This window comes from Dipteris shenzhenensis, chromosome 8 (assembly GCF_047967505.1).
Source record: "Dipteris shenzhenensis isolate YYH24624 ecotype China chromosome 8, Dip_SZ_1.0, whole genome shotgun sequence".
Taxonomy (NCBI): Eukaryota; Viridiplantae; Streptophyta; class Polypodiopsida; order Gleicheniales; family Dipteridaceae; genus Dipteris; species Dipteris shenzhenensis.
In genome coordinates, this window is record NC_141603.1 from 9,991,789 (window position 1) to 10,135,967 (window position 144,179).

General features: G+C 42.6%; 1 pseudogene; it reads left to right on the plus strand.

The window, feature by feature from the left end:
- Nucleotides 1–6,663: 6,663 nt before the first annotated feature.
- On the plus strand, nucleotides 6,664–94,078 carry LOC147899083 (uncharacterized; annotated as a pseudogene).
- Nucleotides 94,079–144,179: the final 50,101 nt, after the last annotated feature.

Sequence of the window (144,179 nt, forward strand, 5' to 3'; positions counted from 1 at the left end):
AATAGATCACCTAGTAAGAGTTTGGATGGTGGTATTCCTGAAGAGGCATGGAGTGGCAAGAAGCCCTCTTACTCTCATTTGCGTATATTTGGGTGTGAGGCATATGCACATGTGCCAAAAGAGCTTCAAAAGAAGCTAGATCCTAAGTCTAGGAAATGCATCTTTCTAGGTTATGGTGAAAGTGGAGAGATGGGCTATCGTCTCTGGGATCCAGAAGCAAAGAAGATCATACACAGCCATGATGTGGTCTTCAATGAGAAGAAGATGCATAAGGCACCCATGAGGGATGTGGAAATGAGGAGAATCACTTTCCAGGATGTGAATCCACCTGCATATGTTGATAGACAGCAGCTGTCCATGCACCAAATGTGCAAGAAATGGTACCACCAAGTACTCCCACAGGTATACAATCAAGGGTAGATGATAAATCATCTATTGGTGGAAATAATGAGCCAAATGTGGCTGATATGCAAATGGGACAGCAAGCTGAAATGCCCTTGAGAAGATCATCTAGAGTGTCTAGACCACCTGATAAGTTTGTTCCAGGGGTAGACTATGTGATGCTTACTGATTGCGGGGAGCCTTCTTGCTATAGAGAGGCTATGATGCGTGAGGATCAACGCAAGTGGGAGTATGCTATGCAATCAGAGATGAGTTCACTTATGAAGAATAAGACTTGGGACTTGGTTTCTTTGCCACATGGAAAGAAAGCATTGCCATGTGAATGGGTCTACAAAATGAAGGTCACAGGTGATGATGTGCCTAGGTACAAGGCCCGTTTGGTTGCTAAAGGGTTCAAGCAAGAAAAGGGTGTGGACTTTGATGAGATATTCTCTCCGGTTGTGAAGATGACCACACTTAGATGCATGCTTGGACTAGTGGCAATAGAGGATATGGAGCTTATGCAGATGGATGTCAAGACAGCTTTCTTGCATGGGGATTTGCATGAGGAAATTTACATGGTTCAGCCGGAAGGCTTTGAAGAAAAGGGCAAAGAGCATTTAGTTTGCAAGCTGAAGAAGAGTCTCTATGGTCTTAAGCAAGCGCCTAGAGAATGGTATCAGAAGTTTGATGCTTTCATTCGGTCCCAGGGTTTTAGAAGGAGTGAAATTGATCACTGCCTCTACACTAAAAGGGCTAAGGATAGTAGCCTGATAATCCTGGCACTATATGTGGATGATATGCTATTAGCTAGCAAGAATACTTATGAGCTAGATGCATTAAAGGCCAAGTTGCATGAGGCCTTTGATATGAAGGATTTGGGATTTGCAGGTCATATTCTTGGTATGCGCATCACGCGTGATCGGAGTAGGAAACTCCTTTGGCTTTCACAAAAAGAGTATGTTACAAAAGTATTGCAGCGTTTCAATATGGAGGGGGGGAAGGCAGTGAGTACTCCATTGCCTCCATATGTGAAACTGAGTCATACAGATAGTACCAAATCAGATGAGGAGAGGGCCATGATGGCCAAGGTTCCTTATGCATCAGCGGTTGGGAGTCTTATGTATGCTATGATAGCTACTAGACCAGACATTGCATTTGCAGTGGGAGTTGTTAGCCGCTATACGGCTAATCCAGGAAAGAGGCATTGGGAGGCAGTTAAGTGCATCATGAGGTACATGAAGGGTACCAAGGAGATGTGCATCTGCTTTGGTAAAGGAGACATGCGTGTACTTGGGTACACAGATTCAGACTATGCAGGGCATGTGGATAGTAGGAGATCCACTTCTGGTTATGTGTTCACCTTTGCAGGTGGTGCAGTGTCATGGATGTCTCGTGCACAGAAGTGCGTGGCTTTGTCTACCACAGAGGCTGAGTATGTTGCAGCCACAGAGGGTTGCAAGGAGGCTATATGGCTTGATCGGCTAGTGGGAGATTTGGGGATTCATACAGATGTACCGACATTGCATAGTGATTCCATGAGTGCTATTCAGCTAGCACGAAATCCGGTCTTTCATGCAAAGACCAAACACATTGAGGTCAGGTACCATTTCATCAGGTACTTGAGGACAAGCGCATAGAGCTTGTCAAGGTTCATACAGATGATAACCCTACAGATATGCTGACGAAGAGTCTACCTAGTCAGCGGTTTAAGTATTGTCGTGTATTGATGGGCATTGGATAGTATGCCCACTGGTTGTTCTCCCTTAAAGGCACATTGTCCTTTAAGTGGGAGGTTGTGGGGGTTAAAGGTCACTGTGCCTTAACCCCGGTTATGTACAATACTCAAACACATATATAAATGAATGAAAAAGAAGATTAGGGTGGTTCTGCACCCACCAAACTTGTGTGGCTCTCTGTCTCTCTCTCTCTCTCTCCTTCTTCCGTTCTTGCTTCCGTTGAGAGCACTCTCAGATTGTAATAAGACCAACTAGGTACTTTCCATATAGTAACATTACATAATATCTATAAAGATTAGAAGTTCTATATATCCAGTGAAGAGTGACATATATCGATCAATCAAAGATCTATACTATCAAAATCTTCAAGCCGCAAATAAATCAAAGATGCAAAGTACTTGAAGGATTTTGGAGAATTCAAATAACCACTAGGGTCGAATTGGTGTGTCACCCTAAAGTGACTAATGATGGAATTGAGTGGATCATTGCCCTCTTGGTGTGGGACTCCCAAGCACCCAGGTGCAACACAATCCCAACAGGTTCTGTCTACTAATGTGTCCTTTCGAATAGCCAACTCCAATTCATGTTTAACATCTACAAACAATTAAAAGAACTTGATAAGGAGATCATATGTAGACCCTGCCACATCTAAACTTGTGAGACTTCCCATGTAATGTTTACCGAAGAATTTTGTAGTAGAAGCATGGTAAGCAGAGGCATCTGCTTGTTCATCTGCATTTTGAATCTTTGATGTACAAGTCTCTGAATCTTTCTTCATAGAATCTGGCATCAATAGATCTTCATTTTAACAAAAAAATATAAATATATTTACTAATGTGACTAATAACCGTAAAATAATATGACCATACCTGATCGCAATGTGAGCCTCCTCCTTTTGGTATTTCCAACCCGAGATGCCATGAGTACAAACCGACCACTGTCAATCAACATATATTGTTGATATATTACCACGAGTCACAATAGAAGATTTCAGTCTCTTCAACCATATTCATTTTACAATTATTGAAAAAAGATGTGATGAACTTTCCATCTTGACATAACTATTATTTAAGCCTCCACCAAACCAATAGGAATACAATTGTAGAGTAAATCAGAACATTTCACATGCACAAGAGGACTAGCATGCACAGCGTGCACCACGCACACCCCTGGGGTGCTAGTTGTTGAGGTTCTAGCATGGCAATGGGCTGCTCATGAAAATGGATGATTCTTGGTCGTCTAGACTCCGTTTGAGGTGAGACCTATGCCATTGCGAACAGCACGAGCAGCTCTTTGATCCTACCACATCAGCTTGGCTGAAAGGCTGCTAGTAAAAGCAAATTTGGGAAGAAAGACAAGGGGGTATCGGGAGTGCAGACTCGTGGTCGAGAAGCTGGCTACGAGTGCATTGGACAAAGCTGCAGACACGTACAAGCTAGTTGAGGAGGTTCTTATTGACGGGCACAGCATGTGAGAGGTTATGGGCCAAAGATGCAAATGAGTACAAGCTAGTTGAGGAGGTTCTCATGGACGGGCACGGCATGTGAGATCCGCATGTAAGAGGGTGGCTCATGTTGGTTTTTTGGCATGGCCATGATGAGGCGGATGCGAGCTCGCTTGGGATTCGGCTAAGGGGCCAAGGGGGGGTGGCATCATTAGAGTACTCCCAAGATGAATGCTGAGATGTTTTGCAAGCAACATAGGCCCAGAAGCATGGTTAAAGATACCGTGGCCATAGTTGAATTCACATAAGGCTGCAGAACTAGAACTCTGGCCTAGTTCAAGCACAACTTTGGGACCATTTAGAGAGCACTGTGTTTGCTCCAAAAGATAGCGACGACAAAATCTGGGATGTTTAGCATTTAGCAAGCGGCCCAAAAGTCTCAACACTACACATATCTTGAGCAAAGTTTAATCCGTGTGGAGCTACAAAGGTAGAACTCTAGCTTATATCAAGCATCGCGGCGGCGGATGTGTGTATGGATGTTTTTGGAGAGCCGTATAGACGCTTTAAAAAACTCAAGTTGAGGAAGCTATTAGAAAGCTGAGGAAGCTATATGGTGGGTTATTTGGCATGCAAGAGGGGCCCGCAAGCCTTGATTAAGGTACCTTGGCCAAAGTTGCATACAATTACAACCAAGATTAGAGAACTCTGGCATGATTGAAGTACTACCCTCATCCAACTTTTATTGGCCCCTCCTCAGCCAACATTGTAATTGGACATGATGGTCTCGTGAGCATTGCACATGCACACAAAGGAACGTGGGCGGGCTTGAGAGCACAGAACGAGAGGTGAAGGGGAGTGAGGCCAAGCAGACTAGCATGCACAGTACGCACCGCACACACTCCTAGGGTGCCAGTTGAGGTTCTAGCATGGCTATGGGCTACTCACGAAAGTGGACGATTCTTGGTCATTCGAACTGCGTTTGAGACGAGACCTATGTCGTTGCAAAGAGCACGAGTAGCTTTTCGATCCTACCACATCAGCTTGGGCTGAAATGCTGCTGGTAAAAGCAGTTTTGAGAAGAAAGCCAAGGGGGTCTCGAGAGGGCAGACTCATGGTGCAGAAGCTATCTACGAGTGCATTGGACATTGGAGGCTCAAGGAGAGCATGGATGAGAGGTTATGGGCAAAAGCTACAGATGAGTACAAGCTAGTTGAGGAGTTTCTCATGGACAAGCATGGCATGTAAGATCCACATGTAAGAGGGCAGCTCATGTTGGTTTTTCGGCATGGTCATGATGAGGTGGATGCGAGCTAGCTTGGGATTTGGCTAAGGGGCCAAGGGGGGTGGCATCATTAGAGTACTCCCAAGATGAATGCTGAGATATTTCACAAGCAACATAGGCCCAGAAGCATGGTTAAAGATACCGTGGCCATAGTTGAATTCACATAAGGCTGCAGAACTAGAACTCTGGCCTGGTTCAAGCACAACTTTGGGACCATTTAGAGAGCACCGTGTTCGCTCCTAAAGACAGCGAGGACAAAATCTGGGATGTTTAGCATTTAGCAAGCAACCCAAAAGCCTCAACACTACACGTAGCTTGAGCAAAGTTTAATCCATGTGGAGCTATAGAGGTAGACTGTAGCTTATATCAAGCATCGCGGCTGTGTGTATGGATGTTTGGAGAGCCGTATGGATGTTGGTTTTTCGGCATGGGCATCATGGGAGTACTCTCAAGATGAATGCTTAGTCTTCCACTGTGCGTACCCTCTGTTGGGTCATTTCTAACACAAACAATGTCCTCTTAGGCCATGGACAGCAACCCTCTTTTTGTAGCCATCACAAGGAATCTTCCTAGTTTCTAAATTTGCAAAAATATTATTTGTTAGAAGTCTTACAACATGCTGAATGAGGAATCACAATGCTCATCTAGCAAGTTCCTCGATGCAAACTCGAATCCTCTAAATGACCACTGAGCCAATTTAAGAAATCTGAATCCCCGAGGTATCCCTAAGAGCTAATTTCTTGAGGTGGCATTGAACTAAGTGACTTGCATAGTAGAACACACGAGTACCATACCAAAGGATCGTGATGACGAAAGTAGTTGCGTGAGAAAAGGAAAGAGATATGCGATGTGAAAAAGCCTTGGAGAAAAAATGTGTGCATGGAGACTTTGAAGTACGGGGTAATCACATATTAATATTCAAGCAAAAGAGACATACTTGAATGTTGTTGATTTCTAGCTGCAGTGGCATGTGGTTTTCAAGACGTTGCTTGGCCTACTCTATCAACAAAGACGATGGTTGTACTTGTCTCCTTGAAGCTACTAATCGTCTCCAATGCAACTACTTCAAATAACTTGGATGGTGCTACAATTCAAAGATTGTATCGCCCTTAGCATCAGATTGCAGCTTTTTAAAGAACTTTTTGTGACGATGGTTAGTAAAACAAAACTTGCGATGAAGTCTAGAAATCCAAATAAAAATGTATGTTGCTTCAGGTCGGGAGCGTACCTGAGAAGGGAGGAGGTGTGCAGGGCTAAAAAGAATACTCTATTTAAGCCCATCATTGGCGCTGGGAAAAGGCGTTTTATATATCTATATCAGAAGCCCATCGTAGGCTTCCCCAGAATGTTCACGTTGGGAGAGGGATTTTTCTCAGCAGCTGGAGGCGGTGTGGATGCGATAGGTGAGCCCTGAGCATCAAAATCAGAGAAGATATGGGCGCCAAATTTCAGGTGCCTTGTACGTACATACAGTCCCCCGCAAAATACCCGTAGCCCGTAGCTCCTAAGTCCGCCGGCCAGCAATCCATGACAAAGGAACTCTATCCAGATAGCCGCGGCAAAATTCCACCGTTCTATCGGCAACACCCAACCTCAACCGTCGATCACCATACGCAATAGACTCCAATCCAAAAGCTCTAGGTTTCTGAGCTCAACAAGTTCAACCTGGCTTACTTGCACATCACTGAGCCTCGATTCACCAACAAAGGAGAGAACGGAATGAAGGAGACCGCGGATGACTGCTCGCTCTTCAGCAATGCTTTTTAGGGGCCGATGATGAGCAGCGGTGGCCAAACCAAGGAGTTGATAAGGACATGGGCGACCGATTTGATATCGTACGGGAGGCTGTTCATGCCAAATCTGGACGTGCCGGTAGAGGCGAAGCTGAATCGCTACGACAACGTGACCTTCCACATGCACGCTCAGAGGTGAAAGGGCACCTGGACTACATCCGCGTGAAGATGAGGCTGAGCATGGCAGTCTAGAGGGCGTAGAGTTTGTTGCGAGCAGCCATGGGAGACAAGTATTGGCGATCTCGATAAAATGACGGACGACAAGAGGGATACGAGGCTACGGGCAGGCATTGTTCCTGATGCTGGTGGACGAGAGATATGGGAGTGGAGAGGCTTGAGAAGAAGGGTGAATTTGTAATGATGGGAGGGTGGCAAGGCCGGCGTTGGAGCAGGAAATACAAAGCAAGGCGAGCAATGCTTGGTAAACAATGTAACTATGACAAGCAACATCGATCTAACCTTGGGGCTGTCAAGGTGCGGCTCAGAAGGTGATGCACTCCGCTCACTAGCTTCAGGCCCTCTCCGTCTGTTGCCAATCGCCTTTTGGCTGCGATCCGCAAATCGGGTGGCAATTCCGTCCAGCTAGCTCTCAAGCAACATTATGATGGCAATTTTATCTTGCGACCTATGTGCCTCCTGATTTCTTTTTTCCCATGTTAATGTACACTAGAACACCAAAATGAAGAGTGAATATAATGCTTAGGATGTATCAAATCGGGCAACTCTCATATATATATTATTGTAAATCTTATAAATATGAGTTATCTCTTTCACCCCTGAAAAAACTCTCATATATAAATTCAAAAACTAAATCTATTATAAGACATGTCTAGATGCTGCACTCTTTTTGAGAAAGCCTTGAAGTTTTTCGCAACTATTTGCACACAAGCCTCTGAATGGTGTCATTTGAGTATTTTAGACATTTCACGATGTAATGGAACATACCTAGCTCCGCTTGAATTTAATTAAGAGCAATAAGCACACCATCTTGCCTTTTCATTTCGCCTTCGGGGCATCTCATATGTATGTGCCCCAATTGCCCTATTTAATAAACTAGGGAGTAAGGCCATCCATTTACTTTTGACATCGAATTAAGGATGAAAGTTGCTGAATAAAGTTGCCACAATAAATATAAGGACTAAAGTTTTTTGTTTAAATTTTTTCAAAGAGTATTTTGGATAATCGGTTCACAACTTTGGAGATTTCTTTGGAGATCCATAAGGATTGCATGAGCCATAGAGGCATGCTTGAACATGTCGTCCAATAGGTTTTCTTCAATTAAGGAGTTGAGAAACATCATCCTTCCATTAGATCACACACATACACTTTTTTCCATCCATTTGCCAAGCACTCATTGTTGAGTATATTGTTTGTAATGGTGCACAAGGAATCGAGTACATGTCATATCATTAGCTTAACAACATTGAAGTCTTGAAGCACATCATTGTCTGCTTGCATTAACTATGTGTTTGGGCCTGTTGAATATATATTCCCCAAGATTTATTATTATAGGTTACGCATCATACCATCAAACAAAATGTATTTGTGTACAAGCATTTTTGCTCCTGTTGGAAGTTGAAATTTGGACTAAGTTTTCCTTGGTTATGTATGAGCCATCATTCTTTTAGAAATGGAGTGATGATCTAAGGGTGAAGACAAGTATATGGGATTCCTATTTTTGGTTTGATTTTACAAGTGCATCACCTCATGGGTCAATATCATGTAGGATGATTGGACTTTATCACATTTAACAAATCCTTAGCTTATTTTATGTGCAATGCAAATCCTTACTTAGTCAAGTGAGCGGGTATAGTTATATTATTATTGCCATATGATATCCTAAATTACAAGTTGTACTCCTCAAGCTCATCTGCTAGCTTTCTTTAAAGGTAGTGTATTCCAAGTCACTTTGTTAACATCTCAAATGAGGGGCTAGGGGCATCTTTCATCATTAGGATGGTACATCATATCATAAACTTTGGCCCACTTGCGAAAGAATCACAAGTATGTTTTCCAATATATAATGTTGTCATTTTATTAAATTCAATATTCTCTCATCTTATACAATTCATATGGCTTTCCATATTTTCAATATCTCTAGGTTTCAGTTGTTTCAATTTTCTAAATATATTTATTTCTTTAAATTATGTTTTTTAATACCGGTAATATCTGTGGATCTTGGAGTGTTTTGTGTGCTTTTCTTTGTCATAGTTTTTGCTATCTCAGGTTTTTGTCAATCTGTCATACATATTGAACAAGCTCTTTACCTTTGCTGGAAACAATAAAAATCAAGATGATCACAAGTAGCTCTCAAGAGAGTGTAAATGTGTTCTTTAGAGTCATCTACAACTGGGTAATGGCAGTTATCTATCCACTTTTAAGGCCTTGAGAGTTAACCAGTTCGGCAATGAGAAGAAACTCTTCTTCTTTAACAATGACTTGGATGCAATCTTCACCAATATCATGTTTGTGTTCTTGGAGGAGTTGGGGTATGGGCTAACTGCTAGGAGGAAAGCATGGTTTTTTTGGCTAGAATAAGGACGTAGAGGCCATATAGGATAGGATGAAATCGTTTCATGAGGGTGACATAGGTATTGGTAGAAGTGGCGAGGAAGTGGAGGGTTGGTGGATGCAGGGGTGGATGCATTAATGGTACATAGTTGAGAGCCTTTGAGCATTCAACATGCTTTTCTTTGTTATCTTTTTTGCTATCTTAGGTTTTTGTCGATCCGTCATACAAGATGAGGAAGCTCTTTACTTTGCTAGACATAATAAAGTTCAAGATGATCGTAGGAAGTAGAGTTGCTTCCATGAGAGCATAAATGTGCTCTTCATAGTCATCTACAACTAGGTAGTGGTGGATATCTATCCACTTTTGAGGCCTTGGGGGCTAACCAATTTAGCAAGGAGAAGAAACTCTTCTCCAACAATGTGGGTGCGATCTTTGACAATATGATGTTTGCATTCTTGGAAGGCAAGTGGAGTTGGGGTACATGATGACCACAAGGAGGGAAGCGTGGTTTTTGTGGCTAGATTAGGGACATATGTGCAATACAAGATGCCTTTCATGAGGGTGGCATGGGTATTGGTGGAAGTGGAGGCCGATGAAGATGTTGGAGGATGCAAGGTTGGCCTAGGAGTTAGTAAGGCAAGGTAGCAGGAACATGGAGCACATGGCAAAGTCTAGGGGCTTCTTAAAAAGGGAATTAGCATGAAAGATGAGGATGTAGAAACTTTAATGGAGGCATGCATTCTTTATGTATACCTAAGGGGTGGATCTTAATGGTTTTGTTACAGAAGGAGTGCACTTCCAAATTATTACATGATACTAAATTTTAGCCAACAATTAGTAAGTGGCTATCGACCTCCTTGCCATATCTAGGCCAATATAGCTTTATGTTATCCTTCATTTCTAGTTACGAACGAGCTACTGTTTTTTTAAGTTTGCAGACAACAATATTGTCCACATGCTTTGACATGTCTATCCTTGCCTTCTTTATTTTATCTCTTTTGAAATCATGATTTTGAAGCAAAGATACTTCAAACTACATGGTTGGAGAATAGCTAGAAAATGTCCAAACTCCACTCAAAAGATGAACAAGAAAAGGCATGGTGTGCCCCCTTGGTATGCCCTTCTCAAATGGCTATCTTAGAGCAAGTAGCCTTAGAGTAGATAGCCACCCGTAGAAGGCCTACTACTGCCAGCTACCTTAGAGTAGGTAGGCTTCCCCAAAAGGCTGGCCTTCTACCCATAGATAGCCTCATAAGCCAAGTGAGGATTGGAGGCTATGTATGGCCATTCGCTAGCATTTGGTAGGTGCAACACTCAAGGTGAGGGGAGTTGAAAGAGCAACTATTGCAAGGAGGCTATGAAGGTCATGAAGGGGCAGACACTAGAGGTAAGGTTATGGGATCTCTAAATCTATAAGAGAGAGTAGAGAAGAGGGGTTCAAAAGGTTGCTAGAAACAGAGGAGAGAAAGTAGATGGGGGGATAGAGGACGTAACATTATGCCAAGGTCGTAACAAACATCTCTCTCTCTCTCTCTCTCTCTCTCTCTCTCTCTCTCTCTCTGTCTCTATCTCTCTCCCTCTCTCTCTAATTTTTTTGGACTTGCCCTTGGTGATTGTCTTTGGCCTCATTGTGGCTTTCCTAACAGTTGCTCATTTGATTCAATTGTCCTCTCAATGTGTTAAAATATTTTTTTGCAAGTTTTCCTTTAAGTTCAAGGAATAACATTTTAGGGTTTATTATGGATCTCAATATTTAAATTCTTTTTAGGGTTCTTTGATTTAGATCTTAGTTAAGCCTAAGTATTGCTTTTCATTGGAAAAAGTATTTTATGCATGTTTAAAATCAATACACATATAAACACCTCTTTAGGGAAGAGTTGCCATGTGGAAGCCAAAGGGGGAGGTGGGTCATGTTAGTCCATGCCAAGTATGTGTGCATGTATGTGTTTGCAGATGCATGAAAAGAGAAAGGGGGGAGGGGGAGGGGGGGGATCTCCTATGTTTGAGTGTACATGTGTGCATGCATGTGAAAAAGATACTAATGGGAGAGTCGCATGGACGTGATGGAGAGAGAGAGAGAGAGACAGATACACAGAGAGAGAGAGAGAGAGAGAGAGAGAGAGAGAGAGAGAGAGAGAGAGAGAGAGAGAGAGAAAGAGTAGGTGTGTGTTGGGGGATGATAAGAGAGGATTGTTTTTTGGAATGCTTTACACTATCACATGGCCACTCATCTAGGTGGTCACGGAGTAATTTAAGCATAGATCCAAGCCCAAGGTGCGTAGAGGTCTTAAACCATGAAATTATATTTCTTAAAATTGCTGACATTTTAAGATCTCACCTTGAGACCCAATGGAGCGGGTCTCTAACCCGTCTATGATGGGTCATGTTACTCGTATGCCCAATGGATGAGAAATGTTGAGTAAAAGTTCAAGAGTAACCAACTGAATCATAAAACTATTTTGGGTACACTACAACGAGCATTAGTGAGTTGGATTGAAAAGTCAACTATGGGTTGGCATGACATGTTATAGACCAGACACACATCAAATCTTTTTAGTAGCATGATATTTTACTATTGGCCGTCGCTGTGAAATTTCAATCAATCACCTCAAGATTTCACCACCCATCCCTAGAATTTTATGAGCCACCATCTTTCAAAAGGCTCATTAAGTGCATTTGGTGTTGGCCCTCGGGCTAGGCCCTCGGGCTAATCAACATGCGAACTTACCAGCAAGTGGCACTTGTCTTTGGCAACCAGGCGGCACTCCTCTCTTGGTTAACTTTTGAATAGTGAGCGACTACGAGTGTTGCAAGTTTGTTAACTTTTGAATGGCAAACAATGGCAATAGGAAGTGGTGACCCTACCTCTAAAGTAGGGGCAACCATAAACTAAGGGCAATAGACCAATAGCACATAACAATTTCCCGAACTAAGTGTATTAGTTTTTGAAGTCGATTATGCAACAATAGACTAGAAGAAGCAATTTGTAACAGGGGGAAGAGAGTAGAGCAAGTGGCATCGTGGAGTTCACGATCTCTCTTGGGTGGTAGCATATTGAGGTGGTACAAAAAGTGCAATCTGGGACATGTCTAAATAGGTGCTATTACAAGAAGGGTAAAGCACCTTTGAACGCTCAAATTTTTGAGAATGTAACAAAAATGTGAAAGCCTTGTGACTTCCTCCACAACATAGTCTCTCTATCTCTTTCTTCCCCCCATCCTCTATCTCTCTGTCTCTTTGTCTCTCCCCTTGCCCCTCCCTATGTTTGACTCTATCTGCTACTAGTACTCTCTCAAATGCTGCAAGGTGCTTTGAGGTATTTTTGCCCCCTCAACCGCTCTCTCTCTCTCTCTCTCTCTCTCTCTCTCTCTCTCTCTCTCTCTCAGCTGTCTGCTGATGAATTGAGTCCTGCCGAGGCACTGCTGGATGAATAGAGTCCTATCAAGGCTCTGTCAATTATATAGCCACCTATCTTATTGTTGCTGGAAAGTGATTGTTGTGTGTTTTCCGTCCAGATCTCCTCTGATGTTTTGTTTATGTTGGCAAAACGGAGCAGGGTGATTCTGAAGATTTTGATACCTTGAGAGGTAGCCCCTCGTGGATCCATATAACTCATCCATTGTGCAACTCCATTGATCAAGTGTTCAACATATTTCTCTTAGTCTCTGTGGTGCACTGACTACCATCTTTCTAGCAGTTTTTGAGTCTTATTAGCAATGTTAGATTACGAGAAGGCTGAGATGTCTCGATACACAGATGCCTTCATTGATTGTTGGGCTTTGAAAATTTTCCCTTCCATCTTTTTTTCGATATCCCCATAGGATCAATTGCTAGAAAAGACGCTGCTTCACAGCCTTCATTGTGTTCTTTACATTCAAATCAGGAATCTCTTTAGCTTTGATCAAATATTTTTGTATGCCCATGAATTTTCTTGGATTTTTCCCTTTGGGCAGGCCTTTTGAGTGATATGAATATCGTTCACCTTGTTTGTTGTGTTTCTTTGTTGCGTGTATCTCCCTTACTAGTAGCTTGCAAATACATTGTTATATGATTTCTTTCATGACCTTCTTGCTCACCTGCTTTTGTGTTGGACCATTCAAACATACTTTGTTAAACATGGAGTGTGAGGGGATAACGAGGCACCTAGAGTAAGGTTAGGGAATAGTCACATGAAGGGATGTGAAGGGGTGTGAATGGACCCTTGAGGTTCCAACTTCCTATAACTTCCCTTAGTCTTCTCTCTTGAGGGATTAGATCATGTATTGCATGTATGAAGAATGAGAATGATTCCTCTATTTGTATTTCTAAGTTTTTGAAGTCTAATTCTTATTCCTCTCTTCCTCAAATTTGAATTCTTAATGGTAGAAATGTGGATATAATATCCTGTTTAGGGTGGCATTCAACTAATGAAAACACAGAACACACGTCCACTCAAATGCAACAGATGCAAGGAGTTGGACAAGAGACTGACAAGAGTCGGATTGCATGTAGAATGAACTAAACAATGAAAGAACAGCAAAGAACTCGTGAATTTGCAAAATGGATATTTTGTATTATGCTTCAACCAGAGATAAATAACAATTCAACTTCAAATGAATCCTATTTGAAAATTGAACCATTAGACTGCTTTCTTCAAAATCCAACCATTGACAAAAATCGTTTGTATTGTAAACTCGAACTTCTTTTTTAAATGCAATTTTTTTGATAAATAATAACTATATACTAACCACCGCATCCAAGAAGGCGATGCTCCTCATGTCGAGATAGTCACGCAGAGCAATATGCACTTTTCCCTGGACCCATGCATCTTTTTCTATGATAATCTTATTTTTTTGTAACCAATGCAACCAACTTTCAAATGATGCATCATATTATTGTCTTTTTGCCAAACAACGAGGTGATAGAAAGTTCTTGGGATCCCAATTTTCTAGCACCTCTTTGATGGCATCTTGCACATGTGCATCTTCACAAGATACACATGAAGCAAGCAACAAAAATATATCATGCATGGATTCATTGTTCAATTCCTTTATCCCTTCACCAAAAGATTCATGCATGAACCCATTAAATCCACACAAAGAGGACAGTGAAGGATGTGCATCAAACAAAACTATAAGCATCGGCCTCTTAGGCTCGATACTTGCATGCACCTGGGCTATATGCTCTCATTGCCTCTGAAACATCATTTTTCGCTTTTTTTGAAAGACTCTTGCATTCTTTATGCACTTAAACTCCATTGTGCTTTTTCGAGCATGTGTTTGTTGCCTCCATCGTGCAAGTTGCACCTTCACGCATTGCTCCTCTTTTCTTCTACGACCTGTCCTAGCTTGTGGGATAATAGTTCCTATACGATGAAATCCATGCAAGTGGTACTATAGTTTTCTTCTTTCGTAATATTCTTTGATACAACCACGCAAGCTACATTTCCACTTGGCACGTCCGGTTGAATCTCGAACCTCAGCAGCAATGAGAATGTGACATTTTCCTGTTGTGATACAGTAGCCATTTATCATTTTAATTTGACCATTTATCCTACATTTAATTATAAGTGTCATTCAATTGTGGATTGTGTGGGGGTTAAAGGTCACTGTGCCTTAACCCCGGTTATGTACAATACTCAAACACATATATAAATGAATGAAAAAGAAGATTAGGGTGGTTCTGCACCCACCAAACTTGTGTGGCTCTCTGTCTCTCTCTCTCTCCTTCTTCCGTTCTTGCTTCCGTTGAGAGCACTCTCAACTGGTATCAGAGCCCGGGTGATCTAGCTGAGCGTGCGTGAATGCTTGAAGCTCAGCAACTCTGTGGAAGGAAGGAGACGCTTTGTGGGAAGCTTTGTGGGTGACTTTACTTGCATCCGAGTGTGCAGAGACCTTGGAGGAACCTTTGGAAAAGTCACTTTGGCTTTACGAAGTGGTTTTGAGAGCCTATTAAGTGGTTTGAAAGAAAAAGTCATTTTTTGAGCTTTTCCCTGTTCCGTTCGATGACAGAGACTCCGTATTGACTTGTAGAGGCAACTATTGCTTGCTTTTGGTATCCACATTACTTCAGGAGCTTGGAAACGCCTTCATTCTTGAATCTGGGATCATTTCATTGGATTTCTGATTCACTGTGTCAGTTTCTGCGTTTTTTGCCCGGGTGTTGGAACTCAAGTTTGGAGCAACCATTTGCAGATCTGTCAGTTCCAGTGGACTCAGGAGGTCCTAAAACTTCTATGTTGCTCATCATTCGCACTCCGGTGGACTGTCTCATGGCAACACATGGTGTGATGATTGCTCATATCAATCTTGAGCAAGGCGGTGGTGACTCTAGACATATTGCTATTGGTGTCTCTCCCTTTCTAGACCATGCGTGCTCTCTAGATCTGGTATCTCTTTTGTAGAGTCTCTAGATCAGAGTTTTTGTATGCATCAACAAGCCTTGTTGGATGAGCTGCTAGCCCGTCTGATCACTCATGTCTTCTTTGGTTGTAATACAAAGATTTCTAGACACATGGGAGTCAACCTTTTACTTGGCACGTATTCTTTTGAGTTGGATATTTAATATGCATCTATATCGACATCTTATGTGGGTAGTTTATTGTTTATCATTGTGTTATGTCTTAGATATTGTACAAATCTATGTGATGAAGTTTTGAAAACTAAATTGGTACCACAATGAAAAGTCTTTGAGTAGCTGTGAATTGTTGTAAGAATTGTGTAAAAATCTAGGATGATCCGACTTACATTGAAATATGACTGAGGTATATTAAGCAAGGGCTTTGGGATGTTGTTGCACCCAAAACATCCTGACATTCATTAGTGACACCATAGAGGGCAAACAAAGACCTTTCCAAAAAGCTATGGGATAGCACTTCATTTATGCCAGAGATCTACAATTGTGGTTGCACCTGAATTAATCTCTAGCCAAGGCACCTTTATCAAGGCTTTCGGTCCCTTCTTGCATGCCAAAAATTCAAGCCATCATCCTAGGGGTATTTCAGGGAAACCAGGTTGCTTTCCAAATATCCCTAGAGTCCTGTTTTATGTAGGCTGCAGTTCAGCATGCACAACCCTACATGAATTATAATCTGGCCAAACTCTAGGGATTTCTTGACTCGGGCTTTCTAAACCACAATCAATTGATGTTGATGCCAATGTTCATTGATACCCATACATGGGTCTGTAAGTAGTTATGGGACCAGGCTCTATTCATGTTAGAGATTTGACTTGGATTGAAATCTGCTAACTAAGGTATTTTGAGCAAGGCTTCTGGGATGTTGTTCCATGCAAAACATCCCAACATTCATATGTTAAGTCATCAAGGGCAAACACGTACCTTTCTAAAAAGATATGGGGTAGCGCTTCATTCATGCTAGAGTCTAAACAGCACCAGAGCCCTATTTTATGTAGGCCAAAGTTCAACGTCCACAACCCTACATGCCAGAGTTCAGCATGCATAACCCTACTCAGGTGACACCTTCACTCAGGCTCTCTAAATGGCCATGGAGCCACAATCAATTGATGTTGATGCCAATGTTCATTGACACCCATACATGGGTCTGTAAATAGTTTTGGGACCGTGCTCGATACATGCCAGAGTTCTGACTTGGATTGAAATCTAGATGAGGTTTCTTGAGCAGACTTATATTGAAATTTGGCTGAGGTTTCTTGAGCAAGGGTTTTGGGACATTGTTGCACCCAAAACATCCTAACATTCATCAGTGACATCATAGAAGGCAAAGACATACCTTTCTAGAAAGCTATGGGGTAGAATTTCATTCATGCCAGAGTTCTACAATTGTGGATTCACCTGAATTAATCTCTTGCCAAGGCACCTTTATCAAGGCTTTTGGTCCCTTCTTGCATGCCAAAAATCCCAGCTATCATCCTAGGGGTATTTTAGGGAAACTAGGAGGCTTTCCAAATAGCCCTAGAGTCCTGTTTTATGTAGGCCGTAGTTCAGCATGCACAACCCTACATGAATTATAATTTGGCCAAACTCAGGTGATTTCTTGACTCGGGCTTTCTAAACCACAATCAATTGATGTTGATGCCAAAACATCTTGACATTCATCAGTGACATCGTGGAGGGCAAACAAAGACCTTTCCAAAAAGCTATGGGGTAGCATTTCATTCATGCCAGAGTTCTACAATTGTGGTTTCACCTGAATTAATCTTTGGCCAAGGCTCCTTCATCAAGGCTTTCGGTCCCTTCTTGCATGCCAAAAATCCCATCTATCATACTAGGGGTATTTTAAGGAAACTAGGAGGCTTTCCAAATAGCCTCAGAAAACTGTTTTATGGAGGCTGGAGCTCAACATGCAGAGCCATACATGAATTATAATATGGCCAAACTCAGGTGACTCCTTGACTCGTCGGGCTTTCTAAACCACAATCAATTGATGTTGATGCCAATGTTCATTGATACCCATACGTGGGTCTGTAAGTAGTTATGGGATCGGGCTCTATTCATGTTAGAGATTTGACTTGGATTGAAATTTGACTAAGGTATTTTGAGCAAGGGTTTTGGGACATTGTTCCACGCAAAACATCCCAACATTCATCTATTAAGTCATCAACGGCAAACACATACCTTTCTAAAAAGCTATGAGGTAGCACTTCATTCATGCTAGAGTCTAAACAGCACTAGAGCCCTATTTTATGTAGGCCAAAGTTCAACGTCCACAACCCTACATGCCAGAGTTTAGCATGCACAACCCTACTCAGGTGATTCCTTCTTTCAGGCTCTCTAAAAGGCCATGGAGCCACAATCAATTGATGTTGATGCCAATGTTCATTGACACCCATACATGGGTCTATAAATAGTTTTGGGACCATGCTCGATTCATGCCAGAGATCTGACTTAGATTGAAATCTGGCTGAGGTTTCTTGAGTAGACTTAGATTGAAATCTGGCTGAGGTTTCTTGAGCAAGGGTTTTGGGACATTTTTGCACCCAAAACATCCTAACATTCATCGTGACATCATAGAGGGCAAACAAAGACCTTTCCAACAAGCTACGAGGTAGCATTTCATTCATGCCAGAGTTCTACAATTGTGGTTTCACCTGAATTAATCTTTGGCCAAGGCACCTTTATCAAGGCTTTCAGGCACTTCTTGCATGCCAAAAATCCTAGCCATCATACTAGGGTATTTCAGGGAAACTAGGAGGCTTTCCAAATAGCCTCAGAGCCTTGTTTTATGGAGGCTAGAGTGCAACACGCAGAGCCCTACATGAATTATAATCTGGCCAAACTCAAGTGATTCCTTGACTCGGGATTTCTAAACCACAATCAATTGATGTTGATGCCAATGTTTATTGGTACCCACACGTGGGTCTGTAAGTGGTTATGGGACTGGGCTCTATTCATGTTAGAGATTTCACTTGGATTGAAATCTGACTAAGGTATTTTGAGCAAGGGTTTTGGGACGTTGTTCCACGCAAAACATCCCAACATTCATCTATTAAGTCATCAACGGCAAACAAATACCTTTCTAAAAAGCTATGGGGTAGCGCTTCATTCATGTTAGAGTCTAAATAGCACCAGAGCCCTATTTTATGTAGGCCAAAGTTCAACGTCCACAACCCTACATGCCAGAGTTCAGCATGCACAACCCTACTCAAGTGACTCCTTTACTCAGGCTCTCTAAATGGCCATGCATCCACAATCAATTGATGTTGATGCCAATGTTCATTGACACCCATACATGGGTCTGTAAATAGTTTTGGGACCGCGCTTGATACATGCCAGAGATCTGTGACTTAGATTGAAATCTGGCTGAGGTTTCTTGAGCAGACTTAGATTGAAATCTGGTAGAGGTTTCTTGAGCAAGGGTTTTGGGACATTGTTTCACCCAAAACATCCTGACATTCATCAGTTACATCATGGAGGGCAAACAAGACCTTTCCAAAAAGCTACGGGGTAGCATTTCATTCATGCTAGAGTTCTACAATTGTGGTTTCACCTAAATTAATCTCTAGCCAAGGCATATTTATCAAGGCTTTTGGGCGCTTCTTGCATGCCAAAAATCCCAGCCATGATACTAGGGGTATCTCAAGGAAACCAGGAGGCTTTCCAAATAGCCTCAGAGCCCTGTTTTATGGAGGCCAGAGTGCAGCATGCAGAGCCCTACATGAATTATAATCGAGACAAACTCAGGTGACTCCTTGACTCCGGCTTTCTAAATCATAATCAATTGATGTTGATGCCAATGTTCATTGATACCCATACGTGGGTCTGTAAGTAGTTATGGGACCGAGCTCTATTCATGTTAGAGATTTGACTTGGATTGAAATCTGTTGACTAAGGTATTTTGAGCAAGGGTTTTGGGACGTTGTTCCACGCAAAACATCCCAACACTCATCTGTTAAGTCATCAAGGGCAAACACATACTTTTCTAAAAAGCTATGGGGTAGTGCTTCATTCATGCTAGAGTCTAAACAGCACCACAGCCCTATTTTATGTAGGCCAAAGCTCAACATCCATAACCCTACATGCTAGAGTTCAGCATGCACAACCCTACACAGGTGACTCCTTCACTCAGGCTCTCTAAATGGCCATGGAGCCACAATCAATTGATGTTGATGCCAATGTTCATTGACACCCATACATGGGTCTATAAATAGTTTTGGGACTGTGCTTGATTCATGCCAGAGATCTGATTGAGGTTTCTTGAGCAAACTTAGATTGAAATTTGGCTAAGGTTTCTTGAGCAAGGGTTTTGGGACATTGTTGCACCCAAAACATCCTGACATTGATCAGTGACATCATAAAAGGCAAAGACAGACCTTTCTAAAAAGCTACAGGGTAGCATTTCATTCATGCCAGAGTTCTACAATTGTGGTTTCACCTGAATTAATCTCTGGCCAAGGTACCTTTATCAAGGCTTTCAGGCGCTTCTTAAATGCCAAATATCCCAGCCATCATACTAGGGGTATTTCAAGGAAACCAGGAGGCTTTCCAAATAGCCTCAGAGCCCTGTTTTATGTAGGCCAGAGTGTAGCACATAGAGCCCTACATGAATTATAATCTGGCTAAACTCAGGTGACTCCTTGACTCAGGCTCTCAAAATGGCCATGGAACCACAATCAATTGATGCTGACGCCAATGTTCATTGAAACCCATACATGGGTCTATAAGTAGTTCTGGGACCGCGTGATTCATGCTAGAGATTTGACTTAGATTGAAATCTGGCTGAGGTTTCTTGAGCAAGGGTTTTGGGACATTATTGCACCCAAAACATCCTGACATTCATTAGTGACATCACAGAAGGCAAAGACAGACATTTCTAAAAATCGATTAAGCCCATGCTTGGACTTTTAAAACCAACGAGGTAGCATTTCATTCATGCCAGAGTTCTACAATTGTGGTTTCACCTGAAAACACCTATTTCATTAATTTTGGACTCGTGCACTATCCAAATTCATTTTGTGAGATAATTTTGGATAAAACATTTAAAAAAAAGAGGCTCTTATAAAACAAAACATTGAGTCAAAAAGGAAGATTTTAAAAAATCAAATTAGAAAAAATGACGTGAGATGTTATTAAAACTAGAGTACATTAAAAATAGAGGACATCACATTGTTAAAAGAGACAAAAAGTAAAATTTTAAAAGATCAAATTAGAAAAAATGGTGTGACATGTTATGAAAACTAGAGTACATTTCAAAAAGAGCACATCACATTTGTACAAGAAGTAGATCATATAACTCAAAGCCATATGGTGTCAAAAAACACCTTAATACAGTCTCTCTTATCTTCTTAATCACCCAAAGTCTAGAAGATCTCATCATTGGTCTCTCTTATCTTCTCAACAACCCAGTATTTCACTGCCTCCACAACTGTATCCTCAACATAATTACATGCGAAGAAGAAATTTAAGCACTCACAAATTGTTTCTTTATAATTTCTCTGAGAGGCTCTTATTGTTGTCTCAGCATCCGCATCAAATCGCCCATGACGAGAGCTGCGATAACGCAGGTTACTTAAGAAGTCTAAGAGATCTTGTCGTGCTTTTATCATACGTCTTAAAAGTCTTTCACTCTCTGCTATCTTGAGAGTCTCCTCCCTCTCTGCGTGCCTTTGTGCATCAAATTCCTCTCTCTCCATGTGTGTCAAAGGAGAACCTTGTCGAATTCTGGCCTCTCTCTGTGCTCCTTGGTCAGCAATCCATTCTTTGAGATTGTTAATTCTGAACTCCACGTCTTCGACAATGCCAAGGACATCCATGGGTGGGGAGATGATAAAGAAAGGGAGATGGACTACGATGCAAGAAAGAAGAGAGTGTCTGTGGAAGGACTAGGATGGAAGAATACAAGTTAATGAGAAGCACTAGGATGGATGAAAGAAGAGAGTGTTTGTGGAAGAACTAGGATAGAAGAATACAAGTTATCAGGATGGATGAAAGAAGAGAGTGTTTGTGGAAGGACTAGGATAGAAGAATACAAGTTACTCAGAAGGACTAGGATGTAAGAAATAAGAGAGTGTTTGTGGAAGGACTAGGATGGAAGAATACAAGTGCACTAAGGCACGATGTGTCACTATGATAAGGATAAGGGTTGGAATAAAGTGAGAGGCATGATGTGTACATATGGGATAATGTTGGCTTTGGATGGAAATTTCACTATTTTGTGAATTTCATAACAATGAAAAACCAAAATGTGCATATGAATCACAATGGCTAAGGCCATACATAGAGAGGGAGTTTGGTTGCATAGCAACATGTGATTTAAAACTAATTCAAGACATAAGACTTTGAGAAATGATTCAAAACGATGTGAATCATATTCCACTAAGACCATATAACTTACAAGAAGTAAAAAATAAATTAATATCTACATGGATAAACAGAGGGAACTTATTTCAGTATTGATAAGAATATCAATCACATTCTAGCAAAGGGATTTTGATCATGCAGTAGACATAGACAACAAACAAAGAACTATCAGAATGAAAATAAAAAATATAGATAATATGCCAACATGAGGATGTGTACAAAACGAATGGGGGAAGCAAGCCTTGAAAGTTGCCATAGACAATGATAGAATGAGAATAACAAGAGGGATCAATGGGAAAAGGAGAGAGTAGCATGGGAATAAAAAAAGACTAGCCCTAAAGACCAGATGCAAGATATGGGGATCGAGATATAACAAATAAGAGATAATAAAGGAGCACCGAAAGGGGCATACAAGGCAATGGAAGAACTGAAATCTAAGAATGAAAAACTCAAAAAAGATTTGGTATCTTTGCAGGCCACTGTGCAAGGTAAAAATGCTAAATTTACACAAAAAAATCACAAAAGGAGAAGCTGCTATACTAGAATGGAAAGATATGGTCAAAAAAGGCACAACAGACCCCAAAGATGTTTTTTTTTAATGCCTTAGAAGAGGATAAAATGAGGAGTAGCAAGGCCATAGATGTCTTAGTTTGAGGTCTTAGAATGGGAGATACCCCAATGGCAGATGCCAAGGCTTTGTTTACCAAGATGGATGTAAATATCACGAGCTTGGAGACTGAGCAAGGTTGAGACACTGGCAAGGCCACTAGTGAGGAAACTCTAGAAAGCAATGGATAAGTCCACCCACAAGAGCATGAGGGACTTTGAAAGGCACTAAGATATACTTAGATAATGAACTCACACTCCTATAGTGGGAGCACCAGAGTGGGGAAATGGTACACATGATGAAAACTTGACAAGCAAGGTAATGGGCTCCATACAAAGGTGGGGAAGTAATCATCTAAGAGAGGGCAAATGAGGAAGAAAAGGAAGAAGGGGAGGTAGACAACACATGATGTTATCTGATCATGAGATGAGAGCACAAATTATGTTAAAGATGGTAGTGTGGAATTGTAATGGCACACTTGTGTCTAGCCTAGGGGGTTTCTCAAAGACCTACATCGACATAGACATGATTTTAGATACACTAGACACATAAGATTCCCAAGAGAGGGCTGCCCAGCGTGATAGGATACACTTGGGGGCCAACCCATAGGAGAGAGATGAGAAGAGACAGTGGAATATGAGGCTTTGGAGAGTGATAGTTCTCTTTAGGTTATATTTAATATTGCTTATATCAGTGATGTAGAGAGAGGAGCATGCACGACATACTAGTTCATCTACTAGATGCATAGCCCACCTCATTACAGTGTGCTATTTTCCCTCAAATACATCATCTATGTGCATGATGTTACTACAGAGATACAAAGCCCATATGAGATGATATATCATGACATCATAGAGTTGTCTAGGCAAGGAGACATCCTCCTCCTTGGTGGCTTCAATGCATGCATAGGAGATAGATAGGTGGGCTTGCTACATTTTGCATATGACTCCCTCATAGTATCAAAGCTAGATCCAATAGAGCTTGGCCTAGTGAGGTGCTCAATAGATGCACCACATGTGATAGGATATGGGCAACATCTACTTGAGTTGGGGGTTGTCCATGATTTGATTATTTATAACAGCCTTCGGAGATGGTATCTAGCAGACTCACATATGGCAAGGCAAAAAGTACAGTGGACTATCTGATGGGCTCTCTAGCACTTGTATCATGGATACATGATTTTATTTTGCCACCTTTTCCATCGGCATTGACCACTCATACCTAGCCTTTAGCATGTCAGCTATATCACACTAACCACAGGGAGAGCCACTCCCACACCCACCCATGTCCAAATCCATTCTTACTATGCTCTTGATCCATTATATGTGAGCCTCTTTGCTCATGAGCTCCTAGATTACTTGGAAATGATGCAAAATATGCCTTGGACACCCTTGTTTCACTAGTCTAAGACACTGCTATACTAGATTTTTTCCTAGACTCGATCTGCATAGCAAGTGCCCCAATTGGGAAGATGCCTTAAAATTATTGTTCGATGACAAGGCTTGCACCAATATGAGATCTCACCTTACACATGAGAAAGACTTGGGCCATGTGATGGCACATGAAACATTGTGGATCTCATGGTGATTGACATGCTATTAAGAGGCAGGCCTTCCTCATACACAAGAGGGATGAGGTGATCCGATCATTTGTACATATGCAAGCTTACTCTATGACATCCTGATGTAGGCATCACCTATTATGTCCTCTATGCCCAAGACCATTACTATTCATTTGTTTACTGCACAAAAGATACAACTTGCACTCTATTGACTCCATAATTGGAGAGCTTAGGATGATGAGAGACCACCTACTAAGCATTTCTTGCATGGGTAGGAGGTCCTAGCTCCAATTTTAGCATAGACATTCAACCATGATGTATGCCACATCTTCCCACCTGCTTGGAATACTACCAACATTGTGTCGATACACAAAATAGGGGTCCCATGGACAGTGGGAGCTACCACACTCTTATGATTGGCCACAATTTGGCCAAGACTTACGGGTTGGTATTAGAGAGGGAGATCAATGGCTTCATAGAGGTACATGGGTAGTGGGCTCTAGGGAAGAAACGATTCCAAAGATAGCAATCTGCCTTATACCACATCTTCATGCTATGGGTTATCATTGAGAAGGCAAGGTTGAGGTCCCAAAAAGTCTGATATGCTTGCTTTTTAGACTTCCAAAAATCCTTTCACACTATCCCACGATCTCAAATGATTAGGATACTTCAAGAGATGTAGATTCCAAAGGTCATGATTTGGGGTTTGATGAGCCTATTAAAGTCCATCAGGAGGGAGATTTGGTGCCCTAAGATGCCTATGAAATTAGGTTGAGAGCACTATTGGAGTGAAGTAGGAAGGCCCCCTTTCACCGACTCTCTTCGACCTCTATACTTATGAGATCACATCCTTTCTTGACCACCTAGGAGGTGAGGTATCACTATCGGCTAACTTGATAACATAGACACTGCTATATATGGATGACAGTACTCATATCATCTTCAACAGAGGGATTGTAGAGACTATGGAAGCCCTAGAGGTGTTTTACAGAGAGACACTTGACAATCAACATTAAGACCAAGGTTATGATCTTCAACAACTCACACACTGTATTGCACCGACATAGCTTCACTTACTGAGGTGAGCCAATGAAGATAGTGCAATCCAACACATACTAGGGGCTAGTTTTCAAGATGGTCCATGTAGCAAGGGCATGACTCACACAAGGATATGGAGCTTTGGCCTAACAAGAGAGGCAGTGTTTTTAGGCATGGTTCCAAGATCGATCGATGAAGGGTTATCTTTTTGACACCCTAGTGAGGCCGACTATGTATGCAGCATCTTTTTGAGGGAGTGACCTCTCGGCAACATATTAGAGGATATTTGAGAGGCTACAAGTGATTATGTGGTCTAGGATGATTCGGAGTAAGCCCTCAGTCCCCCATTAGATAGTACAGGAAAAGTTTGCCATCCACTTGAGATTTATGCCATCCTCTAGAGAGTGACATTCCTCTACAAATTTTGAACCTTACCCAAGTGGAGACTACCAAGGCTAGCACTATAGTCATCGAGACAATTAGCAGAGTGGCGACATTGCAACATGGTATGCATGCACATCCACATGGTTTGCCAGTCATGGAATTTAGATGGATTGACTTCCCACCGTTGAGTACAGCATGGATGCAAGTTGGTCCCTTGGGGTGAGATTAACCATATCATATAGTTAGATCTCCTCAATCTCCATCACCTAGGATGGGGTGGAGGGGGAGGAGTTATTTGACACGAGGGCGGACTGGATTAGCAAGAAGAGACAATGTGATGCTACTAATCTAGAAACACAAAGACCATGCACACGAGGGCATACTGGACTAGCAAGAAGAGACAATGTGATGCTACTAGTCTAGAAACACAAAGAGTGACCAGAGCACACACAATTATCCAGGTACGGTCTACCTTAGCTCTCCTCAAAGGAGACTGTCAAAGGTGAGGCATCACTCTTGAGATAGCCCATTAGATACAAAGGTCAATGAGACCACATCCTCTGCTAGAACAAGAGATAGCTCAGTAAATACAAGTCCTAAATACAAGTCCAACAGTGATCCACCATTGCATCAGGTTTCCTATTTTGAATCTTAGTTTTTAGTTTGAGTTTTGAGTTTGAGAGCTTGATCTTTAGCTTAGCATAGCACTTAGCAAAGCCCTAGCGTGCCCTTGCTTAAACCCACAAAGGCTTGTATGCGTCACCTTCTCTTGATGTACTTTGTCCCATAGGCCCGTGGGGCCTTTTGAGTATGTTAACCTCTCTCTCTCTCTCTCTCTCTCTCTCTCTCTCTCTCTCTCTCTCTCTCTCTCTCTCTCTCTCTCTCTCTCTCTCTCATCCCCCCTCCTCTCCCTTATCTTCCTCTCTCTTCCCTCTCTCTCCTATCTCACCTTGCCCCCTCCCCTCCCTCTCTCCTCTCTCTCCTCTCTCTCCTCTCCCCTCCCCCTCCCTCTCTCTCCTATCTCTCCGTTCCCCCCTTGGAAACCATGGTTGCCAAGAATCCCCCTCCCCTATCTTTCTAAATAAATTTAAAATGCAACCCCCCACCTCCCCCCCCTGCTTGGTGGCCACAATTGTAGTCGCTACCCCCCCCCCCTGCCTACCCCCCTCTTCTTTGGTAAAGAAATTAGATACCCCCCTCTCTTCCTGGTGACCAGGGCTACCAAAGCCCCATCCATCCCCACTCTTTTTAAATACCACCACCACCCCACCCCCAGGCCACCACCCTCCCCCCTTCCTTTTTAGATAAATTAAAATGGCCCGGTCCCCTTCCCTCCCTATCCCCCCTCTCCTCTCTCCTCTCCCACTCCCTCCCCTTAACGTTCATGGCTGCCAACAAAACATGGGGAGGGGGGGGGGTATTTTATTTAAAATTAAGGGGGCATTTTAATTTAAATTTAAAAAGAGGGGGGTTTAAAAGGGGGGGCGGGGTCTTGGTAGTTGTAGCCAGTAGGAAGATGGAGGGGGGGGGGGGAGCAGAGAGAAGATGGGGGGGCACAGTGGGGCTTGGTGGCTATAGCCACCAAGAGAGGGAGGGGGGAGAGGGAGAGAAAGTGAGGGGGGAGAGAGGAAAGAGCGAAAAGGGGGGGGAGCGTTTGGGGGCATTTTTAAGTTATTCTAAAATGAATATGAAAATGCATAAGAGGGCAAGAGGAAGATACACATACCTCACATAACTCATGAAAATACTTCATGTATTATGGGGGAGAGAAGAGGGTTACACTTACATTCTCCTTTCAATAATCTTTACTTCCGAGATGATACATAAGACTCTTCACATCCATACTTTCAAGAAGCCACCTCATCAACTATATACACTCTCTACATCCATGCATACAACATCTATACATCAACAATTCTCCCGCTCAAGCTTAGCATGAACTTGTACATCACATAGACCCAAAGCATCTCTAAAAATATAGAACTTATCTTTACCCAAAGACTTGGTAAAAATATCATCAATCCGGACATCTGTCCTCACATATCGCAAGTCAATTTTGCCACTTATCACTTTCTCCCTGCTGTCAATGTAGTGATAGTGGGCCTCTATAGGTTTTGTCCTTGCATGGTAAATGGGATTCCTGGCCAGCATGATAGTACTTATGTTGTCAAAATAGATCACTACTAGACGATCGATGCATACACCCAACTGATGAAGAAGCAATCTCAACCAAGTTTCTTCACAAACTGCTATGGCAGCCCCTCTATACTTTGCTTAACTAATCACATGACTCCCAATAGAGAATGCATACCCACTAGTTGACCTTCTATCATCAATGCTGGCAGCCCAATCTGCATTGGTATAACCATGCAAGCATATTCCTCTTTCCCCGCATAAAAAAAGCCAACATTTATTGTGGCTTTCACATATTTAACTACTCTTCTCACTGCATCAAGGTGAACCTTGCAAGGCTTTTGGATAAATTGACTCACTACACCCAAAGCATAACTTAAGTTCAATCTAGTGATGGTGAGATATATAGGACTTCCCAACCATCTTTTGGAACATAGTGACATCCTGCAAGTAGCAACCATCTTAGCATTTTGCTCAAGTGGAGGTTCAATTTGTTTGCATGCTGCCATACCATAAGGCATCCATTTCTTGATCCATGGCATCCCTCCAATCTAAATTTTTTATAACTTGAAGGCTCAACATGTTGCATTTTGCTAACTGTATATGCATAGTGAATCCTCATATATCCATTGTAAGTTAATCTATCCATGGGATGTTTCACCCTTTCCAATCTTCTTAATGGTTGTGTACTTGCCATCATACTTTGATGCATGCTTTGTCTCTTGAGCCTTAACAAGCAGTAAATCACTGCCTCCATCACTACTTGCATCCTCAACACTCTGTTCTACTTCAAATTTTTACTTTTCTTTGTCCACATGCTTGCTCCCCCTTAATGTACCACTCGATGGGGCTCACACTATCAATACTTTCCTCATGTTGTGATGGCCTTGACATCACTTTACTTGAGGTTCCATCTTGCTATAATTTCATCTTTTCACCATTCGCATATGCTCATCCTCAACAACAATTGGTTTGGGCTGCTACCACACTTCATGCTCAAAAAACACTAATCCTAACTCTCATATACTTGTCTAGTAATGGGGTCATAGCATTTATATCCCTTTGTCTCATATGGGAATTCCAAATACACACATTTTACAGCCCTTGGCTCCAACTTCTTCCTTATCTCATGCACATAACAAATGCAACCAAATACCTTCAAATAAACCAAGGTTGGTTTGTACTCATAAAGCTTTTCACCATGTATGGCATCTGTGGGTGTTATATTCATGATATACACGGCCATATGCACCACTTCAGTCCAAAAAATCAATGGCATATCCATTTCATCCATCATGGCTCTAGGAATGTCGCCAATCACCCTATTCTTCCTTTTTGCAATGGAATTTTGTTGAAGCGTATATCTACAAGTGACCCATCTCTTAATGCCTTGGCCAGATAGAAACTCATCAAATGTATAGGACATGTATTCTCCACCATTGTCCATATCAAAGAACTGTAACAACCAAGCTCCTTCTCTATCATTCTCTTAAATGGCAAAAATACTTGAAAGGTGTCACTTTTAGGTTTCAAGAAATAGACCCATGTCATTTGATTGTATTCATCCTTAAAAGTGATATAGTATGTTGCTCCCTCAGGTGTTACATTGTCCATAGGTCCCCAAATGTCTGAATGAATGATTTCTAAAACTTGCTCATTCTCCCCCTCTTTAGAAATTAAAATCTTGTTTGTTTTACAAATTGAGATGTAGGCCATATATGGCTGAAATCTAAATGGCCAAATGTAGGCAGCCCTCTCACTTAAAATTCTTTGGTTTGCATCACCTTCGAGCATCTATAATTAATATGCCCAAGTCTTATGTGCCAAAGTTCAACCTCTTAATCTTGTTTAAGGGCACATGCATAGCTTCCTATAGATAGGGCTTTCCTGCATCGAATGTGAACAATCTTCCTCTCTTTTGACCTTTGGCAATAATCTGAGGAGGGAGGAGAAGGAGGAGGAGGGGAGGAGGAGGAGGAGGAGGGGGAGGGGAAGGAGGAGGAGAGAGGAGGAGGAGGTGGGAGGAGGAGGAGGTGGGAGGAGGAGATGGGAGGAGGAGTGCAATAGAAAAGGCATGCTATAACACAATAATGTATGGGAGCATGGTTGTAAGGGAGATCAATCACATGAACACAAGAGTGAACTTGAACACTAAACCCCAAAGAGTGGGAGCTTCTTTCCATTGAGAGAGATCTATACCAGACTTCTACTCAATCCATACCAAACTTCTCAATGGGACCTTTATTGTAGGACACCTCTTGGGTAAGAATCTCTATACTTTTGGTAAAGAACCTCAAGGGTGAGACCTCTTTTGTAAGATACCTCCTCAGTAATATTCTCTACACTTTTTTTAGGAAACCTCAAGGGTGGGACCTCTTCTATAGGATACCTCTTGGGTAAGAGTCTCTACACTTTTTTTAGGGAACATCTTGGGGTGTCTACACTTTTTGTAGGGGAACTTAAAAAGTGTAGGATTTTAGTCTTCCTCTCTAGGTCCTAATTTTGCAAGTATGGTCAAATTTTTTCTAGACAGTATTGTGGCTATCCTCATCCTTTTAGATTCATCATACCATCTTTCTAGCTCAAGGTATTACAAGTGAAACTTTGCCACTACTCTACACACACAATGATCTCATCTTCATTTCTCTAGGCTGTGCTTCTAAGCTTTGTTGCCACATGGTTAACATTTAGACATATTTCAATTGCAAATACTATCGATTATCAACATATTGTTTAATATCTCAATGGCAATTACATCCTTAGCAATAGGAACATTGTTAAGGAGGTAAATATTAGACAACCCATTAATATGTTGGGATCAACAACAAACATGCATGGGTGAATAGAAACATCCAGTTCAAGTTATTCAAAAAAGGTGATTTTGTCATGATGTACAATTAACAATTGGGTCTCCATCCAAGTAAAATAAAACTTGTGTATGATGGCCTTTCAAAATATCTATGCCTTTGGGAAAGGTACATTCAGAGTTTCAAATTTGCATGGCAATACATTTAATAAGTTTTTCATTTTAATCCATGTTTGTGATCCAAACTTGAAATTGATTAGTTCATAGTTCTAGTTGGTTGGATTGGGATCAACAATCCAATCAACTATATTCTTCAATCTATAAAAGGATATTGTCAAAGGTTTATTCTCTAGAACTTTCCACCATCCAATTACCTCTAGCAATTACTCATTACATGATATACTTTACATTTTTGTCTTGAAAAATCCTACCTAGTAGCCCTACCTAGCATTTGTGTAGCTTATTTATTCACTATGGGCAAAACTATGAAAGAGATGTAGAAGAATGCAATTGTCCAAGTTCACTAAAGTTTGTGAAATCATGCCAATTGACAAAGCATCTTTGTTTTTCCCTTCATCAAATGAATCCAACTTGGATAGATCTCATCAGATCAAGAGGTTAGCAAGAGACTTCATGTTCCCATTTTAGGGCTTTGGTTTTCCGTTGACCTTGATTTATTGGGGTAATCATTTATGGTTATGAAAAATTGGATTGTTTGAGCATGCTCAATTACAATGGGATCAATGGCACAATAATTTTTTTGCCCCCAATGCGATTCAAGTCTTTATAGAAAATAGAAGGTGATATAAACCTAGGGATTTCTATCATAGTAGAGTTGGTTGCTAGGATTTTTAACTGACCTCTAGCACAAGAGAAAAAGTGGAAGCAATGCTCTGATGAAATCATGACAACAAAAATTGGACAACCTAAAACATCATAGAATTATTACATGATGAAGAACGTTGAAAATCCACAATGATGTACTCAATTATCATGGTTTGTTGAGAGATTCTTTTCACTTGTCAATACCACTTATATGTCGGTCATGTTCTCAAATGGAAGGTTTGGGTCAGCAATAGCCATAACTGGTGTGGTAGTGAGTGCTTGCTTGAGTTGTTGGAAACTATACTCTGTTTCGGGAAGCCACTGAAAAATTGCTGTGCTTTTCAATAATTCAGACATAGGAGCTGCGATTTCGGAAAACTGATAGACCTTTGTATGGTAGAAGTTTGCCAATCTGAGAAAAGAGCGGACATCATGAACATTCTTAGGAGTAGGCCAGTTTCGGATTACCTCGACCTTCTTGGGATCCACAGAGATGCCTTGAGCTGAAATAACATGTCCCAAATATTCGAGTTGGGTCTTGAAGAACTCACTCTTCTCAATGTTGATGTAGAGAGAATTTGCGCGAAGAACTTCAAAAACTTGGTGAAGATGTTGTTTGTGCGCATGTAGGGATCTGCTGAAAACGAGGATGTCATCGAGGTAAACGATGACGAACTTATCGAGGAAAGGCCTGAAGATGTCGTTCATTAATGTCATGAATGTGGCCGGGGCATTGTTTAACCCAAAAGGCATGACCAAACATTCATAGTGTCCATACTTTGTTCAAAAAGCTGTCTTGTACTCATCGCCTTCTCGTATGTGAATTTGATGATAACCTGAACGAAGATCAATCTTTGAGAATTGTGTTGCATGTAGAAGTTGATCGAAGAGGTCATCGATGCGAGGCAATGGATACTTGTTTTTGATAGTGAGCTTGTTGAGGGCTCAATAGTCGATGTAGAGGCACATTGACTTATTCTTTTTTTCCACAAGTAGTACAGGAGATCCGAAAGGGCTGCGATTGGGCCGAATGTGACCTTTGTCGAGTAGTTCGGTGACCTGTCTTTGGATTTCTTCATTTTGAGTGTAAGAAACCCGATAAGGAGGTTTCGACGGTGGATTACTGCCGGGAATAAGTTCAATTGGGTGATCCACTCGTCGTCGAGGTGGTAACTTCTTTGGCAATTCCTGTGGAAAAATATCCAGGTAAGGCTGGAAAAAAAGGTTGGTTGAGGTATTCAGGAGGATCCTTTGTTGGTGTCTCCTCGACTGTCGTAACCAACAGAAGTGAAGTCTTTACTTGACGTTTACGAACCCACTTCTTTACTTGTAGGGCAGAAGCAACTGGGGTTGAAGGAGAGTCCCTAGAACCAATTAGCTCAATAAGTTTTCCCTGGTGGACAAACTGGATAGTATGGCTGCGAAAACTGATTGATGGATCATAATCGTATAGCCACTGTTGTCCGAGTATGACATCGTACCGAGAAAGAGGCATGATGTCGAAGTTTAACTTGTCCGTATAATGTTGGATGCGAAAAGACAAGTTTTTGATCCTGGTGTTGCACAAGAAAGTAGTTCCATTTGCGAGTTCAATCTGATAGTCCATGAGACTAGGACTGGTGGTCAACCGAAGTTTGTCGACCATAGAACTAGCTAGGAAGTTATGAGAACAGCCACTGTCGATAAGGATAGTGACCGTTGTTCCACGAATCGATCTTTGAACACAAAGTACTTGAGTGGCCAGGGAAGGTTCGGGGTTGCTGGCAACGCTCAGGTGGATGGTATTTGCCATTCGAACAGCTTTGCCTTTCTTGTCTTGTGCTAGGGTAGCATCTTCTCTTTGGGAAGTGCTAGGTTCCATATTGGAATTTTGCTTTGGTCGCTTGGGACAATCGAACCATCTATGGTCGCCTGTACAGATGGTACAAAGTCCTTTTGTGCTGGAGCTGTTCTTCTTGTCAGTGGCCGCACCTTTATGTTGGGGATGTCAGTAATGACTTTGTGAAGAAGAAGAAGCGCGATCCTTGGAGGAGTGCTTCTGTTGGAATCCAGCAAATGATTTCTGAGGCTTCTGGGGATCTTGAGACTGTCGCTGACCTTGATTACCGAAGTTGTTTCAAAACCTGGTGTTATCTTGAGGGCGAGCACCTTTGGCCAAAGGAGAGTTCTATGTGCGACTAGCACTCTGCTTCCCTGCGTTTTGGAAATTTGTAATGCGCTCTGCGTAAGCAATAGCGCCATTTGTGGTGGTGATGTTTGCTTTAAGGACATCAATGCGTAACGAGGGATTTAGGCCTGAGATGAAAGCATGAAGGTGATCATCCTCAGTTAAACCATCGATCTCCAGCACCAATGTGGTGAACTGAGAGATGTAGGAAGACAGGGAGCCCGTTTGCTCTAACTGTCGGAGTTTTGATCGTGCTTGGAAGTCCGCATTGGCAGGTATGAACTGCTTACGGAGCACGTGTTCAAAACGTTCCCATGTTAACACACTTTTGCCGTCCTTTAAGCGTCTTTGCCACCATAGAAAAGCTTTATCCTTGAGGAGGGAGGCTGCCAAGGCGATCTTTTTGCCTTCAGTGAGGTCAACAGTGTCAAAATACATGCGCATTTTTGCGAGCCATTGGTCAACTGTTCGGCGATTGCGTTGACTAGTGTAGGCTTCCGAAAGTTTGATGTCAAGTCTTTTAGTTTTGGAAGCTTCAAGTAAACAGTAGAGGGCACGTAGTTCAGTGTTTTCTACCTCTGGTGGGAATGAATCTGCATAGTCGTCTGGTTGCGTCTCGTCATCCTCTGTATGTGTGGTACTTCGAGAATCTTGAAGTTGTTGAACATTCTGGACCAAGTTGGAGATGCTGTCCTGAAGCTGGGATATTTGAAGTTGCAGTAGTGAATCGCCTTGTACGTTGACTTCAGGGTTCTTTTTTGGACTTGAGTCTTTGATCTTTGGAGAGGCTTCACGAGAGCGTTGCGACATATCAGAGATCCCTGTGAGAAAAGCGCAAACTTGCGCTCTAGTTTGTACCATTCCTGGAAGAAGATTCAGGCTGCTCCCTGAGGTTGCTCATGTTGGAGGGGGCAGGCGATGCAGGATGGAACCACCTGTGGAAATCTGGTAAAGGAGGTCCTGTCTGAGGTAACACTGGTGATGCCGAAAGTGGTGTTACTGCTCGTGAGAGGACAGGAGTAGGTTGCAGAGTCCACGGATCTGAGAAGGGATAGGGAGCTACTATCGGAAATGGAGGATATCCAGGAGAAGGAGTGCCTTCAGAGTGTAAATACTGACTTGGAGAAGGTACAACCTGTAGAGGAGGATATCTGGGAGCTGAAGGAGGTGGAGAGTACCCTAGAGACGCCGAAGGTGAGGGGTAAAATTCTCTCCAAAGATGGACAGCAAACTCTTGAGGAATATCGGGTTCAGGGTATCTTCGTGTCTCGTGGAACACAACCTGTACTGTGCTAAGGAAGTAATGTAACTGAGGTGCCTCACGCAGAAGGTAGAGGATGTGGTCCAAATCACTAGGAGGGCACGTGACACAGAAGACCCAAGATGCAAAAGCTCCGAAATGGGATGGTTGTGCAATCTGAACACGATATTGTGTGGTAGATGATGCCTGAGGTGTCCTCGAAATGCCGGGTGAATTGCCAGGGGTTTCCATGCTTTAAGGGAGATTCTTTCATTTGCTGTAATTTGTTAATGGCAAGAGAATCCTTAAAAGCAGATTGGAAAAACTCCACCTGGCAATAATTTAATCTACCAAATTGTTGTGTAGAAGAAGGCTGCAAATCGCTGTCCGGAGATCCATGTTGCAGTGGTTTGCGAGGAGCAGATCGAGGCTTGTCTGGTCCGGGCTATTAACAGGCTGTCTTCATCGCGAGAGGAGGCTGCAACTGGTGCTGATTTGGCAGGAAAAGATGGCGAAACAAGGGGGTGGGTTGCAGGCTGTCAATGGCGAAAAATTGGTTGCAGTTCCCAGGGCTGGACTTCGCAGGTAAGGCAGGGCTGGCACGAATTTCACGCTGCAGGCTGGCAGGGAAATAGCAGGTAACCAGGGCCGCAATGGCGATGCAGGGCTACGCAGTTAGGCTGGCGTGGCTGGCAAGGCAAATGACTGCGCAGGGGGGGCTGCACGCTGGCGAGGCCAATGGCTGCGTAGGGGGCTGGTGTGCTGGCGAGGCTAGGGCTGCACAGGGGCTGGCGTGCAGATCGGCTAGGGCTGCGCAGGGGCTGGCGTGCATATCGGCTAAGGTGGACTGCTGCTACGGGGAGTTCCGTACGGTGCAAGCCGCACGGAATATCAAAGAAGGTGCGCCTCTCAAGCAGTGTTTTGCGATGATCGAATTTTGGCATTGAGGAAGGGCTTCTTTCCTTCGTTCTCCATGTTGCTCTAAATTCCGAAGGCCCTCAAGGCTTACTTTTGAAATAGCATATGGACTCGCTCTATATGTACATGAGAGGTGTATGAGTTTGGAAGAAGAGCAAGGTGCATCATGCAATGGTAGAAGCACTTGTGGAGTATTGACGTCCGTGTTGCAACCATTTCGCCCTCTCTCTTGTGGTTGAGCACCTCTCCTATGACTCCTCTGCTTTTGTTGCATGTTGAGTAGGGAGATGGAGGCTTCGTGCATATATCGCAGTGCGTAGCTGCAAAAGAGGACGCATGTATCGTTTGATTCGCAAGCAGTGTTTTGCCACGATGGAATTTTGGCATTGAGGAAGTGCTTCTTTCCATGTTGCTCTAAATTCTGAAGGCCCTCAAGGCTTACTACGGGTGTATGATTCTTGATTCATCTTTTCCCATGAGCCCGGAGAACTACAGGACCATTATGATTGGACATGTCATGTCCAAGATTTATGCATCAGTACTTGACTCCGAGGTTAGTAGACTTGCAGAGTGTCGAGGACCTAGAGCAGCAAGACAGGCCGGATTCCGACGTGATCATGGAACCATGGACCACATTCTCACGCTCATATGTATCATCGAGGAGGCGAGGTCACAGAAGCAGAGGGTTTATTGTTGCTTTGTGGATTTGACACGGTTCTGAGAGCCTGCCTCATACGGCGTTTACAGGACTTGGGTTATGACTAGGAGATCATTTGGGCTGTCATGGCACTTTACGAGAGAGTTTCAGGCAGAGTTCAGGTAGGATTCGGGTGGACAGACAAGATCATGAGCACCATCAGGGTCAAACAAGGGTGTCCTTTGTCACCTACCTTGTTTGGCCTCTACATTGACGAGCTTGAGACAGTGGTGCAGACACAGCGGGGTGTAGGTTACTCTCTTGCAGGCACGCTGATCTAGATATTGCTCTACGTAGATGACGTGGCTCTCTTGTCTTCCTCAGCAGAGGGGCTCCAGAGACACCTAGACGCACTACAGTCCTTTTGTGAGTCTCATGATTTGAAGGTCAACTTGGGTAAAACCAAGGTCATGATCTTCAATACATCTCGAGCCATCATGCGTCAGGAGCAGTTCACATTTGAGGGGTCACCTGTTGAGATAGTTTCATCATACACTTATCTTGGGGTTATCTTCTTCGGACCCAGCTTCACTATGAGACCCGCGATGCAGGCACGCTTGAGCAGAGGGTATGCTTCATTGGCTAGACTAGAGAGGGAGTGCTTCCGCTCGCACTTTCAGGATCCACGCACCAAGGGGTTGCTTTTTGACTCCGGATGTACGGCAGCCCTTGTTGGGGGCCAAACTTGTCGGATACAGAGTGGGCCCGTGTGGAGCGGCTACAGGTTCTCATGTTATCATGGATGATTCGTTATAAGCCATCTGTTCCTCACCAGATCATTCAGGCTGACTTTGGGTCACCCCCTTTACAGCTAGATGCTGCATTTCAGGTCATCACGTATCTGTATCGAGTTAGGGAATATAGGGATTACACCTCGGGGCGTAGCAGGCTACCATGGATAGCTCTATCCTCTTCTATGGCACTTGCAGCAGGAGGAGACGAGAGGTGCTGGTATGCACATACAGAGAGATGATTTGAGCGATTGGGGCTCCACATGGATAGACTACCTTCCTTCCACTATAGCATGGATGCTCCGTTTTCTCCCCTCCTATCACATGAGGTCAACCAGGTTATCCCTTGAGGATCTACTACAGCTACACACATTTTGGACTTGGTTGGGACCGAGTGAACTCCCAGTGAAGCTTAGCTTCTACAGAGATCACTTCTTACATATCACAGCGGAGGGTTTCATTGACCCACCAGGATACACGCAGATTCACCTACCCCTTGCTGAGGATCTCTCTTGGGCAGTTCCGGGTCTCTTCACACAAACTTCGCATCGAGAGCGGCAGAGCAGAGCGACTACCCAGGGAGAGGCACATATGCACACTATGTGACATGTAGGAGGTTGAGATAGAGGGATGTCCTATGCACTATGAGATCCAAGGGCGTTTCCACTACCTCTTCAGGGATAGTTATGGGATTTTGGCCCGTTCCCTCTCCTACCCAGACCAGCGGTGTTTGGCAGGTTTCATTCATGAGGCACTTAGACACCGCGAGAGGATACTCCGAGCACTGATACAGGAGCAGAATTCTTCCTCGGCTGATCCCTCTCAAAGATTTATCACCGAGTTCTTTCAGCTAGATCACATGGATCCCCACGAGACGAGGCCTCAACATGACCGTGACCCGGAGCCTGTGACCCGACAACTCAGACAGAGGGTCAACACACAGATCACACTTGGAGACATCCCCTCCTTGTTTAGAGTCGGAGCCTGACCGACGGGGGTCACAGTAGCCCTGGTCAGACGCAGAGCTATGACCAGGAGACGTGCCAGGACTACATCTCTGAGTGGCCGACAACACTCTATTGCCGACTTCATGCCTCCACTGCCTCATCCATCCTGATATCTTGCTGCTGTCGATGATGATGATGATGCTGAGATTGATATATAGTCGACCATCAACATGACTATGTTGTACTTAGGACTTAATACTGCCATTTTGCATTTTTGCATTTTGCATTGGTATGGATACTCGTTTAGTAGCTCCACTACCATAGCTTGTTGTATCAAGATTTCACAGTCTCATAGACCCATCGGTCTTCCGAAGACTTTAATAAACTTTCTTTCTTTCTTTCTTTCACATCGTTTTTGGTGGAGATGCCGTGTAAGGGCTTTGGAGCTATCCCAAAAAGTAAATTGGCTTCTATGTATGTCTCTTTTTGGCAAAATGGCCCACGCTAGCTTGTAGACTGGGCCTATTCCAAGAAATTTAAGCACAAACACGACTATGTTCTACTGCCGAACGCAAAAGCTACAATTGGATCTCCCATTTGTGCTATACAGGAAGATAAATACCTCCCCAAAAGCAAGTTGGCTTCTGTATAAATTGCTTTTTGTCGAATCAGCCCGCGGTAGCTTGTAGACTAGTCTATTCCAAGATTCAAGTGCAAACATGACTATGTGCAGGCTGAACACAAGCTGAGGCATGAGAGTTTGCTTTCTGATGTATGGGCTGAATATCTACAAGCCTTTCTTTGAGGTTTGCACTTTATACAAGTTGGATGCAAGCCTAGAAATGTGTGTCAGCTTCCTGGGATACAAGCTGAGGCTGAAGGTTTGTCCTTTTTAATTCCTGCAATACAAAGCTGAAAGTTCCAAGAATTTTAAGCACAAACATGACTATGTTCTACTGCCAAACGCAAAAGCTACAACTGGATCTCCCATTTGTGCTATACAGGAAGATATATACCTCCCCAAAAGCAAGTTGGCTTCTGTATAAATTGCTTTTTGTCGAATCAACCCGCGCTAGCTCGTAGACTAGTCTATTCCCAAGATTTAAGTGCAAACATGACTATGTGCAGGCTGAACACAAGCTGAGGCATGCGAGTTTGCTTTCTGATGTATGCGCTGAATATCTACAAGCCTTTCTTTGAGGTATGCACTTTATATAAGTTGGATGCAAGCCTAGAAATGTGTGTCAGCTGCCTGGGATACAAGCTGAGGCTGAAGGTTTGTCCTTTTTAATTCCTGCAATACAAAGCTGAAAGTTTCTGGAAACAAGCTGAAGGTTGTGAAGCAATATCTCAAGGAAAGTATATGAGTTTTGGGGCAAGCCGCTCATAGGCTACTTCTCGAAGAGATTTCAATGGAGCGAGGTTATTCAAGATTACTTTTCTACAGAGAGCAAGGGGATAACCCTGTGGCACATCTACCGGAGTTCGATCGAGGGTGTCGCACAACAATTGGCAATTGGACCGACGGCACGAGGTCTTGCCATACTTCTTAGAAGGACTAGCTCTTACTTGGTATTAAGCCCTCGCAGATGACATAAAGAATGATTGCATTGGTAGAAGCTTTCAGTATGCAAGAGGCGGCAGAGGATATGTTGCAGCAATTGGAGGTGTTCAGGGTTCAGGGTGGTGAGTCAATGTCTAGCATGGATTGATGCTACAAGGACTTGGCCAATAAGTTCAGGCTACAAGGATGGATCGATGCTACAAGGACTTACCTGGCCTATAAGTTCAGGCTGCTCTCAGAGATGTGCAAGGAGCCAATAAGAGGGCTCTTGCTTGTTTTGAGCACTTGAAGGTGATGAGTAAGTTTGCGGCCGGATTGGAAGTAGTATCGAAGGTGAAGGTCTTAGCTAAAGCTCCCAAGACAAAGCAAGAGGCACTTGAGATTGCGATGAGGGAGAAGGCTTCCGCTAAGGTGCAACAAGAGAGCTATAGATGGATGCACATCAAAGGCAGAATCGGAGAATCAAGGTAAACTCGATCATTTAATTTTAGAATTTGCAGATCTTAGACTTCAGATGATAGAAGCTAAGGATCAGAGAAAGCCAGTACCAACAATCATTGAAAGACCACGAGGCTTGAAGAATATTGTTTGCTTTGAATGCCAGGAGCGGGGACATGTAAGTACAAATTGCCCATGTTGGAAAGAGCTATAGACGGATGCACATCGAAGGCAGAGAGCTATAGACGGATGCACATCAAAGGCAGAATCGGAGAATCAAGGTAAACTCGATCATTTAATTTTAGAATTTGCAGATCTTAGACTTCGGATGATAGAAGCTAAGGATCAGAGAAAGCCAGTACCAACAATCATTGAAAGACCACGAGGCTTGGAGAATATTGTTTGCTTTGAATGCCAGGAGCGGGGACGGGTAAGTACAAATTGCCCATGTTGGAAAGAGCAAGCAAATGCCAATACTGATCGGTTTTAGCCCCTAGTATGGCCTTGTAAGGTAGTTTTTGTGCTAGTGTGCACAGTGTGCACTATTAGGTCATTTGAATAGAGTCAACTCTATGGGTTGACCACGCTAGGGTTTTAGGTTTAGCCCTCACAGTGATATTCTGTCACTTTCTTTTCTCGCACTTGAGTGCTGCTGGAATAATATAGCTCGTTAACTAGGGCATGATACTCTTGAGTGGACCTTCCACTCAGCATATTGCAGCCTTAAGGATGATTTGCAGCAGTCATTTGCTATGACAGATTTGTGCCAGCTGCACTACTAACTTGGCATTCAGCTTGCTCATGCTGAGGGGGATATTATTATGAGTAGTTAGTCCAAGTATGTTGGACCGCTCCTACAGAGATTTTAACCAGTTTCTCCACCTGTTGAGCTTGGTGGTTTTTGTTTCTCCGTGGATGATGTTGTTGAGCCATTTGATGCCACTCTTTGGTAGTAGGCTGTTGGAGGCTTGATATATCTGTGTCACACATGGCCAGTTGGATCTTCAATATGCTTTTTCTCGGCATGGTTCTAGTACACAACATTGGCAGACTGTGAAGTGTGTCTTCCGATACTTGATAGTCACTCAAGGTTTGGTCCTTCTCTATGGCCACGATTCATCACTTATCCTGCAGGCTTGCAGAGATAGTGACTTTCTATGACACTAGAATGTCACACAGTGGCAATTGTTTTATGCTTGGAGCTTCATTCATTTCTTGGCTTAGCAAAAAGCAGCCTATAGTTGCTACTTTTAGCTGTGAAGTTGTGTATAGAGCAGCTTTTACAGCCACGATGGAATGTATCTAGTTATGAAGCTACTTGCATATCTTTATGTAGTTCAGACATCTCCCACCACTCTCTACTATGACAGTCATAGTGCTTTAGCTATTGCACGGAATCCAGTGTCTTATGCGTGTACTAAGCACATTGAGGTCCATGATCACTATGTCAAAGAGGGACTGTCAGCAGGGGATATTCACTTGTCTTTTGACAAACACAAGACAATGTGGCAGATATCTTCTCCAAGGCACTTCTACGACATAAGTTGAAGCTCTTTGGCAAACTTTACACTTGATTCCATTTGTTACTCACCAATACGTTTTGATAGGTTGTAGCCCTTGGGATTGCCTTGTAGGCTAGTTTGTTAGTGTGCGTATTGTGTACTATTAGTTTTTTTGGATAAAGTCAACCCTATAACTCAATTTTTTCCAGAAGGGTTGATCTGGCTAGGGTTTTAGGTTTATCTCAAAGTAATGTTTCATCACTTTGAATCGTACTTTCTCCTGCACTTGAGTGCTGCTGCAATAACACAGCTCGTTTTTGACCTCTAGGTGCTTTATTTCTGCACTGCTACTTCCATACGAGCTATCAATATAGGATAGGAAGTAGCAGCTTTACTAAGACAAGAGGTGGTTTATAATGAGGAAGAGGAAACCGAGGTCATAATGGCTCAAAGGACCAAGACAAAAAAGGGAAGGTGGCCAAAACTTCCTTAAGCTAGGGTGAGATAATGGAGGAAGCAGCCGAAGTCAAGCGTGTAATGACCAAAGAGGAAGATTATGCAAGAGAATTTCACCTTGGGATGATGTAGTAATAGACTCGAAATCAAGAATAGCTAACATCACTTTTGGACAACTGATCTCCCTCTTTGTCTCTCTGTGTCTCTTCGTCTCTCCCCCCCAGGCTATGCAAGGAATGGAATAAGGCGGTAAGTACTCATGCGCAGAGGAAGAAAAATAGTGCACATACAAAGGTGGCAGCCATTGATGAGGAGCTATATGATGAAGCCCCCCAGCGGTGGACATAATCATTAACAGTCGAAAGTCATTAGTGTGGTATGAGACGTTGGCCTAGTCAACTATGTGATGCCGTCATATACTTGGCTTATAACGCTAGTGTCAAGGCACTTGCGAGGATCAAAGACTTGGAGGAAAATATTTGTGATATCAATGTTGCTTCTACTTTTCAAGTTATTCCAGCAAAGGCAGACCAAAAGGGATATCCTATTATTTTGCTCGACCATGGTTTTGGAGGGTTGGTGCGGTTCAATATTGGAACACTAGAGATTCAAATTAGGAGATCAAGGAAGGAGGATCCAGGATAACGTTTGTAGTCAAAGGCGAGGAATCTTAAGAATGAAGAAGCTAGTAGTGATGAACATTCTTCCTTGATTGAATCTACCGATAGGGATATAACTACAGATGATAAAACCGAGGAGGAAGAGGCTGTGTGATGTAGCCGAGGAGGTTGTGATTCAAGACCAAGAGAGGCAAGACTCAAGGGCGATGGAGAAAGAACAGCTAGATGCTTGGACCGACGCTCACAGAAGGTGAGAGGGAAATTTTTTGGGATGTATTGGATAGATTTTCAAGATTGTTCATCAAGCAGTATGAAGACATGAGGGCGGTTACCATTGTGAAGCACAAGCTAGATCTAGAACCAAGGAGAAAGCCGGTGGCTCAAAAATTGAGGAGGTTGGGAAAGGTTAGAGCAGATGCCTTGGAAAAGGATGTTACAACTTGCTACATGCTAGGTTCATATTTTCGGTAGAGAACGTGGAATGGGTCTCCCTTGTCGTGGTCACTCTGAAAGGGAAACAAATGGAGAATTTGTGTCAACTTCAGGGCGTATGTGATGGCTATGTAGGATATTTCCAAATACATATACATGAGGAGGATCAGCTAAAGACATATTTAGTACACCTTGGGGGTGTTTGCATTATGGAGTAATGCCATTTGGAGTGCTGAACGGGCCACCAACACCCATCTTGGAAAGCTCATTAAAGTTTTTCTGGATGATTTTTGCACTTTCTCCTCTTGATAAGATCATTGTGATAAGCTAGCCTTAACGCTTGAGTGGGTGGATGCTACTAATGGGAGGCTGAATCCAGACATGCCACATTGGGGTAGAGAAGGTAATATTACTTGGGCAAGTGATTTCCAAGGAAGGCCTGTAGATGGACCTTGCAAAAATTGAAGCAATATTTGCAATACTGCCACCTACTTCAATACATCAAGTGAGGAAGATGATGGAAATACAAAGTACCATCAACGGTTCATGGAGCAGTTAGTGAGATAACCTATCCTATCAACTCTTTATTGAAGAGCTATATTACTTTTCATCGGGGTAAAGAATATGAGGAGTTCATTCTAGGCTTTGAAGGAGACGATGAGCAAGGGGCGAATACTTACGGCCCCTAATCTGAATGGAATTTTCTTTGTAAACATCAATGTTGCTTGTCATGCTCGTAGTGTCCTTGCATACAGTGAAGGCTTATGGAGCCTTTGAGCGTTGGCGACTTGATCTGTGGGGCCTTTACCTGGGGGTTCCACTAGAGAAACATACATCTTGGTAGCTATTGACTATGCCACTCGATGGGTGGAAGCGAAGGTAGCATGAAACTATAAGGGATCAACGGTTTGCATCTTTCCTAGTTAACAACATTTGTTCTAGATTTGGAGTGCCTTTGGAGGTACTCCCGGACCAAGGAACAAGCTTTGAAGATCGGATTGACACATTTCACTTCTTATTATCCCCAATGTGATGGATTGGTAGATAGTATTAATGGGATGGTATACAGAGCTCTTGGGAAAATGGTTTCATCTCATATGAGGAGTTGGGACCAATTGCTTTATGGGGCTACCAGACATCTTTCAAAGTTTCCATAGCTCACACTTCATTCTAGTTGGCGAAAATCTTCTACCTCTTGAATTGAAAGTTTAGAAGGACGGATTATCTCTGGGAGGAAGATAAAGAAGATGCAAGGCGATAAAAAATAGGCATTACAAAACTTGAAGGCTTGTTATCAAAGGAGGCAGGCTTGGTTACCACAATGGACCAGGAAGAAAGAGGAGATCAATGAAGGGGACTTAGTCTTGAAATTCGACGTCCCGACTTCTAAAAGGCTAGACAAAAAATTTGTTCCAAGGTGGAAAGGACCCTTTCAAGTGATGTAGAAATATCCAACCAACACGTGTAAGTTGAGGAACCTATGTTAGAAATGGACCAACAGAGGGTACGCAGAGCGGAAGACTGATAGAATAGCCCAAGAGCTCACACAAAGTGTGTGGGGTGTGGAATCACAAACTTCTTAACTTAATGTGCATCACATAGATGTGCATACTCATCAATAGACAATGAACCGGCCAGATATAGAAACCACCAAAATAATGTATTTCTGTGCAAAGCTATGGACACAATACAAAAGAGATAGATCCAAAGTCCCACCAATGGTGTGGTCCTCTGATCTTACTGCAAGGTACTTCTACTATCTGCCGGATATCTCTAGACTTGAGCCCGCGCGCTCCACTTGGAGCGTCTGTAGACTTTCCGTCTAGATCTCAGCTTCTTGCTGCCCTTCAAGACAGCCAAAGTCCCAGCCCTCTGTGAGCTCAGTCTGCAGCTCTTCTTGATCTCCTCTGCCTCCTGAATGTAGGCCTGAGGGAGTGCATGCTGCTGCTCCTGCTGCTCCCAAGTATGCTGGCTGCTGGATACTGAGATGAGGCCTGAGGCCTCTCCTTTTATAGGGGCTGAGCCCCCTGTCAAATTGACCGACCAGCCAGCTCTAAATGGGCTGACTGGCTGGTTGGTTGCAGCCCTAACCAACCGACTGGTTGGCTGCCTTCCAAGCCCTATATAAGGGCCTCTGCCAGGCCCTTTTGGGCTGCTGCCAGACCCCAAGGGCAGCCCCCATTGGGCCCCACCCTTAGGCACATCTATGGCCAGGTGGCTGGCCCACCATAGCCTCCACCTCTGCCCCTTTGCAGGCGTCTTTTGCTGTGCCACATGCAGCCTCTGTTGCAGGTAATGTACCTGCCCACAAGCAATGCCACGTGGCTTGCCTTTTAGTCCTCTTTCTCCTGGGTATTCTCCGCCATTTGGTGCTGCTCCAAACATGTCTCCGTCAGGCCAGATCCAGGCTGAACATCCATAGCCACCTTTCCGTCCATGAGCTTCATTTGTTGCAGCCACCATGGCTCCTCCAAGTTCTTCTTTCTTTCTCTTATCTCTGGCCCTATGGCATCCATAGTGCTGCCCGTGTGGCCTTCTCTCAGGACCCAGGTCCACCTCCCCCATGCTCTCCTCATATGGGGGCTTACAGATGGGGAGGTGACCTTTCCAACAACGAGGAATTCCATCCTTGCCAGGAGTTTCAGTGTGATACACCTCAACACCGGGTGGGGGGGGTGGGGGAGGATGTGTGAGAATTTTTTTGCAATTGGGCACATGGTCCTTGGTGTAGGATTTATTATTGTATGTATAGACCATTGGTGCAAAGAGTATATGAAAATATCATCAATAAATGAAGACCTTTGTATAAATGGATGCTCAAGTATGTGTGGATGTGTGGATTTGTATGTGTGAGAGCATATGTTTATACTATGGTCTACACCCATTTTTGGGTGGCGCTGACATCAGTGGGGATGTCATAGTAGCTAGTCCCTACTATGCGTGATGGAGTTTATAGTTTTCAACCTTCTGAGTGACTATCGTGAGATTGAAACTGCACTATGTGTTGTCTTTTTAGAGGATGAGTTTGGGCATGTTCCTGGATAGGGCATCCTCCTCATCCTCATCGTTATCCTGCATGGCTTGCTTGCTATTATCTTACTGGAGTTGTTTGATTCCTCCTTGTATATCTTGCAATATGATTGTAAAGTTTTAATATCCTTTTGTTTATTGTGCCTGCTTCCACTTGATTATGACGGCCTTTGCTAACATGCGACGACTCAACCCGTTTCCCAAATGCTTAAACCTTAGATCCATGGCCATGATTAGCTGATCTTTCTCCTGTCCTGCTGGAGCGGGCATTACATCACTGTATTCTTGTTATGGTGTCTATGGGGGATTTTGTGACTAGCACCCTCTGTTCTTATGAGCAGGCTGTGACATTTCCTCTGTGATTGGCTTGATATGATGTGTCTCATAGGTCTATGTTCTCACGGATGAGGTTTGCTGCAGAGAAGACTCCCAGTAAGCAGCAGGGCAGCTTCCACAAAAGAGCGATGCGGGATTTGTTCACAATCTGGAATGAAATGGCAGGCAGTAGCAAAAAAACTCTGTAACATTAGGAATAAATATTGGAACAATCCCCGCTAATGCCGCTCCCTAGAGGGGGTGCATGCTGTTGCCTCCAGCTGAAGACATCGGACGTCGGCCAATGCGGGCGATGTATGAAAAGAAGGCTGCCCCCTCAAGCGTGCTCAAAAGCCCCACCAAGCAGGCTAGAACTTCTCGACCTGGTCCTACTGAATGTCCTGAAGAGGTCAGCCCTCCATAACCAGAGCTGCCACCTTGCCTTCTCCTACCATGTCAAGATTGAGGTCTATAGCCCACGGTCTACCCAAACAGCCCACAACCCTGACCCTTTGCCACTCTAGCAAGACTAAAGCCTTGTCATCCTAGAGGTCTTCAGTTGACTCGGGTTGTAGGAGGCCCCCCCACCCCACTCTGTAGTATCTACGATGGTAGGAGCCAAGTGATTGCTGTAAGTTGAATCCTGAGAGGCATCCCTAGCCTCAAGAACTGTCCATACCAATGAGGAGCTACGGAGCTGTGCAGCCCCTCCCAACACAAAGAGACGTCTCCAGGTCTCAAACGACTTGGCTAGACCACTATCCCACTGCATCCAACAATGTGGCTCCGTTGGCCTAGCATGAGACCCTCTTGATCCCGAACCTTTAGATGCCATATGAGTGGTTGCCACTCAAACTTGTCAAGACACATAGGAGTGGCCCAAATGAGTCCCCTAGTGAAGCGTTGCCAAACCTTTTGGAGACTCCTCATAAGAGGGGAGCCCTTCCTTGTGAGGGGAGCCTCTGAAAGATCTACCTATGAGACTGCCTCCACTGTCCTATACGAGGTGTGTTTCGAAGAATCCCTACGAAGCAAGACCTTCCAGGGTTTTGAGCCTGGGTTGAGGCCTCGACCACTAGCGTGCCTAGGAGGGCTCTACTCTGCATCTCTAGATCAATGACTCCCAACCCTCCCTTTCCCTGTGGGCAGGATCACTGTCTGCCAAGCGACCCTAGATCTGGTGTTCGGTGTGCCATCGGAGCCTGTCCATAAAAAGTTAGCACCATGCCCCTAAGCTGACCCATGCGTCCTCTGTGAAAGCATGAGCAAGAGGCTATGTACAAGATTGTGGGCGAGGACCTGGTTGGCCACCAAGGCCCTATCCTTTAAGGAGAGTTTGGCTGAGCTCCAATAGAGAAGCTTGTGCCGCACTCTCTAAAATTGAGGCTATCCATTGCTCTGCCGAAATGTCTATACCCACCTGGTAAGAAAAACGTGCTGTCTGCCCCTGCGGAATCCACTAAAAGCCCAAGGCTGCCCCCCAATCATGAATTTCCTAGGCCTCCTCTGTTGCAGCAAGGACCCGATGGATTTCTAGTTGATACTAGCCTTAGAGGCCACACAGTATACATCCAAGGCCTCCTTGACTGCCTCGAGGCTCGCTGTTGATCCTCCACATAAAGGGCCGTGTCACCTACAAACTCTGAATCCAACAACTCCTCTTGTCGACTCGGGAGTCTCATCATTGTGAGGCTTGAAGTCTGAAATTGTAAAAAGTAACCGAGCGCCTTAGCTACGAAGAGGAAAAGAAAGGTGGCAAGGGAAAAGCCTTGTTGAATCGAGGAGAAGAAAAAAGGCCTCATAAGTGTGGCCACCAATAAGCATTTGACTAGGACTCCTTGCATATAAGACTAAGACCTCTCTCATCCATATGTCTGAGAAGCGACTCCTCCCTAGCCCAATCTAGTGCCTCCCAAAAGGTGCAGATTTTGTCTAGAATACTGCGCTCGAGAACGAAACCTGTCTGCGTGTCGTGAATAATATCTACTGGGTAGGACCGTAATCGCAAATTTAAGACCTTGGCTAAGATCTTGCATACGGTGTCAAGTAGAGTAATCGGTCTCCATTGGCGAAGATCAGGCCTATTCCCCCCTTCAGGATCAAACAGATCCAACCACGACTCAAAGGTTGTGGAAGAGAACCTGAGTTGCAAATCTCTTGGAAGGCCAAAGGGGGGTGTGGATATGCTCCTAGAAGCACCTAAAGAAGGATAGTGTCAATCCATCTTGTCTGAGGCACTTCTGTGGAGGGAGGGCCTTGAGGGCCTCAAAAAGCTCCTCATCGGTCGGTGAAAGGATCCTCTATTTGCATGTTCATGCTTTGAGAGACCCATCGGGATATGGGTCCAACAGCCTCCCGGGTTGCACATACTTGAGGACACTCCTTTTTGGACTGAAACTAGCCCTGATAGAACTCTGTGATCATCTCTAGAATCTCTAGAAGGTCAAAGTGCATCTGTCCGCTCCCATCTCTTTAATTGTGTCCCTGCTGACCAAGGTGGAAAACTATCTAGTCACTCTGGTGTACCCACTGGGCTCTGGATAAGTGATAAGAGAACTTAGTGGAATTCCCAAAAAGGCCGAGTGTGGAAACCAACCAATTCGACGGATCCCCCTTTCTAGGGCTGTGATATCATTACTGTCATCTCTAGGGCAAGAGGATACTCATATGGAATCTCCAGGTAATCCACGGTTCACAATCCTCCAAAACTCCCTTGGCAAGGGTTGCCCAAGTTGGGGCCTCGGACCTTGAAGCTGGGAAAACAGGCTGCCTGACTTCGGCTTCTTCGAGGAGGCGGAGTCCCGCAAATGAGAGGGAATGGGCTGCGGTTGAGAGGAGGAAGCCACAACCTTGGGGGGTAACAGGCCACCGGCTCCCCTGAATATTGCTAGACTATTGGTATGAGGATGAGGCCATTGACTGTGCGGGAGAAGACTCAGTCTCGCCTTGCCCGAGGGCTAAGATTTCGGTTGGGGCTGAGGCCCCATCGGATGGGGACTTGTAGAAGAACAAGAAAGCGAGGTGGCTGTAGTGGAAGGGGTGGGGGGGAGTGGAGAGGTAGAGGGAGGGGGAGGGGGGCGGGTAGTGAGGATAACTGCCTCCGGAGGAAGTCGGAGGGGAGGAGTGGACTCAGCCGAGAGTGACGCGAAGAGGAGGGGATGTCCGGAGGAGGGGGAACTCAGACAGAAGGGGTAGCAGGGGGCGAAGTGACCGGCCCTCCCATGGCCTGCTGCTGTAAGGGTACCTGAGTACGTTGAGCCACTGGCTCCGGGGGATCTGTGGGTAGATAAAAAAATGTCTCATCTTCGAGGTTTGGGGATGGCCTGGGGGGGCGCTCTTTGATTGCTCTCCTTGAGACTGGGAAGCTGTCACTGGCCTTGCTCGCCCCCTCTCACTAAGTCTGACGTATTGCCTCCGGTTCTTTGTGGCCTTCTTACCTGGCCTCTTCCTCTCCACCTTAGTCCACTTCCTCCATAAGTCTCCACCCAAGGGGTTTGGGACTCCTGCTGCTGTTGCTTTCTTTGTCTATGCTAGGCCTTGTCCGCTTGGGGCTCCCTCTGCTGTCCCTATCGAGCCTGCTGGGGAGGTGTCTTTGTTCTCTGGAGCAATTGCGTGCCAGGTGGCCCATCTATCTGCATCGGATTGATGGAGCTCCCCCCAATAGAGGGTCTTGCGGTAGATTTCCTCCAAAAGGAACCGTGGACTCTCCATAACTAGCTTGAGTTGCGGAACCCCCTTGTCATCTGCCACAACCGAGGCTGCTGTATCCGGCGGAGACTCCAACACTTTGCCAAAAGATCGTCTAATGGAAGGGACGATGGCCCTGTACTCTCTCGGGAGCCCTGGGAAGTGGAGCATCACAGGAAAGAAGGGCATGTGATGGGTCTTGTCCATGTCCTCCACTGTAAATCCATGGTACCAAGGGAAAAGAAACATGAAGTGTGGGATTAGGAAAAGGGGCTTTGCTCTTACAGGTGCTAGGGTGCTATCAAGCGAGCTCAGCTGGAGAAGGAAAACTCCTCTCCAATAAATGGTGACCTCCTGAACATGGTCCCCTTCTATTGCTGACATTGTGTATAGCCAGTCCCGTATCTGGCTCCTCTACGGCATGAGACCGACTGATACGCGAAAATCTGGTACGTCTTTGTTATTCTCCAATCACGGGCATAGGCACATCGATTATCCTCCCAGCCAACCTCGGTGGTTGCAAGCTCTCAGAAAAATTCAACTGTTACGTGAAAGCTCTTGCTTACAAAATTCCACCAAGCCCCAAAATTCCCTAGATGGATCTAGTATGCCACATGTCTTCATTTTAGGGTCCTTCCTTAATGCATCATTTACCCCTCTCTTGGGATATCATTAAAACCATTTGCCCCTTGGTACATTTCATGCATTTAGGTCCCTTAGCCTAAGATCCACCTAGTCTAGTGCCATGTCACCCTCACCAAGGACCTTGACCTTGATTCCTTTTTGATCATTTACATGAAGCCCAAACAAATATAATACAAACATTGATCCTTTAAAGAAAAATGTCGACTGACCCTTCCGAGGTCATGTTACCTCGACTTGAGCGTAACATTCCTTCCCTCTTCAGGCATCAGTGTCCTCGATGATAAAGTCTGGGAACACTCTTCGTAACTGGTATACGGATTCCCAGGTAGCTTCTGATAGAGGTAGACCATGCCATGCAACCAACACCGTGGGTATCTTCCGATTGCGTACTTGCATTGTTCCTCGGTCCAGGATTCCTGTTGGTTTGCGTCTTGCATTATCCTCTATCTCCTAAAACAAAACAACACCCTCGATTAGTGAGTCACCTGTATGCAAAAATTTCTTTAAATGAGAAACATGAAACATTAGGTGCACCGTACAACCCTGTGGCAATTCTGAAATGCGTGACAGCGCATTAGCAACTTTATTATCCTTTCCTCTTCGGTACCGAATCGTCAAGTTAAACTCCTGCATGAGTTCTACCCACCTAGCTTGGCGGCCTCTCAAGTCAAGTTGTTTATAAAAATGTTTCAGAGTATCATGATCAACATCAACATAAAACTCTGACCCATACAAATAATGTCTCCATGTTTTCAGAGCATGGACAACAGCATACAACTCTAATTCATGAGTTGGCCAATTTCGTTGAGAGGGAGAAAGCTTCTTGCTTTCAAAGGCTACTCGCCTTCCCTCTTGGAGGAGAAACTACCGCAATGCCACTTGCATCGGTTTCAAGGAAAAATGGTTTCTGGGGATCAACTATTTTTAACACCGGTCTTGAGACCACAGCTTGTTTTATGGTGTTAAAACTTTCCTGTTGATTCTGTCCCCATATAAAAGGTACTGTATCTGAGGTCAGATTAGTCAATGGCGATACTATTTCGGAATATCCTTTGATATGCCTTCGATAAAATTGGACAAATCCCAAGAATGATCGCAAAGCGGTCAAACTCTGAGGGATTGGCCAAGTCAGTATCGCAGCCACTTTCTTTGGATCCATTTCTACCTCCTTAGGAGTAATTATGAATCCTAAATATTCAAGTCTTACCATACACAGTATAGTTTTCTTTTTATTTACATAAAGATTGGCTTTCCTCAAAGTACTGAACACTATTCTTAAGTGTTCATGGTGCTTAGCAATACTTTTATTGAATACCAGAATATCGTCAATAAAGTGTACTACAAACTTTCCGATATACGGACGTAGTAAATCGTTCATAAGCATGACGAATGTAGCTGGAGCATTGGTAAGTCCAAAGGGCATTACCAAAAACTCATAATGTCCAAACCTGCTTCTAAAAGCGGTTTTATGCACATCCTCGGCCCTAATACGGATCTGATGGTAGCCACATTTAAGATCTATCTTACTAAAAATTACGCCCCATGTAATGCATCTAGCAAATCATCGATCCGAGCCATCGGATACCTGTGCTTAATAGTGATATTATTCAATGCTCTGTAATCTATACAGAGGCGAAAAGTATATCTTTTTTCTTCTTTAATATCACTGGCGAAGCAAAAGGTGAGAAACTTGGTTAAATCTGTCCCAACTTGAGGTATTCTTCCAGTTGTCTTCGCACCTCCGCCTCTTCAGTAAAACTCAACCTATAGGGAGGTCTATTTACAAGTTCTGCCCCCGGGATTAGTTCAATCTTATGCTGAACATTCCGCTCTAGAGATAACCCATAAGGTAGCTCATCCCTAAAACAATTAGAGAACTCCTCTGTTATTTGATCAGCCAGATTGGCCATCTCTCCATTTTGAGCAACATCAGTGCTAGCCGAAGAATCATCAATCGGATCTACCGATGCTGTACAAAGAAACAAAAACTCTTCTTGAGCTTTTCGAATTCCCATCACGGAAACCAACGGTCCTTGAGGTATATCCTTTTCACCTCGTAAGACATACATCACATCATTCATCTTGAATTGATAAATGTGCTTTTACCAATCTATGGCTGGATTCTTCCTAGAATGCCAAGCTTTACCCAGGGCTATGTCTGCATGAGCAAGCTTAGTCATTTCAAAATCAAGCTTCTCAGCATAGTCCTGAATTCGAAGCTCCAACTGGGTAACCCTTTGGTCCCATACTTTAGTTGAACTTCCATCTGCCATTCTGACTGTATAAGCATAGTCAGATGGGCTAGTCTTTAGTTTCAGCCTCTTTACAAGCTTGGAGTTAATTACATTGTGCGTTGACACTGAGTCAAACACCACAATGACATTATGATTAGCTACTTGCCCTTTCATCTTAATTAACTCCGTATCATTAAAGGCTGTATACCCCGTTGCTGTGGGCTTTGACAGGATATTATCAGGTGCACTGGTTACTAACTTAGCAATAGACACACATAACAAAACAGGTACTGACCTTTGAGAAGATCCCGCTAGCTGAATTTGCATTTGTTCTACTTTGGGGCTTCCCTCCATTTCCACGTCGCATTCTGAGACCACCATCTCAGCCATCCGACGATCCTTGTTTCGTGGACAATCTTTCCACTGATAAGGCTGAAGGCAACCAAAACACAAGCCTTCTCTCCTCGCTTTTTTCCTTTGCTCTAGGTTCAAAGAAGACTTTGACCAAGCCCGGGCTGCCATTGGTGTTACTTTTCTCTTCATTGCAATGGTGGTACTTGATTTAGGAGTCTCAACTGGTTTTGCCTACTTGGCTTGACCACTAGGCTGTGAGGCACTCCCTTTGCTAATCCACTTCTTCTTAAACCTAGTTTTTTTTTTTAAAGAGTGATATATTCCATTCAAAACAAATCATACAACAGGTGGGAGAGAAAGTACTCTATCCCTAGCCTTAACAATGTGGCAAAAAAGCTACGGAGGTGGTCTAAAATGCCACGATATTCCAAAAGGGGTCAAGTGAAAAAATAAAGAGCAGTCCCAAGTCCTCATGAAAGATATAAGTCTCCCACGAGCTGCCAAAGAGGTGCCTGTACACCACTTCTACTGACTCCTAAGAGTGAAGATAATCTCTGCCCAAATGGAAGCGAGAGTGTCAGCCTCTGTGCATAAATGGTCCCCAAGGATAAAAGAACATCGCGAACACCATATCCGCCATAGGGTAATGCTGAAAATCACCTCCCAGGCTGGCCCTGCAGCTGAAGTAGGCATGGAATCTTGTGCTGGTACCGGTACCAAAAGTAAATCCTGCGGCTCCATGATGCTGGTCTCCATGGGACCCTGTCTCTGGCGACGCTGCATGAAGAAACCCAGTTTTCTTCGGGTACCCATACTGAGTCCCAACCTGCACAAACCCACTTGGTCTGTTCCCTTTTGCATCCTCATAGTTCAGGGCTATGGCAATCGCTTCATCTAGCGTGTTCGCATACTTAGCCCGAACTTCCATCTTGATTCGATTATTCAATCCAAAGATAAAATCTTTTACTTGGATTGACTGAGGTAGAGATTCATCAACCTTCATTACACTTTCTCTGAACTTATCAGTGTATTCTGCCACTGATAAATTTCTCTGACGAAGGTTTCGATACTGATCCCAAGCTCGGGATGCTTCGTCAGGAGGTAAGAAGTGTTTTCTAAATTCTTTTTTAAACCCCTCCCAAGTAGTGGATGCCACTCCATCTTTCTGCTGTTTTATCCACCACCTATCCGCTGCCTCATTAAACATATGGGTGGCCTTATGGATTTTCTTCATATCATTCCTGATTTCATAGATGGCGAAGGCCTCGTCCCATTTGTGTAACCAGGTCTCAATGATATCGGAACTACGGTCAGACATCCGACCAGAATACTTTTTTGGCCTATAATTGGCAATATTAGGCACCTTAGCTCTCCTAGGCTCGACCGTATGAACACTAGACTCGGTTCCATTGGAGATTTGCCTTTCTCCTCACGAGATGGTCTAGCAAACATACTATGCACCATTTTCATGAGCTCAGATTGCCCTACATTTGCTTGTAACTGCTGTGCTAAAATCTGTTGCAAGGCATCCTCTAACATTGCAATTCTGACAGATAGTGTATGACGTGTTGGGCGCGACACTTGCGAGGTCGGCCGGACTCCCGACTCTACAGGATCCATCCTAGAAGCTTCTTCTTCTACTTCCATTTAGGTCAATGGGTGTTTTTTTTAAAAATAAATAATAAAACACCGCTTGAAACTGTAATTACAATTCGAAAGTCCAACTTCCAAATTTACAACTAACAAAGCATATATCACACTGTAACAAAAACCACTTGTCCCTGTACTAGGGAAAACTCCTGCAATCCAAATTGACTCAAACACGGAGGCAAATAAACAAGCAAATACTCCAACAAAGCTTAGAAGGCATAGAGAGATCCCTGGTTATATTTCTGCTACATGAAGAGATCAACCAGTCCCTGTAAGCCACTCCAAATCTGCATTTATAATCTGTGCTGAATGGATGATGTGGCTCTCTCTCTTTTCTTTCTTTTTCTTCTTCAAGGTCCAAAGACTTTAAATGACGTGTCCCCTGTCAATACCACCATCCCAACGGTTGTCTGCTCCCGGGATCTCCTTCACCAAATTCCACCGGATACTATTGTGACCTTAGCCCCAAGCTGAACTGTTTCACGCTCCAAAATTATGCCCGTAAATAAACGTAATTAACAGCTACACCAAAGTGATCAATTCGATGACGAAGAAGACTGTTCTACGTGACGATTTTACTCACGGACTTTGCACATCAATTGACCCACGATACGAACGCCAGCCAATCATACAATGTTCCATCCCAGTCTTCAGTACTAACCAGATTCCTCACGCGATGTCAAGGAGCACCAAAACGTGACCAGCGCGTGCGCCACCCTGATATCTTGCGAATTAATTATTAGAGCTTGGAGGTTAATAACGTTCTCCTTGGTTCTTTGAATTGCGATGACGTCCGTGAACAATAAATGCCCTAAATATCACAACAGCTAGTTCCCTGACCACACAGTAGCTCTCGTCATGCGCTGCTCATCAACGCTACCCAGACTGACGAACTGCCAAATTACGATCTGTGTAATATTTGGGCTCCGTATTGTCCATCGTCATACGCCTAGCCAGTCCTAGACCTCTCGCGATCGCTAGTCTGTAATCCCACTTTTCCAATCACATGTCGCTCTGATACCAAATGATACGCGAAAATTTGGTACGTCTCTGTTATTCTCCAATTACGGGCATAGGCACATCGATTATCCTCCCAGCCAACCTCGGTGGTTGCAAGCTCTCAGAAAAATTCAACTGTTACGTGAAAGCTCTTGCTTACAAAATTCCACCAAGCCCCAAAATTCCCTAGATGGATCTAGTATGCCACATGTCTTCATTTTAGGGTCCTTCCTTAATGCATCATTTACCCCTCTCTTGGGATATCATTAAAACCATTTGCCGCTTGGCACATTTCGTGCATTTAGGTCCCTTAGCCTTAGATCCACCTAGTCTAGTGCCATGTCACCCTCACCAAGGACCTTGACCTTGATTCGTTTTTGATCATTTACATGAAGCCCAAACAAATATAATACAAACATTGATCCTTTAAAGGAAAATGCCGACTGACCCTTCCGAGGTCATGTTACCTCGACTTGAGTGTAACACCGACAGTCCTGCCCATGACGGCTTTGTCTTGTAAAGATTGAACTGCTAGCTTCACGGTTTGCTTGTCCTATGGAGAGACTAGAATCTTAACAGCAATGGGAGCTGGGAGTGCTGCCATTGGAGCCCTCCTTGCCAGACCAAAGGTCACCACCAAGCTTCGGCCTTCCAAGATCAAAGCAAAAACTCTGTGCTTCGAGAAAAAAGCCGGGGGGGGGGGGGGGGGGGCAGGGGGGAGGGAAAGAGAGAAAGGAAAAGAAAAAGATCAGCCCAAGGCCCGGGCTAAGGCTGCTCCAAGCGCTGACAGGGCTGGCAAAAAAGCTCACCAGGAAGGAGGCCAGCAGAGCCAAGAAAGGCCTGAAGGAGGGCCTGAGAAATGACTCTCTGCTCCTGCCAAAAAACCACACCAAATGCCCAAGCTCCACCAGCCACTATAGCCCGCACCAAATGCAGCTAACAAGCTGCTCCAAGGAATCTCGAAACACAAGAAATCTGCAGCAGGTACCCAGCTCATAAAAGAGATTAACAGGAAGCTCTAGTGAGCAGTCCAATCTGAGGGGCAGCTCCCAAACTGAACTTCGAATTGAGAGCCCAGCAAATGAACTGCTCCGGACCAGCTTGATCTGGCGCCATTACCAAAAAGTACTTCAAGCTGCTGAATGGGAGCCCTGAAGAGCCTCGACTGCTGAGTGGGAGTTTGAGACCTGTTGAGCGGAAGCTTGGACTGACACAACCCAACTGGAAACTCTTGGGTGATCCAACAAACCAAGAAGCTCCACGCTACTCCAGGCGCCTACTTGGTGTGACCAATGTGAGGCTAGGCGCCTCAGTTTGGGGGAGCCCTGAGCAGTGTGCGACCACGGAGGGCCTGGAGCAGCTCCTGGGTGAGCGCTGCTTGCAGCACTAGCAGCTCTCACCAACAGTTCATGGCAGCGGGGACGATCAGAAACCAAGGCCAAAATGCTATGGGAAAGGGGCCAAAACAGGAAAGAAGGGGAGAAGAGAGGGCTTGTAATATAATGTTAACAAGTGAACATTCTCAATTTGTTTGTTTGTTTCGCCCCCTATTTTCGTAAATTGATTGTTGAAAACTTGTGAGCAGGAGATCACTAAAACAGGTGCAATTGAGCATAGTCTCCGAGTTTTCAACTGGATGAAAAATCAGGATGTATATAGAGCACGGAATGACATCTACAATTTCATGATTCGCCTGCATGTCAGACATGAAAGAATAGATGATGCTCGTGGGCTCTTTAAGGAGATGCAGAAATGGAGGTGAGCTTGCCATGTTTATACTGTATTACCTTTCAATACACTATCATGCTTTTGACAGTCAACTCTCTGGCGAAAGAGGGACTGTAATGTAAATGTTAGAGGGATCTGAATGTGGCTTTTTGATTGGTTACTCTTTGGTGTAAACAATTAAAACAAAAAAGGGTTCTTATCTATCTGCTTACCCAGATGCAAGCCTGATGTGGAGTCATACAATGCTTTAATCAATGCACATGGTCGAGCTCGTCAGTGGGAGTGGGCGCACAATATTTTCAATGATATGCTGCAAGCTGGGGTATGTAACAGCTTTAAATGTGCTTATTGTAGTACAGTAAGGGTGCTGTAGTAAAATCTCATAGTAAAACTATTTTAAAAAGATTATTGATGAGGTTAGCCGTATGTGGGCTGGATTTGCAGATGAAGGCAAAGTACTGATTATACCTCTTTATTGTTGCTAATGTGAATTTTTATTTCAAATTTGTTTTCGAAGCACTTTAATTCATTATATTTTTTATAGCTTAATATCCTTGAATTGGGAGTCTAGCATAATGTCTTCTGGTGAAGGGAATGACCATGCAACTCGTCTTTTGCTAGATTTGGTTTGTTGCTTCCAAAAGGGACTTGCTTTCTTTCTGCTACAGCAATACCCGTCACACTTTTGTGCTCTTTGATAGCAGGTTCCTCCTTGTCGAGCATCTTATAATAATCTGATCAATGCATATGGGACTAGTGGTAGGTGGGAGGACGCATTGCAACTATGTAAGACAATGATGGATAATGGTGTAGGACCTGATGTAGTAACGCACAATATTATGCTTTCAGCTTTCAAGAATGGAGCTCAGTATGAGAAAGCTATCGTCTACTTTCATCACATGGAAAAGAGCAGGGTCCCAATTGACCGCTATACATCCAACATTGTCATAAAATGCTTGACTAAATTAGAACGGTATACAAGTCTTCTACAGGATGAGGACATCAGAGTGCAGTAACTGCAGACCGGATGTAGTCACTTTTGATATGGTTATGAATGCTTACACAGCATGTGGAAGGATTTCTGAAGTTAAGTCCACTTTTGAAATAATGCTTGGAGAAGGTATTGTTCCAAATGTGATTTCGTACAACACTTTGATTGGGGCATATGGTTCTGTTGGTATGCATTCTGAGGCAATGAATCTTTTCGATCTCATGAAAAAAGGTGGACATGAACCAGATGTTGTGTCATATACTTCACTTGTCAGTGCTTTTGGAAAGTCGGGACATCCAGATAAAGCTCAAGAAATGTTTGATTTGATGTTACGATACTCCATAAAACCAAGTATTGTGCCTTACAATGCTCTACTCAATGCTTACGGCTTAGCTGGCAAAGTGGAACATGCTTTTCATGTGTTCAATGAGATGAAGGCAAAGGGTATTCAGCCCAACAGTGTGAGCATTTGCACTCTTCTTACTGCATGCAGTAAGGGTGGGCAGTTTGTAAAGACACAAGACATCCTTTTAGAGGCAGCTAGTCAAAATATTAAGCTGGATACGACTGTATATAATGCAGCTTTAACAGCGCTCATGGAAGGAGGTGCCTACGGTGCTTTGAAAGGTCTTCTTATATCAATGCAAAAAGAGGGGGTCCGCCCAGATTGCGTGACATATGTCCTGTTAATGAGAAGAGCTGGAATAATGGGAGATCATTTACAAGCACGGATGATTTTTGACAAGATATGCTCTGGAGCATTGGGTTTAACTGTGGAGGCTTGCTCTACAATGATTGATATATATGCCAAGAAGATGGGGTGCACACATTAATCACTTACAAGAAATAATTTCCTTTTTTTGAGCGCAACTCAAACATCTTACATAAACAGGGGATGCACCTTGAAGCACGGGCGGTGTATGAGAGTATGAAGAGATTTGGGTGCAGACCAAATGTCGTAACATACACATCCTTACTTCATGCTCATGGTGTCAAAGGTAACATGGCTATCTTTTCTTTAGTGTTATAGTCAAAGTGAGACAGGAGGTCTACTTTCGACCATGTTTACTTTTTGAGAAGAAATCAGTGATTGCATCACTTTCTAAATTTGCTATGACCTTTGTAACATACATATCCTTGACTAACTTGGTTTGAGTCTTATACTTAGTTTTCAGACTATATCTGTTTGAGTAGGGTCTAGGGTTGTATCAAAACTCTTTTCAGTTCTAAGAAACAGCCTTTATGAAATCTTTCGCTTATGCTTTCTGAAAACTAAACTCAATGTTTGCAAATCATAAATCAGAATCATGCTTGTCACCAAACTATGCTTTCTTCAAGCAATCATAGCTGGAAAATGGTTTGCCCAAATCTTTCATCTGATCATTGCCATTTACTCCTCATTGTTACAAAACATGTTGATCTAGAACACATGTAGATTGCCCAAGGCAGCTTGCCTAAGACACTTTGCAATCACCATTAAGTTATAATATATAACACTCACAGTACAACCGTTACCTTGAAGTCCACCTTTTTTGATCTGCAAGCTTGAAAATTTTGAAGTTGTTACATTACCAAGGATATACAACACGTCTTCAATATACTTGACTTCTCTTGAAGGCATACACTAGTAGAGCTAGTGAAATTGAACTAGCCCTAAAGTTGATACCAATGAAACAGAACCAGCCCTAACTCTAGTTATCTCTAGCTAGTAGCTAGTCTCAGACTAGACTAACTCCAACAGTAGAACAGAAATGGCCAGACCTAGCAGGGAGCTCTACCCTAGCATCTGGCCTAGCAGCTTCATTCATTAGTTTAGTTTGGAGTAGCAGTGCTGAAGTAAACAGAGAGTACCTTTCAGTAATGGGGAGAGTGTAAAGTCATGGGCTGGACCTACCACAGGAACTTGTGATGGGCTGCACAAGGACAGTAAAGGTTAATTTTTTTTGAATTTCCAGCTTACAATGAGCTCTGCTGTACAATCCAATTTTATGAAGAGGATGGTGATAGAATGTAAGATATGGTGATACAATTGGGACAGCCAGGCCTTTTATAGAATTAAGGTGGGGAGTTTTACAACTGTGTATGTGGGATAATACCACAAAATTTCCACGTGGCATCACCTAACTTAGCTTAGACTACATAGCACTAATTATAAAGCCAAGTAACTAGCCAACTAAACTAGCCCCTTTCTTACAGTCCTCCTCACCAAAAAGAATTTGTGCTCAAATTCTGAGAAGTCACTGGAACAGTAAAGGGAAAACAGTGACAAGGATAGATGGAACTGGATCATCTCCATGCAGCAATGATGATGCTATAGCCTCCGAAGTATTGCATCAGGGTGGGTTGGTGGGGATGTTGCTCCAAAATGGATGATGGCTGCCAAGAACATTCATCATCTGGAGGGCCCTCCACTTGATGTAGTACCATGTATGATTTATTTCTGAGTACATGGTTTCTGAATCAAATAATTTTATCTGGAATTGACACGACCTCAGCACTCCTGAGATCCCTGACCTGCAAGCAACACAAGAACTGAGCAGGCTGCTCACCACCCAACCACGACATCTATGAGACATGATCTCGAATCATGAGCTGTCCCCTCTGAGCCACGAGTTGAGCTACTGGCACGAACTCCCAACCAGCCTGGTGTCCCATACCACCAGGTGGTGCCTGAAGGCCTTGGATCTGCTGCTGGGCCTTGGGCTACGCTAGGATGCAAGCGCGCATCCGCGACTCGATCCAGGATCAGACCTTGCACTAGGGAACTAGACTTGCTCCCATCGGCTCACTGAAGATTGAACCTCTGGGCCCTCTTTATAGACTCGGGCCCAATGCACCAAAAATAGTGGAGACCTCTATTTGGTTCGTACCCTTGCCACTCAACCCGACCACCTAGCCCTAAGCCTCCCCAAGCTACCTGAGCTAGTTTTGTGTACCCCAGTACACATCAGATACCAATCCGTGCACATGACATACTTCCCCTCCTCTAAGAACTCACTCTTGAGTTCGTAAGAAAACCCGGAAATGTTCTCTGGAAGTTAGGTAATGTCTCCCATGTTGCATCCTCCTCAACATGATCCTTCCACTTGATCTTGTATTCCGTGATAGTTCAATTCCTTATCTGTCTTTCACGAAATTCAAGAATACTCTCAGGTTTGTGTGGAATAAAAGTCAAATCAGTAACTTCTATTGTTTCTTGAGGAGAAACAAGCTGATCATCAGCACCTAGTAACTCTTTCAGTCAACTGACATGAAAAAGTGGATGTTTTTTAACATTAGGAGGCAATTCTAGTTTATATGCAACTGGTCCAATTCATTTAATAATCTTGAATGGACCACAGTATTTGGGGGATAATTCCAGAACCAGTCTAGTACTTAAACTCTTGGATTCCTTGGGAATACGTATATATACCATCATTCCATCAGAGTACTCTCTGGGTGAACGATGTCTATTAGCATAAAATCTATCTCGATCCTGGACACTTCTAATAGACTCCTTGACAAACTGCAACATTTCTTGCATGTCTTGCAAGAATGTCTTTGCAGCATCATTGTTTACTCCCTTGAACCCAACCATAACTGGTGACTTAGGTTGAAACCTGTACATAAGCATAAAAGGATTGTAACCTGTACTTGAATGCTTTGCACTGTTGTAAGCAAATTTTATCATGGAGAGATAGTCTTCCCATGAAGACTGTCTCTTTGAAACATATGCACGAAGCATATCTTCAACGAACTCGTTAAGCTTCTTTGTACTGCCATTGGATTGTGCATGATTTGCGGAACTCATATTGAGAGTAGTTTCCAACTTCTCAAAAACAAGTGTCCAAAAGCTACTTGTAAACTTAAGAGTCCCGATCACTGACTATGTCTGAAGGCAAACTATATAGCTTAAGCAATTGGTCCACAAACTCGTGAGCCAATTGAATAGCTGATGTGGTCGATCTAGTAGGTAAAAATCTAGCCATTTTTGTCAGACAATCAACTATGACCCAAATGGAGTCATGACCCTTGTGCGTTCTAGGCAAACCAGTAATAAAGTCCATGGAAATATTTTGCCATTTATTACCTGGGGTTTGCAATGGTTGTAATAAACCCACACTTCTAAGATGTTCGGCCGTAGTAACCTGACAAACACGGCAACCTACTACATAGCTTCAATAAATGCACACATCTTAGGCCAATAAAATGTATGTTTCACAAGAGACCGAGTCCTATGGATGCCTGGATGTCCTGCGCTAGAGCATCATGTCACTCCTAGAGAATCTTGGATCGAAGATGCGACACATGTGGCATACATATCTTTTCATTCTGGAATAGTAAACCATTCCTAATCATCCACTGACCTCTTGCCGCCTGTACCGTAGGTAGCACAATCCCTGAGTTTTGGTCAATCATGGAGCTCTCATCCTGGACCTTCTGCCAATAAGAACTGAAATGACTATCAGTTGCGCAGAGCCCTCTCAAGGATTGAAATAGGTCTGAGGATATTTATGTAAATGACAGCATTTACGAACATGACCCGACTTAAGGCATCTGCCAATAGTATTCAAGGAACCCTTTCGATAACATATTTCAAAATCAAAATCTTGCATTAACTCTGCCCATCTAGCCTTTCTTCCCCAAAATTTTGACCCATCACACACATACTTTATTGACGGATGATCAATCAATACAAGAAAATTTGAGCCATACAAGTAGTGTCTCCAAACCTTTAGATTTACACAATTGCATACAGGTCTTTTTCTAGTGTGGGCCAACGATATTGAGTGTCATCTAGCTTTTTACTTTCAAAAGCCACAGGTTTGCCCTCTTGGAATAAAGCTGCCCCAATCGCAAAGTCACTCGCATCGGCCTCTAAAACACAAGGCCGGGAAGGATCTGGCAATGCACGAACAGGTGCTTCCTTGATACTCTATTTCAAGGTGTCAACAGACTTGTCCATTTCCTCATTCCAAGTTCTAGGTTGGTTAGACCTGCGTGCACGACCTTTCAACATGCTGGTCAAGGATACTGTGATTTGCGAGAATCACGTACAGACATTCTTAGAAAGACCGTAAATCCTAGGAAAGAATGAAGTTGTTTCACTGTTTGACGTATGGGCCATTCCAAAACCTTTTGAATGCAATCTAGATCAATGTTGATACCTTCTGAAGGAACCTTGTGTCCTAAGTAAATTATCTCCTTCATGAAGAAGTCACATCTACTCACCTTGGCATATAGCTTATGCTATCTTAATAGAACTAAGACAATCCTGAGGTGTCCAGTGTGATCCTCTAATGATTGGCTATATATCAAGATGTCATCTAAGAACACTACAACGAATTGCCCAAATAATCTTGGAACAAATCGTTCATCATTTGTTGGAAGGTAGCAGGAGCATTGGTCAACCCAAAAGGTAATACAAGAAATTCATAGTGACCATATAGTACGAAAAGCGGTTCTATCTATGTGCTTTGCATAGATATGGATTTGGTGGTAACCCATATGCAAATCAATCTTAGTGAAATACTTCGCTCCAGCCAACCGGTCTATTAAATCATCCGACGAGGAAATTGATATTTATTCCTAATTGTCACTTTATTTAACCATTTATAGTCTACACACATCCTCAATGAACCATCTTTCTTCTTTCTTAAAAGTACAGGTGTACCCCAGGGTGATTTACTTGGGCGGATATAACCCATGTTTAGATAATCTTGAAGCTGTGAAGCTAACTCATCCTCCTTAAGTTGGCTCATCCTATAGGGTGGAATACTAATAGGTTGAGCCCCATGTACTAAATCTATGCGATGATCTACTGTCCTTTTTGTAGGTAAACCTTTCGGCAATTGTGCATGGAATACATAAAGGAAATCATCCAACAACGTTCTCAATTCTCGGTGTTCAAACACGCTTAAATCAAGTGTTTAGTATATTCTGAAGCTGCATCACAGATACAATAGGTCCTTGAGAAGAGGCAATATCATCACATTAAGACAAACTTGGGTGTCCTTATCCAAAAGAGAGAGTATGATCTTTACATCCGATTTGAATATCGTGGATTTTAAACCACTCTATTCCAATCATTAAGTCCACATGTTCCAAGTGCAGTTCACTTCAATGCCAGGCACAAAGAGAACATTTGTCAGAGTGACAGGATGGCTGGAAATGGATGTGAGCTGCACATCTCCAACTCCTTTTACATCATATGAAGCATTATTAGCACATGTAATAGTCCCCCCTCGAGGTGCATCAGCTAGAGAATGAAACAACTGTCTGCAAGATGTGACATGCTTGGAAGCACCACTATCAAAGTACCAGGACTGAGCATCATTAGCAGTAAAGAGTGCATCAGCTTTGGAGGGATCAAATGAGCAATGGACAACCCATGCCCAATCATCCTGAAGAGCATGTGCATGTGAAGCATCTGCTGGCTCATGGGATTCAATAGCATGTGAGGCATTAACTGTCAATCCTGCTTTCTTTTTCTCCGAAGCAATGCACTTCCTGCATTCTTGTTGTCATGTCCAGGCTTGCGACAATAGTTGCATCTTTTCTTCTTTCCCTTATCTACTGTATTTTTAGATGCATGGGAGGAATTGCAGTTGCTATGCGTAGAGGAATTGCAGCTGCTATGCGCAGATTTTGGCTTGCCCATAGGCTTGGAAGCCTTGCCTCTTCCTGTCTGCTGTGAAGCAAATGCATGATCAAGAATAATGGTTTGTCTGTTAGCTCTACTTTGCTCTTCCTGCAAAAGCAAAGTAACTAGCTGGTCAAAAGAATAGTGGTCTGGATTGCCCATGGCCACTAATCGAAGGGTTGTAGCAAACCCTTGATATGTATCTGGCAGTCTATTCAATGTGGTACTGACAAGTTGTGAATTGGCACCACCTCATGAATGTTGGCAAGCTATTCCATGAGGTCCTTGACCTTTGTCAAATATGCATCCATTGATTCACCTTCATTCATATTCACTTCCTGTAATTGCCTTCTCAAATATGTAACACGAGCTTCATTGCGAATCTGATAGAGAGAAGCCAATTTATCCCAAGCATCCTTTGCTATCCTGCAAGACCGGATGTGTGGAATAATGATTCTCTTGCATGATAAAGCAATGCATGAATGTGCATTTGCATCTCTTGCATCCCATCTTGACTGTTCTTGAGTTGGAAGAGCAGCAGCAGGAGTGCTAGAGGAAGAGGCATCAGGAGGAGTACCCCCTGCAGAAGGACCAGCAGTAGAAACAACCACTGTAGCATTGGCTGGCCTCAGATCAGCCCCAGAAACAATATTACACAAATGCTTTGCAACAAGAATATGTTTCATGAGATAAGACCACATCGGATAGTTGGTTCCATCCAATTTATCATCTTCACGAAGAACTTCAAATAAATCTTGATTGTTCCCAGCCATAGCAACTGTGATAACCTGAAAAAGACCTGAAAACCCAAAAGCCTCAAGGCTATCACTGCAAAAAACTGGCTGTCCCAAAAATGACAGCAAATATCTGCAAATTTCAGACCCAAATCAAAGGGCAAATGCAGATCTGACCCAAATGTGACTGTGACAGGCAATGTTCACTGCAAAAACAGCAAATTTGGCAAAAGCCCCACATTTATTGAGGGCAAATAGGCCAAAAAGAGGGTAAATTCAGAAAAGCCCGAAATTTTGCTGAAATTTTTACAAATGTGACCCAATGTATGCAAATCTGACTCAATGTCCTGCAAATGTAACTTAATGTCCTGCAATTTGTCCCAATGTATTGCAATCTAAACAAGAAATTGCAGAACAAATTCCAAAACTCCAATATTCTTGCAAGAAATTGCAATCAAAGGAGGTGAAAAGAACTGAAAGCCCCAAATTTGCCAATGTCCTGCAAAAGCCCCAAATTTCACAAGAAGTTGACGGCTAATCTGCAGGTGATACCACTGAAGGTACGAAAGTACGGTGGCTGTACTGCTGATCTGTACGGTGATACCACTGAAGGTACGATGCTGTGTATGGTACGACGTACGGAAGTACAGGTATGGAATATGCACGATGTACAGATGAAGTACGACGCAGTGTACGGTACAACGTACATCGATGCACGTCTGCTCATGTACGGGCTGTACGGCGCAAATATTGTAGGCAGTATGGGACAGCACTGAAGGTACGACGATGCACGTCTTCTCACGTACGGGCTGTACGGCACAGATACTGTAGGCAGTACGGGACAGCACTGAAGGTACGGCGATGGGTACCAGACCTTCCGTACGCCTGTACGACTGTACGGAAGGGAATGCAGTTACACCTTTGAAGGGATCTGTAAGAGGTTGTGGAAGCTGGACGCTTGAATCTTGGACAGCAGCTGAAGAGCCTCGAACAGGCTGGAAATGTGACGACCAACAGGGCAGCAGACTCCCAATGAGCAATGGAGGACTCGGGGGCTGAGGAGAGCTGGAAGACAAGAGCAATACCTGCTCTGATACCACTGTGGGCACGAAACGAAGAAGGAGAGAGTGCAGGTACGTAATGAGTCGATAGATAGGTAGTCATGTCAAAACTTAGATAAAAGATAACACACAAGTACAAAGTACTTGTACCTAGACCTAGGACTAAGTGTCCTAGGTGTCACATAGGACTAAGTGTCCTATGTGGCCTTATGCCTACAAGGCACATACCATGGCCTATAGGGCATCACTAGAACCACCAGAAGATGGCCTACATAAGCTTGGATTGTAGATCCAAGCCATGAGAAATAGACAGAAGCTTGGATGCTACCTTCGTGAAGTACTTTTGTTCAAGAAGCGTGGTGGGTTCCTGGAAGTTGCATGAATCTTGGATGCTACCTTCGCGAAGTACTTTCGTTCAAGAAGCGTGGTGGGTTCCCTGTTTACAACCAAGTGTCTTATAAGATGGGTATATAAAAAATACAAAGTAGACGTATGCCGTCTTTAGAAAACCAAGGGGGGGAGATAGGTTGCTTGACAGGGAGACTATTGCGTCAGTCATTTTCAAGGTCAATCATAGATTAGGTTTAATACGTTACACACTCAACTGCATCTCCTCTTGATGCGTAAAATGAAATTGAGCAATATCTGCAGGAAATGAGGAAAAGCAATCGAAGGAATTATTGGAAGGAAGGGTATGACCCAACTTTTAAGGAATCCACAACAAAGGGCAGGGAGAAGAGTTAAGAAAAGTTAGCTTGACTAAGCTTGGATTGTAGATCCAGGCCATGAGAAATAGACAGAATCGCAAGACAACGAGAGGATGACCCAGATTTTATGGGACTGCAAAAGGAGAAGGGCAAGAGTCAAGAAGTTCTGGTTTTGAAGGAAGATTTCATAGGGATATAACTTCCAACTTCCTTTTGAAAAACTAATGTTCCATGGTGCACATCCGAAATTCTTTGTCTGCAAGGTGGAGCATTGATTCAAAGTCACTCATGCCATGTGACTAATCACTAAGGTTTTGTTGTTGAATGGCAACATGTTTATCATAGCAGCCAGCCTGTATGTTTATCTGATGAACATAAAGATTTGGTCGGTGTAATGCTGTGTATGTAATGAAGGGAAAATAAGCTAAATTAGTGGGGCAAGTAATAGGGGTCACCTGTCAGTGAGCAAGAGGGGGCTAAAAAGGGAGGATGTATAAGCCCTACCCCTCTCATTAGCTAGGCAATTTGCTTCTTATCCTCTAATCTACATTGAGCTCCCTGATCCCCTTCAGTCTCAACCTTCATCTCTCCCTCTCCCTCCCCCCATATCTCACTTACCTAACTCTAGCTTCCTTTCCACTACTCTATCGAATTGGGCTTATGTACAGATTCATTCCCCTTCTTTCCCTTTCATGTCCTCAAGATCCTACTTGCGCCTGAGACCTTCATGTCTACCATTGTATGGGCAAACATTCAGCAAGGGGAAATCAAGCGTGAACAAAAAGCTCCCATTCAGCTGCAACGAAACCAAAGCAGAGACATGCAGCGACCAGCAGCAACACAAGTTATACAAATGCGGCAAACAAGCCCACTTTTGTTCAGCCCATCCACAACCCATCCAGCAACCTCCCATCACAGCAACCATTCAAAAACGGACTTGGCGCCTCTTTAACATCAGCCACTTCTCAGCCCCTCTCCCTCTATTCTTTGACATTGGCTGACCACCCCCCTTCTGCTCATTACCAGCAAGCAAGGCGTCACCAGCCGCTCCACGCCGAGCCTTGAAACTCGTCATAAAGCCATCGACATGCCATCAGCACTACACACGATGCTCCTTGTACCCATCTCCACCACCACCCATGCCTTCTTGTTTGCCGATTGTTGCCCAGCTGATTTACCTAAGGTTCTTTACGCTTAAGCTTATATGTCCTCGCTACCCAAACCTACATGTCCTAACAAATCATTCTAAGTCCTTAGTTATGTGTAGGTATCCTCGAGTGTCTTATCAGCCCTTAGGTGTCTTAAGCATCCTAACAGGATCACCCTTTTTCTTCTCCATTGAGGTTACATCTTTGGTGGGCACCATAAGCTCCCTCGCAATTAATTTGGGCTTCATTTCACACAAACACTAGGCACTCTTGCCCGACTTGGGCATATGCCCATTAGTGACAAGCAGGATGGAGGCAGATCAATTTGAGCGATAAGCTAACACTGCAGGATCACCCGATAATGGCATGCGTATGTATGCCTGTCCTACCTCATACACTCTTGCAGAAATGCAGGCTTAATTTATGGATGCAACCAACATGTTTCAAAGCATGGATCATGCTTAGCCGTAAGCACCTCAGCAGATCATCTAGCAGGTTGGCCAGATTGGTCAAGCAATTAGCCCAGCCCTCCAAGATAAGTGTGAAGTACCAGACTTAACGGATGCAAATGTGTGCAATGCATGCAGAATTTTGACGCTGATTGGGCCCTCCAATGGGGGAAGAGCACCCTTGTGAGAGTACTTGTTTCTGTTTTGACCTATATGCAAGGTGGGAGAGAGATGGCGGATGTATGCAAGGTGATAGAAAGAATGCTACTGAGATAAACAATGAAGGGGATACCTCTTCATTAATGTCTCTTGAGATCACTCAAGTTCCATCTTCCCATTTAGACCTATCATTTGCCTATGACCCATGCATCTACCATTCAATGCATTCTAATGGACCCTTCCCTTTTCTGTTACCCCTAGGACCTAGACACGTGGGTGCACATCTTTATTAATAAAATAGTGTTACATGTCCAAATTTGATGCTGTTTGAAGCAGTGGCTCCAGCTTAACGGGCCCTATCTACTGAAATGATCCACTGCCATAATAATTCGGTTGGTGTCCATCATAAATACAAATACATGTCGCACCATTAGATTGGTGCATCATTGTAATAATGTTCTAATCCCTATAATTAACAAAATGGCCATTTTCCTTGTCACGACACAAGCAGCCCATAGTTTAGGAGGACCAGTATGAGAATGAGTTTGCCATGCCACTATCAGCAGGACACCATGAAGCCCAAATGCTTAGTTTTATGGCTGATGCCAGGCACACATTTGACTTTAATTAACAGAGCTTCCTAGACCTTACCACGCAGACTTACGTCCTGGGGAAGCTTCTAGTTGAGCAAATCTATATGACCAATCCTATGGGCGACCCAAGTTGGGTAGCCCAGTCAATAGCCACCCACGTGGTTATAAGGATGAGCCTGTTTGACGCATCTATGGATGCAAGGTCGGGTACAATGGCCACTCCCACTGTTATAGGGATGAGCCTGTTTGGGAGTGGAAAAACAGCAACCTCAAGATGATCCGGAAAAGATGGATGCTCTTTTGCAATTGGAGAAAAAGGCTGCCAAAGAAGTATGCAAATGAGTATAGTATTGGAGTTTAAGACGGGGATTTTGTGTTCTTGTGACTCCACAAGAACAAATATGCCTCCTTGAAGGGTGACAGCAATACCAAGCTCACCCATAGCTATTATGACCCCAAAACGTGGCATATCAGTTTGAGCTACCAGCACTTTAAAAATCCACGACGTGTTTCATGTTTCACCACTAAATCCACATGTGGGTCAAAACATGCAAGTCTTTCTGGGCTTCCATCTATGATGAGCATGGAAGGAACTGCTTGAAGATGAAAAATCGTGGCAACCAGAGCAGGAGCACCCCCCAGCTCTTGACAATTGATGAGCACCATTTGCTGCCTTAGAGGCTCCTGATGAGAACAGACACCACATGTAAATTGAGGGCAATATTCTTTAAAAAGGGATTGCTGAGAGGAAAAAATAAGGGAAAAATACGCTAAGTTAGTGGGGTTAGCACTAGGGGTCAGTTAGCAATAGATAAGGCTAAAAAGGAGGATGTGGTGGGAACTATATAACCTCACTCCAGTCACTTGTACCTAGCAATTGATTTGACATCTTATCCTCCCAATCTACATCAAGTTCCCTGATCCCCCTTCAGCCTAAAAGTCCAAATCTCCTTCTCCCTCTCAAACTCTCCTTTCCTCTCTCTCTCTCTCTCTCTCTCTCTTCCCTTTTGCAACTCTATCCCATCTTGTCCCCTTATAGCTGTAACAAAGTGGCTAGTTAATTGGCTCTATTGTTGTAATCAGGCTAGGTAGGTGATGCCACCTGGCACTCTCCCCAGATACACATTGTAAAACAGCCCACCCTAATTCTATAAAAGTCCTGGCTGTCCCTGAACAATTCATGCCAGAAATGTCCCATGAAGTTGGCATCATGATCACTTACAATCTCTTGCAGCAGTCCATTCAATTTGAATACATATTCCATAAATTGGGAAGCAATCATGGAGGAGTTTTGGTGGGTATGAATGAGCAGCCTTAGTAAGCCTGTCAACCACAACATAAATACTGTTTCAGCCTCTAGCAATCACAGGCAACCCCGTAATAAAATCCATGGAATTTTGTGTCCATTTCCTCTCTGGAATGGGTAGAGGTTGGAGTAGACCAGCTGGGCTAAGGTTCAGTTCTCAGTTCTGCTAACAACGCTTGCAGCTTTTCACTTAATTGTACACATCTTTCCAAAGTCCCTTCAATAGAAACATTTCTTTGTTCTCTTATATGTCTTGAACAGCCATATATGACCGGTCAAGGGACAAGAATGACGCTCCTGCAACACCCGCAGCTTAAACATTGAATTTTCAACAGAAATTTCTATAATGGTACCATATCAGCCCATCAAGGCAACTGGGGTCCTGCAGGTCCAGAAATAAAGTTGCAACGACTGGATCTGCAAGGTATTCCTCTTGAATTCCATGGATCCGATCTTTGCAAATTTCAGTTATAGAAGATTAAGTCCATGCCCACATTCTAGAGAGTGCATCCCCACCTTGTATTCAAAATGTCAAATTCATAGTTCTGCACAGTGGAAAGTCACCTTCTCGATAAATCAGACTGGGATAGGAATTATCTGGGAGTTCTACTCCCATATATGTAATGATGTCATTTCTTGATAGCATGCAAGATTGCTAGCATCTCTTGGTCATATATGTGGTGGCTTATCTTCTTGTCATCTAACTTACGACTCTCATAGGCTATCACACCATGTCCTTGTTTCACCGTAGCCCCAATGCCTCTACCATTAGCATCGGCCTCAAGAGTAAATGGCTGAGAGAAATCTGGACATACAAGGATAGGAGCTGAAGTCAAAAGCATCCATCAAGTCTTGAAGACCCTTTTCTGCAATTGTTGTCCAGGACAAGGCCTCTATTTTTTAAGTTGGTCAGTAAGAGGTTTTAAGTTGGTCAGTAAGAGGTGCTGCAATTTTAGTAAAGTGTTTGATGAACCTCCTATAGAAAGAGGGAAGCCCAAGGACACCCCTTAACTGAGTGGTATTTTGAGGGCGTGGCCATTCTTACACACTTGACCCACATCCTATAGGACCTGTCTTTCTTATTGGCCAAGAGGGTGGGGGAAGCAAAATGGAATTGGCTGTGAGTGTTGAATTCTCTGTCCAAGAGCTCCTTGATTTGTCTTGCCATCTCCTCTCTTTCAGCCCTTGAAAGCCTATTGGGTGCTTTATTCACTAGTTCTGATCCAGGCCCAAGGATAGTTGTGGGGCCAATATCCCTCTTGGCAGGTAGGTGATGAGGAAGATCAGCAAAACCATCTGTTACTTGCTGCAGCAACTCCTGCATACCTTTATCCTCCACTATCAACCCATTGCTGTCCTCTGTTTTAGCCAAATGTATGGCATAGAATGCACAAACACCCTTAAGGTCCCTTGCCAATTTTCTGGATGATATAACTGTTTTGAAGCTCATCAGTGTGATTCGTTTATTGATGGAGTGCTCACCACTGGTTACCTCTACTTCAAGTCCGTGATCCAATGTTATGGGTGCAGTCTCACTGCTTGAATAGTCTTGGAATTGATGAAGTTATGGGTACTCCCACTATCCACCAATATATGGACAGGTTTGCCATTAATAACCCCCTTCAACCTGTGAGTTGGAGCACTTTTAGAGCCCATTATAGCCTCTGAAGAGATAATGTACAGAACTGTTGAGTGTCTTAGAAAATCTCATCATCCTTAGCACTTGAATTACCCTCAGAATCTCTGCCAAGGCACAAATATTCATCAACAACTCATTGTTAGCAGGTTCTCTGGCACTTTGATTGGTAGTCTCCATTAATCATGGAGTTTCCCAAGGTAGAACCACCCATGTCAAGTGGAAATGAGGTCTCTTTTTTGGATGGATGAGGGACATCATCACCATTTTTGGATGGATGAGGGACATCATCACCATCTTGTCATCATTCTCACAATCATGGAATTCCGAACCTGCTACTGGGTCATGAGAGGCTGGTTCATAATCAATCTCTAGGATCATGCTGGCCTGCATACACTATGATGTTCCGGAGTCCACTGTCACCACATAGATAGCACATTAATGTCTTTTCCTCTCATCAATGAGGGCCCGAGATAATTGCTTAATCATCTTTTCTTTCTTATCACTCGAGTCATCCTTGGAGGGAGACTTACATGATACCTTTGCATCCTCATTCTTATAGGTCTTTGTATGGCCCATATTACTGCCAAATACAGTAGGATACCTAGGAACAGACGAGGTGGTGGATGATATGGGTGGCCTGCTTGACAAAATATGAAGAGGGGAGAGGAGAAGAGTGGAGATGAGGAGAGAGGGCACAGCTAGAGAGCACACCACAAATGACTAACTGTACACTAGATTTAGTTGAAAATATAGAATATATACAAACCCTTTTAGGGTTAGGGTTAGGGGACCTAACCCTTTCCTTTATAGCACTCTATAAGGTTAGTGCTATGCACATATGATCACGTGATGGTGCTATGCACACATGATCACATGATGTTGAGCGTGAACCCTCAACACCTTCTCTCAAGATCAACATCATGAAGTAGGCCTTCCCTCAAGATGATGATTCTGGGGAATCGAAGAAGGACTGAGCATTACATTCCATCACACCATGATCACATGATGTTGAGCGTGAACTCTCAACACCTTCCCTCAAGATCAACATCATGAAGTAGGCCTTCCCTCAAGATGATGATTCTGGGGAATCGAAGAAGGACTGAGCGTTACATTCCATCACACCTCTTTAATGGGAATGTCCTTCCTCTACGTCAAACCAAGAGCTAGTCGGTGTTTCTCGAATAGCTCTTTACCGAGTGGTTTGGTAAAGATGTCTGCAACATTTTCATTGCTATCACAATGCTGCAGTGTGATGTCACCAAGTAACACTCTTTCTCTGATGAAGTGCTCTCTAACATCAATGTGCTTTGTCCTGGAGTGATATACTGGATTTTTGGCCAATGCTTGAGCCGATTGATTATCACAGTATATTGTTGTTGGCTTTGACTCATCAAAGTAATCTGTTTCCGACAATAGTCTTCTGAGCCATATAGCCTCACATGCACCTGTAGTGAGTGCTCTATATTCTGCTTCAGTCGAAGACAAAGAAACAGTTGGCTGTTTGTTTGACAACCATGATATAGCACCTTGACCAAGGAAAAATGCATATCCCTGTGTCGATCTCCTGGTCTCATGATCTCCAGCATAGTCACTGTCACAGTATCCATGCAACCGTGGATGACTTCCTCTATATTCTATCCCAAACTGTCTTGTATCTCTGATGTATCTCAAGACTCTTTTGGCTGCATTCCAGTGAGACTGTTTTGGATTTGCCATAAACTGTGCTAGTGAGCTTACTGCATAACAAATATCTAGCCGTGTGATTGTCAGATATATAAGAGATCCGATGAGCTGCCTGTAGTATCTGTCATTGACTGTAGGCTTTTCTGAATCTTTAGTAAGTTTCAAACTCTATTCCATGGGAGTGGCTGCAATCTTGCAATCTGCCGTATGAAACTTCTTCAGGAGATTGTCAACATACTTGAGCTGACTCATGAATGTGCTATCTGAATCTCTCCAGAACTCAATTCCAAGACAATAGTGCATAAGTCCAAGATCTTTCATGTCGAACTCTGCAGATAAGTCTTGTTTCAATTTTGTGATGAAGCTATCCTTGCTTCCTGTCACAATCAGAGCATCTACGTATAAAAGTGCAATAGTAATGTCTTCCCCTTGAACTTTGTAGTAGAGAGTATGATCTGCATTGTATTTCATGTATCTCAGATCAACAAAATACTTGTCAATTCTGCTGTACCAACTTCGGGTTGCTTGCTTTAAGCCGTAGAGACTTTTCTTGAGATGGCAAACCTTATTCTCCTTTCCTGGTTCAACATTACCTGCTGGTTGTTGCATCTAGACTTCCTCGTCTAGATAACCATTGAGAAATGCATTCTTGACATCGAGCTAATACACATTCCATTTGCTGAGTGTCGCTAGTGATATCAAGAACCGTATGGAATCCATCTTTGCTACTGGAGCATAAGTCTCATCATAGTCTTGACCATATTGTTGTGCAAATCCTTTTGCAACTAGTCTGGCTTTGTATCTCCGAATACTGCCATCTGGATTGTACTACACTTTGTATACCCATTTGTTTGCTATGGCCTTCTTTCTTGGTAGAAGGTCGCATAATTCCCAAGTATTATTCTTATACAAAGCATCCATTTCTTCATTCATAGCAGTTTGCCATTCTGGCTTGTATGGTAGTTATAAGAGCATAGTTGGTGGTTTCCACCTGAATTGCTTTGCCTTTTTGAGCATATGTCAATCTGGCTGGAGGTCTGCTTTCCCTAGTAGACCGTCTGAGCTGCTGTGGCTCTGCTTGGGGTGTTGCTGGCAATTCTTGCTCTTCTTCAACCTGTTCTGTAAATGACTGTGAAGTCGATGCTTCTATCTCCTGTGTAGGTGAGGTTTTCCATTCTGATTCCTCATAAAAAATTACATCTGTCGAGATAATGACTTTGCGGTTGATGGGATCATACAATTTGTATGCTTTGCTTTCTTCACTGTAGCCAACCATGATGCATTTGCGTGACTTTGCATCCAATTTCCTGCGATGATCATCATGTATGTGGGCATATGCTATGCAACCAAATATGCGGAGATGCCCAATGCGTGACTTGTGTCCAGTGAATGCTTCATAAGGAGTCATACCTTGTATCGGTTCGGTAGGAAGCCGATTAAGCAAGTAGTTAGCTGTAGCTATTGCTTCTGCCCAATACTGATTTGGAAGATGCTTTTCACTAAGCATTGCTCGAGCACTGTCTGCTAAAGTCCCATTCTTCCTTTCAGCTCTTGCATTCTGCTGAGGAGTATCTGCACATGTGAATTGTCTTCGTATGCCGTGATTTTTGCAAAAGTTTATGAATGCTGAAGACATGTATTCACCTCCTCTGTTTGATCTCATGACCTTGATCTTTCTGCCTGTTTGGTTTTCTACCATGGCTTTGAATTCTTGAAATCTGGAAAACACTTCAGATTTCTCTTTCAGAAAGTAGACCCAACAATATCTGCTGTAGTCGTCGATGAAGGTCAAGTAATAAAGTGAACCATTGATGCTGCAGGTCTGGGCATAACCCCATACATCTGTATGTATCAAATCAAGAATACCTCGTGCACGAGAGGTACTTCTGACAAAGGTTGTTCGCTTTTGTTTGCTAAAGCAGCATGCTTCGCAAACCTTTCCAAGAAACTGTAGCTTCGGAATTCCAATTGCCATATTCTGATTCCTGAGATCTAACAAGTACTTGAAATTGACATGACCATATCTCTTGTGCCATTTTGCAGATAGTGGCATCTGTTGCGGTTGAGCTGACATGGCATGCTTATCTGGTACTGTAGCTAGCATTCTGTATAAGCATCCTTCCTTGACACCTTTTGCTACTAGCTGACATCTTTTGGATTTGTCTCTAATAGTGCATTCATCACCGTCAAAGATTACTTTGTAATTGTGTTCGTCATTCGACCTACTGACAAAAGGTTCGTGCTGAGCTTTGGAACATAGAGCACATCTTTGACTAATCCTCAGTGAAATTTTTCATAGGGATAACACCTGTCGCTTGAACTGGATTCGGTGTATTGTTTGCTGTGTAGATGACATTTTTCTGTCCTTCTAATGGTTTCATCTCTGTGAACCATTCCTGATGATTTGTCATATGAGATGATGCACCGCTGTCGATGTACCAAGGATCCTGTTCCACTTGGTCGACTTGATAGCTGAAATCCTCTTTGGGATTGAAATCAGTGTCTAGGTACACGTCTAGGTACACTGTATCAGTCTGATGCAATTCCTCGCTTGCAAGAAACATATTTCCATGTTCATTTGCAAAATGACTGTGACTAGAATGTCCACCACGATGATTTCCTCTGCCTCGAGAATTCCCTCGATTACTACTGGATTGACCACCTTGGTCGTACTGCTTCTTGCAGCAATCTCTTTCATAATGTCCAAACTTGTGACAGTAGTTGCACTGAATGTTTGATACATTGGTGGATGCATTCCCTCGTCCTTGGAATCTTCCTCGGTTGGAATGATTTCCTCTTTGCTGATTCTGATGATGCTGATGCTGATTCTGACTTTGATTTTGTTGATGATGATCACTTTTCTGGTATGATCTACCTTTGCCTCTGCTTCTGTCTCTGCCTCTGCTTCTGTGTGAAGCTGTGAATGCTTGATCATTAGAATGACCTTTACGTGCTTGAATGGCCTGAGTCCTGAGTTCTTCACCAAGTAGAACTGATTGAAGTTCTTCAAGTGTTGGAATTTGCCGTTGGATGGCAATACTCTGGACTAGATTCTCGTATCCCTCTCCTAGTCAATTCAGAATGACTTGAACCATTTCTGCGGGGTTCATAGTCTCTTCTGCTGCTGCAAGTTGATTGTTGTAGTCTTTTATGCGGAGTATATAAGTATGACCGGTTTCACTACTGTTGCGGAAACTCTGGTTGATCTAGTTTCTCAGGGTGAGAATCCTGGATGTGTTCTTGGACTCGTAGAGAGCTGCGAACATATCCCATGCTTCTTTCGATGTCTTGACTGTGTTGAGCTGTCCTAGCATGACATCTTGCACATTCTGCTTGATCAGGTGATAGACGTACTTGTCTTTCTTATCCCATTTTGCTTGAGCTCGGGCAATGGCAGGATCTGCCACTGGTGCGGAAACTGTTTGTGTAGATGTAGATCCCAATGTAGATCCCGTTGCTGGTGCTGTGACAACAAATGGAGTAGAGCTACTGGTAGCTGGATCGGCCAATGGTCTAGGTGTAGACCCATCCACATACTCCCATTTGTCCTGAAGTACAAGAATGGTCTCCATTTGGTATTTCCATGTACCGTAATTGGAGTTGTCTAACTTAGCAGATGCCTCCAGATTGAGGTTGCTAGTCGACATGGTGCAAGAAATGTACTCAAAAGTGTCGTGAAGATCTCTGTATGAATCAACTGCAAATACACTGAATATGCCAAGTGAAAACTCTGTACCGTTGGTGAAGATAGAACTGCAATATATAAAATCTGATCTGTATTACAAGGCTTGTGGCAATGATGCCGGGAATAGCGAAGAGGCTTTACAAGGCTGAAATGATGTGCACGATGCCGTGAGATAGCCAAATAGGCTTTACAATGGTGGCATGTGTGTGTGAAATCAAATGCTATCTGCCCACTGAATCAATCTGCAATGCCTCTGAACTCTGAAGTTCTTCTCACTGAACTGATGAACGTAAGGTTTTAGGTACTGTAATGATGTGAAACCGTATGTGAGCATATGGACTGACTCCGAGTAGGTACTTGTCGAAAATTTTGGCATGGCTTAGATTGGCAACTTGGGGAAATTCAAAGCATCCCCTCTATGGCGATCTAGTCTACTCTGATCTAGATCTAAACCAACTGTCGATCGATGATCGATGAAAGAACAACAAATAATTCCTTTTCTTTTGTTCTTTTTAAGTGTTGGGTCAGATGCGTCGATGTAGAGGCAAATGTGCGTGAAGGAAGTGGTTTTGTCGGCGAGGCTAAAATGTGAGTGTAACTTGCGTCGAAATATACATGTGATGTTACGAGCGCGTAGAGCACGAAAAAACGAGCGACTTTCCTTTTTGGAGCACCCTCAAATTCTTCCTGGATCAAGAGATATGACTTGATCTAGGTGGAGGGGCAAAAGGAGTGCAAATGGTGCTCAATGATGATGTGTCACTGTGAGTCACATGCAGTGATGATATGGCACTGTGCCTAGCAGGAGGTGTGCCAGTGAAGCTCTGTTCTGAGGTGGCAGGAGTGGTCAGATGCAGTTACTATGGAGCACTGTGTGTGCCTGTAGAGGTCAGTGCTGACTGGACAGCTGAGATGGCACTGATGATGATGTCAACAAGGTGACGTGGACTGTTGACGTGGTTGTCTGTGATGATGTGGCAGTCGATGACATGGCAAGCTGATTGCCTTGATGACGTGGCACTAGGAGATAAGGGTGCCACGTGGCTGGTCCTTGACCAAGCCCTGTGGTGTGGTTAAACCTTACCTGGGTTGGCTTGACCAACCTTATCCAACCCTTTTGAGGTGAGGTTTTGGTGAGGATACGAAGCTACCACGTGTCGCTTCGTGGGCAACCGGAATCTTTTGAAGATTCACCGAAATCTGTGTAGATTCCGTTGCCGTCGGGCGTCTCTCTGTTGATGGCGCAGCCTATGGAGCTTTGCAGGGACTATGCAAGGAGCTTCTGAGCGATCACGTAGACAATCGCTGGGCTACAAAAGTCTGTGTTGCAGAGGTCGCGGGAGGCCATAGTTGAAGACTTGTAGTAGCTGGGCCGTGGGCGTTGGGAGCTGTTGGCGGAGGCTGATGAGGTGGTTGCTCGTAGGAGTCGTCTAGTCAGCGCTGGTGCTGGATGTGAGCCGTCGCTGGAGGAGTGGCTATTCGGGCTGGTAGGTTCGCTGGCACTATGGCACTATGCGCTGTATGGTGTTGGCCGTCCGTCGGTGCTATTCGCTAACTTTGGAGCGTCGCAAAGGGCCATTGTAGGAGGCGACAGTCGCTGTGGGCTAAGGCTCTGTGAAGCATGCACCCGTGAGTGCTACTGGAACCTTGGAGCACGTGTAGAAGAGCTAGGCTGAGGTAGTGGGTTGTGAAGGCGCTCCTTTCGTCGATGGAGGCGCTGAGAGCCCGTCAAGAGTCGAGCTTCATTGAAGGATAAGTCCAGCTAGAGCGTGTGTTAGCAGGCTGACAAGTTCGGCTGTAGTAGGGAGCCGCTCAGAGCGTGAGGCTGGAGATTGCTACTATAGTCAATGATGGCATTGGCGCTGCGTTGCTGGACGAGGTTAGGCCTAACTGAGCCGATCGGGCCTTGCTGCTATTCGATGGCTATTGATGGGAGCGTCAGTCGGCTGAGGAAAGCTTGGCTTTGCTTGGTGATTCATTGCTGGAGCAGCCTATGAAGGTGCTGGCTTTGTGGAGAGGTCGAGCAGCCTAGCCGTGAGTGTTGTAGCTTGCATAAGGTCGTTGGATCACAGTAACGCTGAAACGCGTTTCAGAGCCCAACCAGGCCTGAAACGCCGTTTCAGAGAAGCCCCGTTTCCTGAAACGCGTTTCAGGGTCTGAAACGTTTCAAGACCTTGAAACGGCTGGTTGAAACGTTTCAGCCAGTCTGAAACGCGTTTCAGAGCCTTGAAACATGCTGTTTCAAACAACACAGGCTGCTAGGTCTCCAAAATCACACAAAATCCGCCGCTAGTCTCGTTTTTTGTCTTTTTGCTTTCAATTTTGGCCTCTAGGCTCCTTCCACTCCTTCAGCCTCATACTCTCTCCATCCTCAAGGTTTTCCAGCCCTCCTTCAGCCCCATTCACTCCTTTCTTCTCCTTTCTCTCCTACAGCAGCCTGCTTCAGCCCTCCATCATCTACTCCCCTCCCTTGCTGACGTGGTGTTTCCCCGTTTCAGCCCTCCCAGAAATCCCGAAACGTTTCCGTTTCCGTTCCCCGTTTCCCCGTTTTCGTTTCCCCTAACCATGCGTTGGATAAGCTATAGTTGCCTTCACTTGCTGTGATGCTGGGCCGTTGCCCGCTATAGGCTAGTGGCTTGCATGCATGCTAGCCTCGCCTTTGGTCGCTTAGTTGCAGGCATGGAGGAGCCAAAGGCTTATGTTGATGAAGCCTTTCTTCGATAGCTTTAGAAGTCAGAGGCTCCTTCACTCTCTATCTCAGATGAGGATAAGAACCTCTCTCTCTTTCGAAGGAGTAGGGATCACTCCTTAGACTTTCCTGATCTCTCTCACACAAGAAGAAACACTCAAATGTACTCTCTCAAATGACGGAAATCTTCTTCCGATGGACAGAATTTTCTCTAAACGGAAGAGAAGGGAAGGATCTCACAATCACTCAAGAGAACTCTCAATCTCACAATCTCTCTCGCACTCTCAAGGATCACAATGCCTCAGCGGAAGGCAAGGGAGCTCTGATACCATGACAAAATATGAAGAGGGGAGAGGAGAAGAGTGGAGATGAGGAGAGAGGGCACAAGCTAGAGAGCACACCACAAATGACTAACTGTACACTAGATTTAGTTGAAAAGATAGAATATATACAAACCCTTTTAGGGTTAGGGTTAGGGGATCTAACCCTTTCCTTTATAGCACTCTATAAGGGCTATGCACACATGATCACATGATGTTGAGCGTGAACTCTCAACACTGCTTTCATCAGAAGTGCTGACTTTGGTTGAAGGCTTAGTGCCAAAGTGGCCAATTCCCAAATTCTTCTCCTTCACATTGTACTTGGGCTCATACAATTCAGCCAGCTGCATAGCCTCGTTGAGAGTGATTGGCTTTTGTGCTGCAACATCTGAGACAATACTACTTGGTTGTAGCCCATGAATAAATTTGAGCATTCTACTTGTGTCATCAATGCCATGGATGAACAAAACTAATTTCTAGAATGGTCTGATATAATCTTCACTGTTCCTTGTCGAGTGAAATCATACCATTTGCAGATATATTGATCCCGGGCAAGGGGAGATATAAAAGTTTGAAACATTTCCCTTTTAGATGCTTCCCAAGTATCAATTACAACACCATCTTGCTGTAGATACCTCCACCATGTATGAGCGAAATCTTCAAGATGGAGAACAGCAAACCTGATTTTTGCTTATCCCCTTTTGGATACAATATCCAGCTTGCTTACCCATCCTTCCAGCTTACTCGGTGAACCAGATTCCCATTTGAATTTCAAAAGGATTATTTTATCTTGACGTCACTGACCTGATGTAACCGCCCCTTAGAATCTGTGGGTTTCACAGTTCAAACACATTGTTGAAACGTGAGTAACTGATCTGAGATCAGCAGCCAGCCCTTGCACTCATTTAAATCTCTGACATAAAACTTCAATTTCAGGACTGGTACTTTTCTTAACTTCTCCATATGGAGTATTTTTTGCTTTATTAGCTTTCTTTCCATACATGTAGTGAGCCCTCCTAGCAGATGTTATGAATCCCTTAGGATCAGTCACATGCTCAAGTTTATTATTTGAATCAGGGGCTGTTTTAAGGATAGTCTCCATGGGTCTCTTCCCTTGGATCTGGCTTCTCTTAAGATGATCAAAACCTTTGTGCCCTTTGGAGCAAGTCCTTGACGAATTACCTCCCATCACATCCAGTGCATCCCTGTCGTGCACGGATTGATATCTGATGTGTACTGGGCCCAGTACACAAGACTAGCTCAGGTAGCCTGGGGAGGTTTAGGGCTACGCAAGCTTGACTCTCGGGTTGAGTGGCAAGGGTACGAACCAGATAGAGGTCTCTGCTATTTTTGGCGCATTGAGCCTGAGTCTATAAAGGGGACCCAAAGGTTCAGTCTTCAATGAGTGGATGGGAGCAAGTCTAGTTCCCTAGTGCAAGGTCTGCTCTTGGATCGAGTCGTGGACGCACGCCTGCATCCTAGCATAGCCCAAGGCCCAGCAGCAAACCCAAGGCCTTCAGGCACCACCTGGTGATATGGGACACCAAGCTGGTTGGGATCTGGTTGAAGAATGTTATCTACACAGTAGATCGCACACCAAATACAATTCAAGGGAAAGGCATAGTCCCTATGAAAAATTTCACTCGTGCAAAAGGATTGTTGCAAGACATACTCTATACTCCAAATTTTAGTAAGAACCTTTTGCCAATTTGACAATGACAGAACATAACTAAAGAGTCATCTTTGATGGACATGAATGCACAATCAGGGATAGTTCCAGAGGATATCAACTAGTGACAAAAGCAATCAAGAAAAGCTGCTCGAATAGAATTCTAGCTTTAGTACCAGACTTGCATGCCATATCAGCCACTTTTTAACATATGGATTATGATATTGTAGCAAAGTTTAAAGCCCTCGATATGCCCAAGCAGAACTTGACCTTTGAAGTTTATCTCCATAAGTTTTGAGATTTGCAAGCCAGAGCTACAAAAATGGACCCTGTGACTTTATTGGGATTCTTTGTGGACGGATTGCATGATTCCTATAAACTTCAGATCAAGAACAATAAATGCACCACTTTGCAGGAGGCCATGAATTATGCGTGCATATATGATGATACCATGGCCAGTGCACTTGGTGCAAGTGTATGCATGTGTAGCCTATATAAGGCTTGTACTTCTCATGAGTATGAATAAGATAGCCTTTCATTATGTCTTCATTTATGTATCATTTCCTCACACAAAGATGGTAGGAGTAGAGCAAGGCTACAGCAGGAGCAAGTTGAGGCCGTAAACAAGAAGCAGACTTGTCGACACACCATGTGTCAGATTGGCAGAGGCCTATATCCAGGTTTGCAGTACAGGTCTTGTGGTAGACTGACCAGCGAGTCTGTTACAGGTTCAGCTACCCGTAATTCAGTCAACTGTTTTGAGGGGCTTTGAGCCCTATATAAGGAGCCCCATGTGGGGGGTTCCTTTGGAGGAGTGGAGTGTAGTGGGAGCCCCTAGTGAACATCATCTTGAAGGAATTCTTGCAACAACAATAGTCCCTGATATCTACACCAGTCCTAGGTGCAAACCTAAACTTGTAGGAGAGCATAAGGAGTGTGTTGAAGGGAGCTTTGTGTGCAGTGAACATCAGAGCAGAACTTTTCCAGGAGTGCTCTATCTTTGCGCACCTATTGAGGCCTACAGAGGCATGTGGCAGAAGAGGAGGAGCCTACTTACGAGTGCAGCGAACAGAGCCATCTTTTGGTACCTTACCTCAGTGTTCGTTTGCTCAGGTGTTGATACATGCCTTGGCAGGTTTGGTATTTGGTTTACACCATTATGTATTCTCGTTTGGCTGTACATGTGTGTTCTCTTTCAGATTTGTGTTGCCCTCATTACTATTCAGTAAGCACATGCGTTCTCGGGTCCCTGTACCCACTGAGGTCCCCCCGCCCGAGATGGGGAAGAATTTGCTTTATATCTCGGAGAACTGCAAAGAATACAATTGACACTCCTTTAGAGAGTTCAAGAGACAACTCTGAGGATGACCCTTGGATACAGACAGCTGAGCCACAAATGCTTGAGAAGCAACCCAAATCTCGACCAAGACCACGCTGCCCACACGGAAGATGTGGACCATTGAGCAAGGCTATTGAAGAGGCTTGTGCTCTCCTCCGGCATACAGTGGGGCTGCATGAGTGTGAGAGATGAAGGGGAGACGGAAATATGAGAGTAATGGAAGCTAAGAGAGAGCTGAGATATGAACTAAGAGCTGAGTGATAAGAGCTGTGAGTGAGTTGAGAAAACTGTAAAAAAAGAGCTGCTGAAACAGACACCAAACCTTCTTCCGTTTGCTGGTCCAAACCCCTGCTGTAGTGCTGCGTGTACTCCTCCCTTAGAGGCTGACCTGCACTGCTAACTCTTGCTGTTGTGTAGGGGATCTCTGGAGGTGCACCGGAGGGCTGGTGGAGCTACTTGGAAGGCTGGAGCTGAGTGAGGAATGAGGGCTGGAGCCCCCCCTTTATATAGGGGGCTGTGGAGTGAGTCAACCAGCCCCAACCTGGCCGACTTCTAGTCGGTTGGTTTGGGCTGGCTGGTTGGGCCCTTTGCCCCATAAAAGGCAGCCTAGGGAGGGGCACAAGGCAGCCTATAAAGGCAGCCCTTCCCCCAGCCCATCCTCCCTTGATGGGAGCTCATTGGCTCGACCCTGAGGGCGCCCTTCTGGGCTCCTGTCCTAGGCTGAGACCTAGACCTACCTAGAACCCTAAGACAGAAACGCTAACCTACTGTTCTCTAGTGGGTACTAGCGAACAAGGACTGACTGTCTGACTTGACCTAAGGCTGAGAGACTGACCTACGTAGCTCGTTTCTGACTGTCCTTGGGCAAAATGACAAAATATCCTATCATAGGAACTATTTGCACTTTGTCGATGAAGCCAATTGTCACCTTGCACCCAAGTGGAGGGGTGCATGGGACATTCCCTCCTTAACTTGGCGGTAGGTGCATGGCCTCCAAGTAGTCCGCCAATATCTGTGGGAACTCCTTGAAGAAACTTTCATCTAGCCACACCACTTCATTGGTTCTTCAATCTCAAAACTTTGTGAATCCGCCGGCATCCTAACCCATGCTTTTATTTGTGGAGGAGAATCTGCTCCGGCTCAATGACTTCTACCTTGTCGATCACCTCAGGTTGCTGCTCATCAGAGATATCGCTAAGTGCTGGCCCAATATATGGCTTCAACCATGCCACGTGAAAGACATTATGCATCGTCCAACTTTCTGGTAACCGCAGCTTCATAGAGACATGGTTGATCTTCTTAATGTTGGGGAATGGTCCAAAAGTTCTGAAGGATAACTTAGGGCATTGCCTACCCACCTGTTTTGGCCTTTGCGTTATAGTCCTCACATAAACCCAGTCACCCTCTTTATAATTGACATCTGTCGAGATTTATTGGCTTGGTGTGTGTATGTTGCTTGAGCTTTGGCAAAGTGGTCTTTACCTAACTCCGTGATCTTGGCCATGGATTCTGTAGTTTTGTTGGCCTCGAGGGACAGTGATATCATTCCGGTGAGGAGTGAATAAAATCTCCTGCCAAAAGCGACTTCATACGGGGTACGCCCAATACTTGAAGAGTAGGTATTGTTCAATGTGGCTTGCACTATGGAAGGAACTGCTTCCACTTGGACTGCATTTTAGTACATTAAAAGCCAATTTATTGTATACCTCTGATTGCACGTCGGTTTGCGGATGAAAAGGGTTGGACATTTGGAACTTGGTGCCAAAGTTTTCGAACAGAGCCCTCCATAACTGTGAGGTGAATTTGGAATCTATGTCCATGGTAATGGTCCATGGCAATCCTCCAATTGGGTACCAACACCTGATAAATAAGCGGGCTACATCTTCTGCATTGACTGTTTGCTCGCATGGAAAAAGCATACAAAATTTACTAAATCGATCAACAATGGTTAGACATTGACTATTTCGCGTACCTGCAAATGCGGGAAGGGGTCCCACAAAATCCATCGTGATGTCTTGGAAAGGACCTTTGAGGATTGGTAAGGGCTGAAGCAATCATGCCGTCTTTCGATGGGACACGTTTCCTTTTGGCATATTTGGCATCTCTGCACATAGCTATATACATCCTTCCGCATTTTAGGCGAGTAAAAATATCGCTCTAGCTTCTCCAATGTACTACTGATGCCTCGATGGCTAGGCGTCATGGGCGTCATGGAGTAGAGCTTGCTGCTTGTCTTTTAGCACACAAAGTCCTTGCTTATAGAATAACCATCCATCTTGAATTGAATAATGGCTGGGCGCAAGAGTTAAGGCAAGGTGATATTGAGTGCCAAAATTTGCAGAGCCCACTTATTGCATTTTCATAGAGTCAAGGCCCTTCCCTTTAATCTCTAATACAGTTGTCCTATTCTATGGTCTGAATGGAGGCTTTCCTGCAGAGAGCATCGGCAACAGGGTTATTCTTGCTAGGGACATACTCAATCGTGTCCCCAAATTACTGGAAGATCTGACTCCATCGGGATTTCCGATCGCCTCAATGGGAGCTGGGCATGTCTACAACCACTTTAAAGCTTGGTGGTCTCTCTTTACTGTGAAGGTCCGTCCATAAAGGAACGGCTTCCAGTGTTTTAATGCCTGGATAATGCCAAGGTATTCTCTGTCGTAGATTGAGTAATTCTTTTCGGCAGGGTTAAGCTTTTTGTTGTAGTATGCCACGGGTCTTTCTTCCATTTGTAAGACTGCCCCGATGGCTACACTGGTGGCATCTGTGATGACCAAGAATGGGATCATCCCATGATGCGATCTTCATTACTGGAGCTGTTGCGGCCAACCATTGTAGGTCATGGAAGGCCTATAAAGATGCTGCGCTTACTAATATCTTCTGCCGGCAAGTCTTCATCCCTTTTAATAAGTCGGTTAAGAGGGCTGAGGTGGTGGAGAATCCGAGCATATGTGAACTGTGGGCCTGGCAAAGCCCCTACGAAAGATCGGACCCATGGGCTGTCATGGGGATTGCCCAGCTAGTGATAGCTTGAATTTTTTCAAGATCCAAGCGAATGCCATTGGCGCTGATGATGTAACCCAAATACTAGATTTCCATCAGGCCGAACTCACTTTTCTTGGCGTTGAGATATAATTGATTATCATGCAAAAGTTGAAGAGCTTTCCGCACACCCCGTATATGTTGCTCTGTTGTGGCTGAGAAGATTAAGATATCATCTAGAAAGCTGAACATGCACAATCCTATATGCTGAGCGAATACCCGCATCATCATCTTGCTGAATGTTGGTGGTGCATTTTTGAGACCGAACGGCATGACTACGAACTCGTAATAAGCTCGCTCTGTTTTAAAAGTTGTCTTTGGAATGTCAGCGTCAAAGATGCGGACCTAGTGATAACCGCTCTTAAAGTCTATCTTGGAAAAATACTCAGCACCGTTTAAGCGTTCTAAGGTATACTCTATGCGGGGCATGGGAAATTTATTGTTGATGGTGATTTTGTTGAGTGCCTTGTAGTCGACACATAGTCGTGCCGACTTATCAAAGTGCAAATAGTAGGATATATTGTCGTGAAGAAACTTCATGGGAGTTGGGCGAAAAAGACAAGCAGCTAGAGGAAACACAGAAACAGGTTGAAGGAAAAAAAACTAAAGAGGAGGACAAACATGAAGAAGGCAAGGGACTCTCAGAATTCAAAAAACTGCTCTCAGTGACGAGATGGCCCGAGCCGAGAAGCAGCACCAACTTGACTGGGAAGCTATGTTGGTCCAACACAAACAAATGTTGGCTACTATGCAGGCTAGCATAAGCAGTGCTTCCTCCTCGGGTTCGACCGCACAGCAGTCATGGATATACAATTTGATATATGGGCAAACAAAAAGGATTTTGAATGGCTAAACAATATGATACATGTCCCACTTACCTTGCTTATTAATTGCGAGCATGTGGACATGGAAGATGAAAAAGGCCATATGTATGCAAGGAGGCCTGTTTATTGTTTGTAAAAGCTTGAACGCTTACAGAAAGCATGTGTGCGTGGAAGTTGATAAAGGCCATATGCATCCTTTTTGCATTGAAGAAAAGGTCTAAGTAGCCCTATTTACTGTTTGCAAAAATGCGAAGCCTTGTCCTTTACAAAATCAAGTACTGACTTGTGCACATGGTGTTTACTTGCTATCAAAACATCAAGGCAAAAATGCCTCTCACACATGTGTGCATAGGCACGCGCGCGCACACACACACATACACACGCTTGCACGCACGTCCTTGCACATGCACATGAGCTGGCCCAAAAATGGCCTAAGTACATGTATCCCTAATGATTGTCTGTCATTGTTTTCATGCTATGAGTATACTGAATAGAGTATGGTCTTCTCATTTCATATGGTTCTTACTCGTTACTTTTCTCAAATTCTACTTGGAACAAGGAACCTTTATGTGGTGTCGGTTTTTTTTTGTTCATCTCTCCTAAGGGTCACTTTGAAATTCAGTACTGTCCTCCATAGGAGCTATGCAGTAGCTATTCAAAAAGCACTGCAATGTATTTTCTCTTTATTGTGCACTTTTTAAAGAGAACCACTTCGAATAGTACCATAACTAACTAAGGAAGTCATTTCTATGAGTAATGTGTAATGATGAAGCTTAATGATGTTGTTGGAATAGGTTAAGGGATTGGAAGACAGCTCTTGTTCTTTTTGAAAGGATGCAAGGTGCAGCAGTACTTGTTACATCTGGCATGGTGCACCATGTGCTTCTTACACTTGGGGGGAGTGGAAAGGTGGAGGAAATGTTAAAGGTACATTTTCTTAACTCAATAACAAAAAAATACAAATTTCCATCATTGCTACCTTCACTCCAATATGCAAAAAAGAGCTGGGAAGTGAAAAACAGGAGGGCTGAAGGTATGAGGGGTTGCAAAAGAAGAGACACACGTGAGGATGTCAAAAAGAAGAGGCGGGGAGGGGGGGGGTTGCACAGATTGTGGGGCAAACGTGAGGAGAAGGTTCTCACTTACAAGATTTGCCTTTCTTTCTATGCTATTCTTGTACAGTGCAAGTAAATAGGCCCTCTTACCATTGCATAACAAATCCTATCAGCTTTGTCTCCTTTGCCAACTAGGCCCTTTCAAGCATACCCTGTATTCGATTGCAATATAAACTGAGGTATCGAGACCATGACCTATGGGGTTGTAAAGAGACCAAACTTTGTAGTATGCAAGCCCCCATCATTCCCCATGGATACCCTTCATGCATTGACAACATTCATCCATCGTGGAACTATTAATTTTATTTTTTCCAAATTAAGCATTTTTTGTCAATAAAATCATGGATCCCTTACTATTGTTACGTACGTAGAGAATAGTGGGCATTGGGCACAGGGCTTTTGGGTCTCGAGCGCTATGGTGCTGATATCTCTGCCCATCTTTTTGGTGGGAGCTGCTTACTGCCGACAGCGTAAGCCTGTTGGGAACCCCATCCTCCGCATACCACTAACAAGATCCTAGCCCAAGATCTTGAGCTTGCGAGCTTGCAGCCCTTCTTGCTAACATCATATACGACATGCAGACAGGTTTTGTTCAGGTACGCAATATTCTAGACAACATCTTTACCTTTTGGGAGGCAATGGATTGGGCCAGGGAGGAGTCTCAGCCTATTGCAATTCTTTGCTTGAATTTCAAGAAGGCTTATTACAGGGTGGAGTAGCCTCTTCTTGAGGGCGCAATGCAGAGGCTAGACATATGGATTCTAGGGGTCTCTCCTTGTGCCTTTCGCTAGGTTATTTTATGTGCTTCCACACAGGGGGGGCACGGGTATCCCTGGGTTGTGGCTCTTGATCCATCAAGAGGAGGCGCTATTGGACTTAGAGCTTGACTCTTTGTGGAGGTCCATGGAGACCTAGAGAGGTATTTTTTGGCTTCCGGGCCTAGGATCAAGTGGACCAATCCAATTGGCTTCCTCACAGCGCCTAAGGAGGTTCAAGAGATCCAATTGGTGGCTGTGCCTTGTCCGCGAGAACAAACAATGAGATACGTAAGCTACCAAGTGGACATTGACATTTCAGCAACATAGCAGATTGCCCCCGTGTTAGAGAGTGTGTGGCGCAAGCTTTTGTATTGGAGCTCGTCCGACTTCTCCCTATAGCAAGCTTTTGATAGACTGGACCTGTAAGCGAAGGGGTATTGTAGAATGTTATGGGTAGAGCATGTGGGGCACTAGACTTTGAGAACCAGGGTTGGTTGGTTGTCTATGACTTCGAGGAGTGTGTTTAAGTAATTATAGCATATGCTATCCAACATGTGGTCAAACCCCGATAGTAGTAGTATTTGCAAGCTATTGTGAGAGTGGTCTATATAGGCTGTGTTAGGGCAAGGTGGAAGTATCGATGGGAGTGATCTGCCATTGGCATAAAACTGTGAAATTGGTAGTTGTTAAATGAATGTAGGACCACCCACCCCAAGGCATATTCCACCATGTCATGGTAGAAAAACATCGGGTAGGTGCTTGGTATAGGCCAACTCCCTTGCAGTGAAAGATTTACGCTGACATAACAAGACACATGATTCGCTCCAAGTATACAATACACTAGATGATAGACACAACTCAACTCAGTGTGCTTACTGAACAATAAAGAAAGCAACACAGATCTGAAAGACAAAACTCAGATGTACAGCCAAGTTGGAAGTATGGATTTGAGTGATCTGCTATTGGCACAAGAGGAAGGACTGCGAGGTGGGTACTTGTTAAATGAAAGTAGAAGACACCCCAACCCACCATGTTGTTGTAGAAAAACATAGGGTAGTTTGCTTGCTATAGGCCAACTACCTCGCCAGCTGTAGATTTACACAGAGGTAACAAGACACCGGATGATAGACACAACTCAACTACATGTTCTTACTGAAGAAAGGAAGGAAGAAAGAAAGTTTAATGAAAGTCTTTGAAAGACTGAAGGGTCTATGACACTGAAAGAAGATGATACAATGAGCTGAAGGGGTGGAGCCTCTAAGTAGGCATCAAGTTTCAACATCCATGACGAATACAAAAAGTCCATAATCATAACGATGCCAATACATAAAAAGAATCCCTGGACTCATGGGGAGGATGGGGGCTGGCGACACTGCGATCGTCATCTGGAAACTATCAAAGATGTCAAGCCTAAGGGTGCGGGGTCGGCGATGTATGAGATTGCGATGGCATGAGGCCTGTGATGGAGTGCTAACGGCTGCAGTATGTGTAGTCCGCTGTGGTCTCCTCGCTATGCTGTGCGGCGAACAAGTGCCATTGTCACCCTTGTTGGCCATGCCCTTCATCAGTAAGCATGGAGGGGAGGCCCCTAGTCTGTGATCTGAGCCTCAACCCGCTTGGGAGCCTATCTTGTCTGTTGCTTTGGTCCTCAGACCGGCCCCGGGCCATCTCCCTAAGCCTTGCTAGTCAGTGCTGTCTGGCTGGAACAACTCATTGATCACGCTCTCAGTGGAGTCTGTCTGTACACCTTGAATCTCGTCTATGTACCAAATGCACCCTGTGTCCGACAGCCTCATGGATGAAAGTCGCCAGGCATCTCTGATATATGAGTAGGACAAGCAACCAGATAGGGGTCCAAAACCGTCCCTAAACAGATAGTGATAGCGACATCTAATCTCATAGTATACAGGGCATCTAAAAGCGAAACGCTTCTCCAACCCGATCTCCTGATGGTCACATAAAGTGCAGAGCAACACGGATCTAAAAGAGAGAACTCAGACGTACAACCAGAACTTCCTTTGCTCTTCACCTAAGGTAGTGCTCTTCACCTAAGGTAGTGATCTGCAGGCTGAGTCTGTGGATCTCTGAAATACCAAGGCTCCCAACACCGAGGCTCCCCAATCTGATCCACAGACTGGCAGTCTGTGGACTGACCTAGTGTGTATCAGCCAACCTTCTGCTCCTGTTCACTTGCCTATTGAAGGCCTTTCCTGCAGATGCCTTGGTGTCTGTCTGCCCACCCTATCTGCCTAGCAATCAGGCCGTTGTCAGCAGGCCTGCTCCAGCCTTTGTACCTGACTATACCTGCTGTACTACTGACCAGTACTGTACCTGCTGAAGAACTTACATGAGCTCAATTGAAAAATAAGGCAGCGGAATTAGCTAAGCTCAAGGCTGCTAAGAATGATGGAAAATGGGTAGTGTACCGTGAGGGTGTAGCACTCGTTAAAGAGTTTAAAGCCAAGGCAAAAGACTCTCAATCTTAAACTGATGTATGGCCCGATTATGTTTTCTCCAAGTCATAATGTAGGTACTCTAAATAATTGGAGTTGCTTTATGCACTCTCTGGGAGCTTCCCTCCCTAAGCTGATGTACTAGTTGGTTTTCATGTTGTCCCATAGACCTCTTGGTCTCCCGTGGACGTTAAAAATAGACTCTCTCTCTCTCTCTCTCTCTCTCTCTCTCTCTCTCTCACACACACACACACACATGCACGCGCGCACGTGTGCAATATGTGTGTGTGTGGGGGGGGGGGGTCGTTACTGGGCGCTCTGGACTCTATGGAAGGATAGAAATCATAGAGTCTGGTGTGATTCCACGTTTTCAATTTTTGCTTTCTTTAGGCACTCTCTGCAGCAATCTTTCTATCATAGCTCATGATGTCTATTTGTCTTATACTGAGGTTTTCTCTTGATGTATTCCTCATCGTCCGATTCTAGGATGACGATTTTGTAATATAAAGCAACTCAAATTTTCACCCAAAAGAGAGAGAGAGAGAGAGAGAGAGTATGGTGTGTGTGTGTGTGTGTGTAGGGTAAGAGAGGAGAGCTCCCGTCGTTCAGCCAGCCTCTGGATCATCTTCCAGTCCTTGTCCTTTGCTGCCAGCTTTTGTACGGTGCCCGTACGGTCTTCTTGCTGCATCCTGTACAGCCTTCGTGGCCTTCCCTGCAGGTCGTTGTTTCGTACAGGCTCCTGTTTGCATCCCGTACAATTTTGTGTGCCCACGGTTGGGTCTGCCGTACGCTTCTGTCAATTCAGTCCCTCTTTGCACTTTCGTACATTCCTGCAGGACCGTACATCTGCCAGTCCGTACAAGCGTTGGTTGGCATCTGTACAGTTTTGGGGCTCCGTACAAGCTGTTGTTTTTTCCTGTGCAGGTTAGGTGGTGTTCCCTCATGTGCTGTTGCTACTCCCCGTTGATCCCTCCTCTTCTCCTCTTTCTTTGTTTTCCTTTTCCCCTTCCGGTTAGCCTGGTGTAACCTCCTTTCTAGCCTTTGCCAAAGTTTTTCCCTTGTGCAGCTTTTTTCCATCTTCTCCTTTGCCCCTTCTTTTTTCAGTTCCACTCCTTCAGATACAATGGCAGATTGTCCCTATGAGAAGACTTTTCAAAAGGACAGGTCTGTTCCGAATTAAAAACAAAAGCAAGTGATGGGTTAGGATGACCCCCTTTATGCCTCTGCAGAGGCTCAGCTCGTTTACGAAGTGATGCATGAAGGTTTTGGGGATACCCGCAAGGGATGGAAAGATCCACTTCCCACTACAGGTATCATGGTTGAAGTGGACAACATCTTTGATCCTGTCAAGGAATATGCTAAGCATGCCATTATTATTTTATTTCCTGGACGTATGCCTGCTGCTGCGGATGTGTGCAATTGGTTGACTGGTGTTATGTCAAAAAGTCCACTATGCAGCGAGAGGTTTTTTTGAGATCACCATGGCTGATGAAGAGCACAGACAGGTTTTGCTGGAGCACTCTCTGCTCTTCTATGGCCAGCAGATGGTCCATGTCTTGCCCTGGTCTCCTACCAGGGATTATCAAGCATTGATTCACTCAGTCCATGGTGTCTCTATTGCCAAAAATTGCAGCTTCTCTTGGCAAGGTGGTATGCCCACCGAGACCAAACGGGAATTCGAATCGCTTTTGCATTTTGTGGGGCACAGATAATCCCACCCCGGCTTCTTATTCGGTTACTATCAATAATGTTTCCATGGGTAGCGCTTTTTACAAGCTGAAATGGGGGTTGTTTGCAAGAGCTTGCTTTGAATGCAAGCAATTTGGGCATATGGCTTCACATTGCCCTTCTCGAGCTCCCAAACTACTAGTGCAAGCAGAAACAGTCCCGCCTCCAAGTAAGAATTCAAATGCCTCTTCTGTGATGAAAAAAAAGGGGTCAAACAGTTTTTTGCTGTCCAAGATAAAGGCAAAGCCCCGGCTGCCTCGAATGCTCCTGCTCCTCTTTCTATGCCTTCCACATCTCAGCCTCAAGTGAAAGGCAAAAATTTGGATGAAGCATGGCAAATTGCTCTAAAAGCTCTCTCTCCTAGGAGACCTTTACCATCCAAGACTTGGAATAGTGCATCCTCACAGGGCAAAACCCCCGCTGAAAATTCTGGAATTGGTTTGACTTGGGCAACAGTCACCGCAAATCGTACCCTCTTTCCAGAAAAGGAAGTTGCTGCTCTGTTGTCTTCTCCTCAAGCTGATTCTTCTTCTCAAGGTAGAGGCCCTGAATTTATAACAGGCAGCTATTGAACCTATACATTTTTATTATGCTCAACTGTTCTCTCTGCTTATGCAGATTCTAACTTGGTTCCAAAATGAGAAGTTCAAGCCCTCATTACAGATATACTATTCCATTTTGGCATGTTTGGGAAATTTGGAGCAATGGCAGAACTATCTGGATGTGTATAAGCAGATGATATCCGAAGGGTAAGTATGAGTAGATTGTCCTTAGTTTGTCTCAATTTTTCTGCGATTCTTCTGTAACTATCATATGCTCTTCTTATTGATAGCATCATTCATGCATGTGTACAGATATTTACCTACTACACAAATGGTTAAAACACTGACCAAAGCTTTAGCCTGTGTCAAACATGGCAAGGCTGATGCTCTGTGCAAAGATCTGGAAAATCCAAAAAGTTGATACTTCCAGATGATATGCAGAAAACAGAGAAACGCTCCTTGCAGTTCCCAAATCAGATATGAACGTAAGGAAAAATAAATCTGGGACACTATAGAAAGGCTTTACTGCAAGTGGAAGGCTATGCCTCTGAACTTGGTGAGCCGTTCCTAACTCATGTACATCGGCTTATGCACTTTTAATCTTTCAGCTCAACCAATGTCAATGAATGCATTGTTCCCCTAATGGACATGGTGTGTGATATTCAAACTGATAACTTCAGCCATGAATTTCGCAAAGGCCAGTTAAGCAGAGAGAGCAAAAAGCTTCTCAGAGTGATATGTGGATAAGCAATATCTAATCGTCAATCGATTCCAAATATGTTAACAATCTATAATTGCTCAGGGAGTTTTTAAATAATTAATCTAGCAATGGCAAGGTGATACTGACTAAATATTTTTCTGTGGTAAATTGTGAAGGTAAGATTTGCTGAGAATCTTATACAGATTCTCGATTACATTTTTTAAGAAAATGCAGAGGAGAAATGCTAGCCTCCAGATAAACGAGACACCGAATGGTCTTTGTGAGAATCCAGAGGTAAAGTGCCGTCCTACAAATTAACCAGAGCTCACCGTACCTTGAGTATGGAGGTGCTCCATGAACAGTAGGATTTGATCGATTTCTTGGGACATGCACAAGAGGTTTGATAGTTGTGGATAGGATGGGACATACGAGCTGCCTGTACTTCAATAGCCATTGTCTGCCTTGCAGGATTTTAGTGCTTTACATGGGCATACTAAAAGCATCTTCACCTTATAACTCTGAGCTACTTACTCAGGTAATGACATGGTGCAACTGTGAGAGACTACAGGATGTATCGTAAACTCACACTCAGAGAGGGTGTAAAAATAGAAAGCAGAGGAAAACTAATTTTCCTTGCCTGAAATCATCAATGGGGAACTTGCCCAAAGCAAATAGAATGCAGCAATTTCATTATTCCTTTGGATAAGGAGAATAAAGAATGTAGGCTGAACTGGTGGACAAGCCACAGCAATTCAATCTAGAACCTAATTTCCAACACATCAGACCAATGAAAGCTCTATGTACAATGTCATATTTGGAGACAAATGTGTTAGATAAATAATTAAATGTTAAAACACTTATCAGAGGCATCTGATCTTGGGCATCCAAACATTGCCAGTGCCTTTTTTTGGCATGTGCATGCATCAGCCTTGAAGCATCAAAATTTCAACTCCTGTGCTGTGATCTATCAATGGGAAAAGTGGAGACTAGAATCATCAATGTTCATTGTACATATTAGATATTAGGAATTACACGATGGGTGATACAATCATACATTTTGTGGCATGTACATTGATGATTGGTCATGAATTTTGATCATTGATGATTGTACTGGAGCATATCCTATCCATAGACTGACCACTGTAGTAAGAATTTGATTGAGTTTGTGCACTGTTCTGTAAATTCCACTTTTGCAGACTCTACACCAGGCTTTTGTTGGCAGGAGGTTAAGTGGATGGGCCATGTTTCAAACTTTTGAGGAAACATTTGAAACCCCAACAGTTTGATTGTTTAAAGTTTAGAAACAAATGATTTACATTTGCAAGTATCATTGCTTGTCGTGTGTCTATATGGACATAGCTCAACTTGTGAGTGTAAAAGTCAAATCAAACAAAGTTAAGTGTGTTCATGAATATCGGACATGTAGAGTGAAAAGAGTCCCAAGGGTCTAAATAGCTAGTGACAGTTGTATCTTTAGATACAGATTTATCTGTGTGAGAATGCACCTGCATGTGCACTAGTGCACACACACACAGACACACACACACACACATTTTTTTTGCAAAAGAACCTTTCATTAAGAAGATTGTACATTCATACTGTCCCAAATGTTGGGTTTTGTGTTGGCTTATACAGACTTACATTTCAAACAGGCAAGGTAGGGATCTCTCTCAAATCACGATAAACAATTCAAGCTAGTTTGTAGCAAAAAATTCAAGCCAATTTGTATCAGAATGAGATCGATTGAAAATTTAGTTGATATTGCATGACTGTGACAGGACTCGACACAAGACATCAGCTCACCCTACCAGGTTTGTTACTGGAAAAGAAGTATCAATTAAACCTAAGGACCCTACAGACAGCACGACTACCTTAATCTACCAGCAGCTTCGTGAGGTAACCGACCAGAGCCAGAAAGAACAATAGACGACTCTCATGGATCTTTACAACGACAAAGAGAGTCCAACTGAGGTCGTGGCTCATAGATATAGCAACTAGACAATAGACTGACGAGGCCACGTCCAAGCGAGAAACAGATTGGCTAGCACCACACCGCCATGCCCACGAACTAAACCGCCTTGAGAACCATCTCCATGTGGGCGCCATGCAGCTGTTCCTTCTGCCCATCACGTGTTCCAGCCAACCATACTTCAAGAAATTGCATGGACCAATGAAAGCTCACTCTCCACGTAGGATCCTTCAAACCAAACCATCTCTAAACTTCCCTTGAGGATGAGACGAAGCGCATAGGCCCAACAATCCCCCCTACTACAACCGAATGGGAAGTATACAATAGATAATGATGAAACAAAGAAACGATAACCATAAATGAAGACAAGCATAAACATCTTGAACAAATTGAAATGTGATCTACCCACAAAGGGCGGAGACCACCTAAACCGTACGCTCACTAAGAGCCTGAGCAATTTTGAAATTTTGTTCAAAATTCAATACACCCAGTGATCATCAATGTGTCTCCACAAGACCTGCAACTTCGTTCGAAGATTCATCAAGCGTACACGCCTTTTCTTTGGAGTTCCCAAGCTGCTCACGTTTCTGTCACGTACAGAAATGTTCTATATGGCCCTCTTTTCCACAATAGTGACACCTACGTGTATCTTTCTTTGGATCTCCAACTACCTTCCTCTTTTCATTGATCACGTAGGTGGGTTCACTGACAAGCAAGCTCGACTCCATGCGCCTCTCCTCACTCATCAAAAAGGCAACCAATTCCACAAAATTAAGATTCTCTGAGTTCATTCTTAGGATCTGAACCAAATCGAGATACCCCTGGGATAAAGTAGAAAGAAGAATTGTTTTGAGTCTTCATCGTCAACCTTCGATCCTAGTGTTGTCGGTTGCGTCAGGATAGCTTGCATGTGATTCATACAGGTACCAACGCCTTCAATCTCTCCCATATGAAATTTGAATAATTCTTGCTTCTATCCTTGCATGTGATTCAAACAGGTACCAATTCCTTCAATCTCTCCCATACGAAATACTTGCTTTAAGAGTGCTTTCGAGTTCATCTTCGTTCCAAGCAATGATTCGAGTAGTGTCCAATTGTGTGCTGCAGATTTTGATACATCTACATGATGCCTAAGGCTCTTCCCAGAATGCCAACTACCTTTTCATTCTTGTGCTCCCAAGCAAGAATTTTGTTAGCTTCATTACCAGAACTTTTGTGCTTCTTCTCTGTTCCTTCGACTACTCCCCACAAACCTTTCTACATGAGATATAGGCGGGTACTGAGTTGCCATGAAGCAAAATTCCGACTGTTGAATTGTAGCAAAGAACCTCCCATCCACTTGTCCTTCTTCCTCTTGGATGTACCTTTTCAGAATTCCTTCAATCACCTGTTGAATTGTATTGCCTTATGCACACTTAGATTTCACACATGCAAGACAGGGATCTCTCTCAAATCACGCTAAGCAAACAATTCAAGCCAGTTTGTATCGGAATAAGATCGACTGAAAATTTAGTTGACATTGCATGAACGTGCGTTGCAAGACTGACAGGACTTGACACAAGCCATCAGCTCGCTCTTGCCAGGTTTGTTCTTGGTAACAAAGCGTCAATTAAACCTATGGACCATAGAGACAGCAAGGCAACCTTGATCTACGAGCAGCAGCTCCAGGTAACTGACTAGAGCAAGAGAGAAGAAGAGACGACTCTCATGGATCTTTACAACAACAAAAAGCCCAACGGGGGTCGCGGCTCACAGATATTGCAACCAAACAGTGAATTGACAAGGCCATGTCCAAGTGAGCAAACAGATTGGGCAGCACCACACCTCCATGCCCATGAACTAAACCACCTTGAGAACCTTCTCCATGTGGACGCCATGCACTGGTTCCTTCTACCCATCACCTGTCCGAGCCAACCAGACTTCTAGAAATTGCATGGAGCAATGAAACCTCACTCTTTACATAGGATCCTTCAAACCAAACCATCTCTAAGCTTCCCATGAGGATGAGACCAAGCAAATAGGCCCAACCCCAAAGACAGATAGCTACTACTTGTAAGCTAGAGGAAGCTGAAAAAAATTATGATAGCTACTACAGTGAGGAACTAGTACAACCAAAAATTATGTGTGTGTGTGTGCCCCCCCCCACCCCCCCCAAAAAAAAAAAAACCACACACATCACCAAACACGCACATGCTTTTGCATACACATCTATAAGGAGAAGCACCCTTGTATCTCATCAAAGTAATTTTGTGAGAGTAGAAGGCGGTTTTTGGAAAAGGGCACGCATGTGCATGTGCGCACACACACATGTGCATGCACACATTATTACTATACATCATTTTAAAAGGTGGTATGGCATCATGATGCACCACCAAAGTTTTTTCCCTTTCTCCAAATGGAAAGGGGGGAATACATGACAAGATTCAACCCCTTATCATGACAAAAGTCAATCAAGTAGTTGGCCAAAAGTTGGCAAGTGGAAAAAGTCAAAAGTCAAATAAGCTTGGTTTTCTTATGCATTGATATAGTACATGAGCTCCAATTCATAAGCGAATTGGAAAGAGTAATGGCACTACAATAGTGGCATTGTAAAAGAATTTTTATAGATATATGGATGACATCATGATGCTCAATATACCCAATGCATAAATTTCCAAAGCCCAAACCAAAATGGAAACCAAGAAGATCCATATTGGTAACAAGAAGAACAAACCAGATGGTTGTTATAGCAAAAAGAAGGAAGAGATAGGATTATAATAGTGACATTGGTAAATAGAGTGCATCAAGAAGAATGTATTTAAATATTGTTGGTAAATGGAATAATAATTATGCACTGGCATTGAAGTTTGTCTTCCCCAAATAAATATAGTAAGTGCTAACTTGTGTATTTGTTGGGATTGTAGCAAGTGAGTTGGCTCACGTTCAACAATCTTTGGATATGTGGTCAGATATGAACCTGATACCTTGTGAATAGAGAAAGTAATATCTTTAAAAAATTTATTGTGCATTGTACTAGAGGCAATAAGTGTTTGGAATATGAGTTAAGGCCTTTTTAAAGATGGTCCATCCTAGTTTTTCTAGAGAATATGTTTACTACAATGATGTTTCCAATATTCGTAAGAATGGGGATAGATAGCCTTAATTTTGGATTACATGCGAACATGGTGTTCATTTCTACCTTCATTTTTCCTTTTATGTTGGTTTCAAAAGTTTTAGTCGATGAACTATGATAGAAAAGATAGCAAAACGAAATATGGATAGATGGAATGACAAAGATTACTCCAAAAGTATGGATATTAGAGACCATGAATAACCATATTCCCGATATACAAGAAAAGAGTCAAGCTATGTGTGACCAAGTTTTGGTTCTATTAGATGTTATAGTGAAAAATAAACACTATATTAGAAATGCTTGATCGGGAATTTTTTGAAGGATTATGTGAAAATGACGGAGAAGGAAACAAACTATAGGAAATTTAAGGGACCATCAAGCAAAAGATCCGTGGACCAAGTTTAGGATGAGTGAGTTAAGGATCCAACTATATCAATCTTGGGATCTGCATAGAGTAATGGGGACTTAAGATCATGGTACTATTGAAGCAACTTCAATTATATAATAAATTTCGACATGGTAGTCACATGAGCTTATTTTATGGAGGCATGAATAAAGTTCTTTTGAATTGAAGTACAGAATTGTCAAAGAATTTTTCAAGGATAAGGATTGCTCAACTAAGTGGGAAATTTTTTTTGTAAGAGCATTGATGAATTGTTATGGATGGTATTTTCCAACTAAAGTGCCAACTACTAGATTCATATTATAATAGGGAAAGAGCTACATAGTTTCACTAGAAACAAGAACATTCATTAATAAGAATAGACCTAAATGACGCAAGCTTCAGTAATAATGTCATCATTATAGAAATTCAAAACTTAATGAGCAATAGATCCCATTTGGGTGATCACATACTTGAGTGATACACCTAAATCAATACCCCGGAATAGAATGAGTTATTTTGAGGTTCTAGGTATATATTATCCTGGCCATTACTTTGGATCTGCTCCTTGAATCCAAGTCTTGAAGCCCTTAAATTCAAACCTCAAAACCAATGAAACGAAATCCCAAGAAATATTGCCTTTTGTGCTAAGCTTGACTTTTTATGAATTCCATTGAAGTTTTTAATGCCTTAACATAAGTATGCTATGAATGGGGATAAGTCTAGTACACATTGCAGGAAGAACAAGAATGGAGAGGAGTTGTGAACACAAGAGAACAAGCAGTGAACGCAAGTGAACTCCAACTGAAATGTTCAACCAAATGAAGTACAAGTACTTGGTATATATAGTCCAAGTACTAGAGCACACAAAAACTCTAGAATAGACTAAGTTCCTAGTCTATTCTACACCACCATATCATTGTATATATCTCTATAAATCCCCCCTCAATGATGTGGCTGAAATGCTCTGGAATGATCTCAGAAGCACCTACAGTACCTAAAGTACCTAAAGTACCATGGTTGCACAAATTCATCCACATGTGGATATAGCAACCTACGGGAGTACAAAAGAAAACAATGTCATTTTACAACCCCCCTTGACATTGTTTGAATGTCTCATATCCCCACGCCATGCCGATGTCATGTGAAGAGAGGCGCTGATAGGATTTTAGTGACTATTCTACCGCATTATCCTCAGTGGAACAATATGTGAGATCAATGAAGCCACCTGCGATACAATCCTGCACATAATGATAGGATTTTGTATGTGTTTGATGCGAGCATGAAATACAGGATTGTTTCCAATAGCAATCCAACTCTGACTGTCATAGAAGATCAAAGGTTGCGTCACCATCCTGTGCATGATGCAAGTCATGTAGAAGCTTCCTTAACCACATACATTCCATAGTGGCTGAATTTTCAACTTTGTATTCTACTTCATTAGAGGAGAGAGACACGTGGTCTTGCTTCTTACTGAGCCATGAGATGCACACTGAGCACAATTAGAAGCAATAGCCGGAAGTGGACTTGCGATCATCAATGTCTCTGGACCAATCTGAGTCGGTGAAGCCACTCAAAGAAATGTCACCATCTGATGCATAATGCAGCCCATAGGAAAGTGTACCATGTACATATCTGATAATCCTCTTCATTGCATTCCAATGTGTGACTATGGGACAATGCATGAACTGGCAAAAAAGCCATGTGGCATAGACAATGTCTGGCTGTGTGGAGCATAAGTAGATCAAACTGCCCACCAATTGCATGTACAATGTGCCATCAAACTTTTTAGTTGTATCATGCTTACTCAACTTGATTCCCTTTTCCAATGGAGTGGCCACAGGCTTACAGTTCTCCATCTTAGATTTTTCCAACAACCCCTTCGAGTATTTTGTCTATGACAGTCATGTAAGAGGCCCAAATCTATCATGTCAAAAGTCCGACTCAAGATGGATTGCACTGCTGCAATTTGCTTCAAATTACTACTAGTGACTATGATGTCATTGATATAAAGGACAAGCATGAACAAATCGGATTTTTGTTGCAAAACATATAAATTTGGCTCTATATGAGTGTTGACAAAGCCCCAAGACAACAAGAACCGATGTATCTTATGATACCATGCATGAGGCACTTGCTTCAGCCCTTACAAGGATTTGTATTAGTGTTGACAAAGCCTTGGGACAACAAGGACTTATGTATCTTATGATACCATGCATGAGGCACTTGCTTCAACCCATACAAGGCTTTTTTGAGCTTGCATATCTTGTGTTCTTATTCCTGAACAACAAAACAATGGTGCTGATGCACATAGACCTCCTCCTTGAGATCCCCATTGAGGAAGGTAGTCTTGACATCCATTTGGTACACAGACCAACCATAAAACGCAGATTGAGAGATGACAGAGCAAATGGTAGTCATCTTGTCCATCGGAGCAAAAGTCTCCTCATAATCTATCCCATCTTCTTGTGCATACCCCTTGGGAACTAAATGGGCTTTGTACTTCTCAACGGTACCATCTGCATGATACTTTATTTTGTAGATCCATTTGGTGCCAACCACATTCTTGCCAATGGGTGCATCAACCAAGCCCCATGTGGTATTCTTTTGAATGGATCTAATCTTAGCTTCCATGGCTTTTTGTCGTGCGGATTGCCCTGAGCATCCTCAAAGCATTGAGGATTAGTCTCAACTTCCATCACTTGCATCATGAGAGAAAACTTCACCTGCTTCTTAGCATTTTGAGTGCTGGCCCTGGTTCTTCACAATATAGGCTGATCTTTAGCACCTGCAAGTGTCAACCTAGCCCATCTAGGAACTAAATTTTTAGGTGTCCTACTGGGAATAGCATTTGAGGGAAAAGAACCCTCAATATCTGGAAACCCTGCTGGAGTTTGAGAGGTAGAGGGAACATCAACTAGAGAACCCAAATCAGCATCATTCTCAAAGTGAATGATGTCTAGAGGTGTATCATCATATGGAGGCAACTCCTCAGTATGCAAACAAAACATCCCTGCTTATGATTACTTTCCTTGTAGCTAGATCATAAAGCGTAAAGCCTCAAATTTCAGTCCTATACCCCACAAAGATGCATTTAATGCTTTTACCATCAAGCTTGGAGTGATTTTTAGTCGGTACCAAAGCATATGCAATAGACCCAAAGACTCTGGAATGATTCACCTTGGGCTTGTACCCATAAAATGCCTCAAAAGACGTCCTGTTAACCAATGCTTGTGTAGGGTAGTGATTTTGAATATATGTGGCTGTAACAATTGCTTTACCCCAAAATGCTTTTGACATTCTCTTAAATTTCAGCATACACCGTGTCATCTCCATGAGAGTCATGTTCTTCCTCTCTGCAATCGAATTATGCTGGCACTATTTGGTGATGCCTTATCACATGATCTTTAATTACTACTTGTGCCTTGCCTCTTTTTCTCATTGGCAATCCTTTTCTGGCACTCTACAATGTAATGACCAGGCTTCTTGCAATAATTGCATTTGCCTTTCTTCACCTTTGCACCTTTATCTGCATTCCTTGCATTTGTGTTTGCATTCCCCTCCTTCCTGGTTTAATAAGTATGGCTAGTCTTTTTTGGAAATTTACCCTTTCCATGAGTGGCAAGTGCTTGCTCACTCTGACCAAAGAACGAGCTGAATTGGAAGTCCATGCTTCTTCCTATAAGAGCAAGCCAACTAACTCCTCAAAACTGAGTGGAGCAGCCCTGAGCATAATGGTCAAGGAAGTAACAAACGTATCATATGAGGGTGCCAAACTATTGAGGGTGATAGAGACCAATTTCTTGTCTTCTATATCCTCATCAATAGCTGTGAACTCATCCTAAATGTCATGAATCTTTGCAGTATGAGCTAAAATATTTGACCTTCCTGCATGGACAATTCATTGTGCTTATTGTGCAAGGAAATGCTTCTTGCTTCATTCTTCACATTCCACATACTTTTCACTCTATCCCAAGCTGCCTTTGAAGTCTTGCAAGACTTGATAGTGGATTTAATGTGTGTCTTCACAGACACACATTAAATGCTTGGGCATCCCTACGATGAAACCTCTTTTGATCCTCTGTGGGAGCGGTAGTAGAAGATTGAGTGGTAGTGCCAGAAGTGGAAGGTGCACTCGTGCTAGATCCAGTAGGTCTAGCCTCATCACCATTCATGATGTCCCATAAGCCTTTTCCAACCAAGATATTCTTGAGTGTAAACAACCACAAAGCATAGTTGGGTCCGTCCAACTTATCTGCCGCTGTCATGGTACCAAAATTCTCATTTAGAGACATGATTGTAAGCTCAAGAATAACTACAAGTGTACCATCAAAGGAATAGACAGCAAATGGACAACCGAAAGACCACTGACTACTATGCAATCATTATAATGGAATTCACTGACAGTGGCTACTCTAAAATAGCAATAAATCTACCCCAAAAATTTTGCTCAAACCTCAATCCCTTCTAGGATACATGCCCCAAAAAGTTTTCCTCAACCACATCCAAACAACACTAGCTTAAATGCAATGTGCTTCTGCCCAAAAAATCAGCCTGTATCTCAGCCAAACAATGGCTCACAATGTAATAGCAAACTTTTTCTCAATAGGCATCCAAAAGTGCATCAACTTACAGCCAACACTTGGCTTCAAAAATGCACAACACCTGAGCAATGACTTGCACTCAATGTGTAGCCAAAAGCTATCCCAAATGCATTGACACCTATGCAAAGCAATCTGCAAGACACCTGCACAATGCCCTCTAGGTTGGGGGGGATACAAACATGTTATAAAGTAGCAATAGGAGAAAGAGAATATGCCATAGCAAAACCAAACTGCGCTACCCTAGCATCCAATACATAGGGGGAAGGGGCAATAATCCTCGACACCTAATCTTCAAAGGCTCTATCAAAATTACAACACTCCTTGCCCGCTCTATTTAGTGGTGGGTGCCTTCCATTTCAACTTTATCCAAAACTCATTGCTAGCTCCATTGATCATCTTATTTAACACATACAAAGCCATTCTAGAAGAAAAACCTTCATTCTCAATCTTCATCCCTTAAGGTTCTTTAAAAGGATAGATTCTTGATACACATATCAACACATAATCTCTCCTAGCTCCTATTTGCACATCACACATGTCAAATCTTCATTCTATCAAAAATGCTCCACCAATGTTGCAATCAACAATGGTCAACATCTATTAATCTCCTCAACTTGCTTCTCATACCAAACTTCGGCAATCCCCTCCATGAAATAGGAATTACCTTAATCAATTCATCCTTTGTTAACAAATCAAGCATAAATGCAAATTTAAGCAAAACTAGATAACCCTATGGGATTTCATCTATCTTGCCAATAAAGAAGGGATCTCTACCATATCCGTCCACTTAAGAGAGAAATAGAAACTTCAACTTGACACTAACATGGGAAGTTGTAAAATTTTTAAGATCAAAGACGTGCTTCCCCATAAAGAAGGGATCTCTACCATATCCTTCCACTTAAGAGAGAAATAGAAACTTCGACTTGACACTGACATGGGAAGAAGTAAATTATTTAAGATCAAACACGTGCTTCCCCATAAAGTGTCGTGGAGGGGTACCAACTTGCACAACCCAAATTCATTCCCATTGCCAAGCTTTTTTTAAAATAGAGTTAAAGAGCTCAAAAAATTGTAAATCTCTCCTTTTTATTGCAGCTTCAATTTCTTCATCGCCATCCATCAATCCATTCCAATAGTGGCCATAATCATTGCACCCCTATCACACCACATTATGTGCCTATCATGCCAACTGGCGTTCACACACTGCCATTTGTGTAACTACACATATCTTGTTTGACAATATTTTGCCACCATTGCCATGTCATCAAACAATTGCCACATACCATGAGAAATTTATCTACCTACAAAAAATCTATCATTGACTATTTTGCTTGCAAGTAATAAAAGCTACCATCATGCTGTGATGCTACCTTTCACTCAGTCCTCGCACGCTTACCCACTAACTCACACATCATGCCCTCACTTGTTGTGTCAACCAATCAAAATGCCATCAATGTTCCACACCGTGCCCTTGCCTCATGCAGTCTACCCACCACTGCTTGCAGAGTTTGAGCATCTACCATTCAGTGTAATACCTGCCCTTGATTTTTGTATACTTGTAGTCTACTAACCATATCGACCGGCATCATTGACACCATGCTCTGATCTAGACGCACCACATTGTCTTGAGTGAACTCTATCATCATTGTTGATTGAGAGCCATTTACACATCATTTGTTCTACACAATCAACACTCTGTCATCAATGGCATCTTGTGCCACCTCAATGCACACATGCCTTTGGATTAATGGTAGGGTAAATCTTGCCATCACATTTGATCCAAGATGCATGTTGACGAGGTCAACTAGAAAGCCTAGTCCATATTGTTATCAATGGATTGGGGCAAGACTACAAGAAGTTTGTGATGTAGTTCTAAGTACTAATTAGTGGTGCAAATTAGCGTAATCTTCTTTGTAATCAGCTTTTTGTGGTAGTTCTAGTATTAGTTTATGCTAGTTCATCTAAATCTCCTTTGAAATCCACTTTTCATGGTAGTTCTAGTGCTAGTTAGTGTAGATCTTGTTTGTACTCCAATTTTGATTGTAGCTCTAGTTCTAGTGAGTGTTAGTATGAATCTTGTTTGTAACCCACGTTTCATGGTAATTTTGATTGTAGCTCTAGTGCTAGTTAGTGTTAGTATGAATCTTGTTTGTAACCCACGTTTCATGGTAATTCTAGTACTAGTCAACACTAGTTAGTGCTAAATGAGTGTTTTAGTTAGTGCTACTTATTAGTGATATATTGCAAATTAATACTAGCTAGCACTAAAATAAGACGCTATCAGTATTTGAATTTATTATCTTCAATAGTTGCCTTAGCATTCTCAACTTCTTGACCTTCAAAATTCCATTAGGATACAATTACCAATGGAATACAATGACATGTCCATAATGTCCAAGTGAGGACATATTCACCCGAGTTGATTGTCTCCCCCCACTTGATGAAAGCAAAATTCATCAATCTAAAGCATATCTTAGAATTAGAAAATGCACAAATTGGACTAATTTCAAATATAATTGACTTTTGTATTAGTTAAAATCTGATTGACTTTCATGTTAGGAAAAAGCTAACTTTTTCCAAATTTAATTGACCTGCAAAGTTCATCAATCCAAAGCACATCCTAGAATGACCAAATACACAAGTTATGCTACTTTTTTTTTCCCCCAAATCTATTTGACTTGCATATTAGTACAAAGCTAATCAAACATATCAATCTCTTGGGCCCTATGGTATTAGATATTTGCATCAAATTTATGTCTTAGTGCATTAAGGCCAATTAGGGTTTTCATGCATGTAGACAACTTACAAATTTGTTAAGTTCTTTTGATCCATGTTCCATAAGTGTGCAACATGCATGGGTATTGTCGATTGATTGCTTGACGAAGCAAGGCGCATGTCCTTCCCCATGTAGGATTGTTGCACCTTTTCAAGCCTGAAATCTAGTAATACAAAAGGCCGTTAGATCCTTCATTTGCTACGGCCGCATTTCGAGGTCTTTTTTTACAAAAAGTGCCCTCTAGCTACATGCGGAGTAGATATTTGCATCAAATCTATGTTTTAGTGCATTAAGGCCAGTTAGGGTTTTCATGCATGTAGACAACTTATAAATTTGTTAAGTTCTTTTGATCCACATTCCATAAGTGTGCAACATGCATGGTGAGATCTAGTAATACAAAAGTTCTTTAGATCCTTCATTTGCTACGACCGCATTTGGAGGTCACTTTTTACAAAAAGTGCCTCTAGCTACATGGTGACAAATGAGGTGACTAAGGCCTTTTTTTGGTACTACCACCAAACACAGCCAACCTCAACTTTACTAGAAGGGAATCACCATCCCATGCCTCCTTTCATTGTATTCTAATAGAGAATCTATTGAACATCTGATCGATGAGATTGTGTTTTTGAGTGACCAATAAGGATCCAAGCTTTACATTTTTTTAAATGCTTTTCTCTACAAGCATAGAAAGGTAAACTAACATAACTTGGTTCTAAATGTATCTCTAGCTTCACATATAGAATAGGTGGAAAAGGCTTCGAACAGTTTGAAAAATATTCACTCATTATTATTCCATCAAGCTCGGATAAACACCTTTGTTATGAAGCTCCACATGATAGATCATGCAAGGACACTTAGTTTGTAATACAATAAGGTATGAACATTCTTTAGCTTATGCATGGATTTTGATTTTAATTTCTTTAAGGTATTTTGTAAGGAAGGCTCATGAAATTAGAGCTTAAATAAGATTTTCCAAGTGGTTGTCCATGCATTGGATAGCTCTAGCCACATACCTTTGTCCATTAAACCACTATCCAAATGCATCTAACTATAGCAAGGACCCACAACCTTAAAAAATTCAACAAGACCTCCCCAAAGATTTAGCCAAGGCACCCCCCAAAATTCTTTTGCCTACATTCCACCCAAAGTCAAAATTGTGGAATGAAATCAACTAAAAACTCAGCACAATCAACTATAACAATAGTATCAGCTACCAAAGAAATGGTACAACCAAACAACCTCAAGACAAGTGCCTAAGAATAATTTACTCTCTATAGCCAAACTGCATCAAACAAACACGACTAATCTAAAGATCCAATCACAAATAAATTCACCATAAAGTTCAAGACATCCATTCTTCATCCACTTCTTTAGCTGAGCTGCACAAATTTACATCACATGTCCAGTCTTCCACAAGACAGGATTTTCTTTTAAAGTTTCTCACCTACTCATCCCACTATCTATCATAGCAATTCTACTCCACAACACCCAACTTACCACAATAATTGCATCCACACTTAACCATTTTTTTTTAAACTCTTATCTCTTCTATTGTGTATAGGTTCTTCTCTTGGAAACAAGGCTTTTGGACTTCTCTTTTCACTCAATGACATGGAAACAACATCCATGAAATCTCCACTATGATCCATTCTTAAAATTGTGAAAATCTTAGAATATTGAGGAGGCAAGATTGCAAAAATATTTGGCTTGGCATCATACTCTTCCACTTTTGAACCTAGAACACTCAATTGTTTAAGCAACACTTGCATATGATGTAAATATGTTCATAAGTTCTTTTCCTCTTGTTGAGATTTGTACATTAGTGTGATTGGAGTGGTTTAAATGTATAGTCACATGATTGGTGGATGTGGATATTGGATACAGTTGGGATGTCGATCACAGAGACTTGGTTCACTACTGAGTGGGTGGTCATCTCCTTTATATGTGTGGATCATCTTAGCCTTCCACTTGATGAAGGTGATAGCTAATCTCATCCCATTTGATTGGCTCCTATTTGTTGGTCCTCCATCTTCATCTCTCCCTCTACCTCTTGTGAGCATTTCCTCTTTGCACTCTCACATGTTTTGTAAAATGGTATCAGAGCCATAATTCTTCTCACCTTCCTACGCTTGCCAATTGTAGCCTCTTCATGAGTTGCACTCACCTTGCCTTGCCAGCTCTTCACTTGGTTCTTTCACCATTTCTTTTTGGTGGTCTCTTTGCTTCATCCTTTTAGTGGCTTGTTTTATTCATAACTATCATTCAACTTGGTTTGGTTGAGTTTGATAGCAATTGTTCTATATATAGGCTGAATTGCTTTTATATAGTGAACCTTCTAACAAAAGGGTGGCTAATAAAGCGTGTCAATTGGGATTCTTGCTGTGTTTATATATATATATCTAAGGCCACTGATATATGTAACTACCTTTGTGTTACAAGTGGCTCATGTTTGTGCTACTCAGAAGGCTCAAACCTTTTGCTGGTTCACTCAAAGGTTGTTGCTGTGTGCCACATCATTATTTCTTCACAAAGAGTTTAGAGGCTATTTTTTATAGTAGCGTGACCATCATTTGAAAGTTTCATTCCTACCGTTTGTCATGGGATTTTTTTTTTCTACAGCTCTAACACAAAAGGAGGTGTGAAAATTTGAAGGACACTACTAGTTTTTGTTACTTTGTTGTGGCTCTTTGCTGTTGCTCCATTGTGATTTCTCCTTAAGAAGTGGCTATTTTGTCAGTTTATGCATTGAAGGAGTTGCTTAGCCTTAGTGCTCCTTGTATCTCCTCAAAAAAATTGGAACTATTCTTTTCTTCAAGCAATATTTTGTCATTAATTGACCTGTGCCTTAGTGTTTACTGCTCATCATTTTCCCCAAGGAGGAGTTTCTAATGGCTATTGGTCTTTCTAGGAAGGTTGTTGCTCATTGTTTATTTTTCAAACTCCTTTGATGCGATGATGATGTGGATCTTTGTTTTCTTCCCTACACAAAATTTGATGAGTCTAACATTTTACATCATAGTGAATTAACCTTAGATAAGGTCCTCTTTTTAAAGGTTTTTTCCAAGGTTCTAATGCTAGTCAGAGGTTGACCAACCTATTTTAGCTCCCTCTTAGCCTTATTAAAGGGCTCTTTTATACCTCTTAATGGTTGTTGTTCTTTATAGCTTCATACTTTGACTAAAGGCATTATTATGCCTCAAGGCTAGTCATTTCATAGAGGAAGTTGGTTTCTTTTGTGCCTTATTATTGTGAGTTTTTAATTATTTCTAGGGCATGAATGGCCCAAAATATTTTTATTGGTAAGTGGTTTTATGTACGGCAAGTCTTCATAAAAAATATCTCGTTTATCAAAGATGATTTCCATATTTATTTGGGAGGACCATCGACCTTGAGAGTGAATATAATACAAAAGAAGATGAGTAAGCTTGCGCTCATGTTTGTTGCATCTTGATACCAGAGTCATCCATTGTTTCAGTGATGTCTCAATAGCAAAACATTTATGGGAATACTTGGAGATGTCACTTTCAATATAAAGGCATACTTTTGCCACTCTATTTTATGCTTTTACCCTCATTTTATATTGGCATTTTGATGTAACATTCATATGTGTTATTTCTCTTCATTTTGTAATATAGTAGATAGTGCCATGCCATGATAAATGATATTGCTAGGACCCTCCTTGTGTAGAGAAATCATTTATGCATGTTCATTCTGATAGAACATACAATGATATGGTATTGTAGGCTAGACTTTGGTCTAAGTTATTCTAGTTTAGGGTTTTCATGTTATACTTGGGTTTCATATATATTCCAAGTCTTGTACTTCTTTTGTTGAACTATTCAGTGGACCTTTGTGTGTGGACAACACTCTCGTGTTCTTTATCCACTTCGTGTCTCCCCACAATTCCAACAATTGGTATTAGAGCTTGGCTCCTGCATTGCTTCCCATGCTTCTACCACTCCCGGGTTTTAGTTCTCTCGTGAAGAGTCACTTCTGTTGTGAAGAAATCAGTCCAGCCTGCTCATTTTTGCCTGGCTTTTTGGAGGTCTCCTGTAGCTGGGTGCCTTCACTAGGGTCACTACTAGACCTAGGCGACTACAAACTTCGTGTTTTCGGGGTCTTTTGTAGCTAGACATCCTCAAAATCAGCTCCATTTGCTAATTTACAGCATTTTTTTCAGTCGCCTATCTTCAAGAGCTCCATCTAGGCTGGGTGACCTCATTCTGGGCACTTTTGCTGCTGATTTTGTCAGTTTCCAGCCCCTACATTAGCTTGAATTGCTTCTTGGAGCTTCCTGTGCTTGGACAACTTTAGATCTGGCATTTCCTTGCTGATTTTCATCAGTTTCCAACCTATTTTTAGTTCGCGATTCTCTAGGAGGACCATTTGGGTTGGGCGACCTTTTTCCTGGTAGTTTTGTTGCTGATTTTGGATTTATTCAGCTCCCAAAATTTGGTCGACTTCTTTCTGAAGTCATCTTGAAGCTATTTTGGACTGGGAGATCACTTTTCTTGTGATATTTTACACGCAGCAGACAAAAATCAGAATTGGGGGCAAGTTATTGGATGCATATGGAGCCAAAGGTTGGCTAACAGTGAATGCTATCATTGGATGCCTTTTTAAGAAAGCATTTGCTTCAGATTTTATACCTTTGGTTGATGCTTATCGAGCCTTTGTTGGGCTAAAAGGTCAGAATACTTACAGAGAAAATACTATTGCCCATTTTGCCTTGTGATTTCGGAAGGGAATTGTGCTTTGTGACATTACTTTTGGGGCAGATTTGCTATCTATATTTGCATTTTATTTTCAGGTTACTTGTGAAGTGCAATCATGTCTCTTTCTGAGAATTTTGGCACCCTGACTAAAGTGGATAAGTTGGATGGATCAAACTATGCCTTGTGCTCTTTTATGCTAAGGAATATTTTGGTTGGAAAAGGCCTTTGGGATATTGTTAGTGGAGATGAAATTAGGCGTGTGACTGCTCCTGGTAGTCCTAGCAGTCAAGGTTCTATTGCTAGCTCATCTCATCCTCTTTTTGAGGAGCAAAAGAAGTTTGACCGTCGCAATGCTCAGGCACTTTCTTTGATTTCCTTGTCAGGGAAGAGGCACATCATGAAGACTATTAAGTCTTGTACTTCTTCTAAGGATGCTTGGGACAAGTTGTCAAGTATGCATAATGTTAAGAATATGGCCAGGGTGATTGCACTCAACAATCAGCTTAAGGATCTGAAAATGACTGATGGTCAAACCATCACAGAGCATGTAGCAAAAATTACAGATTTATGAGATCAGCTTGCAAATGTTGATGAGGAGATTGAAGAGAAGAGATTGGTCTCTATCACTCTTAATAGTCTTGTTCCTTCATATAGTACATTTGCTACATTATTGAGCATCACTCTCAGGGCTGCACATATTTCTTTTGCAGAATTGATTGGTTTGTTATTGCAGGAAGAAGAAAGAGCTCATAATTTTTCTCATGGCTCTCATGGCAGTGAGCAAGCTTTAGCCACTAGGAAGAGGGGAAATTTTCAAAAATATAAGCCTAAAAACAACCAGCCACATGGGGCAAATAATAGTACCAATAATGCCAGATCAAGCAAAGATGCTAAGGTGAAAAAGGGCAGATGCAATTACTACAAGAAGCCAAACCATTACATTGTAGAATGTTAGAAATGCATTGCAAATGAAAGAAGAGGCAAGGCAATTCAAACAGTAATTTTGTGGCTCATACTGAGAACAATGCATCTAGCTCACATGCACACTTTGCTCAGGATGATCAGGATTTTGTATTTGCAGCCACACTCTCTACTCGCCTCCCATGGTGTGCTATGGTCCTAGCGATATTTTGCTCCACAACCCTAGGCTTAGCTAAAGAGGTAATCTGTTCCACTCTTAAGATTGGACATGTCTCATCACAACCCAAGAAAGCAACTCCATACTCTTCGATAGGCAAAATGATCTGGCAATTTATGACAGCACATATTGCTTGGTGAGATTTTTGTGGGGAGGTGCGAATGCTAGAGCGAAGAAGGTAGAGGCTATGAGTGGCTATGCAGCCGCAACTTCTGTCACATGCTACCTTCTACCTCCACTGCTCTACCCTTGTAGCCATATTCCACGAAGGAGCTTTGTTGATATAAACATGGATAAGGCGAGAGAGAGAGAGAGAGAGAGAGAGAGAGAGAGAGAGAGAGAGAGAGAGAGAGAAAGAGTATATATTATATAGATATTATATAATATTATATTACATTATGATTAAATATAATATATTACATCTACAGAATATAGTATATTTTTAACATGATATATACATACATACATATATATATGTATATGTATACGTATATGTGTGTGTGTGTGTGTGTGTGTGTGTGTGTGTGTGTGTGTGTGTATGTATGTATGTATGTATATATATATATATATATATATATATATATATATATATATATATATATATATATATATATGTATATATATATGTATATTTATATATATGTATATGTATATATATATGTATATTTATATATATGTATATGTATATTTATATATATGTATATATATATATATATATATATATATATATATATATATATAAACATGGATAAGGTGTGTGAGAGAGAGAGAGAGAGAGAGAGAGAGAGAGAGAGAGAGAGAGAGAGAGAGAGAGAGAGAGAGAGTATATTTGATATTATTTCATATATATTATATAGATATTATATAACATTATATTACATTATTATTAAATATAATATATTGCATCTACATGTACAGTATAAGATAAACTTAATATGATATTTTATATATATATATATACAAACATGGATAAAGAGAGAGAGAGAGAGAGAGAGAGAGAGAGAGAGAGAGAGCAAGAAAGAATTTGATTGAATACCTTCTCATGACGTTGAGAAATTGAGACACATGGAAGGAGGGCATGCATGCACATACCCATTGGAATGGAAGCACACACTTGCACATAGAGAGACTAAGGGAGTAGCCACAAGAAGAGGGGCAAGCAGCCATGATGAGAGGAAAGGGGGTGGTAGAATGAAGGTGAGGGAGGCTCAAAGAGTAGCCACAAGGAATGTTGGTGAGCAAAGGTGAGGGGCTCTAAGAGAAAATATGTAAGAATGAGTCAGTGAGAGCTGAGGTGTGGAGGGGTGGGTGAGTGATGATAGAAGCAAGGGGAAGAAACCATAAGAAGAGGGGAGGCGAAGGTGGAGCAAAGATGCTCTAGGTCGAGAGAACAACTCTGGGAGAAAGGAGTGGTTAGGGACTAAGGGAGCAACCATAATGAGTGGGGAGGGGGAGGTGGACAAAATTGACGGGGCTTGAGAGACATCTGAAAGAAAAAAGTGGTGAAAGAAGGTGGTAGGGAGAAGAGGTTGAGGGGCAAAGGGAGAAACCGTGCCACAAGGACAAAGAAGGGAGACATGGAGAAAAGGTTAGAGAGCAGCTACAAGGAGAGGGGAGAGGATGGTATAGGAAAGGTGAGGAGGCTAGCTTTTAAGAATAAGGAGACGAAGGAGGAGAGCAATTATGCAAAGGGGATGGTGAGTAGAGAAGTGGGGTGGAGGGAGAAGCCACAAGGAGAGGGGAGGGAGGGTGAAGGAACAACCATGAGGAGAGGGGAGATAATGATTTGGAGCTGCAATGAGGGGAGCAATTATTGTGAGGGGGTGAAGGTCATGAAGAGAGAGAGACACTAGAGGCAAGGTGGGAGGTATCATGAAGTAATGAGGGGAATTTAGAGAGAGGTAGAGAGCAAAGTGTGTCGAGAGATCTAGGAAGAGAGGAGAGAGTAGAGAGGGAAGGACAAAACAAAAGAGGTCAAGTGGTGATGACTGTTAAGGTCATCAAGGGTAGATATCAAGGCTACACTTGCCTCATCTTTCATGAAGATGAAATGTTTGAGAAAATAGCTAATGGAATGTTTCAGAAAATAATTCATTTTAGATTGGCATGTGAGGAACCAAAGATTATGTATGAGTCCATAGCTTCAGTGGTTGAAAAAAATGAAAGAATGGTAAGAAATCTTTACCCATCTATCTGTAACTAGTCAGAGATGGCGGGCCAAGCTACTTGTTCTTCTGATGCTCGGATTTCTGGCGAATACTAGCTCTCCATCCATCCCCAATGCCTATCCCTTCTTTGACTCTTCATTTTGGTTTGCTGCTACATGATGTGAACTTACAAGGCAAAAGACTTTTACTGGTGAATAATTCCTACTCAAGCATCAGGCCATCGACTACAGATCCAATGGTCATCTGAAGTAGCGGCTTGCACAAGGAACTTCTAACTAATCTCCATATAGGAAAAAAAAGAGTTTTTCCTAGTTCCAAATGCAAAGAACGAGGAAAAGTCTTAAGTAGGAAAAAGTGAACACTCTCTAGATCCTTACCTAGGAAAACAAATAGGATACTGTTGTCAAATTTCCCATGTACGCCATATTTTCTACATAGTGATTTTTCCCTATGCAAGAAATTTCCTAGATGAACTTTCTGACTATTTCCCATATAGAAAAAATCGAGCTTACCAGCTAAGACATTGTAGCCAGCTTATAATTTGCTCTGTCAGGTTCTCCCACCATTGCTCCTTGAATGACGTGAGGATTGAGGGATTTCATGTCCTTGTATTTGTTTGTGGTTATGCATCCATGAGATATGATGTTGCTAGGGATTGATGCTCTGTAGTGGTGAACATGAGTCGGGTAGTGCTTTCTATAGGCTGTATCCCACTACATCGCTCATCTTGTTGGGATTGTTGCCCAAAACATAGTCTATTTGTGGTGGAAATTATGAGTGGAAATTCAGCATCTAATCACAAGCAAAGGATTTTGAAATTTCACAGCAGCATTCAACATTCATCAAACCCTACATATTTTGATGGATTACATCACATCAATATCATCTTAGTTGAATTGTTGATGCATTCTATTGATGAAATGTGTGTAGATCAAGTGTACTTGTGACTTGAGAAGTTTCTCAACCCTTTAGACGTTAAGAAAGTCGGCCTGTAGCTCCATCCTGGAATTATGACTACCATGATCATATAGTTTGTGTAAGGAGCAGCCAAAAATGCCACACTTGCATTGTATTGCAGAGGAGCTTGGTCGTCGGTGATTAAGAGCTAATCGCAAAGTCCCATTTCTTGGAGCATGATTTGGTAGGGGCTAAGAAATTTGTTGCCTTGCTCTGCTCTCTGGTTGCCATGCTCACCCTGTACATTCTTGAGATCCTCCACGTTACTTGCCTCATGCTCCTCGCTACCTCCCCCTATTGGCAAATTACCAGCTGAGGATTTGACGTTTTTCCATGGGCTGAGAAGTATGGACCCATTTTCACAATAAAAACCGGGGTGCAGTCCAGATTTTTTTGCATTGCGCCAATGCAAGAAGAGAAAAGGAATGCACTCACACTCTATTACACATGGGGGGAAAGACTGACCATGTTGCATGCCGGTCATTGCAGTCACGACTCACTGCTTGCTTCTAAGTTCTATCCTTGGACATGGCATCCTGCTTCTCAATTGTTTTGCAGCCTCCACATTCAACTGGTCTCCGCCATTGAATGTATTACAAACTACCTTCATGTGTACCATGAAACCTAGTAGGAGCTTCATTTATTGAATTTGTTCTGTTTTCTCAACTTTTAGCACTTTGCATCTATCTTTGTCAAATCTCAGCTTGAAAACTTCAGCCACTAGCTTTTTAATTATAATATGCTTTGACTTTTTGTGGCTAAAAAATAAAGATCATGACATAGGTTCTAAAAAGAAAAGATACACAAAGGTAGTAAGTGTAGAAGATGTTTGCTCTTGGATAGATTTTCTTTTAGATAATCTTTACATCACAATAGGTGATTCTTTGTTTCAACAAGTTATAGGAATCCCCATGGGTACTAATTGTGCCGTCTTTTTAGCAAACTTTTATCTTTTCACTTATGAATTTGAGTTTATGCAACGTCTTATTTCTATCAATACCTGCCCTATCATTTTACACCCTTTTGGCAATGCACCTTCTTGTGGACTACCATAGTTCCTCCTCAATTGTAGTACCACAGCAGGGAAAGTAGCTCCTTACCTCTCTACCGTACTGTTTTCCTAGATCCCTCTTCCTCTAGCTCCCCTCTCAGCTGATCGATATCTCTACTCCTTCTCATTCTACCACCTCAAGTACTATTGCCTACCACCCTTTTTAGCCTCTTGCCTTTACTTACTCCCCCCCTTCCCCTGGCCACATACTCTTGGACTTTGAAAGCTTCGAAGATATGCTTGCACTAGTATGCTTACGCTGTGTGCATCGAAGGTGCAGCCTGTTGCTCACGGTGAGTTAAAAAACGAACCATCTTTTGACTGCAGCTGCATTATCCTTTCCCAATCCACTAGACTTTCTAGACCTTCCAAGGAATAAAGTAGTGATGTGGGCTGATTGTGAAAAACGTCTAGAAGGATTCTGTAAATGAAAACTAGCTACTTTTTATCTTGTTGTTGCATTAAGAAATGTATGTAGTCATGGTTTAGAAGCTGCAACGTCACCTTACCTTCATCATTTGCGGATTTCAGGTTGTTTCTGCTCCAAATCCTTCTCTACTCTTCTTGTTTGACTCATGAGCTAGTTGGGCTCGTCTACTGATGCAAATATGTCTATTTGCCAATCCTAAAGAACCAGGAAAGCTCAACGTTCCGACACTCTGCAAAGTCAGCATCATAAAAACTTTGAGCATGCACCGAGTATTTACTTTGTTCAACAATCCTAGTCCAATGACTTTTGCACCTGCTAATTGGGCCTCCAAGATGCAATCCTTGATCCAACCATTTATCCTTGAATACTTAGAAGTCATGGCGTGCACAAGCAATTCACATGATTTTAGAAGGTTCTAGTAGACTTGGCCAACCTGGTTAGTATACACGAATTGAAGGGTGCAATGGAGCCTTGGCTAAAGGCAATCAGGAAGCCACTCTACTTGGAAGTTATATCAAGGAATCAGCCAAGTGTGTGCTTCAAAGCTGTTGCCTAGTTGGTGTCGACCACCACTGAAAGGTTTAGCAAAAGCCCATGCTAGAAGCATTATAGGGAGTGTCAGCGGCCATAAAAGCCAATGGTACCATTTGATTGTGTAAGGTTGAGCGGCAAATAAAAGATACAAAAGGCGCATAATGGGGGAGTAAATCCGCCTTAGCAGTTATATGCAATGCAAAGAGACTCCTATCCTTTTCGAATAGCAAAATTTTGCATAAAAAATCCTAGAGGAACCATATATAATGTATAAAACCAGAGAGGCACACATGCACTTTTTTATGAAATCACTCACACACATGTATAAAACCAGAGGGGAATTCACATTCCCACACATGTAATGAAGCGGTCATATATAATCCCAAAGAACTATGAATGTAAATTTTCATATGAAAAAAATCTAATATAAGAAAAATGTAGTTTCGAAAGATCAAATGATTGTCAGAATGTTACAACTATCTTACTATTACGTCATCAAGGTTCAAATTTGATGATGCACCATTTCTAATGGCAAGTTTGCTTTCTTGCAAAAGTCACTCTACCACTCCCTCTCTCATGGAATGATTATCTTTATCCTGTGAACTTTTGGACTTGCCCTTATGCAATTCCATACGATTTTTAATTGACCATACATTTTGTCTACGGTCTTAGCACCAATGAACTTCATGAGTATGGTCTCTTGATTGACTATATTCCAACCTCTTTCCTGCAACAATTAAAATATAAATCAATCCAAATCAAATACACCTAATCAAAATCAAATGTATCAAATAGCATAATAGAGATTTTGAAAACTCTATAAAAATATGTGTCACCTTGTTCGGATGTGTGAAATCACTAATTTGTAACGTGGAGCTTTCAAGCTGATTCAATTCCTATTATAGTTGAAAAAACCAATGATTAATACATTTGAAAATAGAATTATCCCAAACAGTTTTAGAAGCAAATAATTACCTTGAACTTTCTTTTTTCTTTGATAGGTCCAATGTTAAAATCCTTGTCATGGCAAACTCTCTTTTCATGCTCAATCTATGTGAAAGTTAAAAATGTTATGAGTATTTATACACATAATGATAGATGCTTTATTGATTCACATAAATTGGATTGGGTAAAGAATGCATTTGTATGTATAGAATATACTTTTGAGATGTAGGAATCATTTTGCTTGGAATCTTTTTTCATCTCATCGCCCATTATTCTTTTCAATTTCATGCTTACCTAGCAATGCAAAATATAGCTCAATAAATCTAACACCCCTCTCTTGTTTTTTTAAAATCATTTGAAGAGTTACTCATACCTTTCAAGGACGTACACTCTTCCTAATGACATCACTAGTAGCGATCTCGACATGCTTTGCTTTTCTACATGATTCTGAGAAAAAAATAGCATGTGTTAGAATGAACCTTTGATATTGAACAATACAACTTTCAAATAATTAGTAATACATAACTAAACATGACTTGTATAAAAATATTAGTGAAGGCAACAATACTTGGCACGGCCCTTGGCTCTTTTGACTACTATTAAAAGTGTGAAGCATAGTTTTTTGCTGATTTGTTATTTGTTTCTAAAATAGATGACAACAAACAATACATTAACAAATCATTATGTCAATTATTAACAAATTTTTGTGTATTTAATGTAGAAAGAATAAATCTTTACTTGCATATATGGCACATCTCGTAAAGCTGTGCCATCGCTACAGACACCTTGAAAGATCTGCAACTTGGAAATTGTGTCCCATTTTCCATGCTTAAGCAATAATCATCCTACAATTAGCAAGGTTGCAAATTTTTCAATATATTTATATTGTTTGACTCAATCTAAAATATACACAAGAAAAAAATTGATAAAATGCATACTTATACCTGAAACGAAAATGAGGATCCCATGGTACTCATATTCACTTGATACATACTTGATTCTTTCTCCTACACAATTTAAGTATTTTAATAAAACTTCAAAATTAAAATAGTATTAATAATGAGACATCTTGACATAAAATATTGAGCTTTCATACCTTCCATCCACCTGTCTCTCCATCTTGTTCATCAAGGTCATCATTCCCATCAACACTCTCATGATCCTATAAAATTTCATTGGAGAAAGTAAAAGGTATATCTCATGACTAAATTAAACTATCAAAAGTCAAGGATTTAACATGTTCGAAGTCACAAAGTACCTGATTCAGAAAGGTGCCCATAACAACACTCTCATGACCCGTATGAATTTGTGTATCATTGTCCTGCAATATGAAAAGGCAATCTAAATTAATATAACTAAAGCTCTTATAGAAATTAGGATGCACATATTTCTTAAGAAACTAATATCGAATAAGTAACAGTTTTAGTGGCACACCAAGTACTTGATTCAAAAAAGTACTAGATGTTTAAGAAGACTCCAAACTCTTTTCATGTGAAGAAACTAATACGAAATCAAGATGAAGATCTAAAAGGTACTATGATCCTAATTTATACCTTAGACAAAGGCAAATTACACATGTCTTCATGCTTGAGTTGTGCAAGTTAACAACTTGCTTTTCCTACAAAATGTCATTCAAGAGAGTTTAAGGTATATCTCATGACCAAATTAAACTTTGAAAGGTCAAGGATTTAATATGATTATCAATATAAAAATCAAGAAACTAATTCAAAAGCAACATGAAGCTCTAAATAGTACTATGAATCCAATTGGTATACCCCTATACCTCATCCAAGGGTGAATTACACATGTCTTCTTTGCTTGTGTTGTGCAAGGTAACAACTTCCTTGTCCTGCGAAATTCCATTCAAGAAAGTTTAAGATATATCTCATGACTAAATTAAACATAGATAAATATAATTAAACCCAAACGCGTGAAATTTTAATAGAAAGTCAATTGCATGCATATCATAGGAAACCAATTTAGAATAAATACGAGCTCCAGTGAAACTACCAAGTACCTAATTTGAGAAAGTACCATCTAGATTGCTATTGTGACTTGCATTTGTAAGTGCATCACTATCCTATACATGTCCAATGAGAAATTAAATCTAATATATGCATGTTTCAGAAGACAAGAATTTCTTCATCTTTCAAAAAACTAGTTTAAAATCAAGATGAAGATCTGAAAAGCACTATGATTAGTGTCATATTATTACATTTATCTCACCATTTCTTGTGGGCTTGAACTTGCATTTGGAAAAATAGCCATCTCTTTTCTCTACCTATTTTCATACTTACTTTTCCCTTGCATCCACACTAAGACCCACTTATATATGTCTTCATCTTTCCAAAAGTAGCTAGCTCCTAAAAAGTGCAAGGGTAATATCTTGTGGAGCTTTTGAGAGATTATGTCTTTGATTTTCCCTTTTCCTTTGAATTGTGGCGCAAGTCTAGATTGGTGTTGTCAAACCAACTATGAACATGACGTCGGTTGACACATAACACGTAATGTTGCTCTTTAAAGTGCTTCAAGAGAAGCTCTTTCCCACATAGCTTGGTAGCATCATGATCTTTTTTTCTTAGAACATGAAATATTTACTCGTATGTCGGTGTCTCTACCAAAGGGTCAATGCTAGATCTACATCTACCATTCATCTTCTCCTTGACCTCTATCGTGTTAGAAGGAATATCATCATGTGTGGTTGGGGCTTTGACACTAACAAGCATGTCTTGTACCAAAGGACTCAGCTCTTTGGACTTTAAAATATGCTCAAGGAAGCGAGCAATATCACCTTCACTACGTTATGCATCCATGAAGACAGCAAGAGAAAGAATCCTATCACAAATACAAAGTTTATCACCTTCATCAAGAAAAAATCTAGAAAACCACAAAAAAATTCAAGAAAATCTCATAAAAAGAAAAGTAGAAATGTTAAGAATTTGATTTAATGCATAAGTGTCTAAAATCTTGAATAAAAATACAATAAAGAGAAAGGATAAATTAGATATAAGTTTAGGATTACCTTCAAAGGATTCGCCTACGCATTTGCCACAAATATACAAGAAACATAAATAGCTCCATCAAAATCATTAGTTACACAATGGATTGCCAAGCCATTGGAAAGCTTCTCACTTTCCCATCAACCTCTACTCTCATCCTTGCAATAATGATCCATTTACACAACATAATACAACAACTCCAACTCCCCCATTCTTCCTCTTCAATATCTACTTTCCACTTCTGTCCTATCCTTTGGTCTTCTTTTAACAATGCTAGTCGTACTCGCTTGTAAGAAGATCATGGCACAAGGACCAGCTCTTTGTTAGTAGTGATAGTTGCTAACACAAAGGGACATAATCAAACACAATCATGTCCTTCCTCATACGATTGCACTTTTGACACTTCCCAGAGCATTGTATGCAATCACGCTTCAGCTTCTTTTTCTTTCTAACATCTCTATCACAAAGACAATACATGACCATTCCTGTATATCTATCTTCATTATTGGGTTGAAACACCTCAGGCCCATGTGCATAGTCTTTAGTGCCCGTGCACATTTTGAAGCGTGGTGATTGGACCTTACCCAATCTAGTGTACAAGTTATTTAGCTGATTCCAACAAGCTGGAACTCTAACTCCATCAAGATCACCATCTCACGTCGGTGGAAGCTAAACCAATAATGAATTTAGACTTTGCTTCTTGTTTGTCGTGTTTCTCTTCTGACCCTTTTGCCTCCCATATCTCCAAATAATAGCTAAAGCATCTCATCTTGAAATTGTATCGATGCTTGATGTCTATCCCACAAACCTTGCATGTCAATGCATCTTTCTATTATTTTATCCTCTAAGGTGAAGTGAATATTTCCTTCTTGCAGGTTGTCATTAGTATTCTCTTGTGGATCCTCATCATCCCTAACCCTAGTGTCCTTGAAGAGATCATCCTCATCGTAGCTAAAATCAACCTCTCCTTCAACATTAAACCCATGGCATCCTTCCAGATCATCATCCAATGATGAGAACACAAAATTTGATAGTCTCCTTGGCAATCTTTCTTGAATTTATTTGTGTTTTGTGAGAGTCAAAGGTGCTACCTCGCGTCCTCCACCACAATAGACAGTGCAATTGCACCATACCCTCCTTGCTCATCTCTCTGAATTAGAAGTAGAACCTGACTCTCGCATATGTGTTCTTGCGTCTTTATCGGGGTTGGAAGTAGGACTAGGCTCCTGCATATGTGTGCTTGCCTCTCTCTCTCTCTCTCTCTCTCTCTCTCTCTCGCTCTCTCTCTTGCTCTATCGAGATTGTGAATAGGTTGCGACCCTTGCAAATGTACTTATGGCATAGCCTCAAATATACTTGCTTCTTCCACTTGTCTCCTAAGAGCTGGATGAATAGATCCACGTACATCATACCGAAAATGCTGAAAATATATTGCCCTACCCACAAATTGCATTCCACTAAGTGTGTGTTTGCACCTGTAGTTCCACATGCACTGCCTGCCTATAGCCTGGTCTAGGTACACCATCCATCTATGTGCACACAATCCATCATACAATGCATGATCAGGAACAACAACAATAAATTTGGAGTTGAAATTGTATGCCTTCATACATATGTCATAAACAAAGAAGTCATATGAAAGAAACTAGTCCCAAGAAAATAACCATAACATAAACAAAGTTACATCAAAGAAGCAGTCTATTTCCATCCATTCATACAAAGTTACATCAAAGCATGCCACTACTTTAGTGATTGGGGCATATAATATTCTTGAATTCTACTCAAAATTTTTTATAGCATTTTTACATAGCAACATAATGCAACAGAAGATAGCTAGAAGATCTATAAACAACATAATGAATTAAGAGCAACAAAATGAATGAAAAGTTATATATATAGCCATTCTTGTGTTTCTATATACATGTTTATATGTGGTCATGTATGTAATATGAGCATATGAGCATACAAGCATCAAACATGTGATCATTCAAGCATAGCATCTGAGCACATGAGCATATGATCATACAAACATATGAGCATATGAGCATAAGATCATATGAGCATATGAATATATGAGCTTATGAGCATATAAGTTGAAGAGCGTGTGAGCATACGAGCATATGAGCATATGTGGAAAAGAACACATGAGCATACTAGCATATGACCATAAAAACATATGAGCATTTGAGCATACGAGCATAACAACATGTGAGCATAAGAGCATATCTACATAAAAACAAGTGAGCATATGGGGTTAAAAGCATGCAGTCACAATAGCATATGAACATGTGACCATGCACTAATATTTTATATGCTTGTGAAGTTATATACTTATATATTTATATTTCTATATAAATAATTACTTATTTTCTTGTATGTCTTAGTTATATGCCTAGATGTATATACTTATATTCTTAGCATGTAAGTATGCTTATGAACTTATATACTTACATTGTCTTATGCCCACATGTTTAGGATCTTAAGGACATAAACATTTCAAGCCTTATGCATACAACCATTAAGACCACCCTGGTATGAACATGAGGCGACAAGCATATAAACATAAAGTATACATGTATATGTTAGAATAGTATCCATGATGCATGTATGGTATTTAAAATCTATACGGATGATATTTCCCACCATCGGATCAACACCAAAATTTACACAAGTCTTCTTGCAGAGTCTCAAGTGGATTGGATGCTAGATGTTCCACCAAGAAACACGAATGCCCCTATTTGCATGTGGATGCTACGTATGTGAAGGAAAAATGTGCAGCGGACACCTACATCCGTATATCCCACCATGAGATTGGAACCAAACTTTTTAGGGGTCTTACAAAAAGTTGATTTAATGTCCTTGCAAAGGATCAGATGCATTTGGTGCTGTATGTGCTACCGGGAAGGCAGCTTGCCCCTATCCACATGTCGATCTATGTATGTCAAGGAAAAACTACGCATCGAACAATGACATCCATATTTCCCACCATTGGGGATCATCACACCAAAATTTGCACAAGTCTTAAAATAATTGTTTTTAATCTCCTTGCAAAGTCTCAAGTGCATCGGGGATGTCAGATACGTGATCGAGAAGCAAGAATGCCCATATTCGCATGTGGATGTGAAGAAAAAAAATGCAACTGACACCGACATCCATATATCCCACCATCGTATTGGAACCAAAATTTGTAAAAGTCTTAAAGCAAGTTGTTCTAATTTCCTTGCAAAGAATTAGGTGCATTTGGTGCTATATGTGCTACCAGAAAGGCAATTTGCCCCCATCCACATGTCGATCATACATATGTCAAGGAAAACTACACATCGAATAAGGACATCCATATTTCTCGCCATCGGATCTGCACCAAATTTTTCACAAGTCTTAAAATAGTTGGTTTTGATGTCCTTGAAAAGTCTTAGGTGCATCGGATGGCAGATGTGCAACTGGGAAACAAGAATTCCCATATTTACATGTGGAGGCTATGTATGTGAAGGAAAAATATGCAATGGACATCAACACCCATAAACCTACCATCAGATCAGCACCAGACTTTGTGGGGGCCTTAAAACAGGTTGTTTTAATGATCTTACAAAGGATCGGGTGCATCTGGTGATGTATGTGCTACCGAGAAGGTAGTTTGCCCCCAGCAACATGTGGATCATATGTATGTCAACAAAAAATAAACACCAGACAAGGACATCCATATGTCGCACCATCGGATCGGCACCCAAATTTGCTTAAGCCTTAAAATAATTTTTTTTCATTTCCTTGAAAAGTATAGAGTGCATCAGATGTCGGATGTGCCATCAGGAAATAAGAATGCCCATATTCACGTGGATCATATGTATGTTAAGGAAAAATACACACCAGACTAGGACATCCATATGTCCCACCATTGGATCAGTACTAAAATTTGCACAAGTCTAAAAATAATTGGTTTTGATGTCCTTGCAAAGTCTCACATGCATCGGAGTGTTAGATGTGCCACCGAGAAACTAGAATGCCCATATTATTTGCATGTGGATGCTACGTATGTGAAGGAAAAACGTGCAATGGACATTGACATTCGTATATCCCACCGTTGGATTGGTACCAAACTTTATAAGGGTCTTAAAACAAGTTCTTTTAATTGTCTTGCAAAGGATCAGGTGCATTAGGTGCTATATTTGCTGTCGAGAAGGCAGAATGCCCAAATCCACATGTGGATGTGAAGGAAAAATACAAATCAGAGGAGGACATTTGTATGTCCCACCATCAGATTGATACTAGAATTTTTACAGGTCTTAAAATAATTATTTTTGATGTCCTAGAAAATTCTCAAGTGCATCAGATACCATATGCACCACCAGGGAGGAAGAATGTCCATACTCGCATTTGGATGCTACATATGTGAAGGATTGCACAAGTCTTAAAATAATTGGTTTTGATATCCTTGCAAAGTATCAAGTGCATCGGATGCTAGATGTGCACTGGGAAGCAAGAATGCCCATATTCACATGTGGATGCTACGTATGTGAAGAAAAAATGTGCAACGGACACCGACATCCTTATATTCCACTGTTAGATCAACATCAAACTTTGCACAAGACTTAAAGTAAGTGTTTTGGATGTCCTTGTATCGGGTGCCGTAGGTGCTGCTAAGAGGGTAGAGTGCCCCAATCCACGTGTGGATCATATGTATGTCAAGGAAAAACACATTGGACAAGGATATCCATATGTCCCACCATCTGATCGGCACTAGAATTTGTACTGGTATTAAAATAATTGTTTTGATGTTTGTGCAAAGTATTAGGTGTGTTGGATCCTAGATGTGCCACTCGGAAGGCAAAATGTCCATATTTGCATGTGGATGCTATATATGTGAAGGAAAAAAGTGCAATAGACACTTATATCCATATGTCCCACCATTGGATTCGCACCAAAGTTTTTAGGCACTTAAGCTAGGCTTTTTTGATGTCCCAGCAAAGCTCGACATGCATTGGACACCAAATGTGCCACCAGGAAGGCAGAAGGCTCCAATTCGCAGCTGCATCGATCCTACGTATGTTAAGGAAATATATGCATTGGATGATGACATCCATGTCCCACTATTGGGTCAGTTCCAAACTTTACGTGACTCTTAAAACAAGTTGTTTTAATGTCCTTGTAAAGTGTTGGGTGTATCGAAAGCCGATGTGTTGTTGAGAAGGTGGAATGCCCCAATCTGCATGTGGATCATACATATGTCAAGGAAAAATATGTGTCTGACCCTGCCATCTGGATGTCCCACCTCAGATTGGCACCAAACTTTTCAAGGGTTTTAAAATAAGTAGTTTTAATGTCCCTTCAAGGGCTCAAGGAGAGCTCAAGTGCATCACATGTCATATGTGTTGCCGGGAAGGCAGAATGCCCCAATCCACATGTGGAGCATAGGTATGTCAAGGAAAAATACACATTGAAGAAGGACATCCATATGTCCCACCATATTCAAATCGGTACCAAATTTTGCACAGGTCTTAAAATAATTGTCCTTGCAAAGTCTTAGTTGAATTATCAGATGCCGGATGGGCCACCAGGAAGGTAGAATGTCCATATTCGAATGTGGATGCTACGTATGTAAAGGAAAAATACGCAATGGACATCGACATCCGTATGTCCCACCATCAGATTGGCACCAAAATTTGCAAGGCCCTAAAGTTAAGTATTTTTTATGTCCCTACAAAACTCCACGTGCGGATGCTGGTGGATGTTTTAGGTTTATGCATAGAATATCCCTAGTCAATTACTTATCTTAGATTACTTATTCATTATTAAATTATAAAATTTATTTCTTATGTTTTTGAAAATTTATTTTGAGTACAGATTTATCATATAAAGTTTGAGATAATCGAACCTTACATTTAAACAACCAAATTGCCATTGTGCATCATGCATTTTGTAGCTTATGAACTTATTCACCCTTTATTATTATTATTTATTCTTAATTTGTACTTTTATCTTAGAAATCATGATAATATAATTGAGAATTTTGTTTGAATAATAATTTCATTGTTATCTTCATTGACATTTTCATTTAAATATCAATTTGACATTGCTCAATGTATTTTGATCATTACACATTGTATGTTTATTAGTACACATTTGGCAATTCGAGTATTGTCCTTAGAATTAAATCATTTCATTTAAAATTCTTTTAATGTTTATTGGATGTATAGAATAAATAAAATAGTATTTTAAAGATAGAATCAAGATAATCATCCTATAATATAAAATATATAAGCTTCTTGTGTATGTAAATTATAAATGATCATTTTTTAAAATTAAAAAAGCTTTTCAACATGAGAATACAATGTTCTTGCTTATTTCCTAGATAAACAACTCATTTCCTCAAGTAACCTGCAATAACAATGACTTATTGTACCATCCATAACACAAGATATATTCTTGCATTCTAATTTTCTTAGATAGAAACTAAGGTAGAATCCAATTGATCACATTTGCTTAATCGTTATGCATGTAGTCTAATCTCCTACGTGAAGGAAATTTTCCTTGTATATAGGAATAATGTAACACACTCTTATAATTTCCTAGGTGACCACCTCTTTTCCTAGATAGAGGTATGTATGGTAGGGAAAGAGATTTTCTATATAGGAATGTAACACACACTTCTTATTTCCTAGGTGAAAACCTCTTTTTCTTGGATAGAGGTATCCAGGGAATGAGAGGGAATGAGATTTCCTATGTGGAAATGTAACACCCTCATCTAATTTCCTAGGTGACCACCTCTTTTTCTAGATAGAGGTATGCATTTTATCTAGGTAATGAGCTTTTCTAGATAAACATACCAAAATGCATCATTATATCGAGTTTTTGAGGTTTTCCCTATCAGAAGTTCCTTGTGAATTTGCAATTACGTTCCATTGCTTGCTTGCTCACCCCAGCAGCATCCATCACTAAGTTCCAACTACATCGTGGACCTCCGTCTCGGCTGTATGCCTCCTGTCGTGGTTTCCAGCCTGGCCCTCACAAGAGAGTTCTTGCAATCCTATGACAAATCCCTCGCCAATCGTCCTGATTTCGAATTTGCCTGAACAATCAACTATGTGTTTGTCCTGCAGCACCGAGCGACCTGCAGGGCTGCTCGTGAGCCACATTTGTAGCGTCTTGCGAACGCAAGAAGATTGTGGTGGCTACTCGTCATGGCCTCACTGAGCTTAGTAGCATCGTTCTGATGCATCCATTCTTGCTTTCACAAGCATGCACTCTATTCAATTCCGCTATTTAAGACTTTACTTAGGGTTCTGCCCGAGTGGAAAAAGATCTGAGCAAAGAGATGCTACCTCCAAGAACATCTGGAGGAGTAGGATAAAGCTCCAATCAAAGCGACAATCGAGCAGGTTCCCTTGACAACCCATGCATGGAAATGACTCAAAATTGGGTTGTCGGCTTTGACAATTGGAAGCTTGTTGTCGACCCAATTTTGTGTTTGCATCGATTGAAGGAAGTAGAGTTGATTGCTTGGATGAATTGCACCGTGGGATGATTGGTTGGTCGGAATGCAATCGCCGCGAAGGAGCATCGTTGTGGTCCGTGGGCAGTCCTGTGTGATCACGCTCGACCAGGTGCCCTCATGGAGCTATGCAGGGTCGAGGTCTTTTACAAAGTTTCTTTCACTCGCAACCCTCTCATCTCTTACTTATCTCTTCTCTTGTGGCAGGGATATGGAGGTTTGGGGAGCATTCTAGAGGTTCGGAGGAGAGGAGGGGGGTTCGGGTGTGGAGGGGAGGCGAGACGATGCCACGTGTCATTGTGGAGCTCCCTAAGGTTCGGGAGGAGACTCGAGAGGCTTTCAGCTTGCACCACGTGGCTCTGTCTTAAGGGCAGAGGGTGGCTGTGGAAAAGAGCATTGAATGCTGTCCATCAACTCTTGCCCGGCTCCAATTCTCATGCGCCAGTTTTACCTTCATGCCTCCAGCCTTGATAGACCAACTCTCGCGCCGACCTAATAGCTCCACATCGTCTTCAAGATTAAACGGAAGGGCGATGCGAAATGGAAGAAACGGGTGAAGGTAGAGGGGAGCATCACGAAGCACCGCAATGGAGGAAAGACGCTCTGCCATGCATGTGAGGCTCTTCACAAGCCAGCCATGCTTCCTTCTCCTCCTTGCAAATAACCTCCAAGCTACGAGGAGAATGACGTGTGTGACTCTACCAAGCTGGCTCGACATGAAGAGCTATGAGGGAAGACAGAGCAGGGCAAGGGAGGGGAGGGGAGGGGAGGGGGGAGCACCAAAGCCAGTAGCCAAAGTCCCTTAACTCCAACGAAGCCTGCAGCGAGAGCGTGTGCACGCTTAGTGCAAGAACCAAAGCAATTATCAAACGTGTTTAAAGAGCACAACAGTATGAGAGCTTGAGGGATTAGAGGTCCTCTCCTCATCTATACACCCTCCATATCTTCACCTCCGCTTCCAAATGCATCCATGCTGACCTCACGCTCAAAAGATGCAGGAGTAAGGCCCTCACCCTGCCGTGTGACGACGATGATCCCCCTTCCCTTCATCTCCTTGCACAATGGTGTGCCAAACGTCTCCACTGCTACTGCTGCTGCTTGGGCTTTGCTGGAGGAAGCCCCTCGCAGCATGGTAGTGTCTATGTTTTCCCAAGACCACGATGTGGATAAGTACGTTCCTCAAAAATTGGTGGTCCAGTCGATCTGAAACCGGCCTCTAATCACTGAGAGTGGAACTAAACCTTTAATCACTTCAACACTTATTTATAGCTCACAAAGCACATATCACAACCATTAACCATTGCATGATCACCATTTGGCATTTACCCATTTGTTCACAAACAAAACCATTGAAAAAGGGATGGAGGCTAGAATGCCTCTACTCAACAAACATAGACAAGTGCACCTGATTGGCCCCAAAAACCGTGGCGCTCCTTTCGGTATTTCTTTATATTTCACAATGAAATGATTACAAGTTGCATCTGGGAGACCTTCCCTGCAACTCTGAGCATGTAGCCCCAATTCACTAAGCCTTCGCAAGGCTTTCAAGCATAGCACACCATCACATAATGCATTTAACCCATAGACTCAACCCAAAGGCATTCTCTTTTCCGAGTGCAATTCCATTGGCTATCCAGATGCAATCACACTGCACCCCAACTGCACTCTCTTTGAGTGGTTTCTAGATGGCATTCACAAAGCTTTTCAAAGCTCCATAATAAATCAGCAAAGTACCCAACCAAAGAATGACTCATGTAGCACTGCCTGGGCACCTGTGAGCCAAGAAAGAGGCGGCACACGAGGCCAACCAATAGCTTATGGCAAAAAGAAATTGCAGTAGAAAAATCACAACTCACCAAGCCCTGAAAACTTGAACCAAGTCCTCAATCGCCAAGAGGACATAGTAGCCAATGCCCAATTGCATTCTCAGCCAAAGAGGAATGCAAAGCCATGAAGAAAGAGCATTTACAAGAGCTGACCAGCAAGAATTCCATTGAAAAATGCGAAAAGAAGCACTTCTGTCGTGAAGAAATGGGAGTTCTTGGGCTCAAAAGAAGCGTGCTTCAGAGAGGAATGCATTGAGAAGGTTTTGGAGAAGTTTCATCCCCAGAAAGTCCTCCAAAACTAAGAAAAACCAGTCAACCAACGTGTGGGACAACTTGAAATTCAACAGAAAGCTGTAGCTTTGCAAGAGGAGAGGCCCAGGAGGCGGTAGAAGCAAAAAGGTCTAGAAAAAGCCACTTTTGTAAATTTGACCAGCAAAAGAAGTGCTCAGCTCTGCCTATTCTACCAAACGCACGGAGGGAAAAGCATATCACTACGAAGGGGAGGCAGAGGGGAAGCCATTGGGCCAAACGGAAGTCGAGGAATCCAAACAGGTGAGGAGTTATGAAGAAAAACGGAATTCAGCTGAAGGAGGCTGAAAAACCAGTCCAAAATCTCAACAAAGGGAGAAGATGAGAGAGAAAACCACACGTGAAGTTTAGAAGGCCCAGGAATGGCAAAGGAGCATGTAGAAGGCACTAGAGCCACCTGGAACTCTAGGGGGGCCACTGAAGGTACATGGCTCTCTAGGGGGCCCATTAAAAATGCCACGTCATCATTTTCCAACAACCACTCTTTTAATTTCTGGAATGCCTTTGGGCCTAGGGATTAATTACGCTTATGTGCTAGGCACCATGCCGCGTTTAATTACACATTATTAAGCCCACGCTTGGACTTTTAAAACCAAAGTTATCGCGGTCTTGTAGTACATTAAAGTACTTAGAATTTCACGCCCCCGTGACATACCCCTCTCTTGAAACAGCAAACCACAGTTTGCTACCCCAAAGCACAGGAGTGAGCATGAAATATAGCATAAAAGAGTATACAAGAAAGCCGCAGCTATAGTATACAGAGACAGTGAAAATATGGCTAGGAGAGACATGCATCCATCCATATACACTGCTTAAAATCTATGTGATCCTTGGCGATCAATAGTCAAGATGCATTAATATCATGAAGTCTCACAGCAGAAATACTGTCAGCTTAGTATCTCGGATAACAATTAATGCCCTAAAAATAAATTCAAGGAATTTATCTAAGTAAGATAATATCATGGTAGGATTTAATAGCATATCCAGTATTGAAAAATACTCCGGTAGCATTGATACTAAGATAATCTCATGGTAGTATTAATAGCATACTCAGTATTGAAAAATTGCATAAGAAAGAATTAAAAATTGCATGAAAAGGAAAGAATACACATAGCTTAAAGAAAATGTACCAATATATTCATAATTGTGACAATAAATATGCAAAGATTATATAGGTATATAGAAACATATAATTGTAATTAAATGTATGTAAATACTGGAAGGATTGAATGCTACAATAACTAACCTCATAAGGAAAAATTTACCCCAATAAAAAAGTTACAGAACATATGAATCAAGTAAAGAAAATTTAGCATATTTTGGTTTAGTTAGATAACTTATTCCCAAGCAAAAAAGGAGAATGCATAAATATATATAAGAACATTAACATAGAATACCTAATTAAATTTTACCAAGTAGCGACATATAACTTTACCCTTGAGCTTTCTATCTCTATGTGCTAGAATCTGCTCTGGGACCAGAAGTTCATCCTGTTCTTCCACTTCAGGCTACACCTCATTAGGTAAATCCTCGGGAATATCTCCATGATATTGCTTTAATAAGCTCACATGAAAGGCATTATGTATCTTCCAATGCGGAGGCAACTTCAGCCTATAAGCTACCTTGTTTATCTTTTCAGAAACTTGGAAAGGACCAGATCAGTGACACAGAGTCGTCCATGCATCAAAATGAAACCCTCTTTCAACATATAGTGATCATGCCTTTGACCATCAGAAAGTTGATCATAAATAGTTGAAAAATCAGCATCATTAACATATTGATCTTTCATCACATCTAACACATTATTGTAAGCAATGCTCACTACTGAAACACTGAGTTTCTTGGAGACTGCTTCAGGCTGTGGTTTCTTAGAAAGTGCATCAGCCACGACATTTTTGTTACCCGGCATGTTCAATTTGAAAATGAAACATCGAGAGGAAGTTAGCCCATCTCATGTGCTTTTCAGATAATTTTCTCAGCATGAGAAAATATCCAAGTGACTGATGATCTGTTTGCACATAAAAATCAGCTCCAAGAAGGTAATGTTTCCATGTGGTCAAAGCATGTATCACTGCTAACATTTCCTTCTCGTATGTCTGCAAGTACAATTCAACATCTTTGAGAACTCTACTCTCATATGCAACCACTCTGCCATCCTGCATCAAAGTGTCTCCTATGCTGTTCCCACATGCATCACAAGTTACAGCAAAGGGTTTTGCAAGATCTGGCAAGATTATAACGGGTTCAAAACACAACTTTTGCTTCAGCTCTTCAAAAGCTGCATTTTCCTTTGGTCCCCATCGAAACGGTATAGCTTTCTTTTGTAAAGCATGCAAGGGAGAAGCAATTTCTGCAAAGTACTTTATAAACCTCCGATAGCATGAACACAACCCAAGAAAGCTTCTAACTTCATGCTGATTTTTCAAAATTGGCCAACTCCTTATGGCCTTAACTTTTGCAGGATCCATCTTGACTCCATCCTTTGACACTATATGACCGAGAAAATGAATCTCATGCATGAAGAACTCACTTTTCTTGGTGTTTATTAATAGCTTATGTCTTTTCAACTCTTGAAACACAATAGTGAGATGTTTCCTGTGCTCTTGCTCATTTTTAGAGAACACAATGATGTCATCGAAGAAAGTGCTCACAAACTTTTTGTGTGCTCTAAAAATTATGTCCATCATTCTATTGAAAGTGGCAGGTGCATTAGTCAAACCAAAAGGCATCACAAGGAACTCATATAAGCCAAATGAAGTGCAGAAGGCAGTCTTGTAGACATCTTCAGGCCGTATCTTGATCTGATGGTATCCACTTTTAAGGTCAATACGACTGAACATTGAGGAACCTTCCAACCGATCCAATATATCATCAATGCGTGGAATTGGAAAACGGTTCTTAATTGTGACTTTATTCAAAGCCCTATAATCAATACACATTCTCCAACTGCCATCCTTCTTTTGCACAAGCAACACATGGGAATAGTAAGGAGAATTACTTAGCTGTAGTAATTCCTTTTCCAAGAGTTCCTTCACTTGTGACATTATCTCTTCTTGTTGTGCCTTACTGACATGATAGGGAGGTATATTAGGCGGTGAGCTTCCTGGAATTATATCAATTTGATGATCCTCGGGCCTCTTGGGAGGTAATTCTTGAGGAAGTGCATCTGAGAAACAGTCCTAAAAATTTGAAATAAAAGCAGCCCTTTCTCTATCTAAAGCAGAAAGAGTAGAGCCTTCCTGAACTGGTTGGCTATCCTCTTTGACAAAAATCAAGTACGCTGAAATATGACGCTTTATTACATTGGAAATACAAGAAGCTGAAACTATAGGGATGGACTCCCCTTTCAACTTTACATCAAGTATATGATTTTTGCCTCTATGAGTTAAAGAAATCTTCTTGTTTCTCATCTGCACATCAGCCCCCACCCTGTACATCCAAGGCATCCCAAGCAAAGCATCACACTTTCGCAAAGGCATAATGTAGAAGTCCTCTGCATCCTGATATCCCTGGATATGCATCCTCAACTTGCCAATGATAGGAGTGATAGGTGTGTTGACTTCAGGGTTGGCCATATCACACATGTCGGATGGCCCCATTTCCTCAAGCTTGATGCCAAGCCTTCCTGCCATATCAGGAGTTATGAAATTTGCCTTTGCCCCAGAATCAAAGAAAAACAAACAATTCTGATTTCTGATTTTTCCCCATGTTCTGCACATCTCAGTCTTTTTTGTTTCTTCTTCGTCATGTGCATGTGGCAAACTCCCAATCACATCTGGAAGAAGTCCTACGGAAAGTTTAGGCCTTTAGCCCTTTCGATCAGCCTGTTTATCACCATTCTTATCATCATCTGACCTGTCTCTTTTCTTGAATGGGCAATCATAAGAGCGGTGTCCCTCTCCTTTGCATATAAAACATTTGTTTTGCTCCATGAGTGACTGTTTCTCTTCATGAGATAACTTGGTACGGGGCTGTTTATTAGGCTGTCCATGCCTTTGACCAGCTTTGAATTGGGCTTTTCCTCCCTTTTGAAATGGTCGTTTGCTTTAATTTTTATTTTCAGATTTGATGTCCTTATCCTGGTGTTTGGCAGCCCGTTTGTTATCTTCTTTCTTGCTGTCCATAAACCCCAAATTCTTCTCCTGCATCCATGCATATGCTGTCCTTGCATTCTCAATTAATTGAGTCATAGAACCCACCTTGGTTTTGATGCAATAATCACATAGCTCACTAGGCAATCCACAACAGTACCTCTCTATTTTCTCTTTCAAAGAAACATGCCTGTAAGAGCTCAATGGCAGCAAAACATCCCAAAACCTCTGGGTGTATCATCAAGATTCTTGGAAAGTTTGTATGACAAGTCATGCCAGTGTGAAAGTACTTCAACTTCAAAAGTTGGAGTAAGCCAAGTAGAAGAGAAGACTTGCTTAAATTCCAGCCAAGTAGTAGGTGCATCTCCATGAACCATAAGGTTGGTGTACCACTTAAGTGCATTGCCTTTCAAAAATGTGGCAACCTTCCTCATCTTGGATGCTTCTGTAAACAAACCCCCAAGGAATGCAGCATCAATCTGTTGAAGGAATGTGAGGGCTTTGTACCTGTCCTATACTCCATTATATGTCTCAAACTTGACATGAGAACCACCATCCTTAAATTCTTTATATACATTTGATATTGGTTGTCCCAAAGATGGCTGTATATTTGCAGCATTCCCTTCACTAGGGAGAGCCATGCTTGGCTAAACATTAGGCATGGGAGCATATGTTGTGGCTTGCATGCCTGGCTGCATTCCCACATTGTCATACATGGCTTGCTTTCTATGCCCCATTGGCGGTGAAATCAACATAGCATCAAAGATAGAATATGTACCAAAATATTCAGGTTGCTGTCTCAAATATTGTTGAGGTGGTTGAGCCACATTTATGGACTGCACATTATTATTTTGAGGAGTAGAAGTACCCAAACCAAGGCCTTGTGCTAGCTGCTCATACTATTGCACTGGCCGTACTTTTTGTACCTCTTTCTCAAGTGCTCTTTTGGGTGATTCCTCTCTCTTGGAAGTCACTTTCTGAGTCATTTTTGATGGTTGTCCCTCATGGGAAACTGATGCATGAGTGTGCGGTTTTCCATGAGAAGCTGATGCATGTGTGTACTCACGCTTTTTGTGCTTGTGCTTTCTTGATTTCTTCTTCTTCTTGGCATTTGTTTGCACAATCTGAGCACAAATTTTGAGCCAGGTGAGTCAAAGCAGTCACTGCACTTGCAAGCTGTGCATTCAACATAGTAGCATCATCTAACTCACTACTAGAACTAGTATCACCGTTGAGCTCAGTTGTAGCTTCATGTGTGGCCTGCTCAAAAGGCATTTGTTATGCTCCCTGCAGCTGTACACTTGCTGGATCATTAAGGCTTTCCTGCCTTCTCCTTTGAGGAGTTGTGGAGCTCTCTTGCTCATGGGTACTCACCATGTTTATGGTTCTAATATTCAGCTGTCAAAAAGTGCAGCAAAGGTATCCTTCCACCAAACTACCGAGGCCCACCTCTTGAGAAAGAGTGTGTGGTATCCTGGCAATGGAACCAATGAAACCGGCCTCTAATCACTCAGAGGACAGTGGAGCTAAACCTTTAATCACTTCAGCACTTATTTACAGCTCACAAAGCATATATCACAACCATTAACCATTGCATGATCACCATTTGGCATTTACCCATTTGTTCACAAACAAAACCACTGAAAAAGGGATGGAGGCTAGAATGCCTCTGCTCAACAAACATAGACGAGTGCACCCGACTGGCCCCAAACACCGTGGCGCCCCTTTCAGTATTTCTTTATATTTCATAGTGAAATGATTACAAGTTGCATCTGGGAGACCTTCCCTGCAACTCTGAGCACACAGCCCCAATTCACTAAGCCTTCGCAAGGCCTTCAAGCATAGAACACCATCACATAAGTGCACTTAACCCATAGACTCAACCCACAGGCATTCTCTTTTCTGAGTGTAATTCCATTGGCTGTCCAGATGCAATCACACTGCACCCCAGCTGCACTCTCTTTGAGTGGTTTCTAGATGGCATTCACAAAGCTTTTCAAAGCTCCAAAATAAAATCAGCAAAGTACCCAATCAAAGAATGACTCATGTAGCATTGCCTAGGCACTTGTGAGCCAAGAAAGAGGCGGCACACGAGGCCAACCAATAGTTTATGGCAAAAAGAAATTGCAGCAGCAAAATCACAACTCACCAAGCCCTGAAAACTCGAACCAAGTCCTCAATCGCCAAGAGGACATAGTAGCCAATGCCCAATTGCATTCTCAGCCAAAGAGGAGTGCAAAGGCATGAAGAAAGAGCATTTACAAGAGCTGACTAGCAAGAATTCCACTGAAAAATGCGAAAAGAAGCACTTTTGTCGTGAAGAAATGGGAGTTCTTGGGCTCAAAAGAAGCGTGCTTCAGAGAGGAATGCATTGAGAAGGTTTTGGAGAAGTTTCATCGTCGGAAAGTCCTCCAAAACTAAGAAAAACCAGTCAACCAGCATGTGGGACCACTCCAAATTCAACAGAAAGCTGTAGCTTTGCAAGAGGAGAGGCCCAGGAGGCGGTAGAAGCAAAAAGGTCAAGAAAAAGCCACTTTTGCAAATTCAACCAGCAAAAGAAGTGCTCAGCTTTGCCCGTTCTACCAAACACACGGAGGGAAAAGCATATCACTACGAAGGGGAGGCAGAGGGGAAGCCATCGAGCCAAACGGAAGTCGAGGAATCCAAACAAGTGAGGAGTTATGAAGAAAAACGGAATTCAGCTGAAGGAGGCTGAAAAACTAGTCCAAAATCTCAACAAAGGGAGAAGATGAGAGAGAAAACCACACATGTGAAGTTTAGAAGGCCCAGGAAGGTCCAGGAATGGCAAAGGAGCATGTAGAAGGCACTAGAGCCACCTGGAACTCTAGGGGGGCCACTGAAGGTACATGGCCCTCTGGGGGGCCCATTAAAAATGCCACGTCATCATTTCCCAACAACCACTCTTTTAATTTCTTGGAATGCCTTTGGGCCTAGGGATTAATTATGCTTATGTGCTAGGCACCGTGCCGTGTTTAATTACACATTATTAAGCTCACGCTTGGTCTTTTGAAACCAAAGTTGTCACGGTCTTGTAGTACATTAAAGTACTTAGAATTTCATGCCCCTATGATAGGGGGGGGGGCTTAGGTTTAGGGATGCCACCGTTTGCCACATGGGCAGCTTATTGGCTGCCATGTGGGTGGCAAACTCAAGAGGGAAAACAAAGAAGAGGGGGCTGCCATATGGGCAACATCTAGGCTGCCATGTGGGCAGCATATAACCAATCAGGAAAAGGAACACGGGGCTGCCATATGGGCAGTACATAGGCTGCCATGTGGGCAGCTCAACCAGAGAATTACCCGGCCATGAGTGGAGCTCTTGGTGCAGAGATTTTGTATGGAGCAGACATGTGACAAGGTGGAATAGTTTGCAGCAGTGTTGGGTAAGATCTGGAGCCTGGAAGATGTCGACTAGAGCATGGAGGCCTGTGCAAGACTGCATGGATGTCCTATATAATAGCAGTCAGGATCGGATGGCTTGGAAGAGCTGGTATAGGCCAAGAGTGCATCGATCTGTAGGTGCCTTCATGACAGGTGTCTGCAACTGTAGGCGCCTTCATGACAGGAGGCTACAATAGCCTGTATGAGGTTGGTATGATAGATCTAGGGCTAGAGAAGGCTGGAGCTAATAGGTGCCTGGTAGGAGCAGACCAAATGCCAGAGATCAGGGTTGAAATGGGCCCAAGCAAATGGTGAACAGATGCAGCATGGGGCGACTGTTAGGTTGGCAAGATCTGGGGAAGAGATGCCCTATAGGTCGGGGCAAGGAGCTGAGAAAGCTTGGGCCAGTGGCACAATTCCACATGGCCATGCGAGCCAAAAAGGGGTAGCAAAAAGGCTGCCTATTGGTGTGCTGGATAGACCAACAAGGTTAGCCAAGTAGGCCTACTGGGTCGGCCAGTAGGGCTTCGACCAACCAACCCAATGGGTCAGCCAGCAAGAGGGGTCATCCTGCCCTATAAAGAGGGAGCCCCTTGGGCTCAGTACTCATTTAGATTGGGGCTTAGACCCTAGCCCATAGCAGTAGGAGAAGCACTAGGGAATCCAAAGTAGATTGGAGCTGATGCTACCTGCCTCGAAGTCCTCTTCAGGAGCACATCAGGTGCAGTAAGGAGCTGGCTAACAAAGAGCTCACAAGGGTGTCATTTTTGCTGTCTTTTAAGGGCAGCAAGGTGGCCGGTACATATCCTAATAAATGAACATACTGGAGCAGCTTTTGGGCAGCAGAGAGAGTGCTCACAAGAGATCACCTCAGGAGCAGATTGAAGTTGCAGGACAGCATGAGTGGGGCCATACTTCAGGTAGTCTGGGTGCTGCAGACATAGCTCAGAGGGTGATTAGATCCTCGGCCGACATTAAGGGCAGTAAGGATCAGGGATCATCAGGAGAAGCTTGGGCCTCACCATTTGCTGCACGTCAGGGCAGCAAGGAGGTCAAGATTAAAGGTCAGACACTGCCTTGCCTATGCTTTCTAAAAGGATAGCTTAAAGGTGTGTTTGTAGGGCACAACAACGAGGCCCACCAAAGCTCATAAGGGAGCACACATGCTGAGTTTTTGGAGAGTGCCGCGGAGGTAGGAGGACAACACTGTTTTGTGTATTCACGAGGCACGTCTAGCCAAGCATTTTGCTGGTAGAGGGTGGCACATTGAAGACATCCATTTTGGTATTGTATCTATCTTTGGACGAAAATATAAAGCTTTGTTGGTTCTATATCTCCCCTGTGCATCTGCTCATTCACTCATTGCACATGTATATTAAATACACAAAGTAAAGAAGTTTTAGATTCCACTTACACAACCTCTTTTGTGTGAATTTCCTAGGCTCTATAAGTCTTTCTGCTGCGTATCTTTTTACTAACATGGTGCTCTGATGAGGGAAGCTCACAAGAAGTGAAGCTTGAAGGCAATGACCTTGCTGAAGGGCGATCTTGATTCAAAGCTTGGGGGAATCTACTTTGATGTCTGAAGGACGGTACCCTTTCAAGGGAGGCCGAGGTTGAGACAGGTGTACAACTTTTGTACTCTTATCTCATGGCTAATGTGGTGGTCATAGCTGAACTCTTCTTGGTGACTTTAGGAGATGTTGTTGAGGAGAGATATGCAGACCCTGGTATCTTGGTAAGGATGTCTGATATTGAGATGTGATCGGATGAGGAGTCAAAAACTTTTGTAAAAGTTAAGGAGAGTGATGAGAGCTTGGAGTTATCCAAGTGCTTAGCTGGTATTGCTAACATAGAGGAGGATTATTAGGCAGGACCTATAGATTCAGAGTCATATGAATATTTTCAGTTAGAATGGGGCATGACAAGACTACATATGGAAGCTGGAACCTCAGTGGGAACTCATGGTCCAAGTAATCTGGATTTGTTCCTTGGATTTGATTTCTCAAGTATGTTGTTTAGTTGTAGACCTTGCCAAAAGGACGAGTTGAAACAAACCCTGATAGCATGGTGTCTTAATTTTTTTTGTGCAAAAGGTAGTGCTTGTTATATTATTTGAAAAACAAGAGTACAAGAAGGCCTAAACGCCAGCGGGCTGCAGTCACGAAACGGATGCAGCCCGAGGTAAACAAAAATTAAATTACAAGCCTCTCAGGGCATAATCATCTGAGTGTGGACAAACAACCACAGTGGGGGCGAGTAATGCCACTGAAGACTCTGAACAGAGTGCTGGAAGAAAAGCTCCTGATGGTCCCAGTCACGAAGGAAGCGCCGTCTCTTCTCCTTCCCTGTACGGGAGTCCCCCTGAATCTAATCCCACTGACCCTTGAGCGTGTGAATGATCGTGCTCCAGATGTCCACGAGGGTCTGGATAGTGGGAGAAGCCTGATCTCCTAGGGTCTGCGCGCATCTGGAGGTCCAGATGTGCCAGCCTATGATACTCCCAATGATCTCCCAAACTAGGTGCCGAGTCATCGCTCCTGCATCTGTCTCTGTTAGATGCCAAGAGAAGCTTTCCATGTGTGCCTAGGTGGCCTGCGTGATGAAGAAAACTGGATCCTGCCAAGAGAACTCGTAGGCCAGGTGATGTCCCATCTCGGTGCTGCACCAACAAAAAGCTCCCCAAGTGACCAGTCCTAGCTCGAGTGCCGCCCTCGCTAAGATCCCCATGGCTCCCTTCCACACTATCTGAGCATGAGAATAGCTCCAAAGGCAGTGCTTCAGGGATTCCTCATCCTGAAAACACATCTGGCAATGCCCCTCCTGCCCCATCTGCTTCAGCCAGCTCCCAACTGGTAGCCCCTTATGGACCACCATCCAAAGAAAGTAAGAGATCTTCCTCAGCCGCCAGCTTGCCCATAGGGTCTTCCAGAATGTATGAAGAAAGACCAGAGATATCCCTAGGCATACCAACTATGTGCCTGGGTGGGTAGCCTGTGCTGAAGAGCCCCAAGAGCATGCCTACCGGTATGCACGCTATATGAGAAGAAGGGGGTAAGGTTCTCTGAAGCATCAAGTGGTGGCCAACGCCACTCCCCTGGGTCCCACTCCACCTCTGTTAGGGAACGGCCCTCCCAAATCGAAAGTCTCCAGTCCTCGGCCTTCTCAACCAGGGGGTCCAAATGCCATGCTTTCCCTTGCAGCCCTATAATGCGAAGGCGCTGCCAAGGAAGCTGGGGGTCGATCATAGTCTCACTACTCTGGAGGTGGCTACCATCGATGACGGAGAAGAAATGAATCGAGGAGTCCGAGAAAAGGCCTGCAACCACCAAAGGAATGCCACGCGGTGTGAACTGCCCTAGCCACATCTCATCTCCTGGGAGGAACTGTCTGGTGATTGTGGGAATCCTCCAACCTGCAAGAATGGCAGCATCAATCTCCACTCGCCGAGCCTGGATCCCTCGTGCCGTACCTACTGCTGTTGCCAGCTCGTCTAGGCCCAACTGTCTAAAGACATCCCTCCAAACCCGGAGCGAGCGCGCAGGCCCACTTGCCCAGATCGCCCATGGGATATGGGATCTCTCTCCAAGCTGGTGACCTGTATCATCTGTCACCTGGCTGCTCCAAATCAGGGGCTATCTGTCCATCTCCTCTTGGCAGCTGGGGGGGACCTGGGAGAGGCTGTGCCGCAGCTTCCTCCAAACCGAGAGGA